General features: G+C 40.4%; 2 protein-coding genes across 8 annotated transcripts in view; one reads left to right on the plus strand and one right to left on the minus strand.

Moving 5' to 3' along the window:
• Nucleotides 1-5586, plus strand: part of pcp4b (Purkinje cell protein 4b) — a 54082-nt gene extending 48496 nt beyond the window's left edge. Inside the window, exon 4 of one of the 2 annotated variants that reach the window (XR_006828802.1) lies at nt 4881-4956. Coding sequence is in view for 1 of the 2 variants with exons in the window: in XM_046074288.1 (XP_045930244.1) it covers nt 4881-5011 (131 nt within the window). In the remaining variant the exon portion in view is untranslated. Of the gene's footprint in view, nt 1-4880 lie in introns of both variants that reach the window. The other variant, XM_046074288.1, reaches the window with a different exon arrangement.
• A 12615-nt stretch (nt 5587-18201) lies between these two features.
• dscamb (Down syndrome cell adhesion molecule b) lies at nt 18202-120693 on the minus strand. 6 transcript variants are annotated; one of them, XM_046074333.1, is made up of 32 exons: nt 120381-120693; nt 119168-119314; nt 62950-63096; nt 61924-62202; nt 60494-60769; nt 57673-57969; nt 56296-56568; nt 53829-54107; nt 53463-53582; nt 49177-49356; nt 39502-39698; nt 38970-39066; nt 38566-38694; nt 38223-38390; nt 37447-37517; nt 36659-36902; nt 35746-35892; nt 34715-34870; nt 34326-34459; nt 34002-34155; nt 33619-33736; nt 33319-33485; nt 32867-32965; nt 31522-31710; nt 30817-31107; nt 29116-29292; nt 28574-28604; nt 28211-28326; nt 27888-28037; nt 25862-26062; nt 25110-25412; nt 18202-19559 (listed from the first exon to the last, which is right to left on the minus strand). In XM_046074333.1, the coding sequence occupies exons 2-32, from the start codon at nt 119268-119270 to the stop codon at nt 19042-19044; spliced, it is 5811 nt and encodes a 1936-aa protein (XP_045930289.1). In that variant the 5' UTR covers nt 119271-119314; nt 120381-120693; the 3' UTR covers nt 18202-19041. The 6 variants fall into 6 exon arrangements, with proteins under 6 accessions (XP_045930289.1, XP_045930288.1, XP_045930287.1 ...); XM_046074332.1 differs by having other exon boundaries at nt 27873-28037; XM_046074331.1 differs by having other exon boundaries at nt 27873-28037; nt 34320-34459.
• Between the last annotated feature and the right edge of the window lie 23486 nt (nt 120694-144179).

Genomic DNA, 144179 nt, shown 5'->3' on the forward strand with positions numbered 1-144179 from the left:
TAGGTGCTACTGTAATTTTGTGTGTGCAGAGACATTTTAGTGACAAATACATCACACACTGCAGCATCTTAAGCTCAAACAGATATCCACATACTGTGTAAAACACTTTAATACCAAGTTTCACTTTCTTTCCACAATCTGTCTCTCTTGTCTCAAGGTCTACAAGTTCTTCCTTAATGCGTTTCATCCTCCGCTTCCCCAAATCCCTCTCATGGCTCAACTGGTTTTAAGCAGTGAAATCAATAAGACGTCCCAGCTTTCACTAGGCTTCAGAGCAGCTTTTAAAAGACATTTTGAAAGACAGCTAACCAAGGATGGTCTTATCATGTCACTTATGAACCCATTCCATCTAAATTATAGATAAAGTTGGCAACATGCAGGAAAGTCATGTCTTAAGAAAGTGTATCTATTGAGCCTCAGACCTAGTTGTATGGAGGCTTTTATTCCTGCAGTTGCCACACACCAACACCATGTATAAATACGTTTTTCCCTCCTCAAGATGATCCATTAGGTGAAGACAGGAACACTGAAAGTGCTGCCAGAGATAATAGGTTTGGTAAGCCATTTTGTGTGTGTGTGTGTGTGTGTGTGTGTGTGTGTGTGTGTGTGTGTGTGTGTGTGTGTGTGTGGTGTGTGTGTGTGTGTGTGTGTGTCAAGAAGGAGATGAATCCTCAAAGTGTAGAGAATGATCCGTCATTGTCACATTCAGCCACTATCTCCTGTGTTATAAAAACTGATGAAAATCCTTCGATGTGATTCTTTCAGATGGATGCATGTGATTCCCCCAAAATATTGAAATGGAACTAAACTAAAATAACTGAGAGTTGTACTGATACACAACATAGTGTAAATGCTACTTTAAAGTGATCACTTCAAAATTGTTAATACGACTATTGGAGGACAATGAGATGAACCCCAACATAGTACGTATTTTTGCTGACTGGTATTTGCATTTAAGAAATCAAAAGTTACTATGATTGCTCATGAAACAAGAAATTTAGCATATTTAAAAAAATAAAGCAGATGAAGTTACTGACCCCTTAACTGTTTCAGCATTTGCTTTGAATGACAGAAGCATCTCTGACAGAAAACCGCTTTTTTTACTTTGCAAAAAAATACAAAACAATCTTTCGCATCCTGCCTGTGGCTCCACTCTGACCATCTAGATATCTTTTAATAGAAAAAGGTCACCATTTTGTAGTACAGACATTATGAACATATCTCGTGTTGACACTTTGGAGGGCTCAGCTCAACAGCTAATGCTGCTGGGATGAAAACAGCGGGCATTAGAGCATTGGAAAATTCAATATCAATTAATGCAGGATTGAAAGCCGAGTGGCTTGACACAGCAGAAAGCAGTTAGTGTTTCCTCCTTGAACGGCAAGACAGAGGTACTCAAGCTCAGCCCCAAGGGAACCCGAGGATTAGCTGCACAGTCAATACGTGAGTCGCCTCTCTGCTTTTCTGCCTTCAGTAACCCCCCACCCCCACGCAAGCAGGTCAGTCTTTTGAAGCAGTGTTGCAAGGCAGAGACATGGAATAGCTAAAACAGCTAACTGCTTATTAAGTTTCATTCTTCGTCAGTGTAGACTGGTAAATGGCTAAATGGGGACTGATGATCAAAGGAATCTTAGGTTAGCAGTATGTGAGCAGTATGTGAACAGTATACAGTATTTAATTATCAAGTCCGCCGAACTGATCCTGCATTGCAAAAGCAGGATCACACTTTTCACTGGCCAGGGAAACGTGTTTCCTGATTGTTATTCCTGGTGACATAAGCTGTCGCAGGCAGACGTCAGAGCCACGGGGAAACTTGCTTGGATAAATGTTAGCTTGTCGTAACCTCTCAAAGTCCTGAATATTCCTGCTTCATTATAGCCCATAACTCCGATGTTCTCCGTTCAGCAGCAGCATGTTCTTGTGTTACAGCAAAACAGCATGAGACAAACAGTAAATAATAATAAATTAAAGACTAAATCAGTAACACCGTGTCTAATAGTCTGTTTTGCTTGATCCTTTACTCCTACAATTGCTATTATTTTCTTGTGCATAACTCAATTAGTGGTCTTGGATGTATAAATTATTGGTGGCAAGCCAAGCCCCCACAGACTGCCGTCCCAATAAGATGTGAATAATGACAAAGCTTTCATGTAAACTTTAAATTCATCATTATGTAAACAAGCCTTCATATATTTACATGTTACATGCATGTATACATGTTGAGGTAAATGTTTAAATACTAGCAGTCAAATAATGTACATTGCACATTTCCTGTTTAAAATCATGCATATTGTCTTATCTAATACGTTCAATATTCTTGTGTACTTTTACTTCTGTGTTCTTTAGGACTTCACTAACCAGGAGATAAAAAAAAACATCTTCTTTCCTAATGCTTGCTGAAACCAGCTTCTATCAGTTTTTAGTGGGATTACAGCCGTGCCCTCTTGGTCAGTGTCGGCTGAGCTCCAGATAGGATTAAGAACTGGAGAACAATTCATGCTTTGGCATTTGACCTGGGAAACAACTGCTCAGGCTCCCCCATAGAAACTCCGCTCCACTATCATAATGAGGGATGGGGTTTATGTGGAGCGCCAATGGAGATCTTACCATCTAACGTTACATTACATTACTGTTTTCTTCAAAAATAAAGTGAAAGGAATATTTTTGAAAAGGGTTCTTGATTTTAGACAGAGGAAAACAAAAGCAGATTCTCATTTGTAATTGTCAGTTTTGCCCATTGAAAGTGTAATTGGCAGATTTTAACAGCTGTAGGTGGCTAGCTAATTAAGCTTACATTAGCTCCATGAATTAGGTGAAACACCATCTTTGGCTGACTTTTTAATGTTCTCAGCTGACTCAAATTAAAACAAGCACATAAAAGGGGCTTTAAATATGCCATTTATGGCTACATACATGATATAGTGGTAAAAGAAGGCCAAATGCTGAAGCTGCATGTTTCAGGCAAAAAGTCAGCATCCTTACCAGTTGATGATCCATGTAATAGATATGGAAATAAAGGAGCAGTATTGATCTTGAATTGTAACATGTGTATTTAGTTGTATACATATAATAATGAAAAATGTTACATCAGACTGTTAATTCTCTCTTACAAAGCCCATCTTAGCTTAGCTTTTGTGTAGCGTTGTTTGTTACAAGTAATAGTAGTAGGGTGAACATAGTTTGGTTTTCTAAAAAGAGGACAGTGGGGGCAAGAGGCAGATGGACACCCACAGTGGGTGGAATGTTGGATTCCAGTAATTGGTGGCACCATGGCAATGTGTGCAACAATAATTTTAGTAAAACAGTTGCTCTCAAGAAGAGAGGCAACAAAAGGAGCAAATATCATGTACTATGGCATCCTGGCTCTGGCTAAATCTACATCTGTCCAATGTAGAGGCTTTATTTTAGGCTTTATTACAATATTATCCATCCATCCATTGTCAACCGCTTATCCTGCGTACAGGGTCGCGGGGGGCTGGAGCCAATCCCAGCTGGCATCGGGCGAAAGGCGGGGTACACCCTGGACAGGTCGCCAGTCCATCGCAGGGCAACACATAGACAAACAACCACTCACGCTCACACTCACACCTAAGGACAATTTAGGGTCACCAATTAACCTAGTCCGCATGTCTTTGGAGGGTGGGAGGAAGCCGGAGCACCCGGAGAAAACCTAAGCAGACTCCACACCTCCACACCTCCACACCACCTTCTTGCTGTGAGACGACAGTGCTAACCACTGCACCACCGTGCTGCCCTACAATATTATAACAATAAAAAATTACATATTTATAGTTAAATAGGTAGGTTGTTCATAGTAGGCCTATTTGTATCATTTCAACATCTTATTGATATTCAACAATTTAACTGATTCACAAATAAAACCACTTTATTTATTTTAATAAGGAGCAATATTAGTTTTATTCATTATAATTTCAGATAAAAGTATCATATATAGCTTACAACTACTACAATATTAATTCCAGTTACAGAAAAATTCTCTCGTGGTTGTTAGTCTGTAATTTGTTAATGCTAAGTGCTAACTCGTCAAAAATCATAATCATTCATGCAGAACGAGTTCAACATTTTAAAAGTTTGCTGTAGCACCACGTCAGCCTTTTTTAATGCCCTGCCCTATCCTGGCTGTGAACGGTCGGTTTCACGAAGAGTGACATTGATAAGCAACTTTATGCACATGCTTGGATAAAAACAAAGCACCAGATCTTCTCCCTACTCCGTCTCCGGGGGTGGAGAGGCCAGAAAAGACTAATGTTACTGGCAGCTTGTGAGAAGTGCTGTTATGCAAGAAAAAGTCCTGGTACAGCAAAGAGTAAAATGTAATAGTACCAGGTGCTGGTCAAAGTAATGCAAAAACACACACAATGAATGCTGACTGTAGAAAGCAAAAGCTGAATCATGGACATTTTGGACATTTTTTAGGTCCCAAAGGAGGACATGTCCAGGAAAAAGAGGATGTATGCTAACAATTGCTGCTTACATTAGAGCAGATAAACACACTGTCACTAATCCATTCCTCACTTCCTACACACTTTTGCTTTTATGGTGGAAAGGTAAAAAAGAGGGAAACCATCCAAACTCAGTGAACTGTAGAGACTTGCATATTTATTTCTTGCACCAAATAAGAATGTGACTTAGGCAGTGACCAACAGATGTGGTGCTAAATGAAGCCATTTGGGAGCAAAAAGAGTCGGCTCTCAGAAAGGAATGAAGCATAAGATCCAGCTCCCTTCAAAGAGCCATAATTCCCATCACTGATTGACAGGCCTGCTGTGATAATGCTGTCCAAGGGAGAGGAGTTGACAATGTGACTCAGTCTTTGTACACTGCTGTGAGTTCAACACATCATTTCCTTTTTCTTCCAGATGCGTCCAAGACGGACGTCCCAGAGGACTTTGACATTGACATGGGCGATCCGGAGACCGAGAAGGCAGCTGTCGCCATCCAGTCCCAGTTCAGGAAGTTCCAGAAGAAGAAGCGTGTTGAGAAGTCCTAGTGAGCGCCATGCTGCTCTGCCACTGTGTGTAGAGACGGCAGGCGGAAGCCACGGCACAGTGACGATGGTGTGACATTTGCATGTAAACAAATTCATACCTGTTGGAACTCCAGGGCTTGTGATGGGTTTGGGGGTGGGAGAGAATGCAATAGCTTGTTAATCATATGACATGTCTGTGAATTTTCATTATCCTATTATTATAATTACTATAATTTATTATTTAACTGCTGTATCAATAAATAAGTAACAGAAAGAGTTTCTGTCCCGTTCCATATATCATGAAGTCTAGGTGGTGTTTGTGTTAGAATATGTTTTTGTACTTATCCCAGCCTCAGTTATACCTGCACCATCCCTTTCTGTACTGCTTAGGACTACATTTCCCAAAAACACCTGTATTTGTGTGAGTAGATGGCACAAAAGCTGATGATAGAGTGACAGTTGTTTTTAGGAAACTTAGCCTGGAGCTTTCCGTCCTGAACAGAATATTTCACCCAGAGGCATTTTCTTACCTGCATGGTACTATCAAGCTGTGTATCAATGTACATTGAATAAATAAAGACTCTGTGTGGAACTTGTGTGCAGTGCATGTAAAGATGAACATTTGATAAACAACTACATATAAAGACTGGCTGCTGAATAGCTGCAGTATGTCTGATATGTTGCATTAATATACATTGTGCAGGGAGAGCATGGGGACTTATATTCTGATGACAAACTATAAATAGAAACAGCTTCAGAATGAGCTCAGCTGAATCTATTCCCTTCTCAGCTTGATGACCTTCTCCATGTAGGCTGACAGACTGATTCCCAATGATCTGTTCTCAGCTTTAAGCGCTTTAAACAACATTCACCAGCATAAATATTGTATATTTTAGTTCAGGATTATAGGTGGATATTTCATAATGGAGTACAGAATGATTTGAAAAGTCTATTTCTGACTTTCTTGAGAAAGAAAACAAAATTTGAGGGAACATTGGCATCTGATTCTTAGTCTTAGTTGCCCAGCTGCTGCTCCATACTTTGTTTAACTTTCCTTCTGCTCTGTGTAAATGACTGGGCTGCCAAGATTTGGGCAGTGAGGCAGCTGTCACAAACAAGCCTTACTCCTTTTAAGGTTGATCACAGAACAGCACAAAGCCTCTATCATTATACTGCTCAGGCACATTATGTGGTCTCCCTCATTAGTCTGCCTGAAGAAACATGTGAAAGCACGCAAACACTGGCAAAAATACTGTCTGTGCTACAGCCTGAAGGTAAAGGCCTGTATTTCAAAGGAATGGCATAGCATAATATAACTCATAGAAACACATCATTAGCTAGTTTCCTAGTGAGAAATCTGTCTTATATTTATGTACTATTTTTGACAGGAGAGTTCATTTGTAACTGTGGCTCTATGGATGGCAATATCTCAACAACAATAGGATGGATTTTGTACAGAAATTCAAGGTACCCATAGGTTGAATCCTACTGACTTTGGTGGTCCCCTGACTCTTCATTGCCAGCAGGTAGAATATTTCACTTATCCAGTGAAAAATCTGAACATATCCTAGGTAGATTGGCAAAAAATATGTTCGGACATTCATGAATCTCAGACGATCTTACTTGTTGTGGTTATTGCCAACCTTTCTGTTATAAAACCTAAATAAATAAAAATAAAAACCTTTCTAATAACAAAAAGTGTTTCAGGTTTGCATACAGTATTACTCTTCATAAGAATTCTGCTCCAATAAAAAATAAACAACCAGCAACACAACATATATACAACACAAAAGATTTTTAACCCTTTAAAACACATTGAAGGGTATTATGCATGTCAGAAATTCAAACTGTCAAAGGTTAAAAAGAAGCTGCACTGATTTTCTTACAATCTAGATCATGCCATTGTACTGAACTGTATTATAGCAAGGTCAGTGATGACCTTTGCTCCACAGGGAATTGATCCCACAGCAGATCAGCTTTGTAAGCTTGAGAAGATTACACTGCCATGACAAGTGAACCCTTCCTTGATGTCCACAGCAAGATGGTTTACAGTACAGAACAGTAAAATGAAGTACATCCATTACATTGTCATATTGGAATTATTTATTTTTTAATATTAATATTTTTTAACCTTCATTTAACCAGGGTATCCATTAAGACCAAATTCCTATTTAGAGTGGTGGCCTTGCAAAAAGCAAAGCTTCTTCAGTGAAGGGGTTAGGGGCTAAAAGAAAGAAATGTCAAAAGTAAAACAAAAACAACAAAAAAAAGCAGCACACATCCCAGAAAAAATCCAACCCACTCATTAACATAAAATCACAACTTTCATTACATGTAACAAAAAGCATTACATAAATGACACAGGAATCAGGCAGGTAGCTACAGCATCAGGCAATACAACAACAGGAAAACAGCAAGAACAGGAACAGGAAAAGCATTCACAACCAAAAAAAAGCAGTAGCAAGAGAACAAGAATATGCATTGGACAACAGTTAGCAGAAGACAGGCGGAAGTTAGGTAAATAATAGAGAAATAACAGTGGTTAAGAGTCCTTAAAAGCTGACTTGGAGATAATTTGTGTTTGTAGTGTTTTTTGCTTTCTAGTTTGTGGTTGCAGCAGACTGGAATGATGAAAGGAGTGGGTGTAGATAAGCATGAACCAATGACTATTATAACGGGTGTGTAAGGATGGCCACTTGACAGAGGATTAAAGAGAACCGTGGTGTTTTTAGAAAGGGATATTTGTAGCAAACTGGATAGCAGAGTGATAGAGAACATCAAGCTTCTGCATGCCTACACTATATAGACAAAAGTACTGGGACATCATTACACATACATACATTACTTTAATGACATCCCATTCTAAATCCATATACATTAATATGGGGTTGGTCCCACTTTTGCAGCTATAAAAGGCTTTCTACAAGATTTTGATCCACAAGAGCATTTGTGAGTTCAGACAATGATGTTGGATGAGAGGGTCTGGCTCACAGTCTCCGCTCTATTGCATCCCAAAGGTATTGGATTGGGTTGAGTTCAGGGCCCTGTCTGCCCAGTCAAGTTCTTCCACATCAAGCTGGGAAAACCATTTTTTTGTGAGGCTGGCTTCCTGCACAGGGACATCGTCATATTGAAACAGGAAAAGGCCAAACAAAAACTGTTGGAAGAACTGTTGTCTAAAATTGTGTGATGTAGCATTAAGATTTCCATTTACAAAGACCATCCCATGGCATAAAGGACTGTGTCATAAGCATAAATGTGGATAGTTGAGTCTTCAACAGAGCAGGCAATGTGATTTATATATATAGAAAATAGTCGGGGCCAAGGACTGTGCCTTGGGGTACACCCTGAGTGACAGAGAGGAATTGTATTTGATGATTTTACATGTTGCACCCTACCAGTGAGTTTGTTACCATGAACCATGCCACTGAGTGACCAGACAACCCAATGCTGCCCAGCCTTCCAAGTATTGTATAAATTTTTTTTTTTAGAAGAACAAAACATACTTTACTAATCCCACAAGGGGAAATTCAGTGTTTTTTCACTTATTGTTGTTAGATTAAAATTAATATATTTTTTAATTTAGGTTAAAAATGTATAGTATACATCTACAAAAAAACTGTCAAAAGTATCAGTGACATTGTATGGTGCTTATGTCTAAATTGCGTGCTAACAAATCAATACAAAGCAGGTTTGCTGTCATAGTCTTTCTCCCTAAAAGGCGGTGACCTTCAGAATTCCACTGAAGATCTTGTGGAAATAAAAGCCTCACTGTTCCTTGTTTGTTTGCCTGCTTGTTATGTGTTATTTTACACCCAGATGATTAATAAAAAGGATCTTGCTAAGTCATGCAAAGGCCTACAGAGAATAACATCCCTCAAGACTTTGCTAGTCTCTTTGTAGTGTTTGTGTGAGTGTGGTAATAGAATTTAAATCATAACATTAACATACAGAGATTTTCTTCTGATCTTGCATGACAAGCTCCTCTCCTCTCCTCTCCTAGACAGAGTTGTGCTATTTAGGAGTTAAGGTTTGGAGTGGGGTTTTAAAGTCAGCATTCATACAGTTTGAGTAAATACAGCAGGAAAATACTGTAGTCAGAGATCAACCCTTCTGGGGATAATGATATGCTGATAGATGCAGTGAAACTGTATTATGGCGAAAAAATTCAACATGCATTGAGAATGAGACTGTAAAATTCATTGCGTGCCTTCTGTTCTGCCTATAGATGAATGCCAGTTGTGCAAATAGCAGAGTGATACATGGTGGGTGGGGCATTTTCTTTACCCCTCAAAGTCAGTAAAAGCAATATATAATGTGAAAGCAGTGTAGATACAGCATATAATACATCAAATTATCTTTTCCCTATTCCACTACTGTTTAGAAGGCAAAGATGAATTCAGTGTTTATGGCGTTTTACTATTTCCTTTTCTGATGTCTGGACATCTACAGAAATGAATTTCACACTATGTGGTTATTGATAATAATTAATAGTTTGTGTTCTGATGAAAACTGACATTTTTTTGATTGGTTCACACTCTGCTGCCTACATCCACTCCCGCATGCATTTTATCATATTTCCATGAAAAAAAAAGCAAAACTGTTCATATGGGTTCTTTTTATGCATATAAGTGTAAATGCAGGTTTTACAATATTATAGAAGACCTACCATCTCATGCATTCTTCTTGTGTTATTTGTTGGTTAAGCGGATGGTATTTTCTGTAACAGTAAATTTACATTAGTCATTAGTAGCCTGTCACACTAAAAGTAGCATGAATTAGATTTAATCAACAAGTGTGGTGTGGAGAATTTCAGCCTACTGTGTGTACAAATAACTGATTCTTCCACTGGAATTAAACAAAATACTTTCACTTCATCCGACACCAAGTTCAAATCTCTCCTTTCTCTGTTGTCTACATGCAGTTTTTTGCCTCTAAATTTGATTTCTATGACATCTACACAATGAGATTTTACCACTGATACATCTCCTGCAGTGCGGAGACAGGGAATTGAGTGTTGATGGATTAAATCAAAGCTGTAGAACAAAGCAAAAATCCTGCCATCACTCCAAAAGCTGATTAAAACTTATTTATATATATGCATCCTTGTTGTCAGAAACACAGACAGGTGCCTGAGGAGTTGGTTTCAATGTTTTCACTTGAAGCACAAACCTTTGTGCTGTTCTTCTTTATTACAGCCCCCAATAATAATCATTTGACTTTACAGATCTAAAGTAATTCATAAAACAACAGATGCTCTATGCAACATGTGTTGGTTATCACGTTTCTCTCAGTTTCTTTTTAGTGTAGAGTTGGGCGATCATACTCTATCTAGAATTTGCTTTATGTAAAAACGGTTTATTTGGAAAGTTTAAGAAGGCTGTTTGCGTCAGGATTATTTGCTAGACTTATAGTTTTTAGAAGGCAAGTGCAAAGTTAGCATAATCGATTTGTCAGAATGGCTTATTAAAATTACTAGATACTAAAATAATGTAAATTTGTTTACTTAATGTCAGCCCTCTAATATCTTATGCAGTATGTCTATATCATAAGGTTACTTTGCCTCAGGTGATAAATACTGTAAATACTTGATATTCAGTATATCATAATCATAGCATCAATTGAATGATTAAAAAAATATAGCTTATCTTTATGCTTTATGTAGATCAACTCTGGACAGGTGATGAGCATGTGATGAGCATGTGATGAGCAGTCAAGGCTGTGGTGTGTTTGGACTGAATGTTTTTAGCAACAATATTATCAGAGAACTGACAGCAGCCTCAAACTTAAGCTGCTCCATTAAGAGTAGGTACAGTATAACAGAACATTTATCGTCTGATGCGGTTAAGAAAGATGTCGTTAACACAGACTCGATTCAGTATGTGCAACATATGAGAATCAGAATCAGAATCAGAAAGAGCTTTATTGCCAAGTAGTGTTTTACACTTATGAGGAATTTGCTTTGGAGATAAGGTGCTACACGTACACAAACATACAGTAGATAGTAATAAATGTAGAAGTATATAAATATGGAACAGACAGATGGTATGGAATAAAAAGATGATTAATTGACAAAATGTGAAAAATAGAAGAATAACGATTAACACTTAACAACAAACAACAAATATGTGCAATATACACATATAAATATACACATATATATTATAATATGAGAATATTTGAGGCCTCGCTGCCCATCCATACATGAATAGCATGAACAGAATGAAAAGAAACAAACCACAGATTATATGCGGTGTTCTTGAGCAAACATCTCTGTAAATAAACAGTATGCAGCATGTTTATTTATTACATTATTAGCCAAATGATTAATCTATTCACTGTAAATGGAAGGATTACTTGGCTAGAATAATAAAGGTGAAATTTGTGAAATGAGCCCAGCACCAATTGCTGATACCTTTACATATTTTCTCAGCTTGTGAGTGAGCAATAATAACTCTGCAAATGGCTCATTTTCATCAGTAGAAGAGAAGATGTCTTGAGCCTTAGGGCGAAGGTAACGTTCAGAGGCAGCTGATGACCAGTGACTCATGCCTTTAAGCGTAGATACAGGGCCTGCAGGACTGGCAGATGATACAGAGGGGGACGAAACAAAGAATACGTCACTGGTTTCTCCTCCTTTGTGGCTCAGACTGGATGTCAGTTAAGATAACAAATAGTGATCCGAATAACTTAATGTTTCCTGTAAGATTCTGTATCCTGCAGGGGAATTTTGTGATGGGCCAATGGATACTTAGCATGTAGTAAATCCTTCACCTTTGAAAATGCCTTTATGCGTGTATTAAAACTAATACATCGCTTTTTCTGCCTCTCCTTCAATCTGCCATCTCACTCTCTCTATGTGTAATGGAGGATGTTTTCTCATATATTTCTTGGTATTTTGAACAGTGTCCTAGATACCTTACCCCCCGGCAGTACTGCTGCTCTACTGACCTTGTGATTGTGAATCAACCCCAGAAACCAGGTGCTATTTATACTTGGTTTTCTACCTCACTAATGAGACCTCACCTTCGCTGCCACAAATCCCTCTTGTGTTTTCATAGGCCTACATACTGTACTTTATGATGACCCTTAACCAAAGATTTTTATCTTTCTTTTATCTTATCTACATTATGGGTGATAATGAAGCCTTCTCCTGCCATCAATCATGTATGTTGATGATGTGCTTATTAATGGAAACATCTGGCTCTTCTACAGAACATCACTTTATATACTAAGCATGTATGTGAATGTGCAAAGTACACTAAGAAACTCTGACGTAGTACAAATGACAACGTGATTGTTCTCACAGGTCCAGAAAGCTGTAGCCAAACCTGAAAAGCATCCATTAATATCTCATCCCTAACTGAAATAGACTTCCTGTTTTTTGGTGTTTTGTTTTTTTTGGCAATTTTTTTTTTGTTCACATACTTCACAGTTGAGTTACAGACAGAAAAACAACAAGCAAGGAAAAAAAGCAGCAGGTTGGCAGCTTTGTCAACAAAATGCCAACGAGGAAGCAGTGGGCAATCAATCCCAATCCTAGTATTATTTTGAGTGTTGTTACACATTTGGTGTAACAACGTAGCACCAAGTTGCCTTAGCATTGTTGATGAGTAGTTGGATCTCAGGATAGCTCCAGGACCACATGACTCCAATGGCCTGCACAGATCATAACCCAACTGAGCACCTTAGGTTAGAAAACTGCAAGAACTGCATGATGCTATTCACTGTGGACCAAAATCCCTAAGGAATACATCCAACACACCGCTGTATGTTGTCCAAGAATCCAGCTTGGATGCTAAACAGGGTCCTACCATGTCTTCTGGCAAATCTTTCTGGAGTTCAATTTATTCTTTTGTGGAGATATTATAAAGTCGTGAAATATACTAATATACAGTATATTTGAAGGACATTTCCTAGATACTGTGGATTAACCTGAATGTCAGGACATGTTTCAGAATAAAATCTCCAAATAATGTCCAATTCTGGCTCCATCATCGGTCAGAAAATAATACACCCAGTCACAGTGGGATTAAAAAAATCAGAACAGTTTCATCTGTCTAGATGAAAAGTTGGACATGACAAGACAATCTGCTTTAAAGAAAGTTTTTTTTGTTTTTATTGAAATACAAATTCTCCCTTTATTGCGGAAATCACTAGAAAAACTTTACATTAATAATTATAGTTGTGTTGTGATAGTTCATTAGTACATTAACAGTTAACAGCTATCTGAATGTAATACTGTACCTTGATAGGTTAGAAGTAGGGGCCTAGTACTATTTTACCAAAGAGAGCTGTTGCAGGCATAGCCCTCACTCCTGCTACAGAAACCATTTCAGTGATGAGTACCTTTTTTTTGCTGTTTCTGGGACGATTATGTGTATTTTGATACATTTTACGTAATTATGTGGTGTATGACTTACATACTGTTGTATTTTCATGGCTACTGCCAGAAAAGTTTCCTAAGCGACAGTGCAGTGAAGTAACGTTGTGTAACGTGACACTGACTTGAGCAGATGAGGGGACTCTCTAGACAACTAGTGAGACACAGTGAGTGCACATCACTGAGCAGACAACACACCTCTCCTCATTGTTGACTGATGAAATATGATGCGATACTCTGAAAGATTTACTCTTTATTTATGTCCTCTGGAGTCCACTTTACTTTTTTGCTTTGATATACCACCTACATGCAGTATTCTAAGTCCCTCAGTTGACAACTTGAGCTCAAATCAGATCAGTTCAGTGAAAACAACATACAGTGAGCCAATTGGTGGAAACTTATCTAAGGCGCACAACTATACCAGGAGTGAGTACAGTAGCTCCAGTGAGATTCAAACCCCGGACGCTGGTTGTATTAGAGCCCTGCTTTACCCACAGCTTTATTAAAGATCAAAAGCTCTCCTTCTTGTTCTTCTGTAATACAATGCATTAAATAGACTCCTGTGTCCAATTGTCTATGACCAATTAAAAGTATATTAACAGCCCCTTTAAAAATGGACTTCTCTTAATAAGACTCTCCATCATTTAACTGTAGTCATTAACATGAGACACATAAAGAAGATATCTGTCCTTCAGACATCGACATTGTCCAAACATTTAACATGTAACATGTAATGTCTTATAATACAATCACTCCAGTTCAATAGTAAAACAATTTAATTTTGATTACTTTGTTTGTGCACAATGTAATTGAATCCACAGCATATAATTTGAATTGCAGCGTTGGCAAAATTCATCTTAAAATAAGAACCCAACAGATGATCTTGCTGTTTATTGTTTGTGTTTGTCTGTAAATCAAGATGTCCTTGCAGGACTAAGAAATGCAATTGACAGCAGAGGGCTCAGAGAAGAGTAAAACGTAAAAAAAAAAAACTGGTTACTGTATCTCAACTGACCTGGAAGGGAAGCCCTGAAATGTTTAAAAGGGCTATAAGCTATATAGCTGTACTTGTCAGTGAATAGCCACGACCATCAATCTCAAAGAAAGTTCTGTAACAGAAATTTAATGTCACGTTGTGACTTATTGTAATTTGAAATACTGCAGGACATTCATTTTCCTGAATATCTGCAAGGGGATTAATAAACTATGTATCTATCTATCTATTAGCCATAAGTCCACAGCCTTAATACACGGGGAAAAAGAACATCAGTTTGGCCTATCTGACAAAAGAAGCTCATGGGAAAACAATTTTCTTGTCAGAAACATCCTGTGCTCCTCAAGTCCTTCACAGAGGACAAGGGTGGACAAGCTGCTGGATCAATAGAGCAATCTGAGACACAGACGGAGAAGAGAGTTGGAGGTCAAAACAGAGTGGAAAAGAAAAATAATGGGCAAGAAAAAGAGATAAACATGGCGCACATGTTCTTGTGAGGCCAGAGGGAAGAGATGGTGTGGCTGATGAGGAGAGCGTGAACACAGGGGGGAAAGACCTTCCGTTTCATGCTCTCTAAATTACCCCCTTGTCTCCTGCCAACTCTTCAGACAGCTCATTATGAAATCCATTTGGGAGTGCACTAGTCTATTCCTAACCTGCTTCTGTTCACTGATATTGCACGTCATGCTATGGTATCCTCGGTGGACAGTAGAAAATAAAAAGACTAAAACATGTGCTCTAACGCTATAGCACATGAGCACTTCCTCTGTAAATAACTAGTAATAGATAACTGTTTAAATAGCGATCTAAAAGTAATTAGTAATTTGGCAGAAACAGCTTAAAGTACTGGATAAACAGTTTAAAAAGGTATGGTAGTATATAGAGGAAAAAGCTAAAATTATGGCTAAATAGCTAAAGTAAAATAAAATGGTTGAAATAGTTAGTTAAGAGTAATAGATGGGACAAATTCTGTTAATAAAATGGTGGAGCAACATCAAATGCAGATGCTTCCACGCACCAGGCCTCACTGAATGGTTTGGTGAAAATGATGTGAATATGTTGCGTTTACAGTCACCAGATCTCAACCAAGTTTCCCGCCTATGGAAGATTTTGGACCAACGGCAATGCTCTCCACCTCCACCTCCACCTCCACCACCATAACACCAAATCATAAATTATAAACTTTTGAAACATCCAACTTCTGCCACTCCAGGATGTAACTATGGTAGTACAAGTGCAAACTTGAGCAAACAGACCTAAACATTGTCAATTAAATTGTTAGGGGAAAAAATGTATCAGTCTCCACTTTCATAGAATCGGTAGTCTTCTAACATCCTCCTTAAAATCACTTTAAATGAACAAATTCCATCAAAAAAAAAAAAAGATTTGGGAATACTTTACAATTTTATTACATTTGAAACCTTCTCCTCCCATTTTTCTATCTCAGAGTTTTCCCTGAGCTCGGTGGGAGGTGTGATAATGGTCTGCAGCGAGTCTCACACACCAACACTCAGTCCCGTTTCTTTGTAATGTATGAGGGCAAATAATAAAGTCTTCTCAGTGGGCAGGTGGGCCATCGATCTTCATTACTACCACACACCGGTGAGGGGGGTATATTGTCATTCGCCCACAGCAAATTTGATATTTAGTGTGACCTTGGAAACATTTCTGGTAACTGCATGAAGTTTTCCTAGAGTTTTCAGACGTGCAGTAGATTTTTGTTGCATGACATTTGCTTCCTCTATCTGACACAGACACTAGAGATAAAAGATACAACAGATCATGTTTTTCATTTTCTGCTAAGCAAAAAATGAAGAAGTTCTTCATTCTATATCAGTGGCATTCATTTCCCTAAATGTTATTATAGTAAGTGGTGTTTATATGCATATGTAACTGTGTGCATGCAATCTTTTCCCCTGCCTCTGATGTCTCATCCACATTCTTGGGCGCTGTGGGGATCAGTGTGACAGTGTAAACCTGATCCAGGTTCCAAAGTCAGCGCTGGCATGAATAATTCAGCATGCTCAGGGTGGTGTGCTCCTGCAAATGGCCGATACACACTGGAACAGACTGCCGGATTGCCCTTGATGTCTCTCTCCAGGTTGTCACAAATAGTTTTGGTGCTGAACCATCCCTTTCCACCTGCTCAGAGCCCACAAGCTCACTGCTTGGAAGCAGCAAATGGACTAAATCCAGTGACTGCGCAGCGCCATCTGTTGATCAAATCCAGGACACAGCTTCATCAGCACAAACCTGTTTTTAATGTCTTGTTAAAGGGCATTGGTTCATGTTCGTGCCACACCAAGGTTGTTCTTTATCTTTACATGCTTTCTGCAGGGGTGCTGACGCAGCCAGGAGAGTGGGGGAAATCTTCTCACCAGTCTTCCATTTGCTGCAGTTCATTCAGTAATCCTGCTCGGTAAACATGACAAGTTTGTTTTATTATTATTTTATATATTTTTGTGCTTGAGCTCCGTTTCTGTAGTACATTGATATGTAAATATTTCCTCTACTTACTGGCAATCATAAAAATCCCTTCAAACGAGTCTTAGAGGCTTACTGCGGAATCCATTTTTGTTCAGGACACATTTTTGTTACTTTTAAACAGGCTTTAAAGCCAAGTCTGTTTTTTTATAAATGAAAACAAATAAGCTAAATTATCTGAGGGGAAATGTAAAAGTATATGTTATTTGATCTCTAAATGACAAATAGCCTCTTGTTAACAGTATGTCAGAGATTTAATATTGCACTTTCAGGACTTGTTAGAGACAGATTTGTAAAATAATGGTCTAAATCAATGTAGAAAAGGAAATGAAATCCTGACGTTTAGTTGTTCAAGCTCCAAAACACTGGATGCTACACTTCCCATAATGCAACGGTTATTAGGCTCCTCCGTGTCCCTAGTTTGTAACTGAGGCTTTCTGTTAAATGTGCACTGTGGTAAATTTAATGGCATCACCAGGGTTATTTTTCTAAGACTCTTCCAGAATCACTAGTAAATTGATGTAAATCAGCGGAGTGACCCTTTCACAAATGACACAGTATTGGGATACAGTATCAGGTTTTAAATGTATTGGATTGACACAGTTGTCTTTTTAGCAGTATGACCCTTTGACAACACAACCCTCAGGCAAGAGGGTCAACTAGAACTACTATGTGAAAATAGATTCACATGTTTACATGACCTTAGCTTAGTTATTCCTCAGATCAATCAGTGTAGAGAAAACTGTGTTATACCATTAGTGAAGGTCTAATCCTCTAACTTAATGACTTACTTCAAAGGTCCCAAACAAGCATACAATAAAATTATATTCTGCATCACATAATTAATATTATAATTATATTTCTATGCTGTTTTCTTGTAAAATGCTGGAGAGTTTTACCCCTTGAGAACTCCAAAAAATCTTTTTTCAATTTTAACAATTTGACAGGTGAACTATTACTCATATATACATTCAATTAAACCCATATGGATGATGCTTTGTTTTCAGGGGAAGCAAAATAAAAATGGTTGGAGCCACTGACTTACGTCAAAATTAGCTACTTCAAAGTTAATTTGAAATTAACCACATGCCCGTTTTCAGCACGATTCCTGGTGGTAAATTGTGGTTAACAGTCAATTATCAGGTTTAGATTTGAGGATGGTCCATTTCAAAATGGACCATCCTCAAATCTAAACCTGATCAAATCTTAAGAACTCCTGTTTTTCTATAAATGAGGTCTGAATGGAAAGTGTAAGAGGAATGTAGGTTACAGAACATGGGACAAAGAAGAGCAAAAGGATTGGAAGTGGGAATAATGTTGGGCTCGAGCCACAAAAATCAAAGTCAGATGTGTGCAAACATGACTAAGGACTTTATTAACCAAATCATTTTCCCCATAATATCCACAAATAAAAGTGATCTCTTTATATATATTCACATTGTATAATTTCATAGTGTGACAAAATTCTCTTTTTTTTGGATTTCCAGCCATTCCTATTAATTGTCATTTGATCAGTCGCCATGCAGTCGTCAGAAAGGTTGAAAAACATTACGATTGGTCAGCATTGGCGGTCGTGTCCGTTGTCTCTCTTCTTCTCCTCTATTGTCTCTTCATAGTGCTAAAAACCCCCTCAGTTACCCAATCACAGATTTCATCACACTGCGACAATAAAATAAAAATAAATTAAGAAAGCAATGTTCTCCTGCAGAGTGCTCCAGAGTCCTCCTCCCTTTCCCTTCTTGTTTTTTTAGATATTTTCAGTTTTTATATAATAATAATAGTAATATTAATAATGACTATAATTGTCCTTGATATAAATTCCATAGTTTTTTTTCTCTTTCTCAAATTTTAAATAAATCATTTTGGCAATCCTCATATGTTGTCACTTTAGAATAAAAGAATACTCAAGTAGAAAATAAAAACTGTGAGAGAAAATTCATCAGAAGAGGAGCGAGGTGTGAGAGAATGAAAAGTGTGAAAGCAACAGAGAAGAGCGAGAGAGGAAAAAAAAGAAAAGAGTGAAAGAAAGAAAGACAGACTCAAAGAAAAGCATCCACTTCAGACGCATGTCGGAAACGGCTCTATATACAACAATATCTGTTGTGGAAAACTGTCCATCCTGTGCCTGTCATCTGTCCCTTGCCCTTCCTCCTCCTGTGTGTCTGCAGTAGTCCGGTGTGTGTCCCAGTGTTATACCAGAGTGTACGACTTGGCATAGGGGTTGTTGCTCTGTTTCAGATGTCCTCTGGAGTCCAGCAGTGACTCCTGGGAAGTGCTGAGCTTGGCAGCCTGTGCTTGGGCAAGGTCTCCTGAGGAGGAGACCTCCGCCCGGACCTCACCCCGGGCCTCTCCCCTCTCCCGGACATCCCTGTGGGGGAGTGTGGAGGCAGTTCCTGGTTGCCACTGCTGCACCTCCCTGGGTGAGGGCACTTCCATTGGGGTGGGCTCCATGGGAGGTGGCCTCTTCAGGGTACGGCTCCTTTGGGGTTCCAGGCAGGTCTGGCCCATGGCTCCTCCTCTTGTTTCCCCTGTAGCACCAGCACCACTTGCTCCCCCTCCTCCTCCTCCTCCACCTCCTCCTCCTCCACCTCCACTGCTGCTGCTGCCACTGCTGCTGCTGACCCCTCCACCTCGTGCTGCAAGTGGCACGCCACGGTTCAACAGGAAGTCCATACGGAGGTAAGGCGGCAAATGAACCAGCTCTCCTCCTGGGAGGGAACACACAGGTAACAATTAAGGTTTAGTTAAATTACAGTTTATCTCCCTGCCCAGACAAATGAAATAGTGAAAACCCTTTAAAGCAGCACTTAGAAGCAGTGGAACTATGACGTATCATAAAGTTGATACGAATGAATGGATGGCAATGGTGATTGATTTGTAGAAAAAAGTTTGTAGTGCACTGTGATCATGCAACGTTGACATATTATGAACTTTTGAATTACAATGAAAAATTGTTTTGAGTAAATGTTCACTCTCATTTTAGCTCTGTTTTTGGTCTCTACCATTATCTGTCTCTTTAGCTACTAAATGCTTCAATATGTTCACCAGCTAGTGGCCAACTTTGTGTGTCTGCTGTTTGGAGGTGGGAAAGCATTGTAGGATGTTTTTGTTATGTTTTTTTTTGTTGTTGCTGAAAACCTGATGAGTGGTGGGAGTAAAAGAAGACAAGTTGTGGGTTGTAAAAGCAAAACAATTAGCTGACAGAGTTGTGTTGAGGGGAACTGTCAAATTGCACATAGTCAATTGTTCATGTTGTATAAAAGTATTGATTAGCGCAGATTTCATTTAATGCCCACATCATGTAAATAATCATATTACTACAAAAAAAAAAATCATACATGTGTGACTTTCATCATTCCCTTTTGATAAGAGATATTAACAAATTTGCTCATGAAACAATGATAAATGTCACAGACAGTGCAGTAGTTCTCTGGGATCCCTTCTGTGTACAGTATGTGCTCTCATTTTTTTGTCTGCACACACAATTGAAAATCCATATTTTTGTCAAATTCACGCTGTTACATTTGCTCACCTCGGGCCATTCTGGGATTATTATTCGCATAACTATTATTTTAATGTAATACCAATTTTCACCAAGTGTGAATCTATTTGATTTAATAGTTGCTACGAGGAAAATGTGCAAAACATAATGTAATAGGGAGCTGAATATTACATTGTTATCTTTGCTATCATTGTCAGGGACTGATGCAATGATTAAGTTTCTGAGTTATCTTTTCTTACAGTGATGAAGTTGAATGATGGACTACGTCTCTCTCTCTCTCTCTCTATATATATATATATATATTTAGGGCGTTAGGGAGTTATCAAACCTCCTCTCTGCTGCTTGCACTGTAGGAGAGGAAGAACTGGAGTGTTATTAGGAAACAGAATAACTTTTAAATGCCCGTAGCAAGATAAAGCAGGTCAGATTTAATACCTTAACTGAGTGATAAACCCCGATTAAAAGCTGTCTCTTCAAATCTTTAAGTAATTGTCTGGAGTGTTAGATAAGAGGTAGAGAAAGATAGGGAGAGACCGGTTAAAACGGTTCAGTGAGTTTATGGTACCTCCACTGCTATTGTATCCCTTTTACTGATTGGATTACATATTTAACAGAGCAAATTAGTCCCTCACAGAAGGGCGTTAGGTTGCCAGATCTACTGGGCTGCACCAGATATTCAACACTTGATGAGCTGAGGATCTGCTGTCTGTGTTGTTTCATGACTGCTTCATCTTCACATTCATCATTCAGAGGACCAGAGATCAACAGGCGTTTACAGATGTACGATTCGTTGCTAAGATCACTGTTCAACACGTTCTCTCTCCCACACGTGCCGACACGTTCACATGTCCACAGCCCACACATGCTCAAATGTAATGTATATACTGTGTGGACACACGCACACACACACACACACGCACACACACACACACACTCTCACACTTCCTGCCAGCTACTCGGCATTAATGCCAGCATAGACAAGGCCGTCTGTAGATTCAGTCCAACATCTGACCTTGGAGAATGGATTTCTGGATTCAAAGGGAGAATGCATAATTTACTGTGTTTTATAATAAGCCCTATTAGTGCCAGTATAGTTGATGAATGGCTGGAGTGTTTATTGAATTAAATGTAGATTTAAGTGTTTCTGTGGGAACTCATTAGAAATGTAGTTTGAAAATTCATCAGCCAGTAAATGCAGATCGTTCAGTAATGGGATGGTATGTATAACCAGAATACAACAGCAACTCTCTGCCCAGCCATTAATCTGCGCAAGTGTCTGTTGAATCTTCAGCAGAGTCCACACTGTTGTCTGTTGTGGGGCCTATCATAAGCGGACGGCTGCATGTAGGCCTGTAATTACCAGCACTGCTGTAAAGGTTTATGAGCACAGTGCTGAGGAGCAAGCTGTAATGGGACATGGACCCAATGGATTTTATCTCATGAGGCATGAGAAGAAGAAGAGCACAAATAATAAGCACTATGTCCGGTGAAGGCGGTCACATGAAATGAGATGAGGGATGAATGAATGAGAAGGTTTCCATCTGCATTTGACCTTTGCGATGGATAGGTGAGGCCAGTTAAGGTCAATAAGGTGTAATAGAGACAGAGATGGGGTTGAAGCTGGGTCATTCAGCAGCTGTCAATTAAAGTGGCCTCCACTCTGAGTCTGGGTTTCAATAGATTAATACTGTAATACACTCTACTTACAAGTGCTGAGTGACCATTTTTAGTTCATCTCATACTTTAAAGGCCCAGTGTGTAGTATTTAGGAGGATCTATTGACAGAAATGTAATATAATATAACTATGTAAGTGGTGTTAAAGACCTTACATAATGAACCGTTACATTTTTATTACCTTAGAATGAGCCATTGCTATCTACGTACATTGCAGGTCCCCTTACATGGACGTCTGCCATTTCTACAGTAGCCCAAAAGGACAAACTGATCTACAGAGTGCGTTTCGTCACTATGTTGAATACGTGCAAAGAACAAGAAGTAGTAGTAGTAGTAGTAACAGTAGTAATAATAGTAGTTGACTGGTTTATTAGAAGTAAGAAGAGAAGTGAAATTTGGACATACATATTATTTAGCACAAGAGCCGACAGAGCGTGTCGTGTCGGCCATCATAGCTTCTCACTTTACTCTGCATTTCCCCTCAGCTGTGTGGAGCATTTTAGCATCAACAGGTCCATGTCTGCTGAGAGTGTAAATAGGCAACTGTTTAATGACACGTTCACCATAACAATTTAAGGGTTATAATATGTCAGTGTAGTGTTAACAGTTTGTTTCTCAGTCCCCCAAGTGGCCATAAACATCAATTAATGCTGCTTTAATACTACATAGAGTGACATTTCAGACAACATTGTGCTTCCAACTTTGTGGCAAAGGTTTGGTAAAGTCCTTTCCTGTTTCAACATCCCTGTACAGAAAGTGAGCTCCATAAAGAAATGGTTCTCGCAGTTTGGTGTCGAAGAACTTGACTGGCCTACACAGAGTCTCAACCCAATCCAACGTCTTTGGGATGATCTGGATCTATCGCCCAACATCACTGGTCAACTGAATGTCATGTAGGTGAATGGGAACAAATCCCTGGAGCCAGGTTGCCTTACAGCATATAAGCATATCAATGCCCATTGCTTAGGACTAATGTATTTAATAATCACATCTAGGCGTAATATTTGTGTTTCCACGTACTTTTGGACCATGTAGTGTTACCATACTGTAGTTGGATTGATTAACAAGAACTTCAACCTTTTCAGATGGAGAAACAAATTTCTTGCAGTAAGGATGAACATTCTTCAGAGCAGCTATTTATAAAGGCTCGTTATCTTTTAAGCCCTCGAGATCCAGTGATTAGAATAATATATGTAAATCTAACTGCCCCTGTATCTGGGTACTTATTAATTGTCAGAGTTGCTGCGGGCCTCTCAAAAAACCACAATCATTTTACAGTTCACTGACTGTAGAGTCAGCTGAAATACATAACATTTGACGCAGCTAAAAAAGCAATGAAAATATAAAATAGACATTTAGGCCTCACACACTCATGCGACCTGAGAAATGTGCTTCCAATTTTCCTGCTTAGACCGCACTTTATACAAGAGTGCATATTGTTTATTTTGTGTAACACAACCCGTTACAAAGAGTCAACAGCCCACCAGGAAACTGTAGAGGCAACGCAGCTTGATTCTTTTGCCTATTATGTTTCCCCCAAAGCAACTGACACCAGAGTCTAGCACTCAGCGATGCCGCACCATCCTGAAAGGCTAAGAGTCTGGTATTACACTGAACGGTCTCCACTGTGATAATAGCTTCAGGTTAGGTTAACAGATAGCCTTTAATTGCCCTCTCTCCCCGGTGAGCTGGTGATATGAGTCTGCCGTCCTGCCTGAAACTTAAGAAGCAGATCTGATGGCTTCAACCTTTGTCTGGTCAAACTGAGGATTCTGGGAACATATCCTCTTGTGCAAACACACATACACACAGAGATAGATTTGTGGTCCTCAGACAGGACACCTCCAACAACGCTAATTATAGCTAGCCCCAGACACACTATGACATGACAGTGTGAGTGGGGTGATGGATGAGCTGTGTACATGTGTCAGGGAGAAGGGTGTCTGTCTGTTTGAATGTCTAGGCTTCCGTGTGGGGTCGGCAGCCTGTCGGGATGCTCTGCCATAACTTGTAATTAATCCACAGGGCTACCCGGAGGAGCAGAGGGTCACATAAGGTAAGGCTACAACCTGAGAGGAGTAACCCCCGTGGTGCTATTGGAGGAACTGCATCTCATAATCCTTATTTATGATGTGTGATGGGTTTGCTTATTCTGTTAAGGCTCTAAAGGTTGGAGAAAAGCGAGGAGCTACTCTCACAGAAGGCCTTGAATAAAGCTTTAAAACTTCCACAGAGTCTGATGTACTATGTCATGGTATAATGAGACTTTTCTGTATTATATGTAGCAGCAGTCTGAAGACTAATGGGATGCACCCCAGGATTGAAATCTGTGGCCATTAGCAACAAGTTAAGAGTTAATTGGCTTCCACAGATAACAAACTAATAAAAAGTGATACCGGGTAGTTTCTTACAACCTGATTGACAAAACAGCTTTAAACCAAGAAACCAAATTATTGACATTTGTTCTGCCAAGAGAAAATAAAGATCTAGTCTCATAGCTTGCCAATGGATTACATAACAAGTTTAAAGACAAATTAAATTAAAAAAATGCCCCTGTGTTAATTGCTCAGTTATCTTTTGTTATATGCTAAATGTGGTTTTGAATCCCTCCCTCCTCCTGTGCAGTACATAAATCGATCTAGCTAATCAAACCCATCATATAAAACTGCACTTGACTGTTAGCTTGTGGGTTGTAGTGGCTATAGTAGCAGAGAAAAAGTAAACGCAGGAGGTGTATGAATCTTAAAAACTATTATTGTTGGCAAAAACTTCATAAAGTTTCCACAAGCATGTTGACGTGTGGTCAAAGGTCTAATTTATTCAGTTTCTACCTCCTGATCTAACAAAACAGGTGAGAGAGGTCCCAGTCAAATCTGAAGGATTTGATTTAAATCCCTCTTGTCTACCCTTGTAACTTTAACTACACCCTCCTCACATCTTCTTTTACACTCGTACATATAACACATTAATGAAAATAAAGATGATCTGAAACTGATGTTGCTTGGGGACAGATGGGCTGCTCAGTGATTATAGGGGGAACACAACGATGAATTAGTTGTGTGGTTAACTCCACTTCCTCACCAGGTCTGTGCGCCTTGGGCACGGCCATGTTCATGACCCGACTGACATCCTGAGGTTTGGGCGGCGAAGCGGTAAAGCGGCAGATGCCGGACTCAGACGGCGTGCTTGAGGTCAGGCTATCAGTGTAGTCGTTGGTCCCTGCTGTCATCTGTTCGGATGAGGTGTCAGAGATGAAGCACTCGGTGATGGTGAACTTGGCGTGGCGGAGCTGCTCTTCCATCTTGGCGTGCTCATAGGCTCTCGCCAGCTCCTCGTAGGTGGAGGATGCGCTCTCTGTTGATACCATGCTGCTCCGTGCACGATCTGATACACACACACACACATTACACATCAGAACATTTTAATTGTTGTAGAAATACAGAATAGAGTGCAGCACTAGATTTTTTAAATACAGGTGAAATTTAAGTTTATTTATGTAGTGTTTTTATATGGTTGTTGTGGCTTTTTAGTTTTATTTAATACAGTACAGTGATAAATAAAAACTATGTGAGAGATCGAGGGAAATGGCTTAGGTTTAAGTTGGATTCACCCTGGAAGCCTCAGCCAAGAGTACGCCCCAAAGTTGCACTTTCAAATCATAAAAATACTGCCAATATATTTTGGATTGCGCAGAAGCCAATTTGAAAGCCATGCTGATCGCCTTCACACTTGAAAATCTCAATAAAGCAACATCAACCAACCTGAATTATAAAAAAGCTCCATGTTGTTCCTGGCTAGCTGTCATGGTCACCATCCACCCTGCTCTACTCTACCTGTATCCTGTGAGGGGCTGACACTGTAGCTGTCGCTCTCCTTGTCCACAGATCCAGTGGCACGTGGGGTGGGGAGTCTCCAGTCGGTGGTCAGGGTGTGTGAGGAGCTGGTGGGGTGCGGCCTGTTCAGGGTCCACTGGCTGGCGTAGCGGCTCCGTGCTGCGGCAGGACCAGCTTTGGCAGTGCGTCTGGCAGTGGGATCTAGTGAGGAGAGAACAGAGCTAATAAAAGCTACTCCATTTTTCAGGGTAATGAATTTAAGCATGAGTCCTCTGACACAGCATTAACTACTGTAGCACTGACTGAAAATGTTGTGATAAATTCATATATTTAGAATTACTCTCTTGGTCTGGGATCTGAAGTCATTCAAGTCTGAGAGCTTCAATTATGTGAATAAAAAGATATTAGAGCTTGAATAAGACATCAAATGATCATTCTATTCATAAGCATACATCAGTGTTTTCTTAAAGAGTCTATATGTACCCGGGACTGGATAGTATAAATTATTTCAAATCTGTGAATTGTCTCGAAGAGTGTGTTTAATTTCCAAATAACTCTGTCAATAATACAATGAAAATAATCATTGTCATCATTGTACAGAATATAATATTAAGTCTTAACAAACAAACTCCTTGAAAGACACAGACTAATCTAGGAATTTCCCCACCTTCAGTTGCAAGTCAGCGTTAACAGTTGACCCTGTTTTTGGCTAATTCATACAATGACCCAGCTAACAGTTGTTTAGATGTGGCTCATCAGTATCCAAAAACGACATGAACATTACCATCCCACAGCTCTGTGCAGTGACATTATCATCAATCTTAAGGTCTCCATACAGACATGTAAATAGTATCGTATTCAGCCTGACCCAGACAGGCTGCTGCACCGCTGGGCCAAATCAGAATAAGACGCTTTAGAAAAGGCCTGGATTGGATCTGTGCGGAGAAGAATGGTGCTGGTAATTTAGTAGGTCAGACAGTAATTCTATCAGCGAGGACGGAGGGATGAAATGATGGAGGTGTTTGGCCAACAACAAAAAAAGGGATGAGTCAGCTAACTGGGTTCATGCCCCACTTTCCAGGTTAAATGAACCAATGATATGAGCATAATCATGTATGAGTCAGAGCAGAACTATGATAATGTTCTGTGCGTTTTACATCAGGTCCTTGCATTTGTATCATTCAGTGCCATGTGTGTGTGTTACAGATGGCCTTATACTGATGGCATACTATTGGTGAGGGCAGATAACAAACATTCTTAAAAAGCAAGGTATGTTAGTGGGGTTTTTTCTAGTGATGAAAAGAAGAGTATGCCCCTTTAATGTAATTTACTGTAAAATTAGCAACAGAACCATTTAATTAGCAAAGATAACCTGCATGTCTAGCTGTACTCAAATGATCAAAAGCGAATTTTAGTAATAATACTTGAATCTGTATTGGCTAACTTGGGTGGGAAAATGTCACGATTCTTGCATTCTTACAATCTGCAAAAAAATCATTTCATTGCAGTGTCCATGATTGTATGTGCACGTGTAAGTCGAAGTGGCCAGTTGGAGCAGTGCAATCAGGTGAGGACGTGTCAACAAGAGGCAGGGAGATCGCTACTCTTCATCAGTTCTGCTTCAGCGGAGCTCAAACACCAGAAGCCCAGGACAATCTGCAGCACCGTTGCTGAGTCTTTCTAATCTAACTGCTGGAAGGCGGCTACATGCTGTATGATTGCAGTCTATAGCTAAGCTAAGACAAGGTGAAAAACTAATTGGCCTTGCACGTAATTCAAATGCAACTGTGCAATGAAATACTATTACCAGGTAAATTTCTTTTAAGGTGACATCCATCTACAAGAATAGAACTATAGAACTAGATTCAGGAGGAATATTAGCAGCACAAGATTCATGGCTGCAGAGAAACCAAATAAAAGCCACAAGAAACTTCTTCAACATTATGTTAGTAACACAAGACTAGCACAAAAAAAATATTAGTAGTAAAGGAAATAAATGTTGAGCACTGACGGTGGTGGGACTCACTGGTTCCAGGCCTGGCATCGGACACGTCCACCAGCGGTCCAGTGGCCTGGGACAGGGACTGGTAGTGGACTGTGTGGGTCACTGTTGAGGATTTTTGCTTATTTGTTTCCCCAAAGTCATTGTCTGTCAGCAGCACGGTGGACCTGTCATCTAAGAGACAGAAAAATAACAGAGAGAGCAGGGAAAGAGGAGATAGCGGGAAGGAACAAAAGGAAGTAAAGCAGGAAAACAAAAGACAGAGATAGAAAAAAAATATTATGAAGGTCCTGAGCATAATGAATATGGTGACTAATAAACACATGGTCTCACTTCAAGTATCTTACCAATTGTCTCCATGGTGTCCCTCTCCTCGATGAGGAGCTGGGCTCTGGGGATGTCGATGTGCATTCTTAACGTCTGCTGCTGCTTGTTCACTGTGTCTGGAGTCCGTGTGTTCTTACTGAGGAGGTTAATGAGAAAAATGCATTACTTTTCAGCTGTGTGATTTTTGCATTGTATCGCAGAAATGCTAATTCAATTCCATTTAAGTTGATAAGTGGCTGTAAGAAGGCAAAGAGGGACAGCATATCCTGTGTGCAATATATTTGATATTTACTGATGGCCACTGTAACTCTGGGCTGCATTGTGATTTATGTTCGCTGCTTAAAGGGAAACAGCCAGCGTAAATTGAAATTAAGCATACATACCTCATCAGCATTTCTGCCAGGCTTTTGGCATCTGTGAAGTCAGCAAAGACACAGTTAATACGATAATAGTACTATGCTAGTTGATAAGCTACAGCAGTGGAAATACTGTACAATCACTGACAACTGCACTCAGAAAAAAAGCAACGAAAGCATGATACAGTTGGAGAAATGAACATGGAGGTGTTTGACCTGAAGAGACAATTACTGAAGTTTCTTAATTATAAAAGCAAAGTTTAGCCTCAGCTTTTTTCGGTTCAGATGCACTTGAGCGTCAAATGATTCAATTACATAGCTCTCTGAATGCATTGCCTTTCATTTGTCTGTGTGCTTATAGGTGTGTTTGTGAGCATGTTTGCACACAGGCATGTTATGCTCAGACTGGATGTGTGTAAGTGTTTGTCACCATGTGTGTATTCAGAATGCAGATGTGCTTAGGGACTATAAAATGTGTAGTCTTCTTCCTGTTACTCAAAAAAAGCGATTATTTTTCTTTATGAGATGCAGTTCATACAAAATAAACTATAATTTGATCTACAACCCACCTCTGAGTCTCTTGAGCCTCTGCTCCCTCCTCCTCCTCTTTAGCACCATAAGCATGATAAAGACCAGCACAGCTACCACGAGAACAGAGGTGATGGTCACCACCATCTTTAGACCTCCGCTGCCCGACATGTTGTCTGAGATGGGGTCTCCTATCTTCAGCAAGGGAGGGATAGTACCTTGGAAATAAACATATTCAGACATTTATGAGGAATTGATAGTTTGTGGGTTTTTTTTGCTAGACCAAAATAACAATATTGAAAAACAATTATTCCTGCAAGTTAAGGGTGGAAAAAAACTAATTTGTATGCAGCACAGTTAAAGTTTATAGGGATGAAAAATGCTTCGGAATTCAACTTTGAATATTGATTATCCACACGCATATTTTTAATGTGCAGACTTTATTGTAATCCTTGAACTCTAAACATAAAAATGCTAGGAATCCCATAAGCTGCATTTCTTTAAAAAAACAATTCCCTGTACTTCTAAACCCACAGAATGGCAATTTAGGTAATTAATTTGCCTTTAACTTGACATTGATATTATTAATATAATTAGCCATCCATCCATTTTCTGAACAGGGTCGCAGACTACTTGGTTGTTCACAGAAATTTCTAACTGTTTTAAAATGTGTGAAAGTTTCCTAATGTCATCCCTTTCCTTAATTTCACAGTTCAAATTTATTATGTGGTCACAGTAGAAAAGCCTCCGCCAGATCAAAGCTGGGGCAACGGGTTTGTAGGTGAATGAATATGTGCTGTTATTCTCCTGGGCTGCAGCTTAGCAGCTCAGCTGAGTTATAGACCCACTGTCAAACTGACAATAGCATCCGCACAAACACGCCCACACACATGCACATGTACTGTATGCATGCAAAACCACATCCACTCACACATAACATCGTGACAGGCAGCTCAAAAAGAAAATTAATGAATAGTCTGGAGTGTACCATAGAGCTCCCACCATCTCCTATCCTTCTTTATAGCTTTTACATTTCCTTTGTGTATGACTGACAATCTGTAGCCCAAGGCAAATAAAGCTAGACCATGGCCCCTTGGAGAATCTGAAGACTGTCGCCATTTTCGCAATCAGCTGAGCCGTCAGAATACCTGTCAATTTGTTCAAAGGCTGACAAAACTGTCTTTTTTGCAAGCACTTTTCAAGCACACACTGCAGTGGCACAACACGAATCACTGCTTTCCCGAACGGTCGCAGTAACGGGTGCATTGCTGTTTTAGCTGATGTAATGATTTAAAAATCCAGAAAGTGATTTCAGTCATAAGCTTCTTCCCTCTGCCCTCAACCTTACTTCTTCTGAGTGTGTGTTGATGTGAAACATGGTGTTGCACTCCTTACAAAACCTTTTTAGGGAGCTACTGTAAGACTGTCCCATAACATCTTAAAATGGATGAGATCTGATATCAAACAACACAAAAAGAAGAAGAAACAAAGCTGCTTACCAGACCCTTTTGGTGGTCTGTATACTTGTTTCCTGTCCAGGTCATTATGTTATCTGTAACTAGTTAGTTACTACTAGTTGTAAAAAGTTAGACTATTTTCAATTTGGAGGAATGTTTTATTATTATTATTTTTAACTTTTTAAATTACCCCTAAGTTGCTACTGATACTTAGCAATCCCATCCTGATCCAGTGATCCTCTATATCTGTGCAACTCTGTGACAATCTGTTTAATCCAAACTCACTTCCGTCAGCATTGAGAGTAGCAAAGGTGATCCTCTTTTCTGCTGAGCCGGCGCTGTTGGTGACCTTCATCTGCAGTTCGTACCAGGTCGCCTCCTGCAAGTCGTACAGGATGTAGCTCTTGGTCAGCGATGTGCGCTGGGCAGTGGTCCAGGTGGCAGAGTCCACTGCTCGGTACTCCAGTATGAAGGAGGTGATTGGACAGCCGCCGTTGTTCCAGCCAACCAGGTTGAGCCTGGCCCTGGTGGAGTTAATGCTGGTGAAGAGTTCATGTTCTTTGGCAAACTGCGGTTCTGAGGAGAAGAAAGGGAGAAAAGTTGATCAACTTTTCAGACTTTGGCAAATAGTTTCATCGCCGGCCGATGTGAAATCTTTTGTGGAAATAAAAAAAAAGTCAAATACTACATGAACACTAGTGAACCAGCTCTAAAGAATATGAGTTACAGGGCATTTTCTTCTCTGAAATTGCCACCATTTAATGGGGTTTGAGTTATGAGTTTTTCAATGAACATAAAATCAGATCATGTCATCAAATTTCAGACGCTAAGAAAAGAAGGGTTTGCCTTACTTACTTTAATTCATTCTACCTTTAGTTATTACAGAACAACTGTACTATAGGTACGGTATTATAACTCCCAAAAGTCTCAATAGATTCAATACTCAAAATGTAGTAAACAAATTCAGTTCCCTAGTGTGGCACTCTGTACCTTTCCCATGGGTCTTGGCTTCAATGATCTCACTGATGCGCCCTGGCCCTACTGCATTCTGGGCCGTCAGGGTGAATTTGTACCAGGTGCCGCACTTAAGGTTCTCCAGACGGTATGAACGTTCACTCGGGCTGATGGGAAAACTGCCCCACTGCTCACTGTTGTCCTCTGAGTACTGCAGGATGTATCCTGAGGAGGCAAACGGTGAGAGAGTAAGAGAAGGGGAAGATGAGGGAGACAGAAGATTCGTATTTGTTCATAAATGTCTTTCCAATAATGTAATAATTGAGTTTATCTAATCTATTATTACCTATAGAAATCCCTACATGAAGGCGCTTTTTGATTATTGGTGGATTTAAGACAACTTTTAATTTGAAGACTGGAGAATATAATTCACCAGAATATAAAATTGTTGGATAAAAAATGGAGATGCTATTCTTAAATCAAACATTGTTCATCTTCTACACACTGGCATTTTAGATGATCAGATACGGCCTGTCAGGTTGAGTCTTGACTCAGCTTGACTAATGCTGTGTTCCTGTTGAATCACATTAAAGTTATCGCCTTTACCAGCTTCTGGTTCTGATCAAAAGTGGTAATACTGAGTGGAAATGTATTTTTCCAAATTACTTATTTCATTTTACTGGATTTAACTTGGAGCTGAATAATATGTCTGGGCAATGTGACACTATAGGTAAACAACTATTTTTTTTAACAAATTGTTTGGCAATTCATCTAATTATTCAGTTATCCAGCTAAAGTTATTTGGACAAAAGTGTTGGGGTAAGTAAGACTGAGGGCAGGACGAGAGACCAACCAACATCGCCTTCCCTAGAGCACGCTGCAAGCCTGGCTAAAAATAGACAGTTATAAGCTTAGGTTTGTGTGTATTTTGGTGATGGATGATGCAGGGAGGAAGGAAGAAAAACAAATATCATTGAAAGCGTTTATAGTGACTACAACTCTACAGACAGGCTCCCCATAATTAGGAGCAATGATAAATCACCACAAATCGCTTCCCTGTGATTGCGCTTTCTTTGAGATGGAGCACTTTTAATCTTTCGGTTAAACAGACCTAATCTTCCCTGCTGTTGTTTAATCTATCTTTTAGGACTCGATTATTCAGCCCGACCACCAGATAATGAGAAACAGGAACAAGAACGTTAGACCAGAGTAAAGGAAGATGTGACATTGGTTATCATAGGAGAGCTGAAGGGAGGTGATTTTTTTTATTGAGGATAATGTATGTAGGTGAAGCATATCACATCACATAAATTGTCCTGAAACCGTGCTGTTTTAAAATTAGTCTGTTGTTTGTTTGTGTGTGCTACTGCGTCGCTCTCACCTCTGATGGAGCTCCCACCGTTGTCTCCAGGTATCCATGACAATGTGATTGATGTGGTGGTAGTCTTGGTAACTGTGAGGCGTGGCTGGTCAGGAGGGACTGAGGACCAACAAAAAATTCACTGCATGGTTATTATTTGTTTCAGACTGCTTCATGTCTCCCTGTGGAGCTGCAATGCCTAATCTGTAACAGAAATGTGGACAAGGCCAAAGTGGAACAATCATTTGTTGAGTTTACTGTCTGTTTTTACTTGTGGGAGCTATATGAAAGTAGGGAGCAGAAACCTTTGTGCTTAGAGATCAGGTGAGCAGATAAATAGTATATAACCTTGCAGCTGTTCAAGTTCCAAGCCCATATACATTTTAACTTCTGTAAAAGTTGATGTGTGATAACAAAAGTTGTCAACCAGCAAAACATTGTTGCTCTTTTATGCGTTTCCTAAGTCTGCTTGCCTTGGACCTGCAGGTTGAGTGTGATCTCATCTGACCCCCAGTTGTTGCTGGCCACACAGCTATAGTTCCCAGAATCCTCTGCTTTCACTGTGCGGATGATGAAGCTGCCATTGCCGTGGACACTACGACGACCATCCACCAGGACAGGTGTAGGAGTTCCATTAGTGCTGGAGAAACAATGTTGGGAAACTTAACACTGTAGGCCACGATGAAAAGCCATTACGGTGTTGTGATATCCATGACAGCCTGATATTCTATCTGCACTGAGCGATACTACATGATTGTTTGTGTGTGACTTACTTTCCCTTGAGCCACTTGATGGTAGGAGGAGGGTCTCCAACAGCCTTGCATGGTAGAACAATATCTTTCATCCAGGGAGTGGTCACTGTCCCATTAAAGGTCAGAATCCTGGCTGGAGCTAAAAACAACCAAAACACGCAACTTTGTTGATGGCCAAAAGGACACTTTCAGCAACTATCAAGAAAATAAGACCGGTTCACAAATCCCTAAAAAGAGTGCTTTGGGTCAATGTTTAACACGTATTCTTGCTATCCGTTCTCAGCTACTGTTGGCCTAAAAAGATGACCTTGATACTGATATCATTTTTGAATCACGTATTAATACCTTAATGAAAACCAATATTCTAATGACAATAAAGATTCATACAGTTTGTGGTGGTGTACCTTTGGCCAGAGGCTCCACTGTGATCTTCTCACTGTTGTTGCCATGGCCAGCAGCCGTCACAGCCACCACCCAGATACTGTATTGTCTGTTTCGAGCCAGATTGGGAATTCTGTAGAAATATGCATCTGGAGATGCCTCAAACTCACTCATGACCTGTAAGACGGAGAGAGAGGAAGGATCAATGTATCATTGGGTGGCACGAGTGCCCTGATGGTTTGATTCAAAGCTTCAGATAGTAGATTGGGTTTTTCCTATGTTCAGTATTTAGTACTGGGGGTTTGTGGCGGATCACTGAAAATCATTTGGTATACAAATGCTATTACCATCGGATGCAGGTTAGAGCAGAAGACGATGTATTTCCTGATGATGCCGTTGAGTTTGAGCGGAGGCAGCCAGGAGACAAACACCACAGAGCTGCTCGAGGCTGCAGCCTTAACCCCTGCTGGAGGACCAGGAACTGGGAAAGAAGAGAGCAGTGCAGGGTTAAGAGGTGCCAAGATAAACCTATTGAATATGAATGCATATGTAGCTTTAGTATGTATTGCTATACGTAGAATAAACTTTGTATGTTTACATTTAAAGAAATGTAACTGACCACCTAATAACCATGGTTAAATTATGATTATTATTTTTTTCCTGCTTCGCAAGATGTACAGTAGGGTGAACACCAATTTGACTGTGTTTCTCTGTTATATCTAGTGATGCAGCATACCATCCTCTTTAGTACGGACGTAGATCTGTTCACTGCGGACACCATCTCCAGCGTTGGTAAAGGCTAAGACCTGAATGCTGTAGTTGGTGTACTTCTCCAACCCGTCCAGCTCCAGAGACGGCTGACTAGTGGTGACATTCCTGATTTCTCCTAGTTCTGACAAAGGAGAAGAGATTTATATATAACATACTGCAGTGGTATGGTAATTTTACTCCAGTCTTCTCAACTGAGAATGTTCAGTATAGATTATGTACGGGAAGCACTCCTTGGCATAATGTGTGTTTTTAACCAAAAAACAGGTATTGAGGGATTTTTACTTTTGCTTTGATTCCCCTCTCCTCTACTCCCTCATGTCCCGTCACTCAGAGCTGAGGCAATAGGCCTCAGTGAGTTATTGCATTGTGAATTATTGATGGAGACCAGCCAGACCGCAGGTTGGATCACTGCTGTACAGCATGGTATACATTGAAGGGAAAAACACAGGAACCACAAATATCCCCTTTGTGCAATGCAGCCTTTGTATTTCCACTCTTCTCACCTTATATTGTAATTGGCACATTTAAAAATCATCGTTGTTCATCAAGTATGTGAATTAAAATGTAGATTCAAACTTGATATTGTAAGTGTAAATAAGATGCTGAAAATTAAACTTAAAATTTGAAAAAGTTGCAAAATGATACAAACAGCATCTCATTAACCTCAAATAGAACAAGTCTGATATACAGAAGATAGACTGGTGAATCAGACAACTGCTGTTTGTTATTTATCAGGAAATAACTCTTTATTTCTAAGAAAAAGTATAAAGCATTATATGAAACACGTACAAATACACACACACACACCACCTCTGAAACAGTATGACTATACCACAGCTTCCCCTGGTGGATAAACGATGACAACATGCAACGGCAACGAAAAACAAACCCAGCATAAATGAAAAGTCAGGTGTCTTTAAGTACTGACTTAAAATGACAATGAAACTGCATTGATCTATTAATGATATCAGTGTTTGGGTGCATTAATGTCAGTACCTCCATCAGGCAGGTTGGCCCAGTAGATGACTCGGTATCCCTGCAGGTTTCCATTGAGAGCCTCTCTGGGCAGAGGAATCCAGGAGAGCGAGATGACCTCCGGGGACTTTGCCACAGCCAGGACATTTTCAGGAGGCCGAGATGGCACTGCCAGAGACATGAGAGGAGAAAAAGTGTTGGAGTGGACGTTTAATGGAGGCAAAAACAGCGACTGTCTGAGCAAGTACCCTCATGTAGGCAATTACAATGAAACAGCAGTTGCATCATCTTTTTCTTTATAATCAGACATTAGTGAAAAGTAGTGTTTAATTCTAAAATGGTTGAATGTTATAGTTGCTTAATATGCATAACTGCATCCTCAGACTCCCAAGAGATTATTAGTGAAAATATCTTTATATAATGTTATTAAATGCTGAATATTATTACAGTCACTCCATCACATATTTACAGAGTATAGTGTGTTAGAAACGTTTGTCATTTTTGTGAAGCAGGAAAAAACCCAACCCATCTAATTTATTATTTAATTAAGAATAAGGCTTTTTTAAATGCCAAACAATTAGGGCTTCAAAAACAAGAAGGGACTGTTTATATTTTGTAAAATCAGTAAACAAGTCCTCCATAACCAGAGACTTTGGTGGTCCCTGTTTGTTTGACTGATGTAATTCAACACATGTCCAGTAGAGGGGAGCCTTTTCACTGAGCCACTGCATCTAAAAGGCCTTGGTTGAAGGGTTCAAAACTCACGTCATTCAGTTCAAAATAACAACTCAAACAGCAAGTAGTCCACATAAATGAAAATAAAGGTTATATTAACTTCAAATGATAACCCAGTAAACCAGTTGTTCTCAGGGACCCCTAAACTGACCATCTGATATGATTATGAACACATATAACACATCAGATCCCTCCTTACCATCCTCCAGGGTTTTGGTGACCACCTGCTGGGAGGATGGCCCGGTGCCTGCTCTGTTAGCAGCTTGCACCACCACGCTGTACTGAGTGAACTTCTTCAGGTTGTCCAGTGTGATGCTCTCTGTGGTGTCTCCTGTGGTGTCCACGCTGATGATGGTGAACTGGTGGCTCCCCCCAGGGCTGTACTCCCTGTAGCCCACCTGGTAGCCCCGGATCACACCGTTCTGCAGGTGCTTCTGGGGAGGCTGCGAGACGAGGATCAGGAGGAAAACGGTTAGAAGACCTCATGAAAATCATGAGTTGACTTACATATAAAACATAATTACTCATCTTCTGTCAGTGTCATTTATTTAATAATAATGATCAAATAATTATCAAGTTATAAAACAACGTATAGTTGTATACCTAACAAGTCACTGTTGCTCCTTCTAATGCTTTTAATCATAAACAGTTTATTTATTTATTCTTTATTCAGATACCAATAAGCTTTCACAAAGTGATTACTAGTCTTTTGTGGGTCAAAATAAAAAAATCAAACAAAAATAAACAGTAATATCTGATGTAGTTCATAGCTACTGATCCAGAATGCAGATTTAACAGCCTTTAACGCATTCATATATTACTAAACTAAACTCTGCAGAGAGAAAAAACTAAATGTCTTTGTGTTTCTCAAACCCTTTTCATGTTTAATTACTGAAGAGATGTACATTAAAGAATAAGCTACATGCTGGTATATACTGTATATCGGTGTTGGGGTTCATAGTTATATACATAAAGTCTGGACTTTACCTTCCAGGAAACTTTGATGCTCTGTGGGGAGGTGGGCTCCAGAATGACGTCCTGTGGTGGGCCGTCAGGAGCTGTAAATAAAGCATGCTTGTGTTTCATCCCATTCAACTTCACTAGATGGTGGTATCGAGTTAAGAATGTGTTTTCCTACATGCACGTTCACATTCAGGTTTCCACTTCAACTTAATAGTAATTTAAAATAAATCTGTAACATCATGAACTTTAACCATTGAAATAATGTGAAAATTGATACATGTTTTATTTCATTTTCAGTTTATGATTTTATTTTAGCAATGAATCCAGTAAAATGGGGCATTTAAATGTGCTGGTATGCCTGTGAGGGCATCATTATAGGCAATAGAAGATAAGTGAACACCGATAGAGCCGCCTGCAAGCAACAGTGAACTGATCTGCTTCCCCAGATATAAAAGATGATGGCCTCCATTTAAAACAACCATAAAATAATTATGTGCAAATGACTCAACAGGTTTGGGGACCAAGAAGAAATGGACACTATAGCTCAGGAGTTTCTTTCCAAACTAGCAATCGGACAGAGAGTCTGTATAGAGCTGAGTTAAAGTATTAAAATAAATCCTGGTGATAGTGTAAAGTTGCCACTTTCAAAGAGTGCTTAATTTCACAACAAAGTGAAATGTTTCAGTAACAATGTTCCAAACAGCTAATTTTCTATGAACTTTAAACTCAAATTAGGAAAATGGGTGACGGCGTTTCCACGGGACTCGGTGTCGTGCTCATGAGAAGTTAACAGCAGTAACCTGCTTCATCAGTAGTGATGGTGAGCTCGTTGCTAGGATTGCTGTTGCCAATGATGTTCTTGGCGACCATGCGGATGTTGTAAGTTGAGGAAGGGTGGAGGTCAATAATAGTGGCCTGGTTGAGCTGCGGTGACACATCTTTGGTTACCTGGGCTGATAGCCATGACGCTAGAAGAAACAGAGGGGGAGAACAGACCGTTAGCACTGGAAAGTAAAATAAAAATAAAGTAAAATAAAGTAAAGTAAAGTAAAAATTTCTTATTTCTGCCATGTTTGAGTAATTGTTACAAACAATTTACACATTGTTACAGTGACATGAGCTGTTTCTTGAGTTTGTGTCTACCTGATTTGTTCTTGCACTCAATATCATATCCTGTAATGGGGCTGTTGCCATCAAAGCCCATGGTCCAGCGGAGAGCTATGGTCCGATCTTTAACCTCCCGGATCTCCACCTCCGGAGGATCGGGAGGTTCTGAGGAAAAGTGTGAAAACAGGAGAGCGTTATAGTGGTAGGCAGACAGACCAGACAGATGTATCAGTTTTACTTCGTCTGTGATTTCCCCAGTGAGAGTTTAAGGATAGGACTGTAAACCACAGGATTCACACTGTGCAGCAATTAAATTAATAAATGAATGACTTAATAAATGATTGAAATCTTTACTACTCCTGGAGGGAATTCTGTCTTCTTCCAAACAGGCCCGCTGAAAAAGCTGAGGTGAACCGAGTGTGAGTCGAGGGGGAGCTCACCTTGCACTGTCAGCTGTATGATGCCTCGGTCCTCACCAAAGGAGTTGATGGCATGACAGGAGAAGAAACCGGAGTCCTCGCGAACAGTAGGCATAATCTACATAGAGACACACCACATGCAGGGCATACAATTATGTTTCATCCTTAGTGATTTTGTACTCAACTGCAATATTCATATCCTTTACTAGAGGGTGGGGGGCAAACACTCTTCATCCGAACCCATTGGGACACTTAACTACTAAATTATCTCAAGGCGCATATTCCTTGCAATTTTACAATTCTGCATTACACATGTACTCATTCATACTGTGTTTTAATATCCATTAAATTGAACTGAAAGGGAGCTCTTTAATATTTTACACTCGACGATTTTAAGATTATTTGAGCCAGATTTTTTTTTTGCGATGCCTTCCCTACTTTTTCTCCCTCTCTGCCCCATCTGTCTGAACACATACACAGTGACTGAAGGTTATGCGCTCCCCTAAAATTTGATTGAAAATATGTGTGTATTACGGTGAAACTGAGCACTCACCACCAGCGTAGAGACGACTTCGTCGGCCACCTCTTTGACGGTGACCACGTATCGGCTGGTCTCTGGGTTGATGATGCGTTCTTCTTTCTCCCAGCGCACCATGATGGGTTTCTCCCCATGAGCAATGCAGCTCATCTTCTTCTCCTCTCCCTGCGTAGCCAGAGTGGTGTTGGGGTAGGAGGTGATCATGGCTGGGACTGGATGGAGGGGACAGAAGTTTAGGGGAAGAGAGAAGGAAGAGCAAGAATAGAAAGAACAGCAGGAAATGGAAAGAATATAAGACGATGAGATTAGTTAAAACATTCAGGTTTTTGCCATTTTACGCACATTTGTTGTTGAAGATGATAATAGAGTAATTTCAAACATCATCTTCTTTAACAGTATATCTAATTCCCATTTCACAAAGCACCACTTTGTAAATAATTGTTCTCATAGCCATGTGTTAATTCTTTTATTCCAAAATACAAGAAATCAATTTATATTTTGAAAAACACAGCACATATGAATTCTCTGACTGTGTTTCTTGTATTATACTGAGAAAACTCCTTTTTCGTTTTTCCCTGACATTTATGACAACCATTTAAACACTCCAGGGACCATCATGAACTCGTGTTTGAGTCTACCTGTCTCCCGCAATACTTAGAGATTGAAACAGAGCCCTTCAGGTAAGCCTGTGCCGGCTTTGATAATGACAGCGAACGGTAACGTGCTGCTTTCTGAGGATGAGGCAGAGGAACGGAGAAGAAAGTGGTGACTCCTGACTGAACTCCCATCGGTCTGAGCGTGGAGCCGGTCTGGCTCTACGCTGTAAACGCACACCAGGCTCATTACCGACACATCTAGCTCGTGTGTGTGTGTGTGTGTGAGTATCTGTTGTAAATGTCTCTCATGCAGACTACTCAGTCTGTACTCACACTTTCTTTCATTCACACACCTTTTTCTCTCTACTGAGACTTTAAGGTGATATTCACAGTATAATGATCTCCAAAGTGTAAAGTGCCTGAGTTGAGATACACTAAATTAACTTCTGCAGTTTGAACTGAATAAATTGATACTTTCACCTTTATAAATTTGGACATTACGGACATTATCTTTATTAATATTATAGACTTCAAATTATATTATAGAATTCAAATGATCTGACTTGACACAATCTGAGTGACTCAAAGCTCGGTGAAACTTGTAGGAGCAGATGATCACAGGAATCCATTCAAAGCTTTATTCAACAAATGCAACTTTAATCTGCTGTGTCCCAAACAGCACTCCAGGTCTGTTATTTTATTTTGGGCAAGACGCCATTCATTGGTGTGCAATAATCAGGCTTTAAGTTACACAAGGAAAAGACAGAGGTGTTTCAACATCAACAAATACAAGAATGTACCCCTTGAAATGCAGAATTGTGAAAAGTGAAATTACAAAAGCAATATCTTTGAATTGCTAGTTTTATCAGACCACACCTAAGTCTTTGGGTTTAGAGTGTTGGTCCGTTTACAATGATTTCACCATTTTTGCTTAATAAATTACTTAAAGCTACATTAATTGATATTTTGGCCACTTGGGGGCAGTGGAACCAAGCTATAAACACAACACTGACATATTATCAGCCTGTAAAGACATCTTATCAACATCTTATCAAACTGTTGCTTATTTAAACATCGAGCACTTACAGAGCAACATTATCATCATTCACCTTATAATTGTGTGTCCAATATTCACTCCCCTTTTAGATACGATGCGATTTCCACCATCTCTTGAGGGAAACACCTATCCCTTGAGCTGTTTGATGCTCCACTATGTTCAATAGTTAGTCACTAAATATACCTGTTGTTTGCTGCTTGGCAGGTAGTGTACTGACGGGTTTAACGGTTGTTTGCTGTGACTTTAAATGACAGTGAAGTTGAGGGCAAGAAAACCAAAACAATGGTCTCAAAGATGCTTTAAAGTTACGTAGAGCTGAAGTGAGGCAATTTAAATTACACATTTAATCCATTTTTAATATAAAAATACTGATAAGAGCAGCTTAAACAATTAACTATTTAAATTGTTGTAAATTTTCTGTTGAGTGATCAGTCAATTCATCTTAATTTACATTACAGTCCAGTGTTTAGTACCATACGTTTATGAAAGGTTTCCTGAATATGTAAATATGTGTTTTGGTGAATACTGTGTCATTGGAAAGGACAGTAGTGGCAGCTGCATGTGGCAGATACCTGTGTAGTATCAGCTGGGGGCCTTCTCTTCAAAGAAGAGATGCAATGTGTGTGTTGGAGTCAGTGTGTGAATGTCTGTACGCTCCTGAATAATGTGTCTGTGTGCATGGGTATGAGTGTTACACTCTGCGTGCATATGTATGAATGTGTGTGTATGAGAGCGGCTGTGTCTGGAGGAGCTAAGTGGGCGAGCGCAGAGAGCAGAAAAGACCTGTGCTCATGACACATCTCAGCCACACTACACGATGGAGGAGAGAGAGAGAGAGCATGTACCCCTGCAGCGCTAACTATGATCCCTCTCCCTCCTTCTCTCCCTCGCTCACTCACTCCATCTCCCTCCTCGGGCTCCCACCAGGACAGCGATGATTTAATGATGAGAGAGAGACCACTTTGATTATTCATACGCAGCAGACAGGTCCGCTGGCCGTGCTGTTGTCTCACACAGAGATACACGCACATTCGAAACATATACAGACATGCACGAGTAACGGCAGACGCACGCACACACCCGTGCACATGCACAAACAAAGACAAATCCAGTACGCAAGTGTAGACACAGTGACACAGTGACAAGAAAACACATAGGGATGCACACACATACACAAACAAACCAAAACAGAAGCAATGACACATACAAACAACTGAAAACAGGATTTAGAAACACACACACACACACACACGTCTCCCCACATATACAGTATTCCCCTGGGTCTGTTTGTAGATAACTTTGTAATCATTTGTTTTGGCTTCACGTAGGAGCCAACACCAGTTTGCTCATACTAGGAGAGCCAGGAAGGTTAGACAATCACAAGTCAATTAAAGCACTTGAATTTATAATGAATCGTTTATTATACTGTACTTGTGTGAATGACACCTTGCCTGATGGTGTCTGGATTACCCTGATGTGTTAAACCTCACCCATTCTGCAGCACAACCAGACCAGAACATGCTAGGCTACAGATTGTTTCTTGCTCTGAATGTTATTTATTATTGTAGTGGTACATACAGTATAAAGGTGTGAGGTAATTCCGAATTTTTCAGTCTGAAGCTGACATCAATGTTTGAGAGTTTGAACAAGAGTAAGAGCCGGGTAATGTCCCGGTACGCCGAAGAGTAAAATGTCGAGGTGCCGGTACTGCGTCGGTGCATTCTGGCCCACTTCAAGCTGCTAACATTTGCTAATTAGCACTAAATACAAGCTCCTTAGAGCCAAAATAACTTGTAAGTGTTCGTTAGGAGGAAAACTATTTAATTGCAACACAGTTTTTAAATGACCTCAAACGTGTCTTTGAAATGGCTTTACACTGATACCAGAATATGTCTGACAATAAAATAGGCCATGCACACGCCACATGCATGTAAAACCCCTCATGAACAAATAAACACAGACTCGTTTCCCCATCATAGAACATTTCCTTCTTTGATGCAGCCAACAAAAAATCAAAAGTGGGTGCCACTTGTGTGTGTGTTTGTGTACATGTGCTTGTGTGCACCCTCAACCCCCCCCCACCCCCCGACATGATGGAATGTGTCAGACTTGGGACTGCCAACGTTTAAACCTCATCTCTTATTCACTCGCTGCCCCTCCCTCTCCCTCGCTCCCCATCATCCCCTTCCCAACTGCCCCCGCGCAGGAAATTGCTGATTTATTTTGCATAGCAACTATGAATTTTAAGTGAGTCCTATTAAAAGAGTCTTCCCAGCCCCTTCTCTAAATGTTATTGCTCCTTAACAGCGGCTATTTTCACCATCTAAATCGGAGGCCTTGGCAGTGTGAGTTAACATCGACAAAGCTCATGTTTGCTCATCCAGAGAGCTTGAGAAAGGGCACACTGACAGCACACAAGGCTCTGTGTGTGAGTGTTGTTGTGTGAGTACATGCTTTTGTATGAAATCATGTGTATATTATGAGCACATGCTTGTGTGTGTAGGTATATGTACATTATGTTCCTGTATATGAACATGGATTTATGAATACATCTGTGTGCATTTGGAGATGTTTCACTCTGATCTTGTATGTGTGTGTGTGAATGAAACATGCTAAATGTTCATGTATATAAGATTGCTACCATTTGATGTAGACTGCATCTAAAATGTTGTACAACCTTCACCGATCTGGTTTGTGCTTCAGTGGCCCAGAGCTGAGGTGAGGCTACTCACTCGCTTTCTCCTCATCTCATCTCTATGCATCTACCGTGCAGCACTCGTAGGGCCCCGGGCTAAACCTATTCTTTTTGATAGCCCATAATTGCTCAGTTGATGTATATTTTTTAATATCCAGCGATATTACAGGGGCCTGGTCATAAAACATGGGTGGGTAGAGGAGAAAGTGTGAGTGGGAAGAGGGGAGACAAGGGAGAAAGAGAAAGCTGAGGGGGTAGAGAGGGAGGGAAAGGGGGGGGGGGGGGGGAAAAGACAAAAAGGTGCAGACAGGAGGTGAGGGAGGTGTAAAATAGAGGAAGAAACCTGAAAGTGGATCCTTTAACCACATTTTCAGGTTCCCCTCATCATCATCACTTTCTGTCACTGACCAGTGTGGAGAAGGATAAAAATGTTAAAACCAGAAGCACTGTTTGAACCATCGCTGGCTTCAGACAATATCTTTTGTATGGAATAATAATATTCAGTTATGCTTTAGAGCAGCAAAAACCTTGCAAAGCCCTTTGGATAAAGGTGCTACATAAATGTAGCCACTATTTTTTGGCATTTCATGGACTCAATGATAAATGGAATGATCAAGACAATAATTGGCACACTAATTGATAATCATTAGTTGCAGGGCTGATGAGTTACCCTTGAATCTTGCTTGAATTCACAACATGGACATAAAATTAAGACTAAGCTAATTAGATTGAGGATACTTATACATACATTAAAAAGAAAAAGGGTTCTGCTATCATATGAGCAGAACATTTCTGTTTTGTCATTTTACAGAATTCACTATGTTGACATTATGATTTAGAAAGAGGACTTAGAGCAACGCATGCATGGAGACACACGGAGGAGCAGCACAGATTGAAGTGTACAGTAGTGATTTAAATATATGATGGGGTACTGTAATATCCATCTGGGATTGTTAGCAGTAGAGCAATTCAATTAAGCTAAACATTATCTGTAAATGGTAAATAAATTTAGGCTTTGTTGTTGGCAATAGGGAATTTAGACACTTTGAGGACACACACAGCTGTCAGCAAATGAGTAAGAGTAAAAAATTAAACAAATAATGTGTTATTTATCTTTTTAATTGTTCTCTCATTGCTGGAAATGTAAGAGACGAAGATAGCCAGAGTACAAATAAAGCAGAGAAACACGCAGACTACTCTTCCCCTGAGCCCTTTCGTTGGCTTCTAATTGAAGTATTGATGGATTTAAATGAGGCTGAAATGCACTCAAGAGTTCCAGCATCTTGTAACACACACACAATAGCACACACACACACTCGCACACACTGCATGCAAGCAAGCAGAATGGACGCAATACACCATGAATGGATACAAAAAATAAAAACAGACGTGATTGCAAGATGTAAAATACACATACAGTATCTTTGTTAATCATACTGGATGCTTAAAACTAAAAAGACATGTGTAATTGTACACAAACCCACACACAAACAAATGAATCACATAATGGTGTTGGTGAATACGGGCACAGTAATGGCCTCCCTTTTTCAAACCACTCATGCGAGTAAGTACACTTTTACAGAAAGCATCTTAGTGTACAAGTACAGTTTGGGGTTTAAAGGGCATGAAATGCGATCTGTTGATGAGTGACAAGCATGTGGCTGAGCCAGCATGTAATGACTGAGCAGCCTATGATGGCAGAGGAAGGACAATACAGCATATTATCACAGACCCAAAGAACTTACAGCTGTTTCCTCTAATGCGAATTACTCTAGCTGTGAAGATGACACCTCAATACTAACTGAATCATAAATGACTTAAGAGGTTTTAAATGACATTGACAGAGAAGTGTAATTCAGAAGTAAATTGACAGAGTGAGTGTAAAAAAAAAAATGAACTCACATATGTTTAATTCATATTCCATGTTACTAATGCTATATCCTGGTGACGTCGTTAAGGCATTGGTAGCAGTGTTAATTGAATTATGTCTTTCCATTTGTGTTGGTTGTCAATTGGTTCTGGAGATAAATAGGAATTGGCAAAACACCACTAGATACTAAAGCATTAAGATTAGAGTTTTTTGTAGCATAAATTGACTGAACTTGCAACAGATTTACAAAAAAAATGGTTTGTTGTGTTATTTGTGGTATTTGGCGATTATCAGCGCAAGCCTCCAGGTAAAATTTATGAACCTATGGAAAACTGCTAAATCAAATAGTAAACTAGTAAAAATGATATTCTAACATTGTGTGTTGTTTAAATAACCACAATTACAAGACTCAGTAAACATGTAAATAATTTGCATTTAGCAGCAAATTAATCAGATTCAATCATTTCAGATTGTTAAAATTTAGAACAACAATTTCATGATTTCCCTTTTTTCCAGAAATATCGCAAAAACTAGAAAAACATGCTTTCTGCAATACTGCCAGGATTGGTTGAATGAAGAAATTAATTGCATTTAATTGTATGATTGCATATTTCCTAAAGGTACCTGTACAGGTGTGTCAAAACAGTTCAGTAGTTATGGGGCAAAAAGAAATGGGTTTTTTTCAGCAGTACTATAAGAATACATACTGTATGTCAATGTGCATATAACACATTAGGCAACAATTAACTGTCAAGAAATTAACTACTTGTTGATTGAAAAAATATTTACTATCCCACTTTACCTGTGGTCAGAATATTTTTATTACTTGAATGAAAATAGACAACCCATAATTCATGAAATTACTAGAAATTATTTTTAATTCATCTTGAGGGAAAGACCATGTCTTTGATATAAATAATACAATCTGTAAATAATGTTACCATGTTAATGAAACTACTAGCTTACATTATTTAGCACTAAAGCTGTCAAAATTCCCTTTGATGGAGTCGGGTACAGCATGAAACCAAAAGCCTTGAGCAACAGCAGAGTGTGTTCGGTGGGTCACCCCCCCCCCCTCTCTCTCTCATTGTCTTTATCTCTCTCTCCCCTCTACAATGATAAATGATACAACTGACTACAAAGATCAATGAAACTGAATGCATGCAATCTCAGTTTACTTCTCACACATACTCATCTCCCACATCACTACTGCAGTTGCACACCAACAACACTATATATACATAAGCCACTGCTCTTTTTAGTTTGTGCTGCATAGGTATTTTGTTGCTCATCTCCTCAAAACACACACGCAGAGGGGTCTCAGCAGGTTGCAGCAGTGTGATTGGTGTCAAGGCAGTGGAGCAGCAGAAAGTAGGCCACAACGCCAGGCTTTATAGGGCTCATAAACTCCCGCCTGACACATGTGCATTGCTACTGCTGTCCCTCTTCAATACCATACCATAGACAGCAAACACACACCAAACTATCTCAGTGTTTTGGGAGGAGATGACTAGTGTCATAGAAAGATGACCTCGCAAAGGGCCCAAAAGACATCCAAAACAAAAACATCAGGGAGGAGAGAAAAGGGGAAGATGTATTGCAGTTCAGTGCAACAACACTGCTGATTGGATTACTGATATATATCATCTCACTCTAACCCAAGTGGTTCTCAAACACGTCCCCCTTCAGAAGCCAAACAACGTTCATGCCCCCTACCCCAGCAAAAGTGGATTTATTTTTTAATCTATTATTATCAATACAGGCGATGTAAATAAAAAAGATTCAGGTTAACAAAATAGCCCTGCTAGTATCAGAGCACTTTGTTTGTTAATGTCACCACATGAATCATATTCATTCAACTTTAGGTCCGCTCAACATCCACGACCCCCCTTAAGTGGATCTTTGCCCACTGCTCTAACCTGTTTATGGTGAGTCTTCTCTTTCACTCTGAAGTACTCACAGGGAGTCCAGTAGATGCAGTATGCAGTTCCAATTTATTAGATGTATTTTTCAGTTATAGTAGTAGTATAGTATATATAGTGTAGTTACAGATACAACACCCTGTATGACAGAATTACCTCGTTTACTTGTGGTTTCCTTTAGTAAAGTACATTTTAAATTCCTTAAAATCTGATGTTTAGTGCTTGGTGTTAGTGTTGTGCTACTGAGAGTTGAGTCTACTGTAGCTGCAGCTGCAGTGTTTGCTTTCTGCTTGGTAGAAAATGGAAGAAAAAAAGGTTAGTACAGCCATAGGTCAACTTGCTGCATAGCAACTGGGTGCCAGAGTCAGCCAACTGACCTATGAAAACACAGAAAGCATGTTCATCTCTTAGCCTGCTGCTGCTGTAGCTCCGGCAGATTCACACAGTGGCAGCTCCCAACCTTGTACACTCCGAGGCTTAATTGCAGTGACACATGAAAATCCATGCCAGCTGATATTAATGATAACAAGTGCTGATTTATCCAGAAGGAGAGTTTTACACAAATTATTTTGTTGGCTTCCCTTTTAACAGAAGGGACAGTGTTCAGGGTCAGGTACAACTGCCATCCCATCAGACTAACTTAAAACGTTAAATTTAATGTGTATTCCTTATAAATGTAGTCAAGTTGTTGCATATGTACGTGTTTTTCGTATTTGTGTTCTGTATATCAGTCTTTGGGCTGCTGAGGAGTGCAAAAGAAGAGGAGATAGAGAGAGGGGAACAGAAAGAGGGCTGCCCGTCAGCGGGGGTCCTCGTGCTCCAGTTTGATAACATTAGCACAGGGAAAATAAGCCCCACTCGCATCTAAGCAGCATGAAAATGAGGAGCCACTCCTAGCGCTATAGGGGAGCTAATGCTCACTGGAGGCAGGAGACCTGCAGTCGGGGACATTACCATGCCGACCACTTAAGAGAGCAGTGAGAACACACAGGCACGTGCACAAAAACAGAAACATGCTTATACTCAGAAGAAGAAACATGAGGACAAGCTTTCTGCACCCAGAATAATGCTCAGTAACTTCTGGCCCTTTCGTGTTACTATGAGCATGGCCACTAGCCTCCACTATTTCAACAGACATACTAAAGGTCTGTTCTCTTCTCATCTTCCCTAGTAAGGATGTTTTGATGCAAATCTGACTTCAAACTAACCTCATCTCAAGTCAGGGTCATTACCCCTTTAACGCTTTGCTTAGCTTATAAAGTGTTTTTTAATTTAGCTGAAGCTCATCACAAGCAAATTACGGCCAGTAAGGTGTCGCTTTGGATGGATTATGTCCAGAATTTGTACCTCTCACACAGAATGTTCATCATCATTCATTTGCAAAGCTCTTTTGAATCTGGTGATCTGATGTGAGGTGCCATCTGAAAAATCCTGCAGCTGGGAATCCTTTTTTAAAGGCTGCTTTGTCACTGCACCACCCAGACATTAAGATACACAATGATTCCTGCCCATCAGCTGTTATTGATCGTGCATCAGGGGCAAGCTCTTACTTTTGACGGTGAGGTACATGGACTTGCTGACATCAGCTCCCACGTCGTTGCTGACTTTACACAGGTAGAATCCGCTGTCATCCTCCAGCACATGTTTGATCAGCAGCGAACCGTTGCTCAGCAGCTGGACACGAGAGCCGCTGTTCAGTGGGATGGGTTGAAACTGTGGGACGCCCGCGCCTGATAAAAGAAAGAAGACAAAAGTAATGTAATGTTCAATACAGAAATGTAGTGCAAATACATAACTAAACAGTAAGATGACCTCCAGTGTGTCAGTGAGTGTGTCTGTGTGTGTGTCTGTGTGTGTGCATTCATTTGACCATGCGTCTGTGTTTACAGATTTGATGACAAAGCCTGTCAGATTTTGGTGGGGGATTGTAAACATGTTTCTTAACACCAGGCCTAAATCCTTAAACCGCCAAACAGCTGCTGAGCAAAGTGAAGCAGGCCGAGCTGCTGGTGTGATGCAATCACAACAGACATAATGCTCATGTTTAACAAGACAGCAGATTGGTGCAGAGGAACAACAGGCAGAAGGAGAGCAGAGAGGCTTTGCATTGCTGCTGGCCTTCAGCACTGGGACAGGCCAGTGAGACTCAAAGATTTTAACTGTAGGAAGGATTTTATTCTGACTATTTATTTCTGTGTGTCACCTCTCTGGATTTATTCCTTGCATTCCTGTTTATTTAGTGAATAGATCCAGTAGAAATTACTACATGCAGTAAATGGCTCCAAAAAACATTTTCATGTAAAAGTCAAAGACAGAATCCTAAAAGGCTTGGATTTGTCTGGTTTGAGAACAAGTAGAGTAATGCTTTGCACATGTCTTTTCTCAATTCTCAAAAGTCCAATACGACTGACATTTGATATCCATCACTGAAGCATCGTTGAAATAACTGGACTTGGCATCTCTGACATATTCTGGCCTGCTGCCTGCATGTAATTAATACCTATCTTTTTAATAGAAAATGATATAATCACTCTTGTTCTATTGTCAAACAATACAGTATCTCATTCTGCAATGGCAGCCTTAAATCTGTAGGAAATATCACTGATACTGAATTAATAAGGCTTTAGAGCGGCCTGATGAAAGCACTGTATTCCACCTTGCTCATGTAGTATTAAACACGTGTGAACTGAGCCGGACGTTGCATTAGCTCGTGTTAAAGTTAGCGTGTAGAGATTAGGCAATTTAGTGAGCTGTGGGTTTTTGCTTTTAATTAAAATGCAGTCAAGTGGCCGTGGCTAGCAAAGGGTCAAGTGGTGACTTTGTTCCTGCTCCCCTGGCTCTGAGAGAGAGAGGGCAGGGGGAGGAAGATGTGTTCTTCCTTGAATTATGGATTTTGCATATCCAAATGGCGCTAGTCGTTATGCTAATAGCAGTTGACCTTTACTTACTGTTCCATATCTCCCAGAGACACTCATCTGGCTCTTAGCTACTTCTGCTGCAGTAAAAGCATGCCAGACAGCCATTCTTTGGACAAGCTGTGCTCGGGCTTACAACAAATTAGACCATAGCTTCCCAACCTACCTACTCCAGATACATTTGAGGTGATCTTTATTGCCTCTTTGCTCTGACTGATATCCTGTGCAAAAACACATTACAGGGCAACAGGAAAGATGTGAAAAACTAGAGGTAAAAATATGCGATGAAGGCCCCTCAAAAAACACAAAACTGACCTTCAGCCTGGGCAACTTCACCCTGGATAGGTCAAGCTTGTTTTTAACTCAATTGAGAACACACACACACACACACACACACACACACACACACACACACACACACACGCGCACCTCAGTCTAATCTTTCCATAGTGATCAGGATTAATCAGGCATGAGGCCTGCTTGTCTCACATGTACACACATACATGCACACCCACACACACATCAATCAAAGGTTGAAAAACAGATCTGATTCTTTCATTGCTTTGATCATGGGGCATAGCACACACACTCGCACTCACGCACCACTTCTCATTGGTTGCTGTCCTTCTGTTGGTGAAGCTTTGATCCCTGGTTATATGGATGATGGGGCAAACACCTGGGGCCCCTCTTCATCTGCCCTGCTCAAGTGGCTGAACTCACTTGCTGCCTCCCTGCCTCCCTGCCTGTCTGTCTGCCTCTGTGTATCTGTCTGTCTGTTTTTGTCTCTCTCTGTCTCTCTGATGATTCTCTAATTATGCAGGTGGAAACCCTGCGAGCCCCCAGCCCATGTTTACAGTGCAGATGGTGTGTGTGTGTGTGTGTGTGTGTGTGTGTGTGTGTGTGTGCATTCACGCACATATGCACTGGCTATGGATAAAGGAAATGGAACCCACTCACCTGCAAAAACACTACTACTGCCATACCAGCTGTGTACAGCACTCACCTTCACACACAGTTGCTTTAAGAAACACATCCTGAGACCGAAGTGCAGCTTAGATAGCACACAAAACTGCACTGTAGCTGACAAAATGATCATTCTATCTACAGTATATTGATCTATATAAGCCTTAAAAATATAACTTATGCAAATTCAAAACCTTTACAGGTCAATCCTCATTTCTCTTTTTACATGAGACATATGTGAGCTAAAAAATATTCTTTTCATATGAATACGGCTTTCACCTTTTACATGTACAGTAAGCATGTATGGAAAGAACTTGTAATGATTAAAACATAAACAAAGAGGGCATTAGAAACTAAAAGCTGCAATCTCAAATCACAGCCGTTCAAAATAGACCGGAAACATCATCGAGACTAGAAATAAAATAACAATTTTTCTGTGGAATATTAACTATCCGTGTCTGTACAGTATGTGTTCTTTGTTGCAGTGAGTTGTTCCGTATGTCTCCTTTAGATGAGCAGTGGCCATCTAGCAATAAAGAAAACTGCTAATTTTACAATTCTGGAAAGGAAAGACATTCACGTAGTTGAACAACTCAACACAGTTATGTGTTAAACTTGTGTAAATTACAACAGTAAATCCATTAAAGGGGCATTATGGAGTTTCCAGCAGCCACTAGTGGTGCGGTTTTAAGATTGCTACCAGGCGTGTGCTCGTGCGCGTGCTCGCTTGAACTCATGAGCGAGCATATTCCAAAACACAACCCCTTTCATACAGAAATCTTGCAGTAAACGCAGAAACACCAGCATGCTTTTCACTCAGACATATTCAGGCTCTGTTACTTCAACATTCCCCTTTCAGAGGCAGATCAACACCGGCTCCATAACGTTACTTCATTCAGCGCAGCGAGCCGCATACCGCGTATCATATAAGTTGCTTTACTACAGTAAAGCAACTTACCTCTGGGTTGTTGTCGCTGGGAAGTTGCAGTGTTGTATATTATGTGGATCACGTTAGTTACAGCGACTGAGAGGTGGAGAAGCTGTGTACCTGAGTATTGGTAAAACCACAATAAACCTAAACTGAACGTTACGAAGACAACAGCGGCAGGTCCGAGCTACTGTAGCGTTTGCTGGCTGCTCCTCGCTGCATCACTATAGGCTAACGTTAGTAAACAAATCGCTCCACATTTGCTTTTTTTTTGCAGGCTAAATCAACAGTGGTACACAGGATAGTAACATGGGTCGCTTTGTTTGTTAAAGTAATGTGGAAAGCGATAACTTTGCACCAGATAACATTACCAACTGCTCGGCGAGCTAACGTGACTTTCTCTTTGTTTCTCCAGCTTTACTAATGCTCACTTTGTTCTTCCTTGACATCATCTGAACCGGTTTGGTCTGAGGGGCTTCAGCACATAAACCTTTATTGTTGTTTTGTATCCTTACGTGGAGCCTGTGTTTTGCTGTGAGCTGGTTGTTTTATGGTGTTAGCAGACTGCATGTCGTTAGCTGCCGTGTTTTCGCTGTAGTACGAGATTATAGTGGCTGATGCAAGCAATGGAGAAAACAGGCATGTGCTTCTTTTCTAAGTGAGTTTGGAGCCCATTGACAATAAGGCAATGACAATTTGATTAATTTCATTAAAAAACTTACATATAGTCCCTTTAAATACCTGAATGATTGACATGAGACATCCATGTTTGATTGTTATTGAGGCACTTCGTATTATTATTGTGTGCGAGGTCTGATACATTGGAGCTTTTCAGAAAAGCCTGAGATAGCCAGTTATAATTATGAATTAGATGTTAAAGCTTTTGCAGAGCATCCTGGTGACTCAAGCCTGCTTTATTATCCTGTGAGTTTAAATCCTGATGTTTGATTTGTTTTTAATTCAACACAATAATTCCCTTGTAGCTGGCAGGTTTACTTGCAGTGAGTAATGCATGCTGTGCTTAATGTACCTTTGGAGTGTTCCCATACAATGGTGGGTGGTGGGTAGCCTTCAGCTGAGCAGTTCAGAGTCACAGTTTTCCCATAGATCCCATCTTGATCCTCGGGCTGAACCACAAACTGAGGAGGAACTGTACACACAAGTAACATTTGACATTGATATGTCACATTTCAGTCTTTATTATACCGTATCATGTGTGTGCAGGTTTTCATACCAGTCAAACACTAAAACAGTTTGTTTTACCTTCAGCCAGACAGGAGAAACTAATAAGTGAAGCTTGGTACTGTAGGGATTGCTTAAAATAAAAACTGCACACATACTACAAATTATAGTAGTCCACTAGGTGCCATCAGATATACAATCTGTGCTTTCTCACCTCTGACAATGAGCTGACTCTGGTGCTCCACGGCAGCAGCTTCGTTACGGGCGATACAGGTGTAGTTGCCGTTGTGGTCGGGGGTCAGGTTGGAGATTCGCAGTGAGCTAGTGAAGTCAATGTTGTCCACAGTCACACCCAGACTGGCAGGGATTGGCCGCCCATCTTTCTGCCAGGTGATGTCCAGTGGCCGGTCGCCTGACATGACCACGCAGGGGATGAAGACACGTTGGCCAATAGTGAAACGCTGGAACTCAAACGGCTGAATGTAGGGAGGGACTGCAAACAGATGAGGAAAGAGAGGAAGAGACACAAAGATCAAATGTGATTTTCAGCCGTGAGTTTCAAAGACCATCTTAATTCCCTGGATTCTGTGGCAGGCACTCTGTCCTTTTCTTAGAGTAATCCTACAATCTCCTAACTATCCTGCTTTAAAGAGGTCACTGAAGGAACATAAAAGACCTGAATAGCAAAGCATTCTGCAATAATTCACCGTCACTCTCAGACTGAAACATTTTGTCCTTTCAGAAGCTACACGAGCACACAGAAACTGAACAAAAAAATAACTGTGAGGTGAATCATTCAGGTTGTTTGAAAAAAACAACAACAAAGGGATCTATGTGAACAAGGACCTTTTCTGATTGTCTATCTATAATCATCTATTAATGTACTTACCTACATACCTATCTTCAGATATGCCTACTACATTAATCTACTATTTTCTCCACCGATCTAAAGCCCTGATTACAGGAATAGCTCCTACCCAGGAAAAAACAAGTCAATCTGGCTGCTTAATATAACGACACAGTTATACAATAAGATCTATTCAAATTGCCTGAGCTCTATTCTCTGGGAAATCTCCAGCCATCAGTCATCTGTGTTTGAGTGTCCAGTGAGTTCAAATAACACTGAAATAAGCAGCACTTTAGCACCTTATTTAATTCACAACAAAGTGGAGATAATGGACTCCAGGGATCCCCAAAGACACTCCCGCATTTTAAGCATGAGCGGAGTAAATTAACAAATGCACATTCTCACTATAGCACCACTGGGAAGTGTTGCTTTATATCATCGCTCTCCATTTAGTTCTCACTCACTCTCCCCCTCTGTTTCCCTCGCTTCATTGAAAAATGTAATATAGTGACAACAACTTAGCACACTGTGCAGACAGAGGAAATGGGGCATAATGGGGAAGCCCTTTTTAGGATTACTTATTACAGTTGTAAAATCTTTAAGATCTCATTGGAGATAAGTCAGTCAGTTCTGTAAAATCAGTGGTGCTGATACAGTCTTCATTAGATGCCCTAATGTACTGAGGAATATCAGGCAGATTAATTTAGTCTGGTGAGACCTATGATATAGCTGTCTGTCTTTCTGTGTGAGTGGCTCTGTTTATTTATCTATCTAGTCGTGAGAATGGGAAGTGAGGGCAATTTAATTTAAATGTAGACAGGAGGCAAAAAAAAAGAAGCGCTCAGAATGTGCATTATGTTTCCAATTTAAATTACCGATCTAGTTTAGCTCCAAGTCAAAATTGGGACAATTTAAGAGAAAAGTTCCACAGTTTGGGAAATAAGCTTATCTGCCTCCTTGCTAAAAGTGAGATAAGAAGATCAATACCACTCTTTTAGTTAGCTTAGCATAGAGATTAGACACAAAGGGAAACAGCTAGCCGGGCTCTGTACAAAGGTAAAATCAGTTTACTAATGAAAACATTATATCTTGTTTGTTTAATTAAAAAAAATAGTTGTTTTATGGGGACCATGAGCAATAGGCAGAGATCACCTTTGAACAGAGCCAGGCTAGCTGTTTCACCCTGTTTGCAGTCTTTATACTAAGCTAAGCTAACAGGGGGCTAGCTGTAGCTTCAGAGTAAATGGGAAGAAAAGGATGGTAATGATTTCATAAAATGTTGCCCTATTTCTTTAAAAACAACCACATGTAATGACAAAAACTGGAGATAACCACAGCATTACATTGTTCAAAAACCTTGAAGTGACTTGTTTGATTCACCAGGTATATTAAACCAGCTTTATGATCGTGGCTCTGGACTCTGATGGTAACTGGTTTTAACAAGCTAGATAAAAGGTAATGCCCTGGCAGTGGCAAATAGCTTTGGTTTGATTACATTAATGTTTAAGTTGAGATTTACAAGAAATGTTTTATTGCTACTGTGTAAAGGGAATACTGCTGGTGAAATGCACCTTATTTGTGTCAAGTGTTTGCAAACCACATGTTATTGCACATTTGTGTATATAGCAGTACATTGAAATTAAAAGTAAATACACTACTTAAGAATTCATTATTCAATTTTGCGCATACCAATGCGATTAATGGTAGATGCATGGTATGTTTACAACATTTCCTACAATGTTTAGGTCAAATATGCAGTGGAATTTAAATAAACAAGGTTGTGCAACATATTTAACTCAACTAAACTTTGTCTAAACAACTCACTGGGACTTACCTCTCACACGAACATGGACACTCTGGGAGTCCATCTTGTTAGGTTGGACCATCACTTTGCAGTTATACTCGCCAGCGTCCACCTGCTGCACGTTGCTCAGCTTCAGTGTGCCGTTGTTCTCAAAGGCTCGCTGTCGGTGGTTGAATGGTAGCAGGGCTGAGTTTTTGTACCACTTTATGGAGTAGTAAGGGTAGCCAATCACACGGCAGTGAACGAAAGCATCCCGTCCAGCAATCGCTGTGATGTTTTTCATTGGGCGAATACTGGCTCGGCCTATGAAGGGGTAGAGAATGAGAAAGAACCCTATAAAGACATTCAATGGATGGTGAAATCACAGGAGCTGTGAAGCTTGTTTTAGTTTTGGTGTTTGTGTAAATAAAACTACATTTCAGACTTTTCACATATATTTAGTATTTAAACAAGGAAAGCTGCCTAGCAAAACAGATAACATTTCACTCCACAGTTTCTCAAATGGTACCTGCCACCAGAATATTTATGCAAAGGAATTGTTGTTTAAAGCTTTTCTTGTTTGTTTTACCACAGAATCTTAGACTTAACTCTAAGTGGGAGGCGATGAAATAACAAGCAGATTAAAGTGCGTTAACCATCTGACGGAACAGATCATTTAAATAACACTGTGCTACTGATACTTATAATTCTGCCCTTGCTGCTCACCCACATAACAGTAATATATTCTGTGTCTCATAAAATGGAAACAGAGTATTCACTTTAACATCTGATTACAAAGAGTTGAAAGCTGCTTGAGTAAACACACAGACATGAACATTCACACACACACACACACACACACACACACACACACACACACACAAGCAAACCACAGATAAATGTATTCATGCAAACAGAAGAAATATATTTTTCTTCTGGCTATTTACAAACCAGCCCATTTTGGAACCCAATATCCAGATACGTTATGTGCAGCAAACCAGGATAACTCATTTGACCTAAAATACAGGCATGTAGGAAAAGCACAATAATAATTTGGAGCGAAAAAGACGAGTCTACAATATTAAAAATGATGCAAGGAGCAGAGTAAAAAGAAAAGAACACCTAAAAATCAATCAGTGTAGAACAACCTAAAGGGAAATGTGTAAATTTGGTTCAAGATTTAATACCCGAGATAAAAATTACTGAGCAAAAATGGCAGAGAAAAGCCAAACTTGAAAATAAAGTAATAAATCATCAAAAGAGAACACATAAAAACAAAGAAACAAAAAAAAAGTGTTCAGACCCAAACAACAGCCAGCGCTCATGTACAGCAAATGCCAGATGGCCAGCCAGACAAAGAGACAGACATACAGAGAGACAGACAGGTATGTGTATTGTTGTTCTTGGAGGAGCTGATTTGACAAGCACCTCTTACGTTTATTCGAGCCTGGTGGTACACGACCCCGGCCGAGTTGCTGCACGTGCACCGGTACACCCCGCCGTCCTGCACCTGGGTGTGTGTGACATTGAGCTGGCTGACCACGTGTCCCTCGTGGGTCTCGTAGTGGCCCAGGTGGTGGTGGCTGTCTTTGATGACGGGGTCGTCGTCCAGTGACCAGGTGCACCTGGGAGGGGGCGTGCCCTTGACGTTGCAGACCAGGAAGACGGGCTCGTTCGGGTTCACCACCTTCTCACTGAAGGAGGACAGGATCTTTGGAGTACCATCTGCGGTTGGGGACGAGGTAGAACAGGTGGGGAGAAAGGTTTGCAATGGTGAATATAAAGTTCAGACTTGCAGGCTACAGTGACCCAAATCTGATTTGTTTGGCTCATATGAGACTCAGATAAGATTTTTTTTTTATAACCACTTTCATATGTGGTGCAAATGAGACACAGGTCAAATTTTTTCAAAATGCAACCTCAGTCTGGACAGTCAGATGGGAATTCATGCGACTGTTGCCATGTTTTCATCTAATTGTCATGCGAATTTTAAGCAAACTTTTGAAATGTGGCAAAAAAGAAAAAAAAGTAAATGCGAAATAGGTGCATTTCCATCAGTTGGTTTGGAGCGTTGTTACGCCAGTAGTTGGTTTTACACATGGCTGTAATAAACAAGACGAATGGGTTCCATACCACAAAAAACAGTCGTATGGAACTGAGGGCTTTTCATCTTAGAAAAATGGAGAGAGGTCCTCAGAAATGTGTTTCAAGTGGGCAAGTTACTACGCCAGAACTTATTCGGCAAAAGTGTTTCCATCTCCCATTTAGCGCATTTAACCACCTCAAACGAGCGTAAAAAATTGTGTGCGAAATTAAGAATTTTTTTTTTTATTTTGCTGTTTGCATCAACCTTTTCTAATGCAATACTTCAAAATGCGTAATAAAAAAACATTGATGGAAACACGGCTTGTGACATCATCACAACTGTCGTCACAAATCTGCATCATGTGGATGCTACTTCAGAGAGAGAGTGGGAACAGTAATGAATGCTATGAAAAGGACACAAAGCTGTGAAAATTTGTCATAAATCGGGAAAAATTGAGGACATTGGTGGGGTAATTAAAAAATGGGAGTGTTGGCAAGCATGCACTAACCTCTGTGGCCTCTATGTTTACTTCCGTACAACAGCGTGCTGCTTTTGACGCAGTATTATTTTTCTGCGCATGTGGGTCAAAGGCCAATTGGCCACACTGGAGTCTGATATGAGCTACATTTAAAAAATATATGTGAAAAGTCAATCAAAAAAATGGGATCTGGGCAATACATCAGAATTGAGCATTAAAGCCTGCAATGTGAACGCAGCCTAAGTCATATTTATAGGTATAGTGGCACACTGGTATCGCACTTACCCTGCAGTACACCTGGCTGACCATCAACCAACCAGGGCCAAGTCAAACGGAAGACAGACACTCAATGTACAATAAATAGCAGAATTATCAAAACTGAGACTGACTCTGTAATTAAAGATGACATCCGTCTGTGGCAGTTCCACTTTGTATACAGTGAAATTAACTTTGGCAGTTAGAAATGTGTGAATAGGTTGAGTAACAGTTGCTTTATCAGTATGACAAAGTGTGGGCGAGCATAGGGAGAAAAGCTGGACTTTTCCCAGGCCAAAAACGACAAGATGATTGCTGATGATTTCTCATCTACTATTAGAGCTTTAAAAAAGTAATTTGAGTAAACAACAAAATTACTTCAATTTCACACAAAATACCCCAGTGGATTGTGGGTTTTTTTGACCTAGCAACAGTCTGGCAGTAGACCTCACTGTTTCTCTTTCTGAACTGTTCTTTGTTCTGGTGTCTGTCCCTCAAATGTTTAGAGTTACATTTGCATCACATTTACATTTATTGATTTGACACTTTTGTCCAAGACAAGTTCTCCCTGCACAAAAAAGATATGGCTACAAGTTTGCCATATCTTGATAAGGTTACAACAGGATGATCAAACATGTTCTTAAAGCAGATTTAGTTTTTAAATTAATCTTAGTATGGTGGCTTGAGAGACACTGCTCCTATACATTACTGCCCTCACTGTATACTTTTTAAGACCACGAGACTAGAAAAAAACCCTTTACATAGTGCTTATAACAGCAAGATCAGTGGTCAGATCAGAATAAATTCTTTCATCAAAATAAAAAGAAATATATATATATACTCTTGTTGTTTTTCACCAAACATTTCTGAACAATGAATATGTGTTATTTGCTGTAAGGGCTGAATTTTTTTGTCTTAAAAAAACCTTTTTGTGAAATAATAATAAGGCAGCAAAGAGGGGGGAAAAATAATGACTTTTTGTCCAGACTTCAGTTTTCTCTTATGAACTGTGATCCAGGAGCTTTCGTCCCAGACAAAGACAGCGGTTGGCTTTTGAAATGTCCATGTCTGCCTGCTGCTGCCTTCTGATAATCTAGATCTGTTCCATGTGAATATAGATTATCAATATCTTCTTTTTACAGCTCCCTGGTCAGAGGAGACATTTGCCTGAGCAACGCTGCCAAGGTAAGCTACTAGATTCAAGAGTGTGTGTGCTTGGATTTTTGTATGTGGGATGATCATTCTAATGGCAGCCTATAGCAGACAGTCACCGCACGATGCCAATAACACATAAACCCCATATTGATCTCCAAAGTCTGCGTCTGTTTCTTTTAACTCACTGATTATACATAAAAAAGTTTCTACAGTGTAGCTTTTGGTCAGCATTTGTGTACATGCTCCACCCTACAAATTACACACAAACATTTTACCTTCAAGGATGACTTGCACAAAGTCCTGTGCCGACATCTTGCCCTTCCTGGCGAAACACTGGTAGGCCCCGCCATCACTCTTCGACATTCCCTCCATGATGAGGTTCTCCCGGTTGAGCCCACTGAAACGAACATTGTTGCCAGGGTAGATGATCTCTCCGTTGCGGTACCATGACAGCTCATACTCATCTGAGCCACTCACACTACAAGACAGAGACACCTTGCTACCCACGCTGCCTTTCACCTTCCGAGGGCTGATCACTGCCTTCAAGGGCTCTAAGAACACAAAGAGAAATCTTATCAAAAAGGTTTTTTTTTTTTTATGACGTTAAAGCTGACAGGAGGACAGAGTTGGGGAGATAGTGGAGAAAGTTCAGGTGGGATTTGAGCAGCGTGGCTACATAAGATTCCAGAGGAAAAAGCTGAAACAATTAGTCCATTAATTGGGTAGTCGAATGACAAGTGACTAGCTGACAGTAATTCCAATTATGAATGATTAATCATTTTAGTAACTTTTTAAGAAAAGACTGGTTCAATCTTCTCAAAATTAAACATTAGCTGTTATTTCTTCTATGAAGGGAAATGTAATTTCTTTTGGATTGTTGGTCAGACAAAACCAGATAAATCAATAATGAAAAAATGTATAAAATACAAAGGTTAGTCTAAGGCAGACTTGATTTGACAATAATCTCTGTGGCCATCTTGTAACTGCTAATTGATAAGCAAACAAGCAAACTACAAACAGTGCACTTTCCAAATATGTTATAAACTAACATGTTTGTGGCACTTGTTTGTTTGAGGATGTTGCAAAAAGAATGTATCACTCAACTTGCCCTTAAATTAAATTTTGCTTAACACAACTGTAGCCAAATGTCTTGTTTCAGCACATAGATGCACACAATGTTGTAGCCAACCGCTACAGATTATCAAGCTGACTTGATATGTCATGTTCACTTTTCCCACAATTTTAACATAATTCATACATATAAACATTTTTCATATGAAACATTTTCCAGTCCACTTACATCACTGTGGTTAATATACAGGCTGTAACTAACAACAATGCTTTATTTTCAGTTAGACTGTACATATATTTTGAATTACTGATTAATCATGTTGCTTTAAAAGATTAGAAAATAACAATGCACAAATGCACATCACAGTTACCAGAGCAAAATGAAATTATATAAAAAGAGAGAAGCAGCAAATTAGCAAATGTTTGGTGTTTTATTCCTGGTAAGTGACTTATATGATTAACTGATAATCAAAGCTTTTCTCAATTAGTTTTGTTGATCAACTAATCAATTAATCGACTAAATGTTTCAGCACTAGTTTAAATTGTTAAAAGTAACTACAGCAACGTCTGCTTTCTGTGAATGACCAAAAAACAGATAATACAGTGGATCCACTCTGTTTAATAAAAGACTTACGCTTGACATACAGGCGCCCCATGACCTCAGCATTGCCATAACTGTTCCACACTTCACAAACGTACGTCCCAGAGTCACTGGGCTGTGAGCTCTCTATCAGCAACCCTGTGGTGGTCTGGCGGAAGCGACTGTCAGGCTCTAAAGGGCTGTTGTCCTTCAGCCAGCGGTATTTGGGCGTTGGGTAGCCTGAAGCCTTACAGGGCAGCTCCACCCGATGATTAATCATGACCTCTCGGTGGTCAAAGCCATCCAAGATGCCTGGCTCAGCATTGGTGGGGTCTGGAAGGAGCAGATAATTTAGTGTTAATTAGTGGTGAGCGTTGCCAGGCGCTTGACAGTGTAATCCAATATTGATTTTTGGGGTCAAGATTCAGTTTCTATAAACTGTATATTTTGCTACATGGGGGAGAAACTGTGTGTTCCTAAAATTTCTGGAGAGATTTTATTGTCAAATAAAGACAGACAGCACCATGTGTTGCTCCTTTTCTATCCATTCATTTATCCATCTACATTCTATATGCAAAAAAACTTGTTAAAAGACCCTCATTTATCAAACTACAATATGAAACAGAACCTGAACAACAGTACAGCCAGTATTGGTTGTTTACTTGTTACTGACTGGCCTGCAGAAGGGCTGCATAATTCATAGTTGACATAGTGGATCAGTCTGCATGACAGGATTGGACAGACCATAAACATACCCATTCACTGGCTATAATCCTGCAAATCAATCAAAACCTCTAAAGAGGACCCATAATTCATAGGGGGTAATATTTTTATGGTGGAAATAATTTTTGCTGTCTCGAGCTTTAAAATGCCAAATCCAACTTAAAAGCGTAAATATATGTAAGGATGATATATGGCATTCTCTAGAGTAAGTATCCAATTCAATATCTATCCGTGTATCTCTCCTATTTGCATTGAACCATTTTTTCCATCTGTGTCAGTATATGTTGTAAACTCTCTAAGTGGCAAAGACAATGGTCTTTGCAATTAAATTGATTCCAGTGTGAATGTGGTACAGACCTGACACAATGAGACGCGCGCTGTTGCTCTGACGAGTCTCACCGGTGTAGCGGTGCCGTGTGGTGCAGCGATAGTTATTCAGCCCATCCTCAGGCAGGACGTCCAGAATATACAAGGCTCCTGTGTATGTGATGAGATATCTTTGTCCTGAAAAGACAAAAAAAAGTGAGTGGAAAAACATGAAAGGCAGCAGCTGCGCGGTTGTTACGTAGAATCAAAACAACTTTTACAGTAGAAAGAATTCATTCACTCCAACCACAGCTCTTTCTCCATGGGGTGCTTGTATAGTGCCTAGAAATTTAATCTCACAGCACACAAAACCTTAAGAAGATATTATTTATTTCTGGTTAAAATATAAGAGTTTACTGGAGTAAAAAATCTTATGTAAATAAACAACTACAAGAGATTTGGTGGGTAGTTAACTTCTACAGCTATCTACAATATTTATTTAATAATGTTAATTACAGATAAAGGAGAACAAAATGTATTAAGTAATTTCAAATTGCATTCATGAAATCAGATGTGCATGTCAAATCTTTGAACAGCTTTTATTGTCTTGACTTGGACTTCTGCTGTTGCAGTAACCTCACTGGCGCCAATGTCTGGTATAGAAAGCCAATCCCTCTTTGCCCAGCACAGCCAGTTCAGTATGTACTGTAATATTATGTTAATTCCACAGATCAAACCAGGCTGAGTAGGGTTGTCAACATCCATAAGGAAAGAAACCTTCCCCTCCGCCATCATATGAATGCCCACATTCCCATGGGAGTAGATTGATGTCAAAATTGATCAAAAAAGCAATTTACAGGAGATTGTCTTCACTGCACAGTGGTGGGCATGATAAGACAGAGGCAGCTTAGGACGCCTTAAAGGCCTGAGGAAAAACAACCCTGCAACAGCCACAGGTAATGCTGACAGGGCTGAGAAGAAAAATATTGTAAAGTGGGTTAAAGAAATTACCGCAGTCTGATACATTTCGGCTACTTAGCATCCCTACCTTCTGATTTTGCCATGCATATTGGGTTGGGGAGTAACGGGATTACATTAGTGATGCACCAAAATGAAAATTCTTGGCTGAAGCCGAAACATGAAAAGATTTGGCAAATAACGAACACCGAACAAGTACATTCACATTTTTCCATTTATTTTGCCTTTTTTTTTTTTTACCATTTACCACAGGATTTGGAGAGACTATGGTGGGTGTGTCCGAGGCCCAAGAGGGTCCGGTAAAGTAAATTACATGTCCATTTACTTTTAATGTACACATGTATTTTATACTTTTTGTGAATATAATCCAATTAATCTTATTTCCATTCTGTGTAGACACCTTATTTTGAAAATGTGTATCCTTCTGCTAAATTCATCAAGTCCGACCCAATTTGATAAATAATGTTGTAGGCTATGTGGTTCTCGTATCGTGCAACATGAGGACTTCATAGCCTCTCTTCAGGTAGGACTCTCATACTGCAACACTTGTCTTTGTAAAGAGAGAAAATGACAGGATCAAGTCGCTAACCTGCCTGTCAGCTCGCATTGCTCTGTTTCAATGGATTTACCATAAAAGCTTTAATACGTGTGCACTCCAAATGTAGCTTATTCGCCTTCTCAGAAACGAGTGACAGAAACACTCAAAGCGGGTCAGACAGTTTGTTGCCTTTTCTAAGAAGTCAGACTTTTGACTTATTAGGCCAAACACCAAAAGCGCTTTTTTTTTGCTATTTTCGACCGATTAAGTTCGGTGATGGAACATTCAGTGCATCCCTAGATTATATGTAAGGGCGATTTATAATCAGGATACCAAAAAAAATGTACTGCATTCCATTACAGCACAGAAAAAATAGATTACAGGTACATTTTGTGAAATTGGGGATTATTCATGGGGATTATTAAGCAGAAAGTTTCCATGAAACAGAAAACACAGCGTTCATGCCGTGTTCACTGGTGCTGCTGAACGAGGTTTCGTTGGCTGCTCGCCTGGCTCCCATTTCCAATCAGGCGCTGCTCCCATCTATTATTCCCTGCTGGGTCCCCCCCCTGCCTCTGTCCTGAAAAGTTCCAGTTGTTGTGTAAACACCTTTACAGTCTATGTTAAACATTAACACTCCCCCGGTGCTCCAAAATTGGATGCTAAATTGTGCAGAATGAGTCATCAACATTTTAAAATGCTTTTCCAAATGACAAACTTATAAATTCCATCAAGAATACCTACAAAACATATTTTTTGTCATTGATGGGCCAGATACTGCCAGAGTGGTTACATAGTGCAAAGCATATCATAAAAAAACATTTTAAACATGGATTTTAATTTCATGGGAATTGAAGATTTAATTGTTGTATGTTTCTCTAAAAATACACTGAGCAGAAAACACATAATTGATACTCTCTTTTCTTCATTTGCCTATTTGGCTTTGAAGTAATCCAAAATTAACTAAAAGTAATCAGGTTACATTACTTTTATTTTGTGGTACTTGCATTACGTTACTGATTACATTTTTTAACAAGTAATTGTACCAGATTAAATTTTTAAAGTAATCCTCCCAACCCTGCATATTGTGTGTACTACAAAATGTAAAGTGGAACAACATAAAGAGCAGAAACATTTCCTTATTTGTCATCATTTCACACAACAAAAATGCTGCTATATTTAAATTTCCTTCTCACTAAGCTAATAAAAGATGCAAAAAAACCAAGAAGTCTTGGATGTGACAATGTAGTTTGTAAGGTGACATGTTTCACGAGGGATTATTTCCTGGAGGAGGTTTTTATTTCTTCCTGTGTGTGTCATTTGATTGACAGTGAGCAGAACGCAACACAATGTGCACATTAATATGAAATAATGATTAACAGGGAAAGTTAGACAAAAACAAATGAAGACTTTGTGTTTACTGTGATGGATTATCAAGCTTGGCTAATTCATGTCTGTGGAAGTTGTATTTTATAATGTACAAGAAGGAATGGCAGCGAATGGCTTGTTCTGAAGGTCTAACAATATCCCTGCACATCTAACTACTTTGTCTGTGTACAGACGCCTGCATGGAGAATATCAAGAAAAGGAGAAACCTAGAGAAATGGCACCAACACTGGTACAGTCCTGGGCGACTCTGATTAAGGTGACATTTTTTTCCCCATTATTGTTTAAGAAATCTTGACTGCTTGGGGTAGTAGAAATTCTCTCTGCATATTTGATTTTGATTGCACCCAATGTCTGAAGGCAGTCATATCAGCGATTTATCCAAAAGTAGAACAAACTGGGGCTGTGTGGGAGCCAGCTAAAGCAGATTAGCAGCGGGTAATTCATTTAAGTTGAACAAGGAGAGCTGTGCTTTTTCTTGTGATTCTTCTCTAAAACAGAGAGTTAACATATATGGTGTGTTTTTCAGATGATGATAAAAAAAGAAGAGGCCTATCAAACACAAGTAAACATTAGCAAAGGTTCTGAAGCATCCCACATATTTCTGTTTGTTTGCGTTAAGCTGGTTCAGAATGTATTGTTGTGCTTTTAGTCAAAATGGCTTTTCAAGCAGACATTTCAAGATGCTATGAAAAATTCATGGACAAGCCACCTCCCTTAGGTCATCTAACATCATCCCCGATAGATCAGAAAGAAAACAACTGTATGTCACATTATAATTGCAGGGCTTCTCCTACATTTCATGTTGCAGTGCGAGGCCGCAGCGTTGTGTTGAATCAGTCTTATGAGACAAACTTGTTTGAATAATGGCACAGTCCAAACCAATTAGCTTAACAAATATTAATGAGAAATAACCTGAATGTAATTTCCCTCAAACATGAGATTCTACACTAATGTTAACATCAAACCACTACATGTTTTAATATTCCACTTGAGACTAATACGTATGAAAGAAGCAAAGCATGCTTAATATGCTTACATTTTATATCCATTTTTGATGTTTATAGATGCAAAGGAAAATCAACCTTGTGGGGTTAAGCAAACAGGAGGGAGAAGAAAAAAAAATTTGCGCAGCTATTGTAAGCGTTGACCTAGATAGAACCGACAGATTCCACGGATTTGATGTCCTGAAGGGGTTTCACTGGTTTACATACAGGGCTGTTAGATGGGCAACCAGCAAGTGGAATCTATAAAGAGAGGGAGGGAGGGTGTGACTGTGTACTGTGTACTGTGTGTGTGTGTGTACTGTGTGTGCACTGTGTGTGTACTGTGTGTGTGTGTGTGTGTGTGTGTGTGTGTGTGTGTGTGTGTGTGTGTGTGTGTGTGTGTGTGTGTGTGTGTGTGTGTGTGTGTGTAGATGTTGAGGAGGCCAGATGCCGGAAAAAAAAAAAAAGCATTACTTTTTAAGATCACCACTTTTGCTTTTTAGCTACAATTTCACTGAGAGGGAGAGGTTTCTTTTTCATAAAAAATGTTTTGTATGGCTATGCATTTCAATATTTTTTATCTAGCTTTTTTTTTTTTTTTACTGTTCGCATGCGGCAGTGGTCTGCACCAAAAAAAAGAAATACCAATAAATAACACTATTCATGAAAAAGGTGAAAACCCTGAAAAAAATATTATATAAATATATATATATATAACCAAGCAACAGCAAAAACAAAGACATTCAGACTCCTCCAATGCTGTCCACTCCACACACACTGCCTCTTTCCCTTTTTTTGTCTCCTCCCTTCAGGCTTCTCCATTTTGATTCTGTACTGGTCCTCTGAAATCTCACTGTGGAATCCATCTTGAGTGAAACAAAATGGTATTTCACTCCAGCCGCTGTGAGCTGCTGCAATTTTCTCTTCAAGCACCTCTATGCTCCTGCAATGCCTTTTAAGACTTCAGAGCTCAGTTATTGTGTTATGACAGAATGAAGTGCAGGCAGAGGGGACGCTACAGTAGGGAGGGGATTCAAAACGAGAGCTATTGTATGGAATCGTGTTTTATTGTATTTCTTCTCCACGACCTCCTCCCTTTAATTCCACTGCTTTGTCTTTAACTCGCTCACCGCATCAGCATTTAGGAGTAATTCTGCTCCACAATGCCAATATGTCAAGTAAGAAAATACACACAATGCCACTAAAATGTAAGAACTGTAACTGCTAGCATTGTACAGTGTAGCATATGAACTGCTATGGATTAATTAAGGCAGTAATTGAGGCATCAGTTCCCGGATGCATTAAAAAACCCCTGGACAGAGATTTCTGTGTTATTGTCAGAGAGTTGAGCCCTTCCCTCCATTCATTCACAGGCACTGCTACTGTAAAGTGAAAAAGTGCTCCACTCCACCAGACACACTTTATCTAATCATCCCCACTTTGCCCGAGACAGAATCTAATATGAACAGCGGGCTCTCACTCTCAGCAGGCTAAATAAGCCTCGACGTACAGATGAGCTAGTGTCACAGCATCCTCACTGCCAACAGACGCTCTGAAGTCGCTGTGATTTAAATGAGTGCCGAGCTGCTCAGATCTTAGCAGACAATCTGCAGCTCAGTAACTAGAGTGAATTATGTGTTTGTTCCAATCAGCCATGCAAAATCAACATCTGTTGTCAAATCCGGTTACAAGTGGTTCATATTTTTGGTATATTACCAATAATAAACTGAAAAAGAAGTCTGTGTGGTGCTGATGATTTGCCGTTTTTTTTGGCATACTGAATCTGAAAAGCATGCTAACATTTGCTAATTACCATTAAAACACAAAGTGCAGCTGCGGCTGATGTTGCTAGTTTTGCTGGTATTCAGTCATAAAGCAAAGTGCTCTGACAAAGTTGACCAGACCACATATGTGAACTTAAAAGTAGCAAAAACGCATAATTAGGGTTCTTCATCTGCAAACCATAAATTTTGTTACAAAATGTTGTGCCCATCCATCGAGTAAATGTTAAGATATTTCACAAGATCAGTGCACAAACACGATGAACATTCTCAGATGAATTGTTCTTCTTACGGTATTCTGTTCATGCTTACTTTCTGTTAATGTTAGGACCTAAGAGAACCATTGAAGGTAACACTGATATTACACTAACTATATGACACTAAATGTGAGTACAGTTTGATTGTAACAGGTTGAAAATATTTAGTACACAGAGTAATCTTATCTATGAAGCGTGAGCTGGTGAGTCAGAGTTGTTATTCTTTAAAGAGGAAGGTAGGACTGACTCTCAGTACATTGTGAGTCAGACAGTGAGGAGGGACCCAGTTCTAGTCGGGTCAGCAGAGACAGAGATGATAAATGGGCTTATGAATGTTCTGGGTCTGTGTGGTAACTTCTCTGGCCCACTTCAACTCTCCTGAGTCAGTTCAGACATTGAATTAAAATTAAACAAAGAAAGCTGTCTATCACAGGCTGACTGTACACGGCATCTATTGAAAAAAATGGACCAGCTATCCAATTGTTTTTCTGCTCAATTATTACTTAAAATGTGCTGTTGGTGTGTGTTTAACCAGGATACAGTGGTGGGCCATCACAGAACAATACTACCATTTACTGTTTTTATCTTTGCTGATATAATGCTGCATTGACTCCCGTGGTTGTCAGAAGAGTGAACGATGTGTTCTCAGACTAATGTCTGTCGGGGTAACGTTGCATCGCGAAACAGGGCGTGGGGGTCCAGACGTCTGATCACAGCTTTAATCTGATCTGATTGAGGTCAGATCGCAGGACTGAACTCTCCACCGCAGAGCTCCTCGGGGCTGCATGGCTACATGCAGAGAAATTCAAATGAGGCTATTGTGCAGACCAAACCAAGAAATGCCTATTGTTAATCTATCCATCTGGCTATGTAGATTACATAATAAACAGCCATACATACTGACTCTTATGTTGAAGAAAATATAGCCTGAACGTGGCAGCATACTGTAGGTATCATACTGAACTACTGTACATAGTAGACCATTGACTGAATACAGACACTATGGCTCCCTCTTGGATCCATTTAATTAACATGATGACTCTGGAATCAATAAAAGACATGCTAATGGTCAAACTACAGCAACACTCTTTAAATCAGTGGATACAACCCTCTCTGATGCCACAGTACAATAAACCACAACATGATACTTAACACCAGGAGAAAGAAGCAGTTCGTGAAACAAAAATTAAACCCACAAAAGAATAAGAATAATTTTGGTGAAACAAAACTGAAAATGTGAAGTCAACCTTCAATGCCATATTTTGTTGTTAAGGTTTTTCTTCATATGTAGTACTAACATAGATGTTTTGCTGCTGCCAAACAATTTTTTTTTGTATGCATTTGCACCCAGTCCCATGTGTAGGAGTCACTACACATATGAAGATGGGATGCCAGGTGAGATTTCCCACTGGGAAGACCACCAGTCGAATAGTTAGGTAGGTTGCTGCAGGTACTAATGATATTAATTTGGTAGATTAGGGTAAATGTACTGCACACTTCAGTCAATGAAGTGAAGCAGGACTCTGTGGGTAGTGTAGGTACCAAAGCATTTTCTGTTATTCATAGTGCCCAACTAAAAATGTGCTCAATGTAAATCAGATTAAACCAACACAGAAACGCAATGTCTCAACCTTTCACTACCAGATGATAAAATAATCTGTCAGGAAAACAGTGAAAACATCTTTAATAATCATTTTTATTTTATTTACAATCAAGTTTTTTCATACAGATTGAGCACACGATACAACATGAGCTTTAGAGGTGCTGCTAGGCTGATTTTGTTACCTTTGGAAAGAGCCAGACTAACTTTTTCCCCCTGTTTGAAGTCTTTGTCCAAAGCTAAGCTAACCAACTGCTGGCTGTAGCCTTGTATTAGACGGACAAACATGAGAGTGGTGTCAATCTTCACAACCAGAAAGCAAACAAGCATATTTCCCTAAATATCAAACCGTTCATTTAAGACAGTTAGACACAGTCAGTGCTGTATTGTGACCACTGATGTTTACATCTGTGTCTTACTTAGAGTTACCAAAGTTACCAAAGCCTACCGCTAACCATCAGTTAAGTGTATGTAAGAATGGGCCATAATTCCTGTAAGGATGGGCCATAATGTGGAAACACTGGGTAATTCAGCTGATGTACAATTAGACAAGACAGAGACAGAGTGATGTTGTAGGGAGAAAGAACACTTAAGGTCCTTTTGCGTCACTGAGCTGTTGGAGACGCTCTTTCTCCCAGATATTTGTAGCTTGTATGTATGTCACCACCATCGACAGCTTTCTTTGTGTGTCACGGCCAAACAATTTGGATTTTCAACACTGCCGTTAAGTAGGCAGTTTGTCATGTCTAAAGTTTCAGGGTGATTCTAATAACTTGGTGGAGAAAACAATGAAAATGGATTTTGCATGAAATTCTAAGTGGTGGGGAAACAATCATGAAAAACAGAGTGTGCAGTGGATTTGTCTTGAGGCAGGAAATCTGAAGAAAAAAAATCAATTCTGCATCATATAGCTTATGAGTTAGTAGTTAAAATATAAAGTTCCTTTTACAGTACCATCATCTGGCCAATCAGTGCTGTATATTTCTGTAGGTTGACACAAACTCCGCTCAAGGAAAAACAGGTTGCAGAAAAACAATAAGGAGGAGACTATGATTAAGCTTAAGCTAATACTATTAAAACCAGGTCCAATGAAGAAGCCTCCAGCACCTGTAAAAGTCACCTATAAAAATCTCTTTCTCTCAATGCACCTGCGGTGTGAATAGATTTTAGCAATACGAGTAAATGACAGAGCCGCCATTGAAGCCCTAGTGAAGAAGGCATCCTTGGTTCAGTGAAAGTTTTGGCATCAGACCTGGAATGCTAACAGACTCTCTTATTCAGCCTCAAAAAAAACTCTGTGTTCCTGTTTGGCTCATTCAACTTCCTCTCCTGCTTCTTCTCTCTCCACGGCTTGGTCTCTCTCTCTCTCTCTCTCTCTCTCTCTCCCTCTCTCTCTCCCCCCCTCTCTGTCTCTCCCTCTGTGTCCTGAATGCTAAAACAGTGGTGGGCTGTGTCAGAACACTGCAACGAAATCCTGCAGTCTCAAACGCCCACATCGAGTAAACACCTACCCTTACCTAGGCGTTGACCCCAAAGCTATATTTCACCTTTGTTACACATTTAGTTGTATATTATAAAATCTTTTAAAATATTGAAATAGCTGAATGTGCTATGATGCATTTTGGGGGGATAAAAAACCATGAAATCAATTAACTTAATCTTACTAAGGAATTACAAATGTAAAAATAGACAAAGAAATGATAAAGGACACCTGCTGTCTGTAAAAATATGCTGAGACTTTTGGATTTCAGGGTTATGTAATTGCTGACATTAAATGCTCTTTGGATCAGTAAGGGGGAATAAGAATTTTTCATTGTCAATTGCCAAATGGCTAAGAGTCACTGGAGCATCAACAACAAATGTGAACAAAAGTTTAATGATGTGTACTGCCATTGCTTTGCACCACTCCATGGTGTTCCAGCTACAATAAAACACAATTTAAGGCCATGAGTCTGGCTCCATCACTCAAACTGGATTTGTTAAAATACACGCAAATGCCATCCAGATGGATATATAATTTCCCCCCCCTATTTATTTATTTTTTCAGAGGTATTTTCAACAAAAAAAAATAAATTGCAAACAGAGTGAAATGCAGTGACTGTTAGCGTTATACCGCCATTGTTTTAAATTGAAAATGGGTTTTCATTTATCATAAATAATTTGTGCGTTGTAATCCATGCAAGAAATGTCCAACTGCCGTGAGATGAACAATTCATATTTAATAAACAACTGAACAAGTGAAAGATGTCATTTTAATAAATCATGCCCCCCCTTCAGAGTATTTGCTCACTCCTGACACTGTTTAGATTTCTATTGTATACTGACTGATAGCAGATTTAGTGGACACAAAGGCACGTAATTATGTACAATAAAGAAAGATTTATTATTATGACTAATATGACAAAAAACATTAAAATGTTAATTTGACCATTGCTCTAACATTTCATTATTTCTCTTTCTATTAGAAGTTGAATTAATATATTTAGGGACATTGTAAAATGGTTAGTCTTTATTAAAATTGTTAAAGTAAATATATACACTTTGATGTAATACAAATTGGTTAGTATTGCAGGAATTATTTCATAGTTTTGTAAAAAAAATTTTTACACATTACTGAACTCAGTGAAAGCAGTGTTAAAATGAGGAATGACTCATAGATGATAGCCCTGCAAAGCATGCTGCCAATAACAACACTATGCTTAACAGTCCAAAGCACGGCTACATAGAGGTTTCCTGTTGTTTCAGGATGTGAAACAACAGTATGCTACAATGATGGAGCTGAAGAACCAGCAGCACTGAACCTTTGTGAAGAGACGGGTTATGTCGCAACGGGAGAGCACCCTCGTACAAGAGTGCGTGGAGAGAGGATTAATTTTACATTAATGTATAGTAGCTCGCTGAGCTTGGCTGCAGGCATGCACTAGCACACACACACACACATCACAAAAAACTGCTGAAAAGAAGAGTCAGGTCTCCAAGGTTAAAGAGTCTGGGGGTTGCTGATGTCTTTGATGAGGTTAGCAATCCAGTAATCTCTGCTGAAGCCCAGAGCCATTAAACAGCATGTTGCTAAGCAGGTCTGTGCATTGAAGAATGCCAGGACTGCAGCATCCAAACAACAACACCACCACAAGTTTAAGGCAGCAGGGTAGACATTATCAGGAGACAATACCAATCGTCTAAACTAGGTAACGGTTATTCTGTGTTTGAGTAAGATAACCAGCATGTTTCACCTGATTCCACATGTTTTCTTTTTCATGAGCAAGTCAACACTGTGAATACATGTTACACCTTGTACGCACACTGGCGATGGCGATTTTATTGAAAATTATTGACGTTTAAACCACAGTTATGTAACTGACCACCCAATCAATTTAGTGAGAAAGCAAGAAGAAAATAAATTAGAGAAAGAGACACTCAGCAGCCTTTAAGGCACAGTAGCAGGTAGGCACAACCAACATCAGGCTAACTCCTACAGCTTCAGATACTAGATCCTCCCCTAGCACTAGTCTCAGAAAGTTGCAAACCTACGCCCTTGCCTCTTAGTAGACTTGTCACCTGCATGGAAAGAATATGTGAATAATATGTTGGCGCACAAAGAGTTCAAGTAGGTCCACAACCATGACTCTATTATGTTGCTAGCTACAGAAATGTACCTGTTTATCTGCTGATAACAAAAGTCTCATGGAGGAAGAAGACACCAGCTCTTGCTACACCAACCTTCCTATTCCTTACCTCCTGCTTTGTCATGTTGCTACACACATATTTCCACAGCCAAATGGCCACCTAAATAATCAAATCATTTACTTAGTGTTACTAAATTACAATCTACTGTAATTAAAAAAAACATCTCTCTAACCCACAGCAGGAGAAATTGTTGCACTCTGTGTTTGACTCTATGTCTGGAAAATTATACTCACAGATGGATAGTAAAATGAGTAATTAAATCTAGCCTTCTATTTCAACTATACTGGAGAGGGGATGTTGGCTTTGGCCTGCTTGGCAACATGTGTAGCAGTCTGCCATCATAACCTAATTATTGCAGCAGCTTAACAACAGCAATTAGCACATTTCCATCAGACGACACTAATTTGTGAATTCCATTCCAGCAGCATTTAGGCCCAACACACAGAGAGAGAAGGAGACTTAATTCACTGTTGAGCTACTGGCAATGCTAAATCCATATCTATAGAGCTGTGAAAATTGCTTATGGTAATTGCAGTTATTGTAAAACTAGGCTGAAGCTTTAATGAAATTTCAAATTTTAATCATTTGTTTTTGTATAGTCCACATTTACTGACTTCTCCCCCAAGGGACGCCATGTTTCCTCATCTGACTTCCCAATAAAACTCCTCTCCCTGTCAGATAAATGAAATTGTTCCATCAAACAATGGGGGAAAGAAGGATCCCATTTTGGCAATATTCAAACACCTGTAGGTGAACAGATTTCTAGTGGTACGTATTATTGTTATATATGATAGTAAATCAGTATGAAATTTATGAAAATTATTATTTATAATTAATTAATAACCAACTTACAATTAAGAATCCAAGCAAGTATATAAATACTGACACAAACTAAAGACAACCTTCTCATATATTTTACAGATTCAGGAGCTATGGAGCCACATTAGCATTAATCTGGAGTTGTGTTTCTGGTCACCACATTAAGTTCAATATTCACTCTTTTTAGCTCTGTTTTTGGTCTCTACCAACTCCTCTCGGAAGCAATTAGCTAAAAGATGCTAAAAAGCTCTGCAGAGCTTAGGGGAAGAGTTTGGTGCGAATTCTTTAGGTTAATCACTACCAGCGACCACTTTAACATACAAGTGGTCATTGTTAGTAGTAGTCATGTTAATATAGAAGTAACTGATAGCAGCTTTAAAGATTGTCAGAACAAACAACATTTGCAGTTCTTTAATTCATCATTATTATTATTTCTTGCTCATGTAAGACATATCCAGTCTTCACCTTTACACATTGTTCTAGTCTTTGGGTAAAAAAAAAAGTTTTAATAAGCTTTTTGAACATTCTTCATTTACCTCTTATGACTATTTCAAGATTTTTTAAGACATTTCTCTTGAGGATGCAGCACTGGTGCATCAGTCAAAAATGTCTTTGGCAGTCTTTGTGCATAGAGCAGCCTCAGAGTAACATTCTCCCTCCCTCCCTCCTCATCCCCCTCATTTTCCCATCTCCCTGCCTTCCTCCACCCTATAACCCCCCCCCCCCCCTTACTTCCTACGCAGAGATGCATGTTGAGTGATAGGCCTGTGGATGAGTCTGGACAGTGCGTCTGAGGCCCTGGTTTTTAATAAGGTTCTGTTCCCAGTAATTATGCTGACACAATTTGATCAGCACGGGGCTAAGTATCTTCATCTGAGGGAGATCGGGGGGAATTAACGCTGATGTAATAAGTACAATTTGTCACTATTAAGACGGAGGTGTTGACAGGCGCTGGTGTTGTCAGGGCAACTGATGGCGCTCCCTGCTACAGTATGTATTCTACTGCATCCAGCGAGCAGAGCTGTCAAGCCCCCTCAATAATCGATTTGCTCTGCACAGGCTAAAGCACACATACTATGACATACTGATATACACATACAGTGGAATAAAGACAGACTGCATCTGGATGTGCTGCAGTGTTACACATTGACATGCAAGCGCATACTTTAAACACTCAATGCACATACAGAAACACATGAGCAAGAAAACCACAAGGAAAGATATGTGTTTTGTCCAGTAGCTACTGTACATTAATGTCACGACTGAGAACTGCTGACAGGCTGCCATCAGCTCTAACACTGAGATGTGGACTAGTAGACACTCACAGACCTCTTACTATGACACAACTGAAGCGCTCAGAGTCATTACATCAATTCTGCAAGGGTGCAGGTAGCAAGGGTAAAAAATCCACTAATGAGACAGGAATTCAGGCCTCACCCGTCGGTGGAGAGACAACCAATGCCAACATGTTGACCCTCTAATCCATCTCATTGAGCATTTTTCTGAAAGGATACCACATTAGCAATGTATACAGGATGTTGCTGTGCAGAGTAAGCCCTACTGCTTCTGTGAATTCTCAGCTTCTGACAAAAATTGCACAGCTGTTCAGCAAATAATAAAAGTGTCTGTCACACTGGCATGGCTTACTGGGACACTTGAATTGAACGTAACCATTTCATTGTTATTAGTAAAACCTGTGCTTTCCTATTATGACAAGTCAAAATGTCTGCTGTGAAAAAGGCCTATTATAACCTTAAATGTATGGATACATAAATTCGTACATTAGCTTAACATTCACCATAGCTTACTCACATTGTAAATTTGGTGGATATTCATATAATTGATATGAAAGCATGCGCGTTAAGCCCACCTGTTAGCAAATGTGGGAATGATTCAGCATGTAGATAGCTTGGTCTTTACAGACACACACACAAACACTGCCATAACCAGCAAGTCTGTCCTAACCTACAACAATACTATCGATCCGTCCACACACTCAGCTCAAATATCACCAGTCTCAAGCTGTGGTTCAATCTCCTGCAATACAATAACACAATCTTCCATTATTTTCAAATCCATTTCAAAAATAGATATGAATGCAAAATAGCTTGAGTCTTCAGTGAGTAAGAGCTGTGGCATGATAACAACTAATGGGTGGATGAATTATGTATCTCAGTCACTGGTCATCACAATAGTAACAAACACCAGTATAAACTAATAACATAGTCACACGTGAAGAACTGTATGTAAAACGAAGAGGTAAACAAAACAAAGTTGTGGTTGGTTTACCCTCTACTACATCTTTGCCTAAGTGCCATAAAGTACCCTAAAGAGCAGGATATAAATCTGTCTATCGACTGAAAAAAATACATGCTATCAAAAATATTGACAGCATTCGTCATGAATTAAGCTGAGATTGGATAATATAGCGTTATCGATGGGTGTCCTTTTAAAAGTATTTGGAAAAGGTCAGCATATATACAGTCCCGTTAAAATCACAACAGACTAGCGGCAATGCAAAACTGTGCTAATGTTATTTTGCATTCAGCCATACAGTTGATTAAATATTTTAACCAAGATTTTCTAAATAAAAGCTGCACAGGCTGGTATGCAGTTAAATAACAATAAAAGACACAAAAAGTATATAGTTTTAGTTTTTCCTCATCAGAGTAAAAAAAAAATCAGAGTATCCAGTATCTAGGCTAAATCTGTACACAGCAACTTGAAATAACCCACATAACTGCATATCACTCTTTTGACAGATTTGGCCCCCAGAAAAATGATCATGTCTGTGCTTCGATATTAAGCAACAGGAGCAACAATAAAACCCATTACATAATGCAGCCCTGTTGTTCATTATGGGAAATGGCTCACTGAAGCATGTAAACGGGTCAGAAACTTCATCTGGATTACACACTCGCCTCAGGCCCTAATTTACCTGAGCGAGCAGGTCACAGCAATGTTAGGGAGGGGAAGACGTGTGTGTGCCTGTTGTGTTATATGCAAGGACTAATACAAGTCAGTGTTTGCAGAGAGAGGAAGACAACAACGAGAGGAAGAGCAAGTCAGAAAAGGTGAAGAAAGGGAATCAAGGAGATGGACAGCAGTGTTAGAGCTCCAGGAAAAAGATAACATGCAAGACACTTTAGCAACACAACCTGTGAGCTTGCTAATTCAAACTGTACAATGTGTTAAATCAGGTCCCCATGAACTGCAAGCATGCCCATTTACAACTCCTTCACGGGGAGGTGGACGTGCCCTCTCTCATAGCAGGAGATTCAGACAAGTCAAGTCTGTGATGTCTGATAAGACAAAATCCACAGATGACACCATCACGGTTTGTGACAAGGAAAATGCAGCTTGGTTTATAAGTTCTACAGAAATGTCAAAGCCATATTAGCCATGTAGCTTTCATTAAAGGTATATCCATAGTAACTTTGTACGTTTGAAAGAGAAATGTTCCATACAAAAAGAAAAAGTGTCTCTGTAAGCTTTGTTATCCATCTTTCTACTGTTATAATAATGAACTCCTAAAGTGATGTTCAGTTTTGATATCAAATCCACCTTTTTTAACTCACTTTTGTGTCACGTCTGCTCCTCCAGCCCTCAGTCTCTTCTCTCAAAGTTTTCAGGTTTGAAATATTAATGCTTTTGTAGACTTCACTGTGTCCATTTTCCTCTCCAAACACACTCAAAAGCTGTGCTACTGCAGTAATAGAGGGCCTTTCTTTGTGCTTTGAGTAAAGTGCTTTGTATCTGGTAGGTTTGCGTCAAAGAGACGCACATCAAAAAGAAGATAAACAAAAACCTCTTAGATGCTGAAAGTTCAAACTGATGTGTGTCTGGCAGTGGATATGAAATCACCCTAGATACCTCCTCTGTCAGTGTCAATCCTCAGGGTCGCGCACACACACGCACACACACACACACACGTAAAAGAACACAACACTCTTGAGTACGACTTCACTTCTTCCATTAAGACCCGTTACAAGGACTGTTAATGTTGCCCTACTGCTCTGAAATATGCTTGATGAGACCCTGCATTCCTCTGTGAAAGAGACAACACACACTCTGGGGGGAAAAAAGTCACTAAAGATTTCTGTCATGTCACGTTGACATCCGTGGGTGACATAAAAGTCTGTGACGTCTGACATTAACTAAAGGTCGCATGTAGACTCCTTTCACAGACTCCATGGCTCTGAGCTCAAAGGATCCGCGCTATCATCCAATAGCGAGGGGCGGGGGGGGCAAAACAGGAAGTGATACACCGAGTAGTGTGGATCTGTTTCTCGATTGGACAGGGTTGTGACATAATCGCCTCTGGCAGCTCAAACCTGGATTTGGACGCTGAGGCCTCATGATGATGAAAAAATGTTGTTTTATTTGACAAGGGGCTTGTTAGCAGTCAGAGACGAGCACTCATCTGGGAAAGATGTCGTAAGCTGCTGAAGATAGAGAGTGACGGCACAGACAGGAATTGTGCTATCTGGGTATGGGATCTGATAGGGCATCTGTTAGTTTGGAGCTCCTCGTCTATGACACACACAAACAAACACACATGCACACATTTGCTTGATATGCTGTGATGTACAATTTTCAAGCATCGTCTTGGCAGGCATTTTCTCTCTCTCTCTCTTTCGTGTGTGTGTGTGTGTGTGTGTGTGTGTAACTGTGTGTGTGTGTGTGCGTGCCTTGGGCTCAGTCAGCACATCCATGGCTGACATCAGGAGCGCAAGAGCTACGTACCAACTAGCCAGGCAACCCCCATCCACAGCACTGTGAAAGCTCTGGATCTATGCATCCATATGCTTCTCTCTTTCTGCTCTCTGTCTCTTGTCTCCCTTTCTTTTGATGTCAGTGCACATTTCTTCTTTCTTTCTCCCTGTCTCCTTACATCTCTTATATCGCCCTCCTCTTTCATCATCCATGCCTCTCTCAACTTTCTTTGTCCATTCCTCCTCATATACGTGTCATTTTTTCTGTGCCTTCTTCTCCGGCCTCTTGTCATTCTCCCCCCACTTCTTCCTCTTTCCCCTCTGTCTCTCAGCATCTGACTCCATCCCTCGCTCCTGTCTCTCTGCGTGCATCCCTTCCTTTCTCCTTCCTCTCTTTCTCAAAGCAAACACTGCCTCTCCTTGTCCACAGTCAAAGACTCTCCTCTGTCCTCTATCCGCCTTTTTGGAGAGCCACTGCAGGCCTGCCGCTCAGTATGCACAGTGGCCACGTGGCCCGACAATGGCTCATTTCAACCTCAATTTCCCCCGAAATGAATGGGAGCCCACCCCGGTGCACGCGGCATGCCTTTTAATTGGCCCAAGTTAGATTCAAACCATTAAACCACTGATGTCGACACATCTCCGCCGCGCCCATTGGCCTCAACCCCCTCCCCAAGTCACACACACACACACAAACCCTCTTTCCCTCTCTGGCTGCCAGAACATAAACGTCTTATCTCTCGGCCCCAACCGAGCACAGACGCCATGAATATTCAGCAGCTTCCATCTCCGTTTCAGCAGACAACAGTTGGCGCATGCATGCAATTGCTTGCATATACACACGTTGAGAAAAACACACAAACACATGCACACACACACAGACGGCGGCTTTTCCTGCACCCTCTCTTTCAAAATGGGCATTGTTTACGCTTTGCTGAGTTTAGCTCGTTTGTCTCTTTCCCCTCATTTGCTACAGTATTAGCAGTGTGTATCTGAGAGATATTGATTAAAAGCCAAGGGAGAGCCACCAGTGTGGTTCTCACAATGTGCAGATATTAGCCCATTCTGTGGACACCAAATCAACATTTTTCACTTTAGAATATCAATAAGACTTACCTGTATCCAAGAGAGAGACAAGGAAAGCATGAAACAGAGAGAAGGAGAGAGAAAGGTTTAGATTTATGCTCTGCAGTATCTGAATACAACATGTCTGGTGTATGATGATGTATATTTATACAGGCTAAAGCATATCGATCATTTAATTTCCTGCTGAAAAAAAAACAACATTATTACCGGTATGTGCACAACATCTATCAACACTAATTAAGCTAAATCGAAAGGATGCAACCTTTGGCACTGAGATTAAATGATCAAAAATCGGATTAGAACAAATTGTTCTAAAAACAAATAATGTGAATAACTATGAAAGGCTTAACCTTTAAAAAAAATATGGTTAACAATGACAATTTAAGAAACAAAAGGTCTGCCTTTGATAGCTTTGCTAGATACAAATGTGCCTGAAGAATATTATCTGTTCCTATCAGTCAGTCATTTAAATAAAGATCAGATTAATCAGTGAGTGGCCCGTGGCATGGGCTACAAAACCTCCTCTAATCAGAGGAAAGGCTGGGAACCAGGTGTGTTTCATCTCTCTGAAACACAGCCTGAACCCAGCCAAGAAGCCCAGCCCCAGCTCTACTCCAACAGCCCTTTGAAATATTTCACTCCAAATTCACAATAGCCCAATCTCCCCGTGGATGTTGTCAAAGATGAAAGAGGTAGCGTGCACTGGTGCTCTGTCCGCACTGTTCTCTCTCTCTCTGTTCATTTTCTATGGAATAGAGAGAAAAAAGAAAGTGAATACTCAAGCAGCTCCTGCACTCTTCAACCATTTTACACTACCTGCTTTGATCTCCTTACAGCATGCTGCCGTCATAGCAACGGATCAAAATCTCATTGTCTTTGTATTAGAAGCTTTTCTCCTTCATTTGCCTTAGTTTGACTCACATGCATTTATTTGCTTGTCTAAACCATCCCTCTTGTCTCCCTTTCTCCGCCTGTGTCTCTCTACCTCCCTCACCCTGCAGTTGCTAGGAGGGCTTTCCTCCTCGTTTAGCTCGTTAGTGTGTGGCAGTAGCCGGCAGGATCAATTACGGGGGAATGTGAGCTTGCGTCTCGGTATCATTACCCAGCAAAAACTATATTAGTTCAGTCTGAGGGGAACACATGGGCAGAAGACAGTCTGATTATTATACCAGACTGCCAGCCAGCTTGCTACAGTTCCTGTTCTTTGGCAGCATCTGCTACTGATCTCCAGCCGATACTGACCTCGCACACTCCTTATGTTCTGAGCTAGAGAGGATATCGTGTTCACTTTGATCAGAATCAAAATCTTAACTGACAACAAAGGCACAAGAAATGTTCCTGGTGACATGGTGGAGAGTATTATTCAGAATCAGACCTCATGTAGGCCACTGTTTCAATTGGTGTTTCTGGGGAAGACATTTTCACTGACATGCAAGATTTAAAGGATACACAAACTTGCATAAAAAGCACCAAGCACAGCGCAGAGCATACACGTAGACCATACATACACATATTTATAATTAGCATACTGGTCTTCGGTGTACAAAGTTGATGAGATGTATTTACCTACTAGCATTGTTTATTAGTATAAATCTGTGGTATATCTGTTTGCTGAAGAAGATTATATGATATGATCAAAATCTTCCTTTGTCAACTGCTGTTTCCAGGCTCAAAGATGAATTTTCAGTCTCAACCATGGGGCAAGAGGCCCTTAAAGTGGTGTGGAATCATAACTGAGCAACTCTGTCTGCTGAGGAAGATTGTGTGATACAACCGAAAGCTACTATTGGACCTTGTTTTTAGTCAGTTTATCCCAGAAGGATGGTTCAGTGTGTCTGTGTATTATATTTTGTTAAAGTCATGACGCCTTCAAAACTAAGAGAAACATAAAGAGGTAATGCTTTACAACAACGTAATAAGGGGATAATATCTTGGTAACAACAGGGCAATACTGGGTTAATTCCACTGTAACAGAGGTAATATCTTAGTAAAAAGTGTAACAACACTGATATAACTAACTATTTATCTGATATAACTAAGCATAAATTCACTGAAATACAAGTTCAAAACACTTTATTGCAGAAGGTTATAAGTATTCATTATGATCTGCAGGGTTGATTTGATGAGTTTTGATCTCTCCTCTGTCTGTTGTTTATCTCTGATGATCATCATTCTCCCTCTCTCATGTCTTTCTCACCCTCTTCCTCCATCTCAATAACTTAAATCTGTTTCTCCTTTGTTCTGTACTGCTCTCCTCGGCCTGTCTAAATCCCTTTTGCTTCACAGTCTTCATCCCTCTCCTTCTCTGTCCCCATTTCAGTCTTCATTTCTATTTATTTCCTCTTTCTCTCGCTCTTTTCTTCTCCCTCTTGCCTCTCCCTCCGAGGGCAGACTTTAGGGAGTAATCCAGCCTCCTAGACAGCTGCACATCACCAGCTGTCTGAGAAAGCTGCACACTCTTTCTCCTCTTCCTCTCTCTACCTCCCTTCCTCCTTTCCTTGTCTACCCTCCCTCAGCCTCTCCTGGCTCATCTGAGTACACAGAGTGGGTGCAGCCAGATGCAGCCCGTCACTGCTGTCAGATTGTGACACAAATTACCTCTATTTGATCGTTAATGGAGCCATTTAGTGTCAACCAATGCTGCATTACTACGCAAGAAGAAAAGGATTTTACTTCAGTCTAAACTATACTCCCACAGAAAGCCCAAATCAGATGTAATACACAGGCTTGTAGTGATCAGAGTACTCCTTAATGCATTGATTTCATTGTTTAGGAGGTAAAAAAAGGAAGGTGGATATCATACCGTTTTAATTCATTTTGGACTAGTGATTAACATCATGTTAACTATAAACTGATATGGAAAATGCATCATCTTCAAAAGATATGCAGTAACAGTACAGTTGTGGTTTAAAGAAATGGTCACAGATAAAATTGTCAATTATTATAAATTAATGAATATGAAACATAGTTCATCATTAATTTTGTTTCACAGTGGCTGCTTTCTTTGCTTCTATGCGCACATTTTGTGTAACTTGAAAAGGTAACTTTTTCAAGAAATGTGTGAAACTTATCCAGTACAATAAATAAGTCTACTGATTAGTTTTCTTATCCACAAAAATGGCATGCAGTACTCAGTATAACCGCCGTGACTGTTGTTTCAACCATACATTCATGTAGCCAAATTTACATAAATAGAGGAACCAAATATTAAAACTGGACATTGAGTGTGTCATTTCTCGATCTTGTTAAGTCAAAATTTGTAGTTTATATGTAGTCTATATTACACTTTGTGTGTACTGTTTTTATGAATGTAAAATGATAAAGACAAGCCATTTTTACCCTCCACTACATCTCTGGTTCAGGACAGCTGGGCTCATAATGCATTATTTAATGTTTGGGGATCATCCAGGTTATTAGTGAACAATGGCCAGTTGTTTTATGTGATGGGATTATAGAGGACCACATGTCCACCAAAACACAAAACAACAGACTCTTCAAATGATTAAGGAATAAATGAAAATCTCCCTGTTAACGCAGAGCATGTGTAGCAGACTAAAGCCCCATACATGTCAATTTATAAAATCCCCAACATGGAATAATCACTGCACAGAAGCTACCTTGGTGACTGCTGATGTTTGGATTTGTTTATATCTAGATGGGTTTTTACTTGTACGCAGTATCTTTCCATCCTTTTCTGTTACTTTTCTTTTACTCGTACAATGAGGGCAGAGCAAGTAAGAAGTTAAGTCCAAACTTCATATTGTGCAGGTGTGATAAGTCACAGAGCCTTACATAAAAGGTAATCAGTAATTTTTAAAATTTTAAATCACATAAAAGAACAATTTAAAGTATTATCTTCAGCACACCCTGCATTTGTCATGAAACTTTTTAAGATGCAGTACAGCCTGTCATGGATGATGGCTAAGAAAGGATACTCATATTAACTGCCCTTCCCAAATTCACTTTTATCCTCTCATAACTGTCAGGAAAGGCAGTGTGTGCTCTCTGCCGGTATCACATGGTTTATGCATTTCTCATGTGTGTGGAGAGAGGACGGAAGAATGGGAAGGGAGAGAGCTAGAGACAGAGAAAGAGAGAGAGGGGAAGGGCAGAGGCTCATGAGGTGGAAAGAAGACCCTGGCTGGAATTTTAATGATGGAGTGGATGGGGCTGTTGAGAGAAATCCACACACCACAAGGTCACAGTTTTCATTTGCCAAGGCGTATTAATTAAAGGCTGCTTTCTGGGATGGTGTACATGAAGCAAAGGTCACGTTACACTAGCTTGCTCCTGTCACAATTTCACACTTTTGGGGTAAAAAAGTTCCATAATAGATTCAGGATTTTGTTGGAGTTTCAGCGCCATCAGAAAAACTAGTTAAAGGCACAGCATTAAAGGGGGCCCAGTTCTTATGGTCGATGGCTTTTGTACAGACCGATATCACTTTATTTTGATAGACCAGTTTTGACTTCTAGATGACCTTAGGGTAACTATAAACATCATCCTACTCAAACAAATGCCAACACAAATTCAGTCTGTATGCTTCTTTTGCAATATTAGCACATTTCAGTGATGCATCATGATGAGGTTGATCATCATATATAGTGTGGGTTGTGTGTTAAGTATGACTTTTTGCCTCATAAATCATCTCTCTCTCTCACACACGGGAAATTAGTCACTTCTAACTGGGAACTTAAACAGACAGTCACCCACTTAACCAGACTAATAGAGGTGATTTCCAGTGTAAGATTTCATTTAGCGACTGATGACAAGCCTCATGTCACTCCTCCCAACAGAAATAAGGGAGATAGAGACATTGTTGCCACAGAGACAGGGAACGACACACTCCAGGATTTGCATAGGGCTTAATTTGATCTACTTGAGATTGCAACTTCCTTCCACTTGATGTAATTAAACCAAGAGATGTGACTAATTAAGTTGACGGTGAGAAACGAGAGCACAGCAAAGGCAGCTGATGAAACGGCGGAGGCGGACGATAGTAAATATTGACAAGGGAAGTTGATTGGGAGCGAACAGTATCACAGGGTGAGGAAGGGCTAGAGCAATATCAGGGTATTCATCGTTCATCACATAGATGATGCAAGTGTGTTGTATGTGTGCTGTCTGAATTACTGTAGTCACTGAAGACGAATACAACCATGTGTCTGTAACATGAGAATGTACAATGTCTACCTACATGTATTGTAGGATGTGTAGGTGTGAAAACTGAGACAGGAACGTGACTACTGATTAAATGAGTACCAATTTAAGTACCATGAGTGGAATGACATCATTACTACATTTTCACAGCTACTGTATATATGTGAAAGTAACATGGGCAGTCAAATCAAGTTTTAGACAGCATAACCTATATTTGACCCGATGATTAAATGTACACCTGGAGACTTGATTTTTGGAGCAAAGCCATGAAGTGCATGATTTGCCTGCTCCATAGATTGCTGTACTCATTCACCACCATAAGTAAATCCACCCAAATCAGAGTTAAACAAAGTTCAGATTTGGTGAACTCCAACACGCAAATTTGCGCAGCTGGCCAATAGCAAACCATCTTGACAGTGCTGACCTTTGAAGGAGGAGTGGAGAGCCAAAAAAAAGACAACACTATCATAGTCTTTTATCTTCTACAGAACCCTGTTCTGCTCAAGTATAAACTGCTCCACCAAAGAGACAAGGTTTGCAGAAAGCAATGAGACAGGTATTAATGATACAACTATGTCTCCTGAATAAACATACATAAAACATATTGACCGATTTGCCATGGAGCTCATTCTGACGGACATTTAGCAAGCCAGCCAGCTGGTAGAGCTACATTGACTGACTACCATTAGCATGTTCTGGCTGGGTAGCTTGTTAGCAGTTAGCACTCCAGCTACATTGGCCTTGCAAATCTGCAAATACTCGTTATGCCAAACTCCTAGCACACCAGGGATGAACTTTGCTTTGTCCCTTTCTGATGTGACCAGAAAGCGAAATAGGAACTGGGTGAATTAAAAGCAATTAACTCCTTGATAAAGACAGCACAAGTGAGCCAAAAATGAACTAACCTCAGCCCTTTTAAAGGCACTGCAGAGCCACAGGTGTTTCCACTTATTCTGGCTTATTAAACCTCTGCTCAAGTTGGGAGGAGCTACGATGGATGTGTGAGGTTATCTTGTACCAATAAGGTAACTGAGTGCAAGGAAAATGCCAACTAAGCACAGTCTGTACACACCCACAAAGTCCTAAGAGGTCTAATCAGGCAATAAGTGAAAACACCTGTGGGCGAGGGCCTTTACATGCTTGTGAAACATTGTTCAGGTTACACCATCTGACTGACTGTGTTGCTCAGGTGCTAGTGAACGACACAAACAATTAGTCCACCTTGTAAATTGGAGTCAATTGAACCTGGGCTAATTCCCAGAAACAACCAATAAAACATCAGTAAAAATGTACAGGTAGTGCCAAGCCAGCCCTTGAACCATCAAACGTATAAACACAATTAAGGCGCACACTTGACAAGATTATGCACATACTTTATGTATCCTTATAGAACTTATATTTGCAGTACACACACTGTACGCATTCAACCGAGAGCCTCTTAACCTGTTGCACACACTCATATTCTAATTCAAGAGGCTTCCCTGTTAACATTTGGCAGATGTGTTTTCCCAGATGAAATACTCAGGTCTGAACCACTAAAGGTCTCCTGAAATTTTGAGGTGTATAATTGCCAATCTGTGACGAGCCCAGGGGCCTCATTCACTTCGTTTAGGCCTTTTATGGTGCCGCAGCAGACAGAGAGACTTTAAAAGTACATAAAGGAACAGATGTTAACATCATCCTACTGGTCTGCTCTGCTTTCTCTTTCTCTTTATATCTAGGCTATATGTTGTATCTTTTTGTTTATCAACCTTGATCACAGTCATATAATATCATTTTAATTTGGCTTCCATCAGCTAAATGCCCATTTTCAGTCTGATGACATGCACGAACATTAGATATAATCACTGAATGTGATTTATTGGGCTTAAATGGAGCCACTCAGCAAAGCAGCACCCTCGCACATTTTTACCTTTAATTGAATTTTAATCTGTGTTTGCGGTCACAAACCTTGCAGTGCAGGGTAATTATCTATTAACAATAATGTTATTGGATTTATATGGAAATGCCCAGGCAGTAAGCTCAACATGTGGCGCGGTCACAAGCACACAGTGTAATCAGCGGATGTTGCTGGCAGGGCTGTGGCTTTTGTTTCTAGGATGCCAGTCAGCGGAGAGGGTTTCTTGTGTGCAAAGAGCAGATACAAGACAATGGCAATTCTGCCTCCATGCTGCCTATCTTCCCTGTGATTTTTCTCTGTGTCTGCATCTCTCTTCTACCGCCTTGCTACTCTCTCTCTGTCTCTCTCTCTCTCTGTGTCCTCCAGTGGTCTCATTAGGGCGGGACTGTGAAGGGAAGGTGAGATGGTTACTGTGACAACAGCAGAGAATGACGGGCAATGTGGTAGTGCAGTGTATGTGTGTGTGTGCGGATGTGTATGAGTGTGATTGCAAGAAGCTATTCAACAGTATTCATCATCATATATGTACTGTACAGTACATGTCCCTGAAGATGGCTATTTCATGCAGCTTTTCAATACACAATAAAGTCTGGGATGTCGGTTGCAGCTCAGCGGTGAATCTCACCTATTTTGTCTAAAAAGTACACCAAAGGGGTTGAGTTGATGTGTGTTTGCAGAAGAGAACAGAAGAAAGATACAACAGGACAGACCAGAGTGGCGCAGTATGGAGCACCACAGCAAACAACAGGGTACAAGACAACAAAACATCATTGCATAATTGAGTAGGCCATCCATTAAAGTCCTTATCTATTTCAAGGGAATTAGGCACACAGAATCTGCTCACTGCTCCACGGTGCCAGGAAATGATGGGCAGCACTGAGGGGCAGAGCTAAGATTAGACCAGAGTGATTGACAGGTCGATAGAGCCAACTGGAAGCCTGCCATTCCTCCCTTAAGATAGTCTCCTTACAGTAATGAAGCAGAGTGAGCCAGCTCTACATGAGGGCATAAGCAGCCAAGGAGATAACGAGGAAGTTGAGGACATTCTGTGCAAACCTTCATCTCTGTCTGTCCTACTCACTCTTTGGCTCTGCTTCTTGCTCAGGGACTGAAACAAAGAAGAGGAAATGTCACTGCGGCCCTGAGACTGTAACATCAACGTCTGACCTCGACCTCACTTGTGAAAACGCACACAAAAAAAACAGAAACCAAAAAAACAGGGTCCACGCCATTTTTAGAGGCCTGCGAGGAGTCGAAGAGACAGAGCAAAAAGCACTGTGGGGAGTCTGCAGAATGGATGCTGCCTCCTGTGGTGTGGATGACCTTTACAACGCCACGTAGCTCTGCAAGACTCTGATAAGACCAGCTGGGAGGTGACAAAATGCCCTTGTGGTGGACACAATAGGCACACTGGAGACCCACGTAGGAGTAAAACACACACAGGGGCAACCAGCTGGCCTAGAAATATAGTTCGACTGAGGTCACCGGTTCAATTTCCATTTCTGTCAGAACGGTGTATTCCAGGTCAGACATGGCAGCTCAAAGGTAGCTGGCATTAGAACCACAGTAAGATGCTCTGTAACAATGGTGAGATGCTTTGAAGAAAGAGTCCTAACTCTCATAATGTAGGTCTCCCAAAGAAAAACAGAGAATGAGCATTGATCAATCATCAAGATATGTGTAAAAAAGTCATGCTGCATATGAAAGTAAGTGATTTTTAGCCTGACAAGAATTCAATTATATGTGCATGTATAGTAAGTCTTGATATACGCATACTAAACTCAGCAGTAAAAAAAAGAAATTATGTTACTGAAAGGACAGAACTTTTAAAAAATCTACATTAATGCATGAAAAATGAGAATCTGGATGTGATAAGATGGCCCCAAGGGAAAGCCAAAAAGCATTTGGAGGACTTTGCTAAAAAATGTCCTTTTCAACATTAATTAGCGTCAGAGAATTCAACAAGAGTCGGAGAGTGTGAGAGGAGGAATGTAGAAAATGAAAGATGAAAGGAAAAGATGAGAAGGCTAGTGTGCCTGCATTAAATGGAGCAGAATATGTAATAGCACAGCTTGTGTGACACACTGACACGCTACGCTTCCTTTTAAGCTCTGCTGTTCTGGTTCAGATACTTTCTGGGAACCAACCTGCACCTACAAACATGTAGCGTACGCATACGTGTACGCGCACAAACACGCACATGCACACACATACACACACAAGAGCAGCGACCCTGTCGTTGGACTATCTAAAGCACAGAGGTGGTAACAGGATCAGTCTGAATAAATGTGTTCTGGCAATATATGCTGACAGGCCCACCAATACTAACAGAGCTGGGTCCAGTCCAAATGACCAGACATTAACACACACACACACACACACACACACAAACATGCCAAAATTGATGCAGTAGTAATCTGATTATGTAGCAGCTGTCACAGACGGCTTTCATTGCCATGGTTTATGAGTCAGTACACACAAGCACACATGGTTACATTCACATATACAGGCACACACACATACAGGCACACAAGCATATGTCCAGACACATTCACAAATACAACATCTTCTCCATCAACTTATAAGCAACTACTCAGCATTAGCAAAAAAAAGATGTCAGGATTAGGGATGAAACGATTACCGGTTTAACGGTAAACCATGGTAAAATTCCCAACGGTTATTATTACCTACACGTTTTAATTACCATGATAACCGGGTATGGTTAACCGAGCTGTCACGGCAAACACACTGTCCAGTGTCTCCCAGAAGCGGGCGCGCATGCGCAGAATGCAACGTGGGTTTGTTTGGGTCAATGACAACAGGAGGGAAGACAACACTGCAGAGATTTTTCAGTCACTCTGAAGTCCGGTCGTATTTTAGCTTATAGCCTTGCCTTATAGTGAACGCAGGGTGAGTTAACTTTTAGCTATGGTTTGTCTTTCTGACTTGTTAACAGCTTGTAAACTGAAGCTCTCAGTGTTGCTGCTCTTGTAAAAACGCTACACGTTGCTCTGTTGCTCTGTGTGTCGGCAGAGTCTATTCGTCCGCTGCACATGATAACACGTTACGCAGTTTAGTCAACCAACCAGCATATCTAGAAACGCTACAGACTGCTCTATATTCAGGTCTGTTTTTGGGCTCATTGCAGTTACAATCACTGTAACAGTTACTTATTTGTTTTCATTTAATTGTCCACGGGATCATTGTATTACAATATAAAAAATAAAATCTTGATGATGCACACATCATTTTCATATGTTTACAAAAGGTAGGCCTATTTGCTATTATTTTATTTTTTATACAAACAAAATGACAATTGTATTTGTAGTTTTCAATATGAAACTTGTTGAAATGGTTTCAGTGTGTGTATCAGTACATTTTAATATTTTTTGGCACATTTTTACAATACCGTGATAATACTGATAACCGTGATAATTTTGGTCACTATAATCGTGATATGAAATTTTCATAGCGTTTCATCCCTAGTCAGGATTTAGTATAATCAAGATACCAGAATTTTAATATTGAACATTTTTGCCTCTGCTGATGTTAGACAGGTCATTACCAATGAAAATATTAAAGATTTTAATTTCTTTCCTTTTCAGTAGCTGAAACTTGTGTGTTAAAGTTAGAAAATAAATCTTCAAATGTCTATATTGACTTGAGTCAGATGGGACATGAACTCAAGCTGTGTGTGTCAAAGGCAAACACCTTCATCTCGTTGACTTCCACTCCTTTCGTTTATATAAACATCATACCTACTTCCTGTAGGTGTGATGCCAATAAATATTCCCAGTGAATGAAAATCACTGATACAAAACAGTTGCATGTGAATGTACTTTTTTATGTCCTCCCCTATGGCCACTTGGTTTCCTCACACAAAGTGAAGACATGCAGGTCAGATGTCCAGTGCATGCTGTGATAGGTTCTAGCCTTCAGCAACTATGAATAAGACTAGTGGTTTAAAAAACGGATGAATCAGAGATGAGGGGAATTTACAAGTAATGGCCAAATATCAGGATTAGCTGCTCTTTGTATTGATTTGTCTGAAATAATGAATTCGGATAAAGTCTCTGATCTCTTATTGATTTCACATGTGACTTCCATTTGAGTCATGAAGGACAGATGTAGATAAAGGAGAGACGAGGCTGAGAGGGGAAAAATGCAGCCTGAATGTGAGTAAGAAATTGAATGTGCAAATTAGGCAGCAGCTCAATATCAACAACTTGTTCCGAATCCTTTCTACACTGATTGCACATTATAGACAAATGCAACAAGACAGAACTTAGTCAAAAGAATGAAGGAGACTGGATGGTTGGTCTTTTCCATTTGAATAAACACACACACACACACAGCCACCAATCTATTTCTTCCCAGACTCTGTTCATATCTCTTCATTCTTCCCATTTCTTTCCATATCAGAGCTAATGGGAAAAAATGGAAATGTGCCTGTCAGTCAGACAATCATGGTGCTGATATCAGGGGCGGGGGTTCCCTTTCCACAGTGATGAAAACACATCCTCTGACAGATGAGTCAGGGCGACCATCAGTTGGTCGGTCTGCAGACAGCAAGTCAAGTAATCAGTCAGCAGAGAGTCAGGAATTTAGTGGGTCAGTCAGTTAATTAGTGAGTCAGTGAACTGGCCATGTGGCCGGGTTAGTTAGTAAGCTGGTCAGCCAGCCAGTCGGTAAGTCTCCACTTAAGTCAGTCATTTAGATGGCCAGCCAGACAGTCAATTAGAGTCAATATGTTAATCAGTCACTCCTGTCAGTCAGCCAGTCAGCCAGACAGCGTGATAATGATGAACCACCAGTTCATAAAGAATAATGACAGTCAGTCTCACATAGCCAGATGTTTCTTAATAGCTTGTTTTACAATGTGACAACATGTGAAAAGATTCATCCTGTCAACTGGGAATACATCTGGAAATGCCAGAAATATTAGCTTAAAAAATCTAAGTATTTCAGTGACGCAACACAAAGGACTTACAGTGAAAAGATGAGTGGGGGGAATCAGGGATGACCCTCCACTGACACGGGAGGTAAAAGTCCCCATTTCCCTGGAAAACACCTGCTAGCCCGACTAACAGATCAAGAATTAGCAAGCAGCTGGAAAGTGTTTGCTCTTGTCTAGTGTGAGTGTTTCCCATTACAGGGTGTGGGGGGGGGGGGGTTAGAACAGACTGCATAATGCCTAGAAAGAGAAAAAAGAGAGAGGGTGGCAATGTGAGGCCTCTCTGATCACATCCACGCTGCACATCAAAAATCAGAGCCGGAAAACGTTCACTTTCATCATCTGAGACTCGTTTGCTGAGGGGAATTGCACTTTGTCGTTGTCTTCGACTGCGACAGAGAAATTGTGTCTGTGGTGTGTCTGAGTGTTCCTGTGCATATGCGTGTGTGTATTTTGGATGATAAAGAGGGTGGTCGCAATAACAAACAGAATGGCATTTGGTGCCTTGCTTTTTTGGCAATCACAAGTGACAAGTGAGCAGGGGAATCAACAGTGAATGCAGGATGTGTTGAGGGGTTGGGGGGTATATGAAGGGCTTTGCTTAACAATCTCATCTGCAAGGGTGCATGTGTGTGCGCGCGTGCGTGTGTGTGCATTTCTGCTTCCCCCCCTCAGGCAATACAGTACTGCTTTATGTAGATGAATGTGGAACAGGTCTCGCCGTTTAGCAGCGTTATATAAATACATTATAACAATACTGAGCAGGAGCTCCGCACAGAGCGGCTCTGAACACAACGTCAACAGTTGCCTCGGGGCACGTTTTTCTTCCTTTTAGATTGAAAGATGAAAATGTTTCACACAGTCACCCCTGCCCCCTCCAGATTCCACTCCCACCCTAACACACAAACACCCTCCTTCCTACAGTGCTAATTGCAGGGCCCAAGAGGCAGCGGGATGGGCCCCCAAGAGAAATGTCCAAATCACTGGCTGGTGTCTTCTGGGTTAGGATGGAACTAACGAGCAACCTGCTCTTCATCCAGCTAATTCATATATTTTTCTTTTTTGTAGTTATTTAACATTTGTCAACATTATCTGATTCAGGAGCATTGGTCCAGCGCCCTCATTGGTGGACATGTGCCTTTGTGTCTAATTAGATTCTAAAGCATTTTACAGGAAGTCTTATATTACGTAAAACGTATATCCTGTAGGGTAGTATTTACAACTAACTGGCAATGGGGGCAATAAAATGATTGTTTCACATACTCTGCAGTGTTTTGGCATCTGATAAGCCTTCAAATCAATGGATGCGGTCTGGGGTTCTTTGCGCTTTGGGGGGTCGCGGGGTGCCCTGGCTTCTGGGGGTGGGGATCTCTGCGCGGGTTGATCCGGTTGCGGTTTAGAGGGCTGCGGAGGGATTGTGGGGCGATTGTCGATGAATCTTGATGCATTGTGCTTTTTCCCTGGGCAGGGTCTCTGAATGGCTGTTGGGCGTTTAGTTTGTGCATTGGAGTCCGGGGGAGGCATTTCCTCGGTGGCTTGGAGGGACCAGTTTGCGTCCCTGTTTTGCTTTGTTGGCCTCGGATCCATGCTTCCCCATTTCTCTGTCGGCCAGGTGTTGGACCCCTCTGGATACTGAGGTATATAGTTAGTTTTCGGGATGTGCAGTGTGGGTGCGGGGCAGGGCTGTCCTCCGGTTTGTTCTGGGTTTGTGCCTGGAGTTCTCGGCCCTTGACGAGTGGGTGGGTTGGTTGATTTTGCCTCGTTGCTGGTTTGGCTGGTGTTGCACGGCAGCCGGGGGGCGTGCTGGGCATGGGGGATGTCGGCTGATGCCGGCGGCCTTAATTTTTTCCGGCGGTTGGGGGGACGGCGGACTTTTATTGGCGGGTGCACGTGACCTGTGCGGCGCGTTTGCTGCCGGGCTGGGATTTGCTGCTGGTGTTTCTCTCCGCTGGCTTTCGCTGTCGTGTTATTCCGCTTGCTCTCTCTCGTCTGCCCGACCTCACACGCTGGATTCGCAGGGGGCTGCTGGGCATTGGGTGTCGGTGTGCTCGCGCAGTGTGCGCGTTGGGCTCGTCACTTGTGCATTGGTGTTGATGATTGCGTGGCATTTGGGCGTTTTGGTTGTTCGCTGCGCGGCGGTGGGGTGCTGGGTGGGGGGGGAGCACTGGTCTATGTTGTGTGCGCGCCGCGGTCGGTCCAGGCGCTGCTCTTCCACGGGTTATGTTTGTTGCGTTCCGTTGGCATTACGTTGTCAACTGGCATTTGGGTCGGGGTCTTCCGCGTTTGCATCGCGGTGCATCTGGGAGTCTTTGTTTTTTTTGATGTTTTTTTTTTTTTTTTTTCTTTCTCCCACCCCTATTGGCTACTGGGGTTCTTGCCTGCCTGTTGCTGGGGTAAGTGTGGCACAGTCGTGGCATCCCACTCTCACTAACAACTACATTCTTTAACAGGCTTATGCGCACACACATGTACCCACACACACAGACACAAACAGTCTCACACATAGACACAAACAAATTTAGGTTGTCCCTAGTAGAATTATTCCTGATGCTTTTCTTTCAGTTACTTATTTAAATTAATTATTATTCCAGCTCTCGTGGCTGTGCTGTGTTGCTTGTTTAGTGTGCTGGACTGTTTCTTGTTTTCATTTTTCTCTTAGTTGTCTTACTATGTCAGCTGTTCATTGCTGCTGTTCGGCTGGTTGTCTTTTACTATTATTATTATTTTTATTGTTTGTTTTTGTTTGTGTTTGTTTGTTGTTGTTTTTCTCCTCCCCAAGCCCCCCTCTCTGTTCTATTGCAGGTTTCGTTGCTTTCTGCAATTGGTGTTTCCCTCTGCTATTCCCTGTTGTCCCCACCTTCCCCCTTCTCTTGCAGGTGTTGTCCTTTCTCTGTGCTGTCTGTTTGTGCCCCCCCATCCCCGTGTCTGCCCCCCTGTCCGGCCCGGTGACAATTCAATACATAATTAAATAAATAATAAAACAGACAAAGGAGTTTATTAATACTCTCTTGTTAAAGTAAAATCTGTCTGGCACAATATGGTATCCAGGTCATCATACTCTATACCAGGCTGCTGGGCAGGACAGGTTTAAAAAAAAATAAAAAATCAATGGATATATTATTCAAACTATTGTGTTTTCAGGGTAGTGGCATTTTCAGGCTGAATGCCCAGTAAGCTGTCTCTAGGAGATAGCAAAGTCTGGTTAGCATTGGGTCATCACTTGGCACTGGCCCAAAGGAGGTGATGCTGCCTATAGGCCCACGTATAACTTTCCAAGGAGACCTGTGGGTCATAGGGATTAACAGGTGGTGCTAACTAGCTAATCCTTACAACTTACAGTAAGTACTGTACTTACACCCTAAACATGCAGAGTCTTACTGCAGAGTTTACTATAGCCAGGTAGAGTATAACATCCCTTGCTTCTGCACACACCTCTGGACGGGAGGCGGTGTTGAGCAGTGGCACATGTGCATTTAAAGCAATAGGCACTGGAAACATCCATCTCTGAGAGAGAAACAAAAGAGAGGTGGAAGAAATGCTTTTCATTTTTTAGACCTCAGGGAATTGTATTAACTTGTTAAGAAGAAAACGGGGATCTTTCATTCAGATTAGCATGGAATATAACCCTCCGCTCAGTCCAGCGAGGCTCAGAGTAATGTAGAGAGAATTTTATTAGCTAGCGTAAGCAGAATGACAGCTATTGTGAATCTTGATGTGGATGGCCACCATGCTGATTGCTGCCTCACTGTACATGGCCCCGGCCTCCTGGATAATGGGAGACTATTTTTAGAACAGCAGAGAGAGAGAGAGAGAGAGAGAGGGTAAAGGGGGAGAGAGATTAAGAGAAATGGCTGGGAAGAATGGGAATGGAGCAGAGAGGGAGAAAAGGAGGTGTGAGAGAAAGGGAGATTGCATTGAAAATTGGGCAACACTGAAGTAGCAGAGGGAAGACAGGAAAATGTTATGGGCAACCAAGCAACTAATAAGCTTGAACCTCGGCACTCTGCATAATGCGACAGCTCATTACCGCCCAATTAGGCATTACAATGCCTTGCTTACTGAGGTTTATTGATGCAAATCAACCAAGAAAAGATACCCTGGTGCCAAAAAAACAGGAGGTGAATTGAATGAGAATTTGTCGAAAGTACAGGCTCTGTGGCAGTTCAATCAATTTACAAAGTCTCTGTGGGGGAGGTTATCCAAATTAGTATGTGATTCTGACAATATGGAGCTGATTTTTTCACTCTCTTGTTCTCAAGTGGCTGAGGTTTTCCCTGATGATATTATGATGACCCTTTTTACAGCATAAAGCCTCACGCTCTGTTTTCAGTGATGTCATTAATTACACCATCTGTCTGATACTCATTTACTTGGCAAGCAATAGTCTCCTTTACCTCTTCTTCCATCTGAGCTGCTGATCACACACGTGATCATTGCATCAACACAGAAAATCTCCACTCACAGTTACAAATGCCTAACCTCCAGTTAGAGGTGCTGGTACCACTTAGGGATTTCAGTTCCCTGGTTGTAGATGTCCTTAAGGAGGAGTGTAGATGTTTCCCATAGACTGGATTATTTAAGTGTATTTAGGTATCCTAGAAGATATTTAAATATTTGTGTCAATGTAACTCTTCAATTTACTGCCTTTCTTAGCCAGGTCTCCCTTGAAAAAGAGATAATATCTCAGTGGGTGTGCCCATGGTTAAATAAAGGTTAAATAAGAGATTAAAAAAAAAATCTCACTCCTTCTCTAACACACACACACACACACACACACACACACTCATAGACAGACACACACTCCTAACAACACAGTTGGAGTCACGAAGAAGCCTAATGTTCCCTCCTGCAGACCTGCAGACAGCCACCAGGACACTTTAATTTCTTTATTTTCTTCTGGACTTCTAATTTCCCTCCTCCCATATGCTGCCTACATGGATTATCGCATGCTACTAAACTCAGTCTGGATCAGGCCTGGGGTAATTACTTTAAATACATAATACTGTGTGTAAGTGTGTGTGTGTGTGTGCGTGTGTGTGTTGTGCTGCTGACAGACCGTGGTCCACTGCATTGGTGTTAAAGTGAGATGTTGTCTCAACAGTTGCAGTCCTGCTATGATCTACTTTGCATGCAGAGCTCAACATTACTGTGTATAAGATAAATATGCACAATTAGCCGGTGACCCATAAAAATAATGCATTTCATGTTGCCACTCTCTCATATGTTGACAAATAAATGGCAAAAAAAACATACTGAATGTAGACTTTCTTAGTGATTTGCAAAACTAGTCGCTGTGAGGTCAACTGCACATAAGCAAACACAGATACACACACACACACACACACACACACACACACATGTCCATGTGCAGATGTTTACTCATCTGGCTCAAAGTTGTCTGGATATTTTAAAGATGAAGATGTCAAATGTTTCATAGAGTAGGTATTAAGGAAGGGTTAAAATATAAATGTTAAGATGTTTGTTAGTAAAATATATTTAAAAATGCAATAACTTATAAAAAAGCTTATGACTAGTATATTTGATTTATTTTTACCAAATGGGATCAGTGTATCAATTTGGCAATTACATGTTTAATCATAGCTATTTTGAATGATTGTATTTATGTGTGTTGTGTTATTAATATGATATTGCAATATGTTGTTGTGGTGATCCTTCTTTGTCACAGTAATAAAAAAATTGCTTTACATCTGCTGCTCTGTCTCCTTTGGAAGGTAACTTAATAAAATAACGTTTTCAATAATGTACCTTGCCCTTATAAAACTGGTGTGTGTATTCTTTAAAATGAGCCAAACAAAAAAATTATGTAAAATAAACTTCCTGTTTGTCCTACCTAGGTGGAACAGCTCAGCAACCTGAGAACATAAATGTCTAGTTTAGAAAAGCCGCCTACATAAATGTGACATATAATGACATAAAATAGGACTATAATAAAATAACAGGTTAAAAAGATACAACATATGACCGCACCATTTACCCTGTTCCCACTGCAGGTCAGTGATTAATTTCTGACAAAGCAGTAATGCTAGTGGGAGAATAAGCATGGGAAAGATGAGAAATGTTTTATTGTGATTTGTTATTTTTCTAATGTTTACTGACAAGCCATCGCACCAGTTTTGACAGACAGAGACTTTCCATTAATGATGCAACTAACCTAGATGTACGAAATTTCTGTGGTACATGTATCATGTCCAGACGTACCAAAAAGCCTCTTGGAGTGATGCCCTAAACCCAACAGGACTTTACTTACTTTAACAAACTCCTCCTAGGGGTTTAGTCCCATCGACTTCAAATTAGTGCTGTGCCTTCTAAAGGCATTGACGATGAAAAGTTGTGCTATCTGTGAGTTTTCGTCAATGGGCGTGTCCGTGGCGTGGTGTCAAAGATAAAGTCTTCGCCATGACACAGGAAGTTGTTGTAACTTCAGTGTACATGCTCACATCTGAACAAAACTTTACGTGCTTGATAACTCTCCCACCCCGAACACATCTGCACGTCAATATTAATTTATATTCATAGCGCCAAGTGCTATGTAGCGGCACAAAGGGGATACAGGAAGTGACGTATAACACCTTCGTGCAGCGTCCGAAGCTCACCGCACCCGCAGAGCTCCAGAATATGTAACGCGGCCGCCTAACGCCCCTACGCGCTACACGTGCGAGGGCCAGCCCAACGCTGCTTGCAGCTTTAATTATCAATTTACTCCTGAAAAAGGATGTGAAGTTGACATGAAATCTAGTAAAACACTGAGTTCACAGGACTATGCATCATACTTGAAAAAATGATAACTACAGTTTAAAAAAAATTAAAATTTTAATAATCATACTCCACTATTATCTATTCACTTAACATACAGTATGTGCTGGGTCTGAATGTGTTTAGACTGTGTTAAATCATGTAACAACACAGTGTTCGCAATAAAATAAAGCTCATACAATATGCATTTTTCAATATCTACTGTATGGTTTGTTTGCTTTAATATTAGTAGTAATTATAGCCACGTCCAACAATGAGGTGTTTGCAACAGCTCCTGTTTAAATTAAGAAATTGTGCATCAGCTTTGGTTTGTTCATGTTGCTCCATGCTGATGTGTGGCCTCAACACCAATTGCAGCCGTTTGCATTTAAATTATTCAGCAGACAATTACTGTAGTCATATATCTGGAAGTCTAATACAGTTTAAATGATCACTTTCGCAAGAGCTAGTTGTGGAGGGATGTGGGTTTCTTTGCTACATCTATTTGAGAGGAGGGAGACAAAGCAGAGAAAAGACCAGTCTCCATTTTGTTTCTCTCCCAAGGACACAGAGGAAGGAAGATACTTGCACAGAATTTCTCCCCAAATATGTCCAATTCAATGAGAGATATTTCCGATCTGTCACACACACACACACACACACACACACTGCACATAGAAAGTAATAAACACAGACATTCAATACACAGAAAGAAAGAGCACACACACACCCTCATCCTGGGTCGAGCTAATATTCACGTGTGTCAGGTGGAACGGTCCATTCGGGTTGAGAACAGAGGGGTGTGAGTGTGCTCTCAGGTCCAGTCTGGTTGCTTTTAATGGACCAGTGGTGTAGTCCGATAAAGGGCAGCCATCTATCTGCACCCACCCAGTCAACTCTGACACTGTTTCCAAGGAAACGCCACCCGCGGGAGCCAGAAAGGGAGGGTGGGACCTTGAGGGAGCATATTCTCCTGTGCTGTCAGAGTGCCAGGAGGAAGGAGAACAGGGATGGAGTGATAGAAGGGTGGAGGGAGGCGGGAAGGAGAGATGGGGGGGAGACACAGAGGAAGGGGTGCACCAGCCGCCTCACAGGGGTTAACTTTAATCAGACATGACACACACACACACCCCAGGAAAAAAGAGTGACAAATGCAACTAGGCTCACACACTCGCATAGATACACTTTCACAGGGAGAGGCGGACTGTCACACGTACTGTATGCACAAATGACATACAACAGACACACTGCGTGCATACGTGTGTGTGAGTGTATGCAGGCATCATTTTCCTGCAGATGGGCATCGCGGGACCCCATGCGAAATGTGAAGCAAACACAAAAAAAATGACACGTCATATTTCATTTTCAGATCATTTTCTTTTGCTTCTCTCCAGATTGTCGGAGAGACAGAAATACCCACTGATGCAAACGGCTGAGATAGAGATGCCTTCCCATAGCCAGGCCCACTGCATCATCATCCAGAGACCAGATCACACTGTCACCTCCAATAATGTCACACATTAACAACTTCATCAGTCATCATATGGGTTGTGTCAGGTGTTTGTTCTGCTTGATTCATTCATATGCAGAGTATACTACTCCTGAAGCTTTAAAAGAAATATATACAGAGGCAGTACACAGAGCTAACGTGTTTGTGTTGCGATGCTGTATATGTGAATATCAAAAACTGTTACTGATGGTTGGCATCGAAAGTCCAGTACTTGTTCTTTGATTTAAATTGTGCTTTTGCTAATTGTAGACTGTATTTTAAGTGTTTTTTAAGTCCAGGCACAGGTGCTTGTGTTCAGTCAGCATTTAACATTTGAGAACTTGTTTGTGAATTAAAAAAAAAGTTAACAACAATTTTTAAGGTATCATGAAAACATCTGTTGTGGCACCCGTACAGAAAGTATTGTATCTGTACTAAGGATGAAAATTGTATGACCAGCCTAATGTCAGCTGACCATCAAAAAAGGATATACTTGAAGATGCTGCACCGTTTCTGAATTAAACTGATTTTTTTTAGTTGTAGATAGCATGAACTTGCTTTTCCCTATTAGAGTCCAACCAATAAACTGGCCAGACCGATATATTGCAAATATTAGTGTGTCACAGATATATGTTATTGGTAAAGGCACATAGTGTATGTCAGCCAATAAGCAACAAGAAACATGAGTTTTTTTTAACAAATACTGTTGGCGTCACATAATTTGTTGACCAGAGATTTTTCAACTGTAACATATCCTACTTAGTGCATATAACAGTTCTTTGAAAAACAACAATAAAGAGTCCTTATCAAAAATGTTTAGAAAATCAATCATTCCCTACCCTTACCCATACTAAAGATCTTGTTAAGTTAAATGCAAGTTATCCTGGTGCCCTTTGAGGGTTATATTTTAGCTAACTGTCAAACGGTCAGTAGCAGTCTCATTAACTCTGTGTCTAATATTAAACATTTGTTACATTTTTCCCAGCTCTGCCAAAAGAATAAATGTGCAAGTCAACAAATATGTTGTAGATTACATGTAGATTTGGTGCATCAATAATAAGGTGAATTAAAATTTGATATGAAAGGAATGACAAATTGGAGCAATGTCTTCTTTCTGTTTAGTCTCTCCTGACCACTTACACTTTACATGCTTTAGTACACCTCACTGCCATACTACAAACATACCATTCCAAAGTCATTATCATCATTATTACAAATCCACACCACATAAAAACCAGTCTACACAGCACTAAACTACATTGAACTATACTGGCCCACCGACGCTAGAAACAATTAGAAGGTGTAATCTCTGCACATCTATCTGCCAGGAGCCCTGGGCACAAACGCTGAGCAGAGAGAGAGAAAGGGAGAGAGAGGAGGAGAAAATAACCATTATTATTAGCAGACAGGGCTGTCTGCACTGGAGGCCTGATCACCTTCTTTATACACACACACACACACACACACACACACTGAGAGTTTCAGGGCTTTGTACAACCAGATGACACACACTCCTCCTATATTGCCTTGTAATTTTGACTATATACGGGCAGTTGCTTTTGTTGTGCAGTCTGTCGCCATACTGTGATTGGGAAGTTGTAAAAGCGAAGGATTTTTCATCCATCTATGTCCTTATGCTGTCATCCTCCTTCTGCCTGGCTGCTGATTACAGTCTGTGTACTGTCTAGCTGTGTAACACTGACTTAATGTTATTTTGCTTGAGCAGAGCCAATGCAGTGGCCCAGATGTCCATATATTATAATCTAATCTAAGATGATTCTGGCTCTGGATTGGCTAATCCAACACCACTCTTCTTAATCTGACATCTAATAGACGACATCTGGACAAGACGACAGAAAAAACACAGCCCGGAGACAATCTGATTGACTTGTTTGGGAACGCTAATCTTGTCTGTACAGTAACTGTTCATGTAGGCATTCGTTTATCCTCGTGTTTACCACTAAATACCACAGACAAATGTTATCTTTTCTTTGGGACAAAGCGTACAAGGACCCATTGCAGTGATGGTCTGGCATCCGATGATTGCACTGAAACTCAATCTGATTTTGTTGTCACTTTTACCGAATTACAATCTTTCCAACATGCAGATCGAACAATTTTCAATTTTTAGTTTGAAAATTTGGAACGTAAATAATTAAATTGTAAAAATGAAATAGTTAATAAATAGTTAAAACACATTCCTCATGTGCACCTCTTCTTTTGCCAGGAAGCATGTGTCTCACTGCACTCACACCTCTGCTTAAAAAGAAATGAATAAATACACAGTCTATTTCTGCTGGTGTCAACACGTTCCTTTGAGTGTATAATGGATCTAATCATCAATAATCAATTGAATGTGTCACCTAGCAGAGGCAGCGCCCCTCATTTCGACCGCTCTTTTTCCTTCTGTCCACTCCTGAGGTGTGATACGACCCACTGAGTTGATGCTCCCTGTCTTTTTCAAGCTGCAGGAGACCTTCTCAAAGAGCATAGCAACAGACCTGTCTTCCCTGTAAAAATAGGATTGGCTTCTGTGAAGCCGACTTGACGCCACAGATACAACACACACTTCACTTCATTGATTATGCGCCCAAGCCCCTCAGAGCCCTTTACAAGTGATGTCTTCCCCTCTTCGCCTTGCTCACTCTCCTCATAGCTCCCATTTTCACCCTCTTGCTCAGATTTGGAGCCATTTACCTCACAACCGCATCAATATTTTAGCCCTGCTGCTTTTTATCTTTTTGAACACTGCTATTGTTTCCCCTGGATAATGAAATGTTAATGTTATTTGGGCATGGGAGACATGCTGTAGACACAGACATAGGCCGAAGAGCAAAAACATCAAGACCTGAGAGCAGCTTTGATTTGGACACAGACACTTAGTTACAGTACATATTGACATACATAAATACTATTTTTCAAAACCTTTTTAAAACAAACCTTTATTACATTGAAAACAACTTATTATAGTGTATTTTGAGTTAATCTCACATATACAATCTTGCTGCTGTATATACTCACTACTGCAAACATTGTCAGTCCCTGTCAAAAGAAGTATTTACTGCTGTTTCACTAGCATTTTCTAAAAATTTATAGTGCCAAGTTCTTTTATAAAATTACCTAGCATTTTTTATTTTATTTAAACTATATGTTCGTGGTTCGTTTTTTAAGATTGATATTGTCAGTAGGAACAAATAGGCTTGGAGCCACAGACAGGGTAAGAAAGTCAGAAGGTACTGAGAGACAAACTGATGCATTGGTGCTTTTGTCTATTGCTGTTTGTTGACAATAACAAAATTACAGTACATTGTCTTTTTCGTTAAATTTTTTTTTAAACATCTAGGCCTAATTGTTCTTAAAGACTATTTAGGTAAAAGTGTAGCAATTACAATTTTACTTCTGCAGACAAAATATTCTTTATGTTGCGTATTAATTGTTATATTGTGCTTTTACAGTTGTGATTTTCTTTGGACTTCTAGACATGAGAGCTCTGTGTTTTATACAAAATGGGGTGCACATACTGTATCAAGTATGTATTTCTTTCAACAGCTGTCTATTACCATCCAATAACACATTGAGAGAGATATAAAGTGCAGGCGCCAGGGCAGAGGAGGCTGAGCAAACACTCCAAGAGGTGGGGAGAGAAGGGACAGATGTATTGAAAGCTGTTGAGTGATGTGTTTTTTTTTCTTTATTGCTATGCATACTGTTGACTGAGGGAGAAGGAAAGACGCATATGCAGCAGAGAGAGAGAGAGAGAGGTGAGGTGTGTTTCATATGGGTGTTAACCAAAACAAGGCCAGACTGTACTGTACGTATGGAAATGTTGCACACAAAGTATGGCCATGAAAAGACCTATAGTGCATTTCTCTCTGAAATTAAATTCACCGTCAACCGTTCGGCCGGATATCTCTGGCTCAAAATGTGATGGTGAAAAAATATCCAAAACCAAATCAAGCCTGATCTGTGATTTCAGAGTAGCTCAAAAGCTTGGGTTATTTTTGGACAAACCAGATTTTTCAAACAGTGTGTTCTCATTAATGGTTCCTCACCACATCTATTTGGCCATGATTTTAAAGAACTCAGATTATGGGTTATCCTGGATTATGCAAAGGACCCTGTGCACAAACACTTATCAGTTTCATTTCTTTGTCCTCCCAATGATATTCATGCCAAATCCCACAGTGCCGTATCTTTGCTCACAGCTGGCAAGTGTAACTAAAGGATTATGCAAGCAGCTTCTACAAGCAAATAGATTTCTCCCTACTTCAGAGGAAACTGCTAGTTATGCAGCGCCTATCTGTCCGCTAGGCATGCACAAAAACCGGTCTACCATTTTCCTTTTTTTTATTTATTTTTTTTTACTTGTTTCAACAGTGCATTTCAGAGGGAGATTGAGAGGAAAACAGAGAACGGGAAACAGGACAGCACAAAACCAGATGGTCTCACATCCTTATACTGTAGTCTATGTATGGGCACAGCCATTCTCTGCGTTTTACTGGTTTTACTGGAATATGGCCACTAAACAAGAGGGCGACTGAACTTCATCTGAACTGGATTTGCATTAAAGCACATGTTTAGGCACTGACGCCACCTAAATAACCAGTCAGCATGTAAGTATGCCACTGGACGAGCAGTGATCGTACACCTAGCATGCATGTGTGAGCTTCAGTATATGCCCCACACACGTGAGTTAAAGCTCTGACTTCTTCCTGTATTCAAATATTTCTGAAGGTTTCTGTCCCATATATGGTCCCTTTCAACCTATGATGGCAATTTATGATTCTCTGCGTGGCCCCCTGCTGTCCCTAAGGGAGATGTGTATTAATTAGCATTGATCTGAAGCAAGAAAACACAGAGCAGATTGGGACAGGTCCAAGGCTATCACAGATACAGGGGGTTACTTGAAATACAGCACAGAATACATTTACATTTTAGGCAGCTAACTGACAGCAGGAGCCGGACAAATGCACCATGAGTGCAACAGTAGAACATTATTCAGGTAAAAATATCGACTTAGTCGTATATAAACACAAAGACATGTTGCCATATTTGCTTTACAAAATAATCATTTTAACTTCTCAAAATATTCTAGTTTCAATTTGATATCAAGTATGTTTTGAGGAGTAGGCATTAAGATTTTGTATCAAACTTTTTCTGTCTTGCTCAGATACTGCCCGGTCCATTTCCAAACATACTGCACATTACTCAGGGTCATAGTGCTGATCTAGGCTCCCTCACCTGGACCATTTTTCTTCTGTAATGACCTGAAAGCCATAATGTAAATGTTTCTAGATCAGCAGTCCTAATCGCAGACCCAAGATGTGTTCCATCTCTTCTTGCTGAGAAGGCAAGGCCTCTTTGAGCCATTAGGCTCCAAACAGCTGTGAATGCCTTGTTATGCGCACAGCAGTGTATCATTGGAGTCAGAGAGAGAGCTGGTAATATCTAATTCAGATAAAAAAGGGTCCACCCGACATCTTTTTATGTGCTGCAAACTCAATTTAGGATTATTCTAGCCTCCTTTTCCTCTCTCTTCCTTTCTGCGTCTCAGCCAGGAGGCCTCATTTAAAATCTCTTCTTCCACACACATTTTGTGCTTACGATCAAATCCTTGCAAAACTTGGGACGCAGCACTTCTCATTGATTATCTCCAAACTTCTGCAACACAGTTTTATTAGAACCAAAACAGTTTTCTGCTATATCATTATCCTTTATCTGACATGCTCTTTCTGTGACTTGTGCCCAGGAACATTTTACACAACTTGAGCTAAATGTTACTTAACTCTTCCTCGTTATTCTGTACATTTAGGCTTGCCTTGTGCTGAGCCAATATGTGCATAGCAGTGTGTGAGAGTGTGGCAGTTTAATGTGATTCAGCAGATCTTGTAGTGTGATAATCAGCCAGGAACAACAGCAGCATTATATTTTGAAACTGCAATGGGGTTTTTTTAGCATACGGCCAAAACTGTAATGCACTGACTACCACTGAGACACAGTAATAAATCACAAGTATCATAAACAATAGAAACCCACTCCATACACAGAATTAATTCATTTAATTTAACCTATTTAGAGCTGAAAAGATTTCTAGATTAGTCAATTAGTCAACATTATCAATTATTTCCTGACACTTTATAGACCAAACAATTGTTTATTGTGAAAATAATAGGTAGATTAATCAATAATGAAAACAATAGCCCAGGGATTTTCTAAAAACAGGAGGAAAAAAAAACTTCTAGACAACATCTAGAATCAAGCCAGATTTTCAGCCACGTTGGTTGGATAAACATAAACTTTCTATTGGCTAACAATAAGCATAAAGATCTGTTATGCCTTTTGGCGTGGCTGGTTGGTGAAAGTGCTGAATGGTATCTCAGCCGTCTGCAGAAAAGTCCAAGAAGAATTTCATGTACACCACGTTTCCATTGTTGTGAGGAAATAGGCAGAGGAAGGAAAGAAGAGAAAGAGAGAGGAATGGAGAGTTTGGCTGGGAGAAACAGACAACAATTACACTTGCCCTAGGAGGCCGAGGGAACCTGACCACGTTGCTATGGAAACTCAAGTACAGCAGAAAGTAACAGGAAAATCAATTCAGACTGAGCTTATCTCTCCCTCTTGCTCGCTCGCTTCTCATTTCACAAGGGCTACAAAGCACGTTTCCATTCTGAATCACATTTTAACTATTGCCGGGCTGATGCAGCTCTAATCACAACAAACACAATGACTTTCCCTTTCATTCCCCTTAAATGACAAGTGTGGATTATGGTAACCAGAAAAATACGTCTTCAAACACGCACACACACAGGACTCTGAAATATTGTTTGAAAGAAAGATGCAAGCATGAATGTGCTGCGACTCAACACAAATCTCCCTCTGTCTCAGGCACACCATTCATTCTTGCTCTTTCCTTCCCTCGCTCCCTCGGAGGGGCAACAGCAGCTGTAAGCAGGTGATAAGGGTGTACAGCGATGGGCGCTTGGCTCTGATTGGCTGGCTCGACTCCCACGCTGATGTGAAGATTGCAGGCTGCGTCTGTCAAAAGGCCACTCTGCTCGTGGTTGTCACCTCATGGCGTCACCACTGTCGAAATGACAGGTCGACTGGCCACACTCAAAACCTGGGATTTACATAATTTTTCCTTTAATAATTCTCCATGATGCATTTCATAGACATATTAAATTAGTTATGTTTACCTTTGTTCAGCTTTATTGTCCTTGTTTTTTAACTGTATGTCTATTCTTTGTGAGGACATTGAGAGCAACAAAAACTCAAATCCCTTGTGTGTGTATGCTTGGACAATAAAGCTGATTCTGATGTTTAAATTATAACTTCCTTAAAATAACATCATAATTACATAATAATAAATGTATCAGACAGATAGCCTCACATGAAAAGCTCTGATCATCTCATGGGCAGTCAGGCGACGACAGGAACTGACTGCCTGTCGCCCATCCAGCTGCCTTGTTTTCACCACAGCCACTTAGCAGTAGCCTGCAGGGACTTTGGGTGTTGTTTGGATCTTAGTCGTTGGCTGTACAATGGCAAGGTGAGGTCAAAGACAGGCTGCAAGTATACTCAGTCTGTGCGTTTGTCTGTGTGTGTGTTCTCAAGGCTCATGCCAAAGAACAGGCAAGAGGAGAGAAAACGAGCCTTGAAGAAAAATAATGACGCTTGATGCCTCATACATCAAGAAAAAGATAGAGGGTCACCTTGCAGTCAAGTCAGCTGGTCATTCGCTACTGAGGAAGTCAATCTGGAAAATGACTTGGGGAACCGATATGATGCAGCAAGACTGTGTAATATCTCTTTATGTGTGAGTATTGTCTTTTAATGTGGCATTTAAAGGGGCTATATGTAGTTTTTCTACTAAAATTAATCCTTTTTTTATTGCCTGTGTATGAAGGGATTGTAATCTGACATTAAAATGATCCACTTGCCGGGTTTGGCTATTAACTCTGAAGGCAAGTATTCCTATTCCTATTTGAAGGCTCCGGGTCGGATTTTCCACGAAATCCAGTGACTGTTACCTGCATACGCTCTCCCGAGGCTCTCGCTTTGTCTACTGACTTTGCACTCAGCAGCAACGACACTGCAACTTACGACATGGAGTCTACACACTAAGAAACGACCTGCTCCCAGCAAAACACAGAGTCCAACACAAACTCCACATAAGGATAAAAAACAAAAAAAAGTTTTATCTGCTGAAGCTCGTCAGGCCAAATGTGAATCAGATCGACTTCGGACGAAAACACGGATCAACATCGGCAGGGCTTCTGAATCATGGAGAAACCTCTGCTTTGTTTTGGGTATAAAAACAGACCCAGAGTTGGCTTTCATCCTATTGGACAAGTAAACTAACATTACTACAAAGCATGTAAAATATATTTTGATTTTGTGCTTCAGTTGGCTCAAGTTAGATAGCATTAGCTCGCCAGCTAACGCCGAGCAGTTGTTAATGTTGTCCGGTGCAAAGTTATATCACTTTCACATTACTTCACCAACTAATGCAACCCATGTTACTTTCCTCTGTACCACTGTTATGTCAAAGTGTCAAACCCTGCAAGAAATGATTTAATGGTAAAAAGCTAATGTGGAGCGATTTGTTTACTATCCCATAGTGATGCGGCCACGAGCAGCCAACTAACGCTACAGTAGCTCGGACCTGCCGCTGTTTGCTTCGTAACGTTCAATTTAGATTTATTGTCTTTTACCGATACTCAGGTACACAGCTTCTCCACCTCTCAGTCGCTGTAACTAACATGACCCACATAATATACAACCCAGAGGAAGAGCCATCCACTAACACTACAGTAAGTTGCTTACTGCGGTCTAACTTGTTATAATATTCAGTCCAGTCTCACTAACAGTTTCATTATCACCCAAAACATGTAGCTGTGCTGAAATTGCTGAGCCTCCGGTGAAAGATACAGATAGTAAAGACAGTTACTGAAAGCAGCGGGCGAGCTAACGATGTAGCATGTTGGCTAAATGCAGTCACTGTAACTTTATCATGTATCATCAAGCTGATAAAAATATTACTGTAACTTGCAGTGGGAGTTTACCTGAGTTTCCACCATGTTGTGTGAAGCTGGCTCCCTACCTGTCTATAGCCGCTCTCATTTTGCCTTTTTTCGGGAGTACTGTGCCAATATGCCGGTTTCTCGCTGCGCTGAATGAAAGGTATGGCGCCGGTGTTGATCTGCCTCTGAGACGGGAACGTTGAAGTAACAGAGCCTGAACATGTCTGAGTGAAAAGCCACAGCCTGCGTGCTGGTGTTCCTGCATTTATTGCAGGATTTCTGTATGAAAGTGGTTGTGTTTCGGATTATGCTCGCTCATGAGTTCAAGCGAGCACGCGCACGAGCACACGCCTGGTAGCAATCTTAAAACCGCACCGTTAGTGGCCGCTGGAAACTACATAATGCCCCTTTAAGTTTATAAGGTCAACCTGTGTTCTCAAAAGGAAATAATTTAGTCAAGTCTATTTCATTGTCAGTGTACTAAAAGTGCTAATTTCACCAACAAGAGCAGTTTTGGAAATCTCGGCTCCACTTGATACAGATAGACTTATGGTCCAGACCCATATGGGTACAGTATATAAAAAATACTATTAGAAGCTCAATAAGCTCTAAATATCTGGGAGCAAACATTAGTAGGAATTTTACCCCTTTTTCTACTGTTCTTCTCTTACTGTCTTCTTTTTCTGGTTGACAAAAAAAGTTTCAGTCAAGTTCTTGCATTTGTTGCTCACAAAACATTTATGTGATATGATAAGCTGTATTTTTAAGTCATTAAATAGTGCGAATAAAGGCCCACTACAGAAATTTTGTATCAGGATTCCATAAAGCGACAGATTTTTATTATTTTAATTACACTCACATTTAGTTCATCATATGGTTCAAGCCCCCAAAACACTGGATCCTGCATCTTCCATAATGCAACTCAATAGCGTCGCTGCCTGGTCACTGCATGTGTTTTTCAAATTTCATTTCAATTTGGGTTTGTTACATAGGCTTTCTAATAATGAAAAACACAAAGAAAGCTCCCTCCCACGCTGTATGGTACTCTTTGTGATAAATAAACTGAATATTATCGAGTAAAATACGTAGATTTCACTTTTAAAGATAACACGGTCTGAGACAAGTCTACAATGTAGAGATCCACAACATGTTTTGTGATAAAGACACTCAATTAGATCTGTGATTGGTGTCCAGCAGGTGCTCTAAAACCATGATCATGTCTAATCAGTATTACAGATGCCCAGCAGGGGGGCAGAGGCACCAAGGCTCTGTGTGAAAGTTTAAAGAGGCTCAATGTGATTTACTGTATTTTTTCAGATTTACCACCCTAGGAGCAGAATAAGACCATGTATTAATCCTTGATTGGATGGAAGACGGGAGAGAAAAAAATGGAGTGACCTATTAGGTCAGCAGAGTGATTTGCGTTATTAAGTACCTTTTTTTACTCTAATCAGTCACTTTTAAGATGGGATCAGACACTGTTGCATTATGGGATGTGATTGAAGACACCAGTTTGTCTCCATTTCCCCCAGCGCTTCAGCTGGGAACATATGGGAAGCTTCCTCCACAAACCAAGCCACCTGTCACATGCAGACACACGCATGAACAGAGGGAGTTTGCACCTACACAGCCTACAGTCATCCAAAAACACACATCCAGGTTTATAAACAGAAATTAATTGCTTGTTCCAGCTGTAATTAGCTCACACCATGATTATTACTAATCTGTGTCTTGGCCTGATGCCAGGCTAGTTCTGGCCCAGATCCAGTCCATTTTCAACAGTGATGCTCTACAGTAATCTATAAGCTCTGGCAGGATGGACCCGTTCCACTAACTGGGCTTTACTCAACTATACACACATATATATTTGTAACTTTTCAAGTCATCATAGTAACCTCTAACTATTACAGTATTGCATTGTCTATAAATGTGTAGTCCTAATTTTACCCAAGCAATGTGCTGTTTTCATAACAAACTGTCTAAGATCCACAACAAAGTTAAATTGAATGTAGTATTGATATTCTACACTAGAGTTTGAGTGGATTTCATATGCATGAGTCATGCACAGACACATTTAGGACATTACTGTAAACTAGATTCCTGCAGTATAATGACAGCACACTCCAAAATAGCGCTCATTTAAGCTTCTGTCTTCAATTCAAGTCAAAAACAAAGGGGCATCCCCATCACAGGAAGCCAAATTGCCTATTAAAGATGAGAGCATGTTCAGTCTCCCAATGCGCCCAGCCATCACCACCCTAATCATTCCCTGCCTAAACAGCCTAATGGCCATATTGCTACTGTTTATGAGTAAACACTGATGGAAGAGTGCCCGCTTCAACAGTTGTTGATTTTGTCTATCCGTATGGAGTATCAGCTGGGAATCACAGCCACCACGCCAGAACGCTGTCTGCTGTTCAGTCTCCCGTCACTAAACAGATTGCTTTATTGTTTTATGTGCATAGTGATTAGGATATCAGTATACACCTTAGATAAAGCATTAAACAAATTCTTCTGGTATTTCTACTTCACTAGATTGTTCTGCTGGTGTATTATAAAAGAGAATGTGAAAGCAAGGAAGAATTCAAATGTGCGTTGTACTTCGGCACAAATTAGTAGTCTGTGGTTCAGCCGCTGAGCCAGAAGGTCGCTCCAGCGATGACCTTAGGTTTAAGATGCTTTTGGGAAGCCCAGTCCAAGATCGATTTCCCTCCATCTCTGTCTCAGTAACCCTTCTATCGATCCTTATCAAATATGTATCACATCCTCAAGCCTTCACCACAGTTAAGATGGAGACTTCAAACAGTTCAAACAGAAAGTCAGAAGAGAGCTAGCAAATCTCATAGTAGGGAGGGAAGACTTGAAACCAAAAATAATAATGTAAAAAGACAAAACATGCAAGCCATACCATCCCAAAACCACAACATATTATAAAAACTTCTAAATAAAAAGGTAGTCTCAGCTATTTCAAAAGCTGTTACATCAAAGCTTTCAAAATAACACAGAATGAATGCTATCCTAAAGCTTTGGTGTTAGTCTCCTACAAAAGACAACAGAGAGACTTACTGTGCACACAGCAGATGAGGAAAACACCCCCCAACTATCTCTGCTCTATCTTCACTTCTTACTAAAAGGGTCTTGTCTTGTTCTCTTCCAATTCCCCAAACTCCCCTTCACACAGGACTCATATGTTGCAAATGCACAAAATACATCCTTCAGCTCATGTTGCCATAATTCTCTGTGGCAGCAGCATGATTAATGCACACAACTATTGATTTTTTTTCTCTTTGCTTTTTTTAAAATTTCTTTCAGGAGTGTGACCCCCCCCGACCCCACCCCCAAACACACACACACACACAACTCCCCACACATCCATCCCTATGCAAACACCTCCTACTTGACAGTATCATAATTTGCACACTGTCACTCACACCTACAGACAATGAATATACATTTCAGTGAAAAACAAATGCACACCTTTACAGACACACAGATACACTGTACAAACAATAGGCACCCCCATCTCCCTTAGTTTTTAGGCAGCTGTGTGTGAGTGGACTGGGAAAAGGGGTGCAGTGAAAGACAAGGGTCAGCATTTCACTAACTGCTGATCTGTGTGGGGGGAGGGGGGAGCAAAATGATAGGCTGTGTTGTTTTCATAGGGTTTCGCTGCAAGATGGGTGGAGTGGCGTGTATAAACGCACACCCATGCACCCACAAACAAGCACTATATATATAATCATGCGTGTATATTTGCACGCTTGATCCTGCACAGTGCACACGTACTGTACATGTTCTAGAACTACCTCTGAATTGCTATGTGGTTACATGCAGGGATCACGCACTGCAGGCGCTTTCCAGCCCCTGAACAACAATACCAACAAACCATGTTAGTGTGAGGAGAGGCAAAAAATCTGGAGAGAGAATGAGAGGCAGAGGCAGAGATGGAGCGAAGGAAAAGTGAGTGAGGACGGCATGCGTGAAGGGGAAGACGACAGACAAAAAAGATCATGTGGCTAATGTGACGCAGTCCCTTGTTTACCAAAGAAAAGGCCTCGCCCACTTTCCTCCTCTACCTTTCAAATCTCCTCCTTCTCCTTCTCTTGTTTCCCCAACTCTCTTCTTCACTTCCTTTCCTCTAATCTGCCCTCGCCTCCTCTGCAATTCCTTCCACCTTCTTTCCTCTCGAGCTTATTTCTACCACTGTGCCCTCCTTTCAAGGTTGACCTGACTTTGGGCGTGTTGAATTTACAGCCTCGTCGCCGGCTGCCTCTCAGTGCCCTACTGTCAATCTCTGTGAAAAATGGAGACGGTGGCACATCACTGGCATGATAAATTCCTGCTGAGCAGTGATCCTGTAAACCAAACACCTACAGTAGCCCCTTTGAAGACATCCTTAACATTCCAGTGTCTGAGCTGGTGGCTGGTTAAGACTGTGATTCTATTAGCAAGCAAACTGTTTAATTAGCCTCTATAAGCACTCACAAGCACCCATGAGAGAGGAGTGAGCAGAATGCAAGAGTGCAGAGGCACTTTCATCGCTAAAATGCTTATCGCACAGCTGGGAAGCGGCCGACATGAATGTGACTGAAAAATGTAACTGGAGTTTTTTTTTTACTGATGCTGAGTATCGGAGGAACTTATTTGCATAAAGCAAATAAAAAAACAGCATTTTCCACGCAGGAGGAAATTGACCAGGGTGCTGTGCCAAGCAGGTTATGCAATGAGATGAGAAGAGAGGAGAGAAGGCCGATAGTCAAGGCCAGCGGGGGAGGATGGAAAGGAGTGGAGGATGGAGAAGGGAAGAGTAAATAAAAGGAAACACAAGAAGAAAACCAAGCAAAAGGTGAGAAGGAAAAGATCTATCTGACTGTGACTCCATATTGTTTCCAATGTGAATGCAACATGATGAGTCATGTCAGTATGTAATTTGTTGTTAAAAACATATATTAGAAAACAGATAAGTTATGTGTATATATATATATTATATTCTCTGAGTCAGTTGAGAATAAAATAAATAAAATACACATGCATGTTACTGTTTGTTTTTGGTTAAACACACAAACTAAATACCAGATGAATCAAAGTATGTAATAGAAATCCCAAATTGCCATAAAGTGCGGCAAAATCTCTATTGACTGTTCACATAGTATTGTCTCACGCTATTAATCATAATATTGCCCAACCCTTAGTCAAACACACAAGAGAGGATGGAAGCAAAAAAGAGGCACATCCAGGAAGTCCAGAAATGGTTTATGGAGTCATTGCTCTCCACAGACACAGAAAGATTCCCGTCCTCCATCTCTACCCTAATCTCCAGCATGTAAAAAATGATAAGGCCTACATGTTTGTTCCAAGTAGGAAACCCTATCACTCCACATCAGAGGAGACCCCTCTGCCTCCACTCCTCTTTTCATCTGTCTCCTTTTCTCCCCTTCCTACCTCACCTCTCCTCACCTTTTCCTGTCCTCACCGGGGGCGATATACAGACCGCCTGTCCGGCCTGCACTTCCTTTTCTATAGCTGTGTCAGGCTTCCCACTGGATGAAGGTGTTAGTGCAGTTTTTAGCAGTACAACACAATGAATCAAATATGTGCTCTTTGCGTAAAAAATGCAGGGTTGCAACAAACGCTAATTTTCATTATTGATTCATCTACATATATTTTTTTGATTATGCATTATTAATTGTTTGGTCTGTAGACCAGAAAATGCCCATCACAGCTCCCCAGAGCCCATGATGACGTCAAGAAACTATACATTTGCTATTAAAATAATACACAAGTTTTTATTGAAAATGATATTAATTTGTGAGAAAATGTGTTTATTGTTTAATTATGACTAATGCTTCATCCTAATATAACCTAACTCTAACCAAAGTGTGTTTAGTAAACTAATCCTAACAATAAACTTGTCTTACGTGTCTAGATGACGAACACAATAAAATCCATCTTTTGCTATTGCCAGAAAATCTAATTAATAGTATTGTTTCATGATTAATTTGAATTGGATTTATGCTGGTCTCCAGCATTTGGAAGATGCCTCCTCTTAAAGAACGAGATTTGAATGGATGCAAATGTTGACACATACATAAAAAGCTCTGAGAGTGTCAGTGTGTGTATCATTATTATGTTGAGTTCACAATAATGCTGCTTTTATATCCTCAGAAGGTAAGAAAAGTTAATAAGGAGATGTACACACAACTGAGCATGCTAGGTACAGCGGAAAATAATCCGCGGCAGCTCTGAGCCGATAGATTACAACTAATGCTGGACATTGCAAACTACTGCAAGTAGACAGAATTTATGCTCAGATTGCACAACTAAACAACTGCACCCGTCTTAAAGGAGAATGCAAGGTCTCAGTGACAACATCTTGTGTGCACCTCATTCAATATCTAAGCACTGGTTTTGTCAAAGTCTTTCACTGCAACCAAGGCCGCCAAGCTCATTACACTGCCTCATATTATGAATGATGAGAGACAAAAGGTAGGTAGATGGAAAAACACAAAAAAAAATACACCATATCCCAGCCCAGCCCTTTTCAAAAGCATAGCCACTTGACACACAAAACACACAAGAGCATGTAAAAAAACACCACACAGACATAGGCGTGTGCACACTGATACACAAAGGTGCATGGGACAACACCAGTACACACATGCATTAAAATAAAGGTCCACCATATAAAATCCTGGCAGCAACACAGTAGGACACCGCTCAACTCCGCCCCTCCCCGTTCTACTTTCTTTCTTTCTTTTTTTTTTTTGGCCTCTTTCATCTCTCTATTAGCTCTGTCAATTGTTTATCAAAAGCAGCGAGGAGGCGATCGGAGCCGGGCATTTGAAAGCTCGTGCTGCGAGATCCATTTTAAAATTCATGATGGGTTAATGGTATGTTAGTGGCAACATTAAGACCCAGTGAGCTTGCGTCATGCTCATTCACATTGAAAACAGGCCGCTTCAAATGACTACTAAGCAGTTCTCATTCTGAGAGGCAATTCATATTGTAATTAACTTTTCAATCACCGCTGATTAATTAAGACAGGCCCAAGTCTGTAATTATGCATCTATTTTTGACCCTAATGTGAATCACTGGATATTGAAAGATTTCAGCAGCCGTAGTTTAAGGCAGTGTCCCCTCTACGCGAGACTTACTGATCTTAAAAAGCACATTTACACCTGGCTACATTAAACAAGCAGACGCACTCGACACATCAGTGGTGGTAAAAGGTTTAGATATTTCTGGGTATCGATACATGAGGATGCTCATCGACATTTGCATATTTATCAAGTGACACCATCCACCATAATCTTTCAAGAACACCATCGTAGTTAAGAGAAATATCTCAAGCCTCAAATGTTCTCCCTCACATTCTGATGCACAACGCAAGGGTAGGGAAGCGCGCTTGATGTTACCGTTCCCAACAAAAACCTGAGATTAATAATTCAGTGCGGCTGTGGGATAGCTTTATATTGTGTCCACTGGGACCAAGTCTTCTTTCATGAAAAATTAAACAAAAACCTAGAGAAAAAAAAAGAGGGGCTGGAGAAAGATTCGGAAAACTAGGCTGGGTCAAACTGTACCCAGTAGCCATTGTCAAGTCCTGTTGGTATCCTTGTGGTCACTCCGTCGCACGCGCTTGCTTTTCGCACACGCACAAACACAGCGGCGCACACACCGTTCTAACCCTCCTAGAGTAAACATACCCTCTCCATAACAGTGTGAGGTGAATCCGCTCATGCATCAGAATCGACCATCAAATATTTATCACGGAGCAGCAGTGATTTTGACAGTGTGCTCTTGCTTTTGACAGCACTCGCCTCCTGCAATACTTATTGGAGTAAACACGGACAATCCAATATCGTTGTTCTTTTTAACGCTTGCGAAAGAACTCTAAAGAACACCAGGCATACAATATAATCCATCAAAACCTCACTGCATATTCTATATGGTGACAGACCTGCTGTAAAAAAAGGAAAGGCAGTACAATAAAAGCTGATTTAATAAATGATTAGCAATTGTTGGTTTTTCACACATACAATTCACAGTCCATACATGAAGAGATGGTTTTTATTGCACTTGCTAATTCAACCCAACAGACCTTTGCGTTTGATAAAAATGTAGAGGAGATTTTGTTATCATCATTTTATCCTCACAATGGACACTACTTTTTTTGTCAGCCACAGTTGAGACAAACATCATCTCTAAGTCTTGCCTACATGATTCATTTCATTTACAGAACGTAATCGTATCAGCACGCTGCATATTGTCCCGCTCTCCGTGACATTAAGCAATGTCTTCAACCAGCGGCTGGCAGCGAGTAACTTGAGTAACCGCGAGTAAATAAGTCGCTGGCATGGATCAGGAGACACATCTTCATGCTTGAGCAGACACATTTAAAATGCCACCAAAACACCGTCCCAGATTCTGCCCTCAGTCAAATGACATCAAGTGCTCACTTACAGGTCCCTGAACGCCCCAGTATGAAGAGAAATCAGCCAGCGGGCAGTACATGGAGCAATGAAGAGATAAGCATCCCATTTAACTTGAGTAAAAATTCAACCCGCAGAATGTTCTGGTGTCTTGCGTGATTGTGCTGTGCCACTGGATTCAAACAAGAAGGGTAACTAGGTCAATGATGCTATGTAAACTGTTCCACTTTACCCCTTGCTGGACTCAAAATGGAGTTGGCAGAGGTGGAGTGTGTATAGGAGGGAGAAGCCCAGTGATTCAATGTGACAGTTATCAACATCCTCTGGCAAGTGAGAGGACAGAGATGCGCAGAGCTGCAGAGCCCCGGTAATGGCAGACCACAACAGTAAATAGGTAAGAAAATGACTCACAGTGAAACAGAACATAGTGTCCAAAGAGCACGGAGCAGAGCAGAGCAGAGCAGGGATGGGGCCGGGATAAACAGCCAAAAAAAATAAGCAACACATCTCCACCTCACTTAATCTCACACTTTTGTCTTTACCAAAGTGGGCACAAAAAATGGACTCTCAAATACCTTGTACAAAGTTACAAATGCTGTCAACATTAACACTAGCAATTTATACATTTTACACATTGGTTGTACCTTTTATTTGAGCATTAAAAGCTGAGTATTGAAGTACCCAGTTTTACTGTATATAAAGTACTTAAGTATTAGTTGTCTTACCTGAGCTGAGTGAAACTGTGTCCTTCTCCCATGATACAACAGTGACGTAGGCCTCAACAGAAGCAGGGATAATGCACTTGAAGACAGCTACACTGCCTCTCATAGCCTTCTGGTCAGCCACTCTGACCGTGTAGGGTTCCCGTGAGACTACAGAACAAAAAAAAACATGACAATACATGAAAAGTCTCATTCATAAGAGACAAATTGTGCTATTGGATAATTTTGGGGGATAGGGTGAGTATCCACATTGGAACCCAGGATCAAGCTCTCATCTAGGAAAACTTCAAGCCAAGTGTCCTCGAGGAAACTCACTCCCTAACATAAAGAGCTGATTCGAGCATCAGTAACAATGCTACTATTGCTTTGTGATGTACAATTATGCAAAATTATACTGGAAAAACAAAATTAAAAAAGCAAGCTAATGTCAATTACAAAAAAGTAAAGTCCTAATGTTTATGTCGGCAGAGGTTAGGATCAAATTTGGTCACACATACAAAATTTCATTTCTGTATGAAACCTAACTCAGCAAGAATCAGGTGGCGGGTGGATATGAAACAATATTCAATTAATTGCTGTTTCCAAGGTCACGAATTTGAAATTTCAATCCTACATGTATGCCAAAGTGGACAAGAAGTTATTAAAGTGCTCAGGGATAAATTTAAATCTACAGTATACATGACAACGAGGCAACTCTATCTGCTGCACAGAAGATCGTGTGATATAACTGAGAGCGTCATAGTTGCTTCTGAGTGGACGTTCTGTTGAGAATCACCACATTGTCGATTATAATTTAAGTGTAATATGAACCGTTCCCTCAAGTAATCAAAATGAATACAATATTCCAGACCTCCTTAATGCTCTTACAAAGTTTAGGCAATCTTTCCAATAACTTTACTGGAGCAAGACATCCATCCATCAGACTCAGATCAATCATTACTTGAAATAACGCTCTAATCGCTTTGAGCTTTTGCTCTTTGTCAAAGATACATGACAGGGTTATTATATGATTTTGGAAACCTGCAGATGTAAAAACACATTAATACACTCTACATTACTACACATGTTTATTTTTATATAAGTGTTTGATTTTAACCACTGTACCGTTACAAGAAGCTAGCACTGTTGATACTATTACTACCAATTGTTCTGTCACTTTCACCACTATTACTACAAGTACTACTGCTACACTAAGCCCCCCCTTTTGTGGACTCACCAGCTTTGATGTGGACATCCTGACTCCTAATCTTGCCAGAAGGGTTCTCGGCAGTGCAGTAGTAAGTGTTGTCGTGGATCAGCTTGCTGAAGCTGGATGGCAGGAAGTTGAAGATCTGGAGGGTTCCATTGGGGTGCACATGGCGGATGCCTGGAACATCGTAGATCTCCTCGCCAGTCGCCAGATACCAGCGCAGGGAGGCAGGCGGCGCGCCACCAGCAGGACAGGGCACCGAAGTCCCTGTGGTGCTGGCAAATACTACCTCTTGCAAAGATGCATTGACAAAGTATAAGCTGGAATGTAGGTCCTCACTGAAAACTGCAAAAGACGAAACACAGGATGTGTACTGTTACAACCATGTATTGAAATGTGCATTTTTGTGGGGGGGTGGGGGGGTTTAATGTATATGGTTCACTTTTCCTGTAAATAAAGTTTGGAAAAAACATCTTGAATATAATCTGGACCAGAGACCTTGAGATGATAAAAACACTTACTTACTTACTTACACTTACTTTTTGTTCTTCTTTGTATTTGATGGTATTTGATTTAATCAAAAATTAGACATTAGACACTTTATTATTCTCCTAAAGTTATTCACTTTAAGCTTCTATTTATGGAACATGATCAGCAGTTTAGGATTCATCAATGTATTCCTATCCCGGGGACCTTGGGAACATTAAATTAACATAAACTGCTATCAAATAAATATGTGATAATGAAATAAGGTCAGTTGCCTTGATCACATTCAAGCTTTTATTCAAGCCAAAATCACAGTAAAGACAATGATGTTAAATGCAGTCTGTGCAGGAGTATTCTCTAGAGGAGAGGCACATAATAAATGTCAATGTTGAACCAATTAGCTCCATAGTAATCTGCAGCTGTTTGATTTCGAAGTGATGAAGCCAGCACATGTTTGCAATCTGAAGTTTTGTGTTTGAGAGAGAGAGTCTGTTTGTATTTTTCTATTTCAGGGGAAAATACTTGTATGTGTACAGTATTTGTGTGTGTATCTCGCTTGCCATCTCAGCCTGGTGACGAGCCCAGAGGCTCTGCACTAAGTGGCTTACAGTGGCACTGGCAGCTGGCTTGGACCCTCCCTGGGGAGAAAACATTTTAGCACTTCATAAATTCCTAACAAGGTTTCAAATTGCAGTCGTTTCCATCCTTTTCTCTGCTCCAGCAGCTCTCAACCAGCAATGAGACAGTCCAATGACCTGCTCATGTAGCCTACACTCATGTATCACATCCACACAGTCACTCATTTGTAGTTACAAATTAGAAATACTCATTCAAAATTATTAACACATGAAAGATCAATACTGCAGTGTTTTTCTACAAGAATTTGTTGACATGCAATGGAGATCTGCACATTTGCACCATTTCTGAAATGCAGCAACAACTGTGCACTCTCTGTGTTACAGAAACTGGCATTTGCATTAGGAAACCTATCCAGATAATGTGGGGAGTTTTCATCCACATGATAGAGGAAAGAAAAGGGGGCCATGTCCAATAACTGATGTCTGGCCACATGCATAATTACGCTGTGAAATAATTTAATGGTGCAAAATATGAAAACATAAAACACAACATTTAGTTATATTGTTTTCTTTATGATGTTCAGAGATTTCTGAGTCACCGTAATACGAATGACAAAGGCACACTTGTAAGTTATCCTGCCCTGATGGAGGCAACAAAAAATGCGAAAGAAGAGTCATGGAGTCAGATAATAAGTGGAAACACCTGTGTGGCTGTACAGTGCAACACTTGGGCTTCAAATTTGAGGTGACACAGTTAAGGATTGTAATCATTCAAATCTGCATAGACAGAGTAAATATGGGTCAAACTTTCACAACGCAGGCATTTAAAGAGGTGGTATTATGCTTTTTAACTTTTTCCCCTCTCCTTTATTAAGTTATATATCTTTTTTGGGCATGTAATAGGTTTGCAAAGTGAAAAAGCCCAAAGTCCACCCCAAAGCGAGTTCCCCTCTCCCACAGAAAACTCTGCTCTGAACTGCTTGAAAACCGCTGGTTTGTAGACCTCACAGAGATGTAAGCAAATGCAAAACGCTAGCCAAGCGGCTAGTCGACATGCCCTCAAAAAACACCAACTCTGAGCTGCTGCACACACTTCTCCGCTCCCTTCCAAACACTATGGACATAAAGTTGTTACCGTGATGTAGAGACAGAGCTCAGTTAAAACTTACATTTGTTACAGATTAATAACTCACAACTCTGAAACTCTTCCTCCAGCCCCTGTTGCTAAGCTGGTGAGGGGATATACAGCTGAATCGAAGCTGTTTACCGGCTTCTCACTGACCCGCCCCTCTTCTTCTGATTGGCTAGTAGTCCTTAACCAGGAACTGCGCATGTGCAACTCCCAACAAAGATCATGTAGAGGCAAGATGTATCACTCCATAGCTAAAACAAATCACCACAGGGTGAAAAGTGGCCATGTGCAGTATGACAAAAAAATATGGTGTTTTTTGAAAATTAAACCCTGTAAACCTGTTCTGGTACAACCCCTAAATAAGACTTTTAACATGAAAATGAGCAAAATACCACCTCTTTAATATTATGGGTTAATGTGTAGCAAAGAGAAGGCAAGGAGTGACCCATACAACATTATCTAGAAAAGGTAGGCTACTTTTGTTTTTTTGCAATATTTAGCTATTTAACTGGCTATTTACTCAAGTACTGAACTTAACTTGAGTATTTCCAATTTATACTTCTGCTTCATCACGTTTTGGAGAGAAATGCTGTGATTTTTACTCCACTGTGAGTTCAACAATGTTGTTGGAGTGCAATGCTAAATGTGTATCTACCCAACAGAATATAAAGTGACTAAAACCTGGACCAGCTGCAACATTAAATGCTGCTTACTTCTTTGCTTTTACTCAAGTAAATGAATGTCCCTGTTAACTTTTACTTGTAAAAGAGTGTTTTTACATTGTGGACAAGTACTTTTACTTAAGTAAAGGTTCTGAGTGTTTCTTACTGTTGTTGCTGTTTAGCTAGATGGTAGAAATAAGCAATTTTTGGAGAAAGGTCCAGCTGCAGCCCACAGACACATGTGAAGGAAGTTGAAGGAAGTTGAATTTCCAAATATGCGAGACATGCGGCCTAGGTTGATTGGTGACCCTAAATTGTCCTTAGGTGTAAGTGTGACTGGTTGTTTGTCTATGTGTGGCCCTGCGATGGATTGGCGGCCTGTCCAGGGTGTACCCCGCCTTTCGCCCCGATGTCAGCTGGGATTAGCTCCAGCCCCCCTGTACGCAGGATAAGCAGTTGACGATGGATGGATGGATTATGTTCATTATACTATAAATATATAAAGTATATTATAGCGTAGTATACTAATACCATAATTCCTTGTTATAGTTTGGTGAGCAACTTGAACCATGTAACTGTGTGGCGGATCAAAGAGTGTCAAAACAACATACAGTCTGACTTTCAAAAGGTGGCTATAGGCAAACAAAATATAAAGGCAGGTTTTTTTTTAATATTGAATCTTGAATTAATCTCATACAAAGAACTTTAGCCAAAACCAAAAGCCAAAAAGTCTTTAAATAGGATCTTATGATATTATATATTATTATTTAACGACTCTGGACAAAATAACAAGATAATATAGCATGACACAACTAGATACACAGGGGTATCCCTTAACAACGTTTACACACTGTTTTAATTGCTTAACTATTCTTAGACCATACTATTCTTAGACCATATCATTTTTCAGTTCAGAATATAGCCTTTTACTAGCAATATTAATCTTGTCATAAAAAAAAAGAACATCTCTTTGCCGCAAATTAACCAGTCAACATAAATCTAACTGTAGTTGGACGTGGCCCGAGATAAACATTATCACGTTTTGTGCGCAGTGTCTTCTGACACGAACCATATTTCGAGATTCAACTTCCTTCAACTTACTGTCTGTTGGCTGCAGCTGGATATGCTTGAATATTTGGGCTAACATTAGCTTAACCTAGCTAGTGCATGATAAAATTTGTCAGAAACTAAACAACTAGCTAACATTAATGCGAATAGGTCAAAACCAGAAATGTGTATAAATCCGACCCGTCACAGTTGTTAAAATGTCTGATAGATTTTGTAATACATTAGTTAGCTAAGTGAAAGGGACCAAAAAACCTGCAGCTTTCCTTTCTCTTTTAGCTAGCTAGGAGCTCCTGACTTTTACCAGTAATGCAGTTTTTAATGTGCAGTACAATGATTTTGCTTATATGAAAATCATAATTACTGTTTTCAAGATATAATTCTGTAAATTATGCATACTTATGACATACTTTATTAAATCTTTTTTATGAAGTCAATATCAATCAGACATTGTGACAGTTTTTACTTTGCAGCTGTTTTTAGTGGCTTCCCTAGTCTCCCTGTAAGAAAATCACTCTCTGGGATTTAAATATTCAAATAAAATTTTAATTTATTATTAAAATAAAATATTCAGCTTTACATATCAGGAAATGAAGGAACAAGCACACCATCTACAACCTGCAGAGATTATGGTCAAAAACTGCAGTACAGCATATGTCAAGATGCCAGGCCCGACTGACAAGGTGAGTTTCGGCCAGCAGAAAAATGTACATGTTCACAAGGAGTGACTGGTAGACCAACCAACACTACAGAAAATTGTCATCATCACAATTAGCCAATTCTTATATGGAGTTATATGGAAAAAAATTACAAAGCAAAATAATACAATAAGATTTAGACAGCAGAATTTGGTACTGGAGCATAGTGATCTTTAACATGTCAGATATGATGTGGACTGTAGGGCAGCCTGCAAACGTAGCAGGTTCAGTCTGATGACTGAATCCATCTCTTTGTTTACCTGACTATATGTGACTCTCTGCTTGCTGGCTGTCTCCGGATGTATGCTGGTTTCATTTGTAAATGCTAACAAAGCACATTCCTGACTCACTGCTGTACAGAACTATTTACTTCCATTTGTGAATTGTAGAAGGTGATGACTGGCAATGCACCTCTGGTTCTGCACATATTTTGGTGCACATGATAGAGGTTAAGTTCCTAGACACTGTGAACAGCTTGCAATGCAATCTATAAATAATAGACATCGATAATATTGTTGCGCTTTGGCAGCCATATACCAGGCAGATTGTGTGAATTTCACATAGCATAAAACACACAGGTTCTTTAAAGTATTTAAATTTTGAGAAGTACACATGTCCCAAAGGAGGAACTTTTATATGCACTCTTGTACAGTCTTTTACATCAAAAAGTTTTTAGCCAATTTGAATCTTTTAAAATGCAGTGAGATAGGGTGCTGGGTTCTCAGTGGGTCTGTGGCACCGGCCAAGATGAAAATAATACATCAAAGTCATATTAAATTCTGATTCATTCTCTTTTTTCCAGCTGGCACGGGGAGTATCAATCTTCTCAGTGCTCTGTTGATAATACAGACTGGAGCCATGAGGGGACTGTTCATGGACGGTGCTCAAGGTTAGTGAGAAGGAGAAGACACTTTGGAATCACTCATATATTTAAACAGACTGCCTATACTGGTGTTGCATTCAGCAGACATTTTCTCTGTGTATGAAATATGTAATGTGCTGTTATTATACTGAAGACTCCTTTTTAAATTTGGCTTTTGTATTTGTATTGCATATATCAGCAAAATACTGTCTGAGATCTGCTTAAGTGATATTGTATGTTGATATGAAAGGTATTTTGGGTAGTATGTGAAGACAAAGACTGTTTTGCAAAAATAATTTGGACAAATTAAAAAAACAAAATAATAGTTTATTCATTTAAAAACTGCAATGACAGACAAAACAGGCACACATCAAAGTTTTAAACAAATATAATTTGGGTACTTCGATAATTGATACTTTGAACATTACAGTGCCACAATAGCAACTGGCTGAGAGAAGTAGATCAAAGAAGTGTGTGATTGCTTGGAAAGCTTCTATATTGTGCAAGCATTGGAGAAATTGAATTAGGATTTATGTCATGGCTGTTTTGATATTCGTCTATTTCACATATTAAAAGTACGTGAGAGCAACTCAATTTAGACTGGTTGAGTGATAGCAAGATTCATTTAATTAAAACAAGAAATGGACTCTGGTGGAAGGGTGCATATCACTGCACTACTCGTTTTCCTAATTGACTAAACTCAGGAGCCAGACCACAAATGGTCCGGTGACGCAGGTACATCACCTCCCCAGACCTCACAAAGAACACCATGTCATGCCCCAACAAATGGCCTCAGGGCCCCACCACTTACTACATTGCCCGAGAGGAAATCAGTAATTGGCATAATTTTCATGAGCTCAACCGTAAAGGTGAAATAAATGACACTGTTCAATAATGCATTATATGCATCTATAATTGACTATGATTTTTTTTCAGATGGGATATCTTCAGGGAGAAGGGAAGATCATTCATTAAAATCTGTCTGTTTCAGGGCCAGCAGAAGAGCTCGAAATACCAATCGTACAAACATTCTCAATTTAATTTAATGTCATAGTTTTGGTTGGTTTACTTGTAGGTTAGCATACTGTACTGCACTCACTACCATCATTGTTCCCAGTGTTCATACAGCTGACTTATGAAGCAACTGCATACTGGTTGCTTGTATAATAACCTTTAATCAAAGAAACAGACATAAAGAGATCAAAGAGACAAACAAAAGAACTGTCAATGTTACTGCATTAATTAATGTTTTCTTTAGCCACTTTGGGGCAACGCGCCAAGCTATAAACAACATGAACATATCATCACAGTTTAACTTCAAAGGGCGAACTTGCTAGCAAACAGTGGTTTATGTACACATCCAGCAATTACTGACCAACATTATCCTTTCTGGCTACCTGAAGAACATAAGTGTGGGTTTCACTCTCCTTTTAGCTCTGTTTTTAGTCTCCACCAACCTCTGAAGGAAATATCTCCTGCTAAATGCTCCACTATGTTCGCCAGCTAGTTTCTAACTTTGTCTGTCTTTGATGCTGAGCAGGTAGTGGACTGTGGGTTTTTGGGCCGGAAAACAACTGCCTTCTGAGGCCGAACATTAACCTGTTGAGAGTGGTGAGAGGGAACCTGATATAGTGAAATTGTGTGCCAGAAAACCAAAACACTGAGTTATTAAATGCAAAAACAGTCAGAACTTAGGGAAACTACAGAGTCTGGTGATCATTTTCTGTGGGTTCATTGCTACAAACCATTCACATTACATATGGTTCATCCATCGTTCATACAGAAATGTTGATTAGAACAGCTTTTTTCAAGTTTAATGTAAAACTCTTGTCTAGCCTCTCAGATTAACTTGGTGTCGTCCTACCTCTGAGCCTTTAACCACTTAAGCTTTGACAAGTGTGTATGTTACACACTGTATTAATACAGTTACACACATCAACGAATTCAGGGTTGACTAGTCTGAGTGTTTGAATCAGCAATCTTCCACAAGGCTGTGTCTACTCTTTAGGCTGCCACTTCAACAAAAAACTGTAAATGTGACATTAAAAGTGTGTGTGTGTGTGTGTGTGTGTGTGTGTGTGTCTTACAGTTTACTGTAAATAATAATGTACGTGCTTTATACGGCAAGTCCTTAAAATAAACTTAAAAGGTTTGTTAAGACATGTTAGTAATCCATTAGCCATTAATTTATTAGACTTTTTGTAGATGCATTTTTTTCTTGGGCAACAGTCATGCAGAACTGAATCAGAATCTTAGGCGTTATCATCTGAACTGAGTGCTGCATTACAATGCGTTACATAACTGTATAGTACTGTAAATACTGTAACAGCTTGGTATTTATATATTTTGTGACATAATTATTACTTAAACCTAAGCAGAATCATCACTTGTACCAGTAATTACACTCTGATGATTTATTATTTAAAATGTGATTTGGGAAAGCAGCTGAAGTAATGTTCCGATAGAGTTACTGTACAATATGGCAAACAACACCTAGGGATCAGAATCATCACTGGACTGTGATCCTCCACGCAATCGAGCTGATCAGTTGACAGTGTGTAACCAACCATGACAGTGTGCTTTAAGAGCCACTGGGGCGCTTCATTTAAGTAAATGTGCAATTAATGCAGATGGGCACAAACAGCAGGTAAAGATGAATTCATTAACTGACTGTTTGCTGAATCACACAAAGGATGAAGTTGCCTTAAGATCACATGTTCAGGCTTAACTATTTTGGGGGGAAATCGGCCACTTGGACACCTGATCAAAGCATGTAAAAGTCACGTAGAGTTGGTGTGATTTTCACATGTACCTGTAGTGTTAAGTGAATGGTCCCAGTGCCATGTGGGAAACTGGTGACAACCTATTACCTCTCACTCCATAGTTACATACTCTACCTTTTTTCATGAACACTCTCTGACACAGGAAAAAGTGAGAACAGCAGAGAGCAAATAAGAAGAGGCAAAGAAGAACCAGAGAGACAGTGGGATTGATTCAGCTCCCCATATTTCAGAGGGCACTCATGTTGCATCTGTTGAGCGAGCAGAGCCTGAGTTGTCATCACCGCCGCGGTAGGGGGACTCAGCACCACATGGCAGCATGGCACCGGGTGCTTCACAGTGACAATGTGACAGCAGGAACCCTGGGTAATTAAAGCAGCTCTCTGCTCTGTGCCCTTAGGGCAAGTCTGCCTGGGACGTGGAGATCATACCTGGCTCGCTCACATTCAAGACTCACAGTAGCCAGAGCAATTTTCCACTTAAATATATTCCTATTCCTACTCTGTGGACTACTGTGTAGAAACACTGGTATGATGTACGCAGTGCAAAAGCATGTGATCAAGCTGTGTTCACAGCATCTTAAAACTTTGGACTTTGACATGTGTGTGACTCAAATTTGAAATAATGTGTACTGTTGTTTTCTTTTTTCTTTAAACTGATTAAAAATGTTGAAAGAAGAAGTAAATATAGCCATCTACCAAAGGCCTGAAACCTGAAAATAACATATAGCAGCTCTGAGACAGGCAGACAACAACCATTCAGGGCCAGGCAGTACAGTATGAGTAAGCATTCACACTGATCTGATCTGCCCGGAGGCAATACACCATCCACGGAAGTTAAATGACTGTCTTCCAATTTGCTCTCATGAATATTGAGCAGTGCTGTGACAGTAGAAAGGGTTGGCCGTATGCAAGCTGCTGATCCACACCGACAGATCTGTCCTCTGATGTCTAGGAGGGGCAGGAATCACTAAAACGAGGCCCCCACAGCAGATGAGTCTCCTCCTCTCCGGTCTATTTTCATGTCTTAAATGGACCAGAGTGGCTGCCTGTCTCATCAAGGAGAAGCTTGAGACCCTGGACTGTTTCTTACTTTAGTAAAACTGAGCGATAAAGACATTGATGACTAAATGATGCTGCTACTGCTGCTGCTGCTGATGATGATGATGAGTGCATGAGAGAGGATCTGATGAGGGATTATACTGTAGCAAACTATAGCAGCTGCCTCTGCTGCTGCTGCTGCTGCCGATGTATAAAAACGTCCACTAGTGCAAATCAAAAAAATATTGCTATGTGATATTAACAGCACACATGAAAGTGTAGGGAAACCCATGTCTGTAATAAAATAAATAAAACAAAGATTACGTTCAAAGTGTTGCACAGATGTTTACTATGAGGTGGGTGTCAACATGTGAACCTAGAAACTGCTGCTGATCTACAGCAGCCTTTGCAATTAGGAGGAATACAGAATATTTAAAATTTCAACACCTCCAATCTTGCCTATTAATTAAAATAATTTTCTAATTTTACCAAGAACTGAGGAGAGCAGCACCGTGGTTTTGCCTCTCCTCAACCTAATTAACAAGAATAAAAACTATGTATTTATAGAAAGCTAATGCTAATCCGTTTGACAAACAGTATCGGGCGAATATATTTATAAATATTTTTTATAGGTGATTTACTCTTGTGAGGAGCATCATTGGTGGTTTGCCACAGAAAGTAACACACAGACTGCCAAAAAGACATGGAGTCTGATGTTGGTATGTTGGCGATCACAACCACCATTAAGGTTACTTTTTTGGTGTATGTTAAAATTAGAATAATCCGACCTTCCTGTCTACCTTAGCAACATTGCACATAGCCACTCACTGCGCATCAAAATGTGTTTTTGGGGAGTGGCTTTGGAGGGAGGCCTGAAGGGAGGATACTTTCAAAATATCTCACCGTCTCTTGCTTTTTTTCCCACCGTTGCTTAGCTTTAACACAACAGAAACATATTGCCACTATCATCCCAATATGATTCCTTTTACAGAAAATACACAGAAATACCGAATCATCTCCCAACCCCTGCTTGGTAAACACAAATGTCCTTTGCCTCTGAATGGCTGGAGTTCTCTATATGATTTAATTGTATGATATTTTTTGGATGACACGTATAGTTAGCTAGCCTGCCTAGTCAGCAATGGACATCAGAAACTTCCAAGATGCTCTTTGTAATTTATTATTATACTTAAACATGTCTGATTGAGACTTGAGTGCATATAATCAAATCTCCTGCAAACTAATCTAATGGTCAGCATGCACAGTGTCTTTTGATAACATGATTAACCAGCAGTGTTCTCGTTGTACAGGTGCCTGTCGGTGGAGGCCTTACCTCAGTTGAACAAGTAGACATGGCACATACTGGACAACCAACCTTATTATGTCACCAAACATTAACGTTAGGGGACTTCAAAAGAGTTGCTGTTGATGGTGTCTTAACGTGACTGCTGTCCAACTGCATGCCAGCTAAGGTAACATAATGTCCATGGAGGTTTCAGTGTACACGACCTGCGACATGAGAGGCTGCTGAAGAGAATGACCTGACACTGACAGCACTTTGGCCCTCAAGGATCTTATTTCACTTGTGTTACCTGAGCCTGTTAGCTCGCCATGGCACACCTTTGTGAAATGGTGACAAGAAGAACTTTTTCACTGTAAGTCCTGCCTGTATGTTCTAAATTATTAGGTGGTGACTCATCTCAATTGGTCACCATGTGCTAAATGTCATCCCCCTGCATGCTTACAGGCCAAGTCAACACTTCATTTCACATATGAGTGATGGTAAAATCAACTTACCAACTCAAGCTGTATTTTGTGAGTGTTAGGGTAAGGGAAAGATAGTGGTTTTAGTAAAATGTTAATAAAGTTAATATTTCATGTCTCCATCTTCAAGTCACTTTGGGCAATATTTAACCAAGACCATGATCTTTCCATAACATTAACCAAGTGCTGTGAGTGCTGAACATAACCATAACAGCCGCTACTCGTGCTTTAGTCGCTACGAGCAGATTTTGTTTTGCAAAAACAAATGAAAGAAGTTGCCAGTGAATATTTGCAGATACATTCAATCACAACATTTGGGAACTTGTCAGATATGTAAATTAAAAACTTTGCAGCTTAGCAGCTTGCTGTTTGGGTTGTTGTATATATTATACATTCCTAATTTCTTGTTCTTGCATCCCATTATCTTTTTCTGAGCCATTGGTTTGAAATGTGCTGCCAATGCAAGTCCTTCTTTTACTCTAGCTAGATTGTTGATGCTTTTTTATACCTCTTTTTACAGCACTTTTGAACTTTATTTTGAAAGAAATTGCTATACAAATATGCTGCAGTTACTACTGCTGTTGTACCGGTAATAATGTAATTGGCATGGCAGGCCTTTGAGGATGTACCGCTGTCCCTGTTTTGTCCAGGAGACGTCTGTGACCAGCAGCTGGTGGAGTGTGTTAATGTTGATGTCACAGCAGCTGGCTGCTCTCATCCTGTTAGCTCTGCCTGCCCTCCCCCACCCCCACCCCTGCTTGAATGCTGCTGTTACTACTGCTGTGTGCCATGCTCATTTTAATACTCCAGACTCATTTGACCGTCTTTATGGACTTATCATATTAAACATTTATCGCAGCCATTTGCCTAAACCAAGCATGTTTATTCAACACTTAGGGGACCACAGCACGGCTCCTTTCAGGACCCCCCCCCCCCCCACACACACACACACACACACACAGTCTCATTTTCTCCTTTTCCTTGTTTCTCTCCATCTCTCCTCCTCTCTCCCTCAGTCCCCCGGCTTGCTTTATTGCAACCCTACTCCTCTATGTGCTACTGCCTGAATAAAAAAGAGAATTATTTTTGTACAATTTCTTCCCTCTCCTCTCATCTTCTTTAAACTCCGGTCATCCTTTCCTCCAGTGGCTGGGCCACCGGGGGACTCGAGCCGTGTGAAGCCAGGCAGCCAAGCAGACACAAATGTATTCTGAGCATTTAGTCCTTTGGATGAATCGAGTTTTAATTTAATCATCTGATCAAACACTAATTAGCATAATCACTTGTGGGGATGGATGGTCTAGATAGAGAGACAGAGCAACACATAATAGATCTCATCCTGGCAATAGTCTATGGGGACACTTAGCAACATGTAAACAGTTACATGCTTCTAGGGACCCATGGAGGGCTCTGTCCAAATTATCTCCCTTTGTACTAACAATTCATCCAATTCTCTGCTTCCTTCTACAGTGCAGCCACTGCAAAATGATCTATTCACTGCACTACCCTACAATCAAATGCATTGCTGCCAGGCCCTGTGCCCTCTTATTTGATCTCGGACAAGATGGCTTACTGCAGCATCACACCTTGAGCAGAGGAGGTCTGGGAATTCTAGGAATACCACAAAGTGCTAAGATTATTGACAATGCACTCAGTCGCACACCGGGCTAGGGGATCGATGAGTGGCTAGAACGACATAAATCAGACTCCTGTGGCTCCACTCCATGTCACACCCTAACCCAGCTCCCCAATTAAATGCACACGCACAGGCAAGTACGCATGAACACGACACACACACACTCTGCAAACCCCTCTGCCTCCCCCACATACAGGTACTTGCACATAAACACCCGCAAATATGCAATAAAGCACTCACTTTACACATCTCACACACACATGCACACACTCACACACACACCTTACCTCAACTCCAATAAGATGACAGCGCTTTAAAAATGGCTGGCTAAAAATAACCGCCACTAACTTGGTCTTAAATCTTAGCATCTGTGCCAGGTTTAAAAATAAAGAGCAGTGTCGAGAAACCAAGCTGGACCCATTTGTCTTTCTGTCACTCTGTCTATCCAGCTTTGCCTCCTCCGTTATCCCATAGCCTACTTTAATATTCGGAGTGTGCAGCATCAGAAACATGGGCAAACTAGAGGGTGAAATATCTCCTGGAAATGCGGTCTTGAATAATCTGATTAAGATGTGGATGTGAAATACATGGTTGGAAAACTGCAGAGGTTGAAGAGATATGCTGAGTGATTTTTTTTTTGTTGAAAAGGTCTGCATGAACAGAGAGGAGTCCATGAAATTTGAGAGGAGAAAGCAAAGCTCATAGGCAGCACTAAAAGAGACCGAGTGGTAGACATGTTAGTGAGCCACAATACATCAGGCACATGTATCACGCCCAGGCCAGAGTCGTGGGGATCAATTCAGCCTTGGGCCTCAGAGTGTGTCGAGTTCAAAGCCTGGCCCTGGTATGTGGAGGACTGGATTAAGGGGCAGTATTTATGAGGTCCAGCGTGAATGTTTGTCTTGGTGGGTGATGGATAGCAAACTCATCACACCTCCGCCACCTGTCTTCCACAATGAACAAAAGCTCTGGCGGGGCTCACCACAAGGCCTAGTGCACAGTGTACAACACACACTCACACACACCCAGCAGAGGGTACACTGCATGGCACTGCAGGTTCTTGTGTGCATGTACAAACCATGTTCTATCAAGATAATTAAATGTAATCCAATTTTAAGTACACCCATACAGATCTGTCAGAATTATATCAGTGCAGAGACGTATAACTTGCAGATTTTACAGGTCAAATGTTTCTTACAAAATGTATTTTTCTCTTGCAAATTAGTAGTATATAAACATTATTTCTAGGATACAGGGTCAGAATGAGGCAAACTGGATGGGAAGCACTAATATGAACTGAAGACTACTTCACATGTTTTGTGATTCACAACATGTAAAGCTCATGTAGCATTATAAACTGGTGTTGATGTATTAATCAACCCCCTATTTTCTGTTGATCATTCCCTGTTGGTTAGTTTACTGGTGCACCTCCAGAGAGGGTTCAGGTGATTTGCTGTCTTTGGAGCTCTTGTCAGTTGTCAAATGTTGATTTGAAATTTCACATATCTAACTGCTGTTTGCCAGACCTCTCTTGACAAATTCAATCTAGGAGCAGGGTTAGATGATAAAAAGATGTACATTTGTAAACCATGTATTATCTTACAATACAGAATGTATTAATAACATGATTTTACATATGCCATGATGGAGGATTGTATCCATATCACCAACTCCTAAGTCAGCCAAACATAATTACCTGTAGAGCTGTGTTTGCAACTGTGATAAACTTAACTCGCTGCATCAATTGTATTCAATGGACTATAAGTAACTAGCTTTGTAAATTTTGCATTCTCAATACAGACCTTTTAATGGTTGGCCACAATCTTGACATTGTTACAGTTAGAACAAAACAATACAATCAACATACCACAAATTAATTTTGGTATAATAAATCAAGCAAGCTTTGCATGCAGGGTTAGTGTGTTCCTCACATCAGCACTAGACTGAACATCTTGACATAACAGTCTTGACTTTTGGATCCAGGGCAAAGTTAAGGGACTATTATGCAGAAAGTTGTACGTCAAGATCTCTTATGTCTTAGGTAGGCATTTTCTAAACTTCTAAGCTCTTGTTCCTGAAATCTTTGAAAGATAGAAGCACCTCTGCGCTCCCGTGCAGAAGTGCTTCTTTCTTGACTTAGTCTGTTTTAAACTGTCAAAGCTTTTACACCAGTTTCTCAACTACAGAATCTGTGCAGTGCAGCACAGTAATATAACATGTCACTCTGACAGGTACTGAGTGAATTAAAAACATCCTCTCTACTGAGAACCCTGTCTGAGAGGGAAACCCCCGCCAGATGTACTACAACCTCACTTTGCACGCACGATCAAACACCTACATCTGGGTGCTGAGGGCTTTTCTGCTCTTCCCTGCAGATGCTAAATGATATCGTTAACATTTTAATGCAAGAGACATTTACACGCGGGCTTGCGCAATTACACCTCTGATTCAGTGGAATCCAGACAGACACAGTGTGATCGGTAATTAGATTTTACATTGGGTGAAACGCAACACACACACACCAGTCGCCAGAGCTTGCTCCTAATTAGAGAGCTAGACAGGCTCGAGGAGGTAGGGTACAGTACAGTACCCTCATTATACAGCTAGGATGTATGAACTAGGGGATATCTATTATGATCACACATCAGGGTATCCATTACCCAACATTAGCAGCCCTTTCAACTGAAATCACACACAGAGTTCAGAATGTAACCCAACAAACCCTCTTATAACTCACACAAGTGAGCAAGAGTTAAGTGGGTTTGTAAACTTAATTTAGCAAATTAGACATTCATATCAGAGTAAGACTGCACAAGAGGATCTATCACTTGACTGTACGCTATGTGTTTTCATGGGGTAATTTAATTTCATGAGCTGTGATACCGCTTCTGCAACCAAACCCTAATTAGTAATTAGTAAACACACTAATGGCTGTGAGTGCAGCATACTGCCGGTCAGGTTTCACTCCCTTTGGCTTTACGGAGCCTGTGAATGGCCACTGTGGCCGTTGGGAGGCTGCTGATCTTTGGACATCTTTACACAGACTTGACAATCACCTTGCCACTCCAACAAATGGGGCTCTCATCAGTGCACTGCCTTCATTGCCTTCATGTAGATTTATAGCCATGCAAAAACCCAGTCTCCCCGTTCTACCCGCAGCCAAGTTCAATCTATCTATCCACCCTGGTCCCTGTAGCATTTTCATCCAGTGTTTCAGGTTGCTAATAATGTGAGGTCATGTAAAATTGGCAGGCTAACTGATGTTGGCAGCTAGTGTACTGTACTGTAAGCTACACTGGGCTAGATGCATTGAAAGAGCTTCCTTATTTCAATGCGTGCTTGCCTTTACCGTGAGAAATGTCACAGCTAATTGAGATCAAAATTTGATTGCGTGATCCCCTGACCTCTGCGTAAATGTTCATTTATTGAAGACGTACGAGATAAGTCTTCTTAAGTCATGAGCATCAGGTTAAGCCATGTGCATGTACACAAATCATCGCAGTCTTTGCGGGGACTGTGCGAGAAGCCTTGTCTCATTATATCTTTGCAATAAGATTTTGAATAGGCCCGTTAAGCTTGCTGTGGTTTTGCCTTGAGGCAGCTTACAGGCAGAGATATTTAATATGTTTCCTCTCCTCTACTGATGACTGGATTTATAGATTCTACTTTGATAGGAACAGGAAATAGTAAAAGCATAAAGTCTTGAATAGAATACAAGAAATAAATATGCCTGTTGGCTCTTGAACATGTCAGATTCAGCATTTTTAAGTTTTTTTTGAATGTCTGGAATATGATGAATGATGAAGAGAAATCTAATGACTGTGTTTGTATTTTGCTTCCTTTTGATATGACATGACAATGATGAATCAATGATTTCCACAATGAAAGCAGTTGCAATTTGACATTATGTGAACATTGTGCAGCGTTGTGTTTCTATTTTTTTTTAATCGGTTGCTGAGTTCATTAAGCTGACACATGTAGAGCAACATGACCACAATGCAGTTTTGAAAAGAAAACCCTGAAGTCAGGCTTGGTAGTCATTTGGCCACCTATCACCTATGGACACACTGATTTAACAGGATGTGATTAGCTCCTAATCAGGTACGTCTGTGTCAACTCACAAGAGCCAAACTCCAAATTCCATGTCCAGAATCATTCACTATATGGTCCACTATTTCCTGGATCTGCCATTTTGTAGTGCTGTCCCATTTGTCTTCAAAGCCTTATTATATGCGACATGTGAATAAAAATGATCCAACCATGTAATGCAGAAAGTAGTAAACAAGCAGCAGACACTAACCGACTACCACTGTGGATTCTCAGTGATCTGAATAGCGTCTGATGGGTTTTTTTGCCACCAGACAACAACACACCATGTAGTTTTCTACCCCATATAGTGAAGAGTGAATGGGTGAACGTTTTCGGATGCAGCCCCTGACACCCATTAAGGAGGTTACCATAGAGACAGGCCAGCAAGCATGTGATAGGCCTAACTCTGAAACAGTAAGAATTGTCTGCAATCCAATCGCTGCGCTGGCTTCCATCTACAAGGTCATTCGTTCATTCTGACAACGCCTGCTCAGCCAATGAACACCTCATTTTCATGATAATCAACAAAAAATCCAACCGCAGAGGACAAAGTATAGACAAATATAGCTCGGCTCCTGTACAGTGATGGAGAAATCAAATAAAATGACAACGCAAACAGCAAGTGATGAAAGCTCCATGATTGCAGTGCAAACGACGAACACAAAAAGTATAATGTCTGCATTTGGCGCTGTCTACTGCTTAATCCCTATCAGTTGTTTGCCACAGGCCTCCTCAATAATCCCTTATGCAATAAACGGACACAATCTTGCATGGCAGTTGATCTAATGTCAGTCAGATGATTATGATTAATGAGGATTCCTTATTGTTCCTTTATGAGTTTCAGCACAAGCTGGGCTGAGGGAGATACCATTTTATATGGAGTCAATGTCAATAAACGGTACCGACTGAGGGTTGCCTCAGCGCTGAAAAAGCGACAACACAGAAACAAAAATCCATTTCGAAGCCTTATTTTATCATCCCAGCCAGAAGGGAAAATCCATTTTGGGGACACACCATATCATATCACAGCCCCTCGATGTGGTTAAATGTATTCATACCTGTAAATCCCCGCTTTCTACATTTTTGCTTTGTGAATTCAGCTTGACCCTTTAATAGAAACGCAGCCAGCCGCGGGCTTGATTTTGTTCTCTTGTCACCCTGATGTGTTTTCTTACAGACACGTTCCCATTTTCTTTTCCTTCTCCCTCTCCTTCTTCAACTCTCCCTTTTTCTTCCCCTCTTTCCGTACACACCCAGTCAGCCATAATCCCTCCCTGTAGAAGGGACTCTGGCCAATAAATGAATGCAATAAACTGTATCAATTTTCTGCTATTGATTATAGATACACTATATGAGCACACAAATGTGCGTGCACAGCGTCAGCCTCATGCATGTGTGCACTAGTATACATCCACTCACGCAAATGCAAGAAAACACAGGCAAGACGCACAACCAAATCTGGGTGTTTGAATACAGTATTTGAATGGTGAATGGGACTATCGGCTATTTGAATGGAAAATTTATTTCACATTTTTAAGTGTGTGTTTGTGAACTACTTTTGCATCTCCTGAAAAATGGAACCTCTGTGGAATGTGTCTTATCCAAAATATTACATTTTTTTTTAAATTACTAACATAAACAAATAATAATAAATAATGGTGCTAATTATCTCTCTACAAACTACATGTAAAGGTAAATAACATAAAGATGGATTCATCCCAAAATTGGATGTAGAGGTGTTGGAAACATTCTGACCAGTCATTAATACAATTTCATATTTTACATTAAATATGTCCAAAATGAAAATATGTATTACTGATTCTTGAACGTGTGTATACATTGATCATTTTAATCCATTATATTCATTTAGGCCACTTTGAACTTTGAAAAATATGCTCACTGTGGGGGAGGGGGAAAGGGTTAAACCAAATGTTCATTATATCAAATACGTCACTTATTACTAAGAGCCACAGTGGAACACATTAGACATCAAATAAAAACAGGAACAAATTACTTTAATTGGATGAAAATTAAAACAGTTAAAACTTGAACCTTTATAACCACATCCAGCCACTAAAAACACCAATTCGTATAGGCCCAAAAAACGTAATTTATTCGTTTTAATTCATCTGTCTTAGGATGTATATCTGAAGGCCAGAGATGTGTGTAATGGTTTGTGGGAGAGCTTGAAGGATTTAAAACGCAATTCATGCCTCGCCGTCTCTCTCCCTCCATCAAGGGTGTCAGCCTTTTGACAACCATATAAAATCCATTTCATGTGGGTCACAGGTGACCTCCATCCTCCCTCCACAGTCACTTAGCTGTCTACCAGTGATTTGCCTTCTGCAGTAGGTAATGAGCACTAATAAAAAGAAAATTTAAAAAAGACGAGCCGGTGAAACTTACCATTCAAGATGCTCTGGAAAAAGATAAAAGCCAATATCCACATGCCCTGCTCCGTTCAATCCCCCCCAAGCTATGCTTTCTCTTCTTCCTCCGACCGGTGCCTCCCTGGCTCTCTCTTCTGTGCGCTTGGGGTAAGGTTAAACATTTGCCACTGTCTTGAAGCAAACCGGTCCAAGTCTCTACTTTTAATACCTCCTTCCTACTTTTTCGTTACACTTGCTTTGTTTTTTTTCTGAGCCCTCTCTTTGCGCTTGGAACATAAATGAGCCTCTGTGATTGTCTTGAGGAGAGCTGTGCTCAGAACCTCCTCCTCTGCTCCGCGTCTTGCTGCTTCTCCCTGTTATTCAAGAGGATGCTGAAGGGGTGAAGCCCAGGTGTGTGTGATGCTGAGTCAGAGCCGGGTACGAGCGGCTCCTGAAACAAAAATGAATCCAAAAAAAGAAGAAAAAAACTGGCTAAACTAAATCTTTAAAAGAAAAAAGAAGCTCCGATTTCCTAAATATAAGACTGACTGGCGGATCAACCTTGTGGAGGAAAACATTTAACTGTTATTTAACTAAAAGAGCAAAGAAGCAAACAGGGGGGAGAGGGTGGTAGAATAAGAATGAAAAACAGGTTTTTTTCTGAGACTCCAAAGTCAGATCATCTTCATCGCCTCTGAGCGTCCAGCAAGAGGCGAGCAAGCGCATCTTCCCCGCTGCCGCTCTCTAATCGCACCACACTGACTCTCTGAGCATTACACAGAATAACCCTCTCCCTGCCCCTGCAGACGCTTTAATTCCTCATTGCCTTAAAGGAGCAGAGGCGGCTACCGGTCGAGTTCTGAGGGCAAGGTGCTACTGGAGGTGAGAGTGTGAGAGCATGCAGTGACTGAGGCATTTGCATTAAGGAAATGAGCTGCACCTGACGCACCGAAGCACCTAGGATAACATTTTTACGCACGGATATGTACCGGCTCAGACAGCAAGCGCTGTCTGCCGGTGTGCAGGTGCACTCAGTATACAGCATTATATACTAGATCTGGTTTGAATTTAGCCAATATGGTATTACTCCTATGGAAAAAACAGAGGGGAGTTCCCTATAGGGAATGGGCATCTACAAGGATATCCAGTGACGGATATTTTGTGTTCATTAAAGTGCATGAATGAAGGAGATTTTCAAAAAGTGTTTAATTGAATCACACTTTTAAATTGGTTGACGTAGTTTAACAATTGCGGGAAAAGAAAATAGAAAGAAAATGCATTGTTTTGTCAGTGGTTGCAGAAAATACAGGGTTAAAAGCATCCCCCACCCCAAAGGCACGCACACACATACACACTCCATACCGCCTCCCTCAACCCCATAATCCACCCCCCTCACCACCACCACCGCCACCACTCCATTTTAATGCCTGCCTTGAAGTCAAGGGTGTAGCTGTAGTAGGCAGTGGGAGCCTGTGGGCCTGTCCACAGAGCCGGGTTACACTGAATGTGATATAACCAGCAGGGCAGTCTGCATCTCATTCTCTATTCCACATGACAGAATATACTGAAAGTGAAATCCTGTTTATTTACCCCAGGATACTCATTTTATTTTCTGTGCTTAAATCTGGAATGAGGAAAGGATCTTTACAATTCTGAATGTGTACAAAGAAAAAAATAGAAAGAATAATACATGTGTGGATCACATACTCTGTCTGTCCTCATTTTATTGATGGTGGTATAAATGCCCAGTTCAGGTGTCTACATCTATGTGTGATTGTATATATGTTGTTCTAAAAGGGCAAATTAGGCTAATCTCTGTGTGTTTGTGATTTTGGGAAAGATGGAGGTATGGAGGTATCTAAACACGGATGTTTTGATCATCCCATTTTCCTTTTGATCGGTCTTTCTATGTTTGTCTGCAGTGTCTGTCCACTTGTGTCTCTCACAGTGTTCTCTCCAGTGCAGCAGAGAAACATAAACACTGCTCTGCATTTTGAAGTCTGTACCCGAACACACTGTTCTAGCTTGCCTTAAAATGGTATGGCTGTCCTTTTTCTTTTCTTTTTTTTTTTTTTACTTCTGTGTGATGTATTCTGCAATGGCCCACATATGAACAATTGTTACACCAAAATGTGTGTTTAATTGAGTAAAAGGATCATTTTTCTTACTTTTTCTCCCTAAGCTGTAAGATAAACCCAAGCAAGTTGAAGTCTCTGTAGCGCTGAGGAGAAAACATGGGTTAATCAGGGCAGTAGGTCAGAGATTCTGCCTGTCATTTAGAGTGGATTAGGAGCGCTGTGCTTGTATTTCAGGGCTGAATTCTTGGCATGGATGGGCAAGTAAGTTCATTAGCAGCAGCAGACTGTGAGATATGATCATTTAAGAAGGAGGATGCAAAATCAGCCTGGCCACAAGAGATGCACATTCTGCTTCTCAGCCCTGCCCTGTTGCCCACGTATATGAATATACAGTAGCCTACATTTACACTATGAAGGCTCCGCGTTCTACTGCCACTGAGAAATTTTAGTGGGGAAAGTGAAAGTAAAGCACCTTGCTCAAGGGGACTTCTGCATTTTTATTTTACTTTCTGTATAAACTTCACAGGCTACGTGTGTGTGTGTGTATGATGCCCAAGGTAATGCCTATTTATGCCCTAGAGGTAATCAACCACACTAGCACTACTTGTAATTTTCTTTGGTTCAGCCTTCAGCAATGTTAAATGGTAGAATAACTTGTTTTGTCACTGAAGGTGACATTAAGAGTTAGCAAAGACAAACAAAACCCAAAGAGGGAGAAAAAGATTTGACTGTGGGCTCAAGGGATTGGGAGAGGGGATCCATGGATTAGAGGGTGCCATCTGACATTTTAGGGGAAATGAGGCATTGGTATAATCTAGCTCAGCAAACAGGATTTTATGAGAAGCTGAAATTAAAAAAAATATATATGGAAAAAAGAAATGGAATAAGTAAAGAAATGCAAATCAAAAGGTCATATTTGTTTGTGTGGGATGTGAAAACAGAAACACAAATGTAAAAACCTAGCCTGGTGTCATAAAAGAGGAGCAATGACTCTTTCATCCTGGCACATGGGGCAGGGTAACATTAATTGAGATCACGAATTGTGTGTACAGTATATACACACTCCCACCACTGTACACACACTCCGTGTGTGGGAGTTTCCCGGTATAAGCACAGTTTCACAATGTCTGTTTGACAGCAAACAAACACAGAGTGACATCAACACTGACCAAATGACCTTATAACCAAATGACAGCAGGAGCTTCTATCATAATCAAACTAGTGATATTATAAATTGAGAAAAATCCATATAATTGACTGTAGTAAGTACAGGACTGGGTGTGTGGCTCAAATTTGATCCCTATGAGGTGTCTAATATTTGGTTAATGAGGGTTCATTGCCCTTTAATTTTAAAAACTGTAATTGCCTCCTCTCTATTTCCAAAAATATCCAGTTCTATAAGGGAAGCTATTAACAACACATGCATTAAGGTACGACCTAATCCCAGTGACACAATAGATAACAAGAACAGAGAGAAACATACATAGCACAATATAGCTCTGTTGGCGATACAAAGATCACATTCAGCTGACCGTGGTGATAAACAGAGATCTAATGTTTCTGTTGGTGGCACACAGGGACTTCCATCCTCATGGAAAACAAGTGCTGGTGTTTATCACTTACACCCAGCAGACAGCTGTAAAACTGAACAGGCTGCTTGTGATGTGAAAGACAATACCTTGATTTTCACTCTGAAGACAAGAGCCTTGACCTTGTGACCAGTGGTCTGAGGTAGTCACTGCAAAACCAATATATACAATATATGTCCTTACAGGGCTAATGTAATTTATTTTCACTTATATTAAGTTAAAGCTGAAGTCCGTAAGGCTTTCTAATCAGATTGTCATTATGGTATTCATCTGTTTGGTGGCATGTGGAGGCACACTTACAGTACAACTGCATTACAAGAAAGCCATGTAACTTAATCACTTCAGTAAATCATATAGAAACTTGAGATTTCAAGTCGTGTGTGAGTTCATGATTCATGAACTCTTAACAAACAGTAAAAAAGAATTACAGTGGTAAAAACCCTTTGTATTTATAGCATTGTTTGCCATCATGGTTTAATACATCCTTATGCCAAGTGGTCATACATTAAGACATTAATGTGTGGATGAACACATTTAAATATCTTACATGATATAAACATATAACTATGCAGTATAATTCAGTGTGTCCACAGCCCTGTTTCGATTATAAGTAGAGTGGATATTTGGTGGGTTTTGAGTTTACTGCATGGGCAGGAGGAGGAACAGGGAGTAGTTCATTTCAGCCCCCCAGCATGATGCCTAAACAGTGGTAAGTGAATGTGACAATGAGGCCCCTGGGCTGCTGCAGACAGTCTTGGCCCTGCTGTGTGGCCATGCATGCGTTTCTGTCTGTGGGTGTGTTTGCATCTGCCACCATGTCTGTGTGTGCATACAAGGAAGGAAGTAGAGCACATATGAGACGATTCATGAACACTGCTCATCCAAGGTCGTGACTCCTGTGACTGTTACACTCACTGGCATGGGTTCTGTGCTTGGTGCTCTTTATTTGACTGCCAACTTCATCATGGATGATAAAAATAAGATGAAAGATATTAATC

The sequence above is a fragment of the Micropterus dolomieu genome, linkage group LG17 (assembly GCF_021292245.1).
Source record: "Micropterus dolomieu isolate WLL.071019.BEF.003 ecotype Adirondacks linkage group LG17, ASM2129224v1, whole genome shotgun sequence".
NCBI lineage: Eukaryota > Metazoa > Chordata > Actinopteri > Centrarchiformes > Centrarchidae > Micropterus > Micropterus dolomieu.

What these genes read in the sequence shown, in the direction of transcription:
- dscamb (XM_046074331.1), bottom strand. Translation starts at nt 119,270, where the DNA reads ATGAGAGGCAGTGTAGCTGTCTTCAAGTGCATTATCCCTGCTTCTGTT. An exon ending in CATGTACCTCACCGTCAAAA is followed by an intron (nt 39,699 to 49,176) that starts GTAAGAGCTTGC and finishes CCCTCCATCCAG; the next exon opens with TCCCAGCCATGATCACCTCC. An exon ending in AGCCAAGACCCATGGGAAAG is followed by an intron (nt 31,108 to 31,521) that starts GTACAGAGTGCC and finishes TCTTCTCCTCAG; the next exon opens with AACCGCAGTTTGCCAAAGAA.